The sequence below is a fragment of the Triticum aestivum genome, chromosome 1B (genome assembly GCF_018294505.1).
Source record: "Triticum aestivum cultivar Chinese Spring chromosome 1B, IWGSC CS RefSeq v2.1, whole genome shotgun sequence".
NCBI lineage: Eukaryota > Viridiplantae > Streptophyta > Magnoliopsida > Poales > Poaceae > Triticum > Triticum aestivum.
The window spans coordinates 529735594-529879772 of record NC_057795.1 but is presented as its reverse complement, the minus strand read 5'-3'; the positions used below and the strand labels follow the sequence as shown (position 1 = coordinate 529879772).

Sequence of the window (144179 nt, the reverse complement as noted above, 5' to 3'; positions counted from 1 at the left end):
TGCCATGTGTGCTCCCCTCATTTCTCGGATCAAGCCCGATTCCAGGTGATTACAGCGACCCATTTCTCTGTAATTAGAATCATGTCTATCTATGTGTATGAGTACTGTCTTTAGTTGCAATTGAATGTGCTATGGCTGTTGACAATGCAGTTATCACTTAGTCACTAATGACCATTCCATAAGCTGTAATTAAGTTATCCCACTTATGTCCCTGTTTTTTTTTTGGGGGGGGGGGGGGGGGGGGGGGTTTAAACAATGCATTGGTCGCTTAGCCGCTAGTATATCATTCCATAAGCTCCTAATCAATGACTATAATGTGTCGATCGTATCCAAAACCATTATCCCATTTCTGTTCCTGTTTTTTTTCCCTTGGGTTTAAAACAGTCCAAATACTTGGGAATGGGACCTTTCTCTGATTTGAAACTTACAAATCAAGGATTTTCCTTGAAACATATTCCCAGTGGTGTAAGTGATTTCCCTTTTGAACTGAAATCTGTACAAGGTTCTGGTTGCTTTGATGGTACACTGTATGTTCTACGTTAATATTTCCATATTATATAATTTGGTTTTAGAAGGTAACCTCAGGAGGTGTATCATTTATTCCTTGTAATAATTCCTCTGCAGTGCTCAATTGTTATTTTCAATTAATTGTTAGTGTGATATCGCTTATGGGTATATATGGTGCTGAATTCTTGAGAACCTGCTCTAACTACCATATTTTCACTAGCTTAATTCTTGTAAACGATGCATGGGAATCTATACTGATGTAAATTCCGTAGCATTACTAGTGTCATATTTACTTGTTTGACTACATTGTGTATAGATCGCATTGAGCTCGCTTCAATTTGATTGCTAGGATATAGACATCATTCTGATTCTTAGATGGTTAAAGTGTCATATTTACTTGTTTGGCAACATGGAATACAGATCGCACTGAGCGGGCTTCAATGTGATTGCTAGGATATAGCCGTTATTCTGATTCTTGGACGGTTAAAGCGTCGTATTTGCTTGTTTGGCAACACTGCATATAGATTTGATTTCCCATTTTCTGAATGGTTGCGATGTCATACTATATGAAACTAGTTTATTATGATGTTTCTCTTTCTACCTTGCATCCTCTTTTTCTGTGACTACTTGTCGAGGTATTTTGAAAATTTGGTGATATTTCTTTTGATATGGCATCAGCGCTGAAATGTCGGTGCATATAAGATTAGATAATCATTGATAAATGGCTTGATGCTGTGATGATAAGTGTCGTATCTCTTGTTTATATGCAGCTGATAGAATTGGTTTATGCCCCTTTCTGATGGTCATGTGGCTTGTTTGGTTGCAGATATGCATCCGCGGAGGCTATTCAGCTATGCCACAAGCTTCCAGCGCAAACAAATACCGGTCATTCGTCAACTTCTGTAAGTATCACACAAGATTTTCAGTACTTGGTTGGGGTGGGGTGGGGTAATGTATAGTGAAATGTTTTAACTATATACAGTTCTGTACTTACTGGTTTCAAACATTAGCGGTTGACACAATGTATGCATTTCATTGCCAGGTTCAGTCATGAGTATGAGGCGAAGAATGAAATATGGTGTCCTTTTGAGCAGATGCTGGTGAAGGGAAGTATGCTGAAGAGCCTTGTTCCAGGCGGGCTTATAAGGGTAGAAGATATAATCCGCAATGGCCATTACAGTACTGGGAAGCTGGCACTCCTATCTCTTCGTGATTTAGTAGATCTAGCAACTGTTAATCTGATGAGAGGCGTCAATGTTAGTGAGCTTATTGTCTTGGAAAACCTATTGTGGGCTCCCTCAGCTCGGGGCATTATGTTCAAGCATACGAATCTAATCAACAATGGAGAAGAAACTGGGTGCCCCTATCTCTCAATTTATGAGCTTTTCAAACTTGCAGTTCTCATAACAACAGGAAAGCCAATCGAGGAAGTAAATTTGCCCGCTGATCTCGCACACTTTCTACACTATTTACAGAGAGCAACCAACATAGATAAAAGATTGATTACAAACCACTCAGCCACCAGATTTCCGGAGGAGAGGATTCAGAGGAACAAGTCATACAATTATCTGTTTCGGACTGAATTCAAGCACTTTTATGCAACGCCAGCTGCAGCGCGAAGTTACTACGTGTTTGAGGCATTGGGGCTAATCTTCCCCCAGGAGCTGTTAACACCTGCAGGTCTTCATCCATTGATCGATTATTGGGCTTCTTACAATCAAGAGATGATCCGTCAGCAGTCTGGAAATGGAGTCATCCTGACCCATCAACGCCCAATTGTTGTTCCTCGATTTAATACTGTTTATGAACTCGGAAACCGGTTGATTGCACTCTGTAGGGATCCCTTTGAACATCCCTATGGACCATTATATGCTGATCCATCATATGCTGATCTTTATCCGTACCTTGAGATGGGCTACAGCATTTTTCAAATAGAGCAGCTAATAAATCACCTAATTCCACTGTATGGGCCTACCGCCGATGAACAAATTCTGGTGCACAAATTGTGGGATAATGTGTTCACTGGTCAGCGGCCACTGCCCCCACATGCTAATTGGACTGATATAAGTGGCGTGCGGAACCAGGTATGTCCTTCTATCATTTCATCTATGAATCTCTAAATTGTCAAACATTCTTGTTATAAGTGCCTTTTTGGTGTTATAATCTCATGAACACTGCAATTATATCATGTGTGTGCTCTTTTCAAAGTTATATGGTGGTATGATAGCATGCATGACACTCCAATGTGATGTTTGTGTTCATTATTTTGCTGTCATCAAAACAGTTTTGGAACTACATGCGATTATTGTATCAGTCGAAATCCAAAACATGGCGAATTTGCTACATGTTACAGTTTCAGCAAACAGCAGAATATACTCTTGATTTAATTTTCTATACCGAATGTGTAGCAGGGATGGATCCGTTTGTCTACAGCTTAAATTGTAGTGTATTTATTTTGTTACATGGTCTTGGTATTGAGGAAGTATATGCTATCTAAGTGTTTGAGTTCTGTCTTTAGTTGCAGTGGAGTGGGCTAAGATTGTAGACAATGCAGTGATAAGATATCATTCCACAAGCTGTAATCAATCATATCCAAAACACAAATTATTATCCCCACTTCTGTCCCTGTTTATTTTCTTGGGTTTAAACAATGCATTCTCTTAGCCACCAATATATCATTCCATAAGCTGTAATCAATAGTATCCAAATGGAATGGGACAATTCTTTTATTTGAAACTTCCAAATCAAATGTTCTCCTTGAAACATATTCGTGGTGGTGTAAGTGATTTAGCTTTTGAACAGAAACTTTTACAAGGTTCTGATTGCTTTGACAGTATAATATGTTCTACTGTACATTATATTTCCATATCTATATAATTTAGTTTGAGAAAGTAACTTGAGTAGTTGTATCCCTTTTTTATAATTCCTCTACACTACTCAATCGCTACCTGCCTCTAATTATTATAGTGACATCACTTATGGGTACGGTGCTGAATTCTTGAGAACCTCCTATGATCATCATATTTTTTGCTATCTTAATTCTTGTATGCGATGCACATGAATTTATACTGTTATATATTTTGCTACATTAGTATCGTTGCTGCTTCTGTTCAAATTATAGTATATTGATCAAATTAACCTTTTCAGGCAAGATGAACGCCGAGAAAAACAAGACTTTGGCAGATGTTCTTGTTCGCTTAGACATCCCATAGGAAGGATGAAGGTACCAATTCCAGCTGATGATCTCTCTCCACTTTGTGTTAGCTCATGCATGCTTCTTTATTGATCAATAGTTGTATAATCCATTCACAATTTTAGGATGGTGCATTCCTGATACAAGTTCTCTTACTCAATCCATGCAGTTTATAGACTGAAAAAACAATTACTGCAGTTATTTTCAACAGGTTCTGTGTAGTTTCCAACATATTGCTTATAGTGTCTGGTTTGGTGCTTTAATTCAGCTAGAAAGGCTTTCTGGGAAGACTAGTAACACATATTCACTCCATAGAATAGTTATTGAGTGCTACCTGAACTTTGTATTCCGTTCATATTCTTTTGGGAGCAACTTGCCACGCTGCCAATAGTTATCGGGTGTGTCAGTATGAACTTTCCATCCCTCCATTCAGGTGTATTAGTGTTTCTGAACTATCAGGCACAAAGGATGCCTAGCCTTCTTCATCAGGTGATCACTGTATTAGAATCTGAAGGACATTTAGCCTTGTCATTATGATGTCCGTTGTCTTCCCTTTTCCTGAATATTATAACAAGCTGATTAAAACCTGAAACTGAAGCTTGATCTTTCTTAAAATTGACCACAGTCTAATTTTATGCTACAGTCAGGCCTTGGATAGAAAATAAACGTGTTATCCAGGTGACCAGGTGATATTTCACTATATTATTTCAGTTTTAGAAATGCACATTGATGGATTATAGTAGTGTTTCTGTTTACTGAATTTCGTTTTGCTGTTTTTCCGTATCACTCATTCTGTTGACATGTTTACTCAAATGTGCCTAATGTTTCTTATTTTTGTTTTCAGGTTTCTCAAAACTACTGCTCTACAATCAATTATGAAGTTCTTTTTTGTGGGGTGATCAATTAGGAAGCTGATGGTGGTAGCTTACCGAACTCTCATTTTGGGGGAAATCTGGAGATGTCTTGGTCTGATGGAGTTTCGTGATCAACTTACTGCATCCAGTTTCGAGGGCAAGTCCTGGAGATTTTGTAGGCCATAGGTTCACAGCAGAGCATTCCAGCAAATTTGCAAAATTAACCAGCATGTAACGTCCATCACCGAACGTTGTGTATGTTGCGTTTAGTAGCTAGGTGATACATTCTTAGGGAAATATTGCTGCTTGGACATGTTTAATGTTGGGAGAAAGCTTATTTAGGGATCTCTGTGTATGTTATCCATGCGGCATTGGCGATTTGTTCCACTTCTAATGTAGTATTAGTATTCATGTGCTCAGACGCTCAGTAATATCTGCTTTTGTGTTAATTGATGGTATATTGCTCTTGTAGCTTTACTCAAATAAGAAAGATTAAATGTCATTTTGGCTTCCGTGCGTGATGATTAGGTAGATCAAGTTCATCTGTTAAAACCAGTGAATCTATTACTTCCTGTGATGGCATAAAATCAGACGTAGGTTATGATTCAAAACGGTGGGATATGCATTAATTTGTTATCAGTTTTTCGCTACTAGAGAGTCGATTGCCTGAACGATTCACAACATACTTGTATAGTATTGGTCAACAAATTATTTATGGCGCTTTGCTTCTTTGAAGCACGTAAAATGAAACATCATGTATTCCATCATAAGGGCAACGATGACCACTGCCGCTGAGCTACCTTCCTGCCTGACACGAGAATCGCGTTTAACTACTGATTGCTAACCACTGTAGCATATCTGGCATGGACATCACTGTAGAAAATCCGGGACGGTTTAGTCCAACTGTATGTGCTGATCTTCATCCGTGCCGTAAGATGGGTTACAGCATTTTTCAAGTAGAGCAGCTTATAAATCACCTAATTCCACTGTATGGGCCTACCGCCGATGAAAAAATTCTGGTGCACAAATTGTGGGATAATGTGTTCACTGGTCAGCGGCCACTGCCCCCACATGCTAATTGGACTGATATAAGTGGCGTGCGGAACCGGGTATGTCCTTCTATCATTTCATCTATGAATCTCTAAATTGTCAAACATTCTTGTTATAAGTGCCTTTTTGGTGTTATAATCTCATGAACACTGCAATTATATCATGTGTGTGCTCTTTTCAAAGTTATATGGTGGTATAATAACATGCATGACACTCCAATGTGATGTTTGTGTTCATTATTTTGCTGTGATCAAAACAGTTTTGGAACCACAGGCGATTATTGTATCAGTCGAAATCCAAAACATGGCGAATTTGCTACATGTTACAGTTTCAGCAAACTTCAGAATATACTCTTGATTTAATTTTCTATACCGAATGTGTAGCAGGGATGGATCCGTTTGTCTACAGCTTAAATTGGTACTGTATTTATTTTGTTACATGGCCTTGGTATTGAGGAAGTATATGCTACTGCTGGTGTAGGTTTATTTCGGTATTTTTCATTTCAAATTGTATTTCTGATATTGCAATTAAGTGAATAATGTTAATTTTATTTTGGCAGGGTCTTCCTGATACCAATTAAGGGCTAGGCTGATCTCAACTGGTGCTGAAGCGGGAAGAGAAATTTGGAGGTCTTGTCAGTTACTACATGAGTTAGGAATTTCTCTTAGAAACAAAATCATCGGTCTAGTCAGTTGAATGAAGAAGTCGCACTGGCTATGAACTGATTGTGAACGCTCATTTTTCAAGCATTATGAGCGGTGGCTGAAATTGAAAATTTTGCAATGACATGGAGCAGTAAACAGATGCACAGAGGGTGATAACATTGTAAATATAGAAGTCTGTCTGATAGTAACTGAAAGTGCCACATTTTAACGCGTCGTTCCTGGCCAGCCGGCGGGCCTGTTGATTGTTTTTCAACGTTCATTTCTACTGTTCCGTGTAAACTTTTGTTACACCTCTTGTTTATCCTATATAAATACTTCATCGTGCGTGCACGATTCTGGCTTTGCGAGCGGCCGCGCGTGAGCCGTCAGATGTGGCTGATGGACTGCGGCGGCATCGTGCGGGTGAGCGAGTCAACTGGGATTGGACGAGCGGTGCGACCTCCTTTCTCATTCTCTCCTCCCGCAACCGAGTCACCCCTTGCTCTTATACCTCAACGAGGGAAGCACCAGCCTTTTCCTTTTCTTCTTACTAGCAAAAGGGCCCGTGCGTTGCAATGGAAGAAAAAAAATTCATAATTTCAAATGGTCATGATCACATTTCGTTGCATCACCGAGATACAATATCTCTCTCAATTTCTCGAAATCATGAACATTTTGAAATTATGAACAATTTGTTAAACTCATGCACATATTTGAAATCGCAAACAACATACTATTACAAATTTCTGAACATTTTCTACAATCAAGAACATTTTTTCAATTTATGAATATTTTTTGCTATTTACAAACATTTTTTAAAAATTGTGAACATTTTTAAGCAATTTTCCTGAACTGGCAAACATTCTATAATCGATGAAAATTTTTAGAAATTGGGTGGAATAGTTATTGAATTTGACGAACTTTTTTTGATTTAGCGAACATTTTTGGAAATGCCCGTGCCTTGCAACGGAAAAAACTATCAAGTTATACATGTGTGGTAGATATAAAAAAGTATGAATCAAATTCACAAAGTATATACAAATCATGTCATGATGCGATAAGACACTTTTAAAATGTAATTTCAAAAACGAACAATATGATGCTCATCAAGACTTGATTTTTTAAGGCGTCACAACAAAATATTTTGTGGCTGAGCAAACTGCATTGACGGACCCTGCCTGAGCTATACTGATAAATAAAGTGTCTCGTCTGGACTTAGCGTAGCGGTGTTTACCATAACCACTATTGTGATATGAAAATAAGCATAACTGTGTATGGAAGCAAAATAGACATTTAGTCATTTTAATATAGCTTACAAAAACAAACCCTTAGAAAGTTATGTCAATTTTGTTGGGTTCAGCGTTGTACAAAACACGGAAACCCTTTTTTACCCAACGCGAAGGACTAAATAAAATCATAAAACGAGCTATATAGATCTCTTAATAAAACCTTTATGGAACCTACAATTAGTTTTGTTCATTATTTACGGATGTGTTTTAATTTTTGTGAACATTTTCTAAAAGCTGATGGACATGATTTTTAAATTCCTGAATATGCTTTGAATATTGGCTCATTTAAAAAAATCATGAACATTTTTTATTTCATGAAATCATTAGAAATCGTGATTTGTTTATAATATGTGAGCAATTTTTTAAGTCAGGAACATTTTTTGATTTTTAGAATATTTTTTAAATTCACAAACAGTTTACCATTTTCCTATTTTTTTCAGAACTCGCAATTGTTTGATATTTTGGAAATCCGAAATTAATTTTGAGATAAAAACCAAAACAGAAATAAAAAAGTAAAAAGAAATAAAAAATAGGGGGCGCCATCAATCCGAAATTTATTTTTAGGGAAAAAACAAAATAGAAATAAAAAAACATATAGAAAACAGGGGGCGCCACGACCCGCACATGGGCTGGCCCATTACTGCGCTTGGTAAAAAGAAAGAGAAAAAGCGTGAGAACCAGGGATCAAACTCTGGTCTCCTGTGTGGAGCATCGTTGCCTCAGCCATCGCGCTGCTCATGCATTGGTCCTATTATATCATATCCACCTTTAATAACAGAACCCTGGAGCGATATTAGAAATTAAAAACGAATCGTTTTTGCCACTTACGGGTGGCATTGGTGGGTAATTATTGTCAACTTCGAGGGTTGTTTTTATGACGTACGGGCAGAAACCCAATTCTCTTTATTATTAGGTAAAGATTGCCAATTCAGTACTAAGCAAGTTCTAACAAATTGACTATTTGTGTGATAAATTCTTTGAGTTAACTTGCTATTTTCATGAGAAATAAAATTGACAAGTTGAATTTGGAGATTATTTTCTTCTTGCAAGAGATCCTGTGGGAAAGGTGTTGCTAAATTACTTCCACGCGCACGAGAGAAGCTCTGCCAGCACGCACATCTAGGGTTTTCGTCGCCGCCACTCCCTTGTCGGACAGCGGCAGCAAGATCGTTTGGATTCAGAGAGAAGACTAGGTTTTTTGTGTTGCGTTCAACCTGCAACTTTTCTTGTTTCTCTTCTCTGTTATTTATACTGCGATTACAGAAAGATAAGGAGAGTGATCCGAGCTTCACGGCCATGCCATCCCACGTCCACTCGCCACCTCCCATGACGCCGCCATGCTCGCATGAGCTCGTGCCATCCCACGATGCGCGCACAGCGGCCTAACTAACTTAGCTAAAAAAACTAAGAATCGGTCAGTGCACAAACAGGCTCATGCACTAGCCGTTTTATTCCTAACTGAATTTAACTGACGACTAAACTAGGCGCAGGATTACAGAGACAACAAATCCCCCCTAATCCTGACGCCCTGGCGAAATCTCCATGACTCCAAGCTTGAGCCTCATCTCCGTGAATCTTGTACGGCCCAATGCCTTGGTAAGAACGTCGGCGAGCTGGCCGTTGGTTCCGATGTGCTCAACGCCCACCTTGCCTTCCACGACCTTCTCACGAATGTAGTGATAGCGAGTGTCAATGTGCTTGCTACGCTCGTGATGGACTGGGTTTTTGCAAAGCTCGATCGCGGACATATTGTCTATCCGCAGCTTCACCGTTGTCGGAGGTTTGCCGATCAGCTCCCCAAGGAGTCGACTCAGCCACACCCCTTGACACGCCTTTGTCGCCGCCGCAATGTACTCCGCCTCACAGGACGAAAGGGCGACAACCTTCTGCTTCTGCGACGTCCACGTGATGATGCCTGAGTTGAGGAAGAAGACGTATCCAGTCGTGCTCTTGCGATCGTCGAGGTCACCCGCAAGATCGCTATCACTGAACCCTGTCAGAACAGGATCCGGTGTCTTCCCCTTCAGATAGCAGTATCCATATCCCGTTGTTCCGCTGATGTAGCGCCGCACTTGTTTCACCGCAGCCCAGTGTGCCGTCGTAGGAGCCTCCATGTACCTGCTCACCATGCCAACGGCGTGCGTGATGTCAGGCCTGGTGTTGCAGAGGTACCGAAGGCTGCCGACGATGCTCCGAAAGCGCGTGGCGTCGACGGCGTCACCAGGGCTCCCTTTGCACAGCTTCAGTCGCGCTTCCATCGGCGTGTGGCAAGCGTTGCAGTCATGTTGGAGATATGCCCTAGAGGCAATCATGTATGATGATATTTCCTATGTGTTTATGAATAAAGATAGTCCTTGGACATTATCAATGATGTGTATCAGCAAGTACGTGACCTGTTTGTGGGACTATGCATTGTATGATGACTGTTCTAAAAGGTCCCTAGTCGAAAGGGCTGTGTGGATGCGCAACCGACTAGACTAGCATATGACACGGTCGATGGCTTGGTCTCACTAGCCATGGAGCATTGGATGCTAACCGGATAATATGGACTTGGAAAGGTCTGCTCGGATTCGACGTAGTCAGATCCGAGTCGAGATAAGGTCCGAGTCGGACAGACCCAACTATGAGACGCAGCGATATGTCATCTTTGAGTCTCTAGTACAACATACGTTCTATGTCCTAAGACCTGAGCTGACGCGTGTACTCGAGATGGTGACAGACTTTCTTTGGGCCGACCAAACGCTACTCCGTGACTGGGTACTTACAAGATAGGTTTCGGGTTTGTCCAGTCCCATGCTGCGAGACATGGTCGAGCAAGATGGGATTTGCCCCTCCGATCAGGAGAGATATACTCTAGGCCCCTCGTGTGATCCGACCAGGATAAGCATGGCCATGCGAAAGAGATTATGAGATAATCCGGTTTGTGGTCGATATCACTGGAACGAGAAAGAGGTCGGGCTAGCACAAGGATGATAGTCTCGCCTTGAGCCCGACAACATATATCGTGTGGCAAAGGGAACAGAAGTATGATGTACAGGCTCGCCTAACCAGCTTCATGGTCTGCTTGGTGTTAGGCATGCCTTGCTAGAGGCCGCTACCAACCGTGCAGTTCGGAGGTGATCCGAACTGCGACCAAGCCGACTTGAACCTAAGGGGTCGCGCGCTTAAGGGGAGGAACCTACGAGGTCGGATCCGAGGACACTGGTCGGATGTGATCCGAGCTGTATTCGGATTGTGGCCGAGTAGACTTGTGGGCTTTAGGGTCCATGCGAGGCCCAAGTGTTGAGCCCGCGACGGACGCCTATATAAAGTGGAGGTGCGGCACACTCATGTAGTTGATCGCTTTGGCGCTGTCACTAGGGTTTGCATGTGTTGTGAATAGCCACCTCCACTCGCCGCCGACTGTGTGATCGGACCTAGCAGTCCACCGCACGGTGTTCCTCCCGCACGCGCAGATACCGTTAGAGGCGGTGCACTTGCGCCGCTCCGGCAAACTTGTACGTGGGATCGGACGACCGGCTGTTCGAGGGAGATCGGACGAGTTGGAGACGATCCACGCGAACGCGCTGCCCCAACTCTTCTTCCGCTGCACGGCACTGCGCGTCTAGTGGTAACGAACTGTGATCCATCTCCCATAGCATGTTCCTGTTGTTCTGTGCGTAGGAAAATTTTAATTTGCAGTCGACGCACCCTACCGTAGAACCCAACAGTGGTATCAAAGCCTCTGCTATGGGATTTGGATTCAGATTGTATGCATATTAGATATGTGGAGGCAGCAGATGAGATCTGTTGTCCTTGATGATATCGGCTATGTGCACGGTTGATGAGATCAATTGCACATGGGGATTGAAGAGGCTATGTTTTCTGATGATCGGAGTCGATGAGGTCGTGACACAACCTACCCCTACCGGTCGGTATCCGCCATTGGGGTTAACAGTGAAACGTAAACCCGAATTGTACTCGCGATGATCGATAAGATCGGTGAGATCAGAAAATTCGGCGTGATCGGAATTCAGATGTGATCTGTGATTTCCGAAAACATCGGGCGCTGCCCGCACCCGTGAGGGGCGCTGCCCCTTCGAACCCCGCCCGCTAACCGGCTAGCGGGACCGACGTGTGCGTAGCGCCGTGTATTTCGTACCCGACACACAAACCGGTAGAATACGATTCTATGCATAACTTTGTTTTGCAGGTTTGATGTGAATAGTATGGCTCATGTGTATGTGATGCATGTGTGTAATTTATACGTGGCCTACGTGTCATGTTTGTCATCCGGCAGGAGCCAAAGTGCTGTCATTGTATTGTATAACGACCTGCGTGTCGACTTGTGACTCTATGTAAAATTCATTACTAGTTGTAGTAGTTGGATAATAGAGATCAGGTTGGTGGCTTGGCGTCCCGGTGTGACAAACAAGATGGAGTTCGTAGATGGTCATCGGAGTCGGTGTCGACCTGGAAGAACGTCCATGAAGGAGCCATACTATTTCACAATATGTGTTTATTTGTGATTGTTATGCTTCTTTGTTTCTATGCATGTTAGAATGGTAGAATGATCCCTCATGAATATCAAGCAAATTGCCATCCCCGATGTTGCACCTTCGCACGTCAAGTACGTCCAGTAGTGGGCTCATAAAATTGGGGTGCTGCTGGATGTCCTTGAACTGAAGAGTTCGTGTCGGACACGGACATGCACTGCATCAGGTTAACTTGACAAGGCTATCAAAATGGTTTTGGGCCTTGTGGCAAAGAAGATTGGGAGCCGGGGTATGAGATACCTTCCCGACCGACAGGAGTCGTATAGAGATGCGATTAGCAAGGAATTGCTTACCGGATAGGTATGTTGGCTAGCAGTGATGCTAAAGTTCACTAGGATCCTGAATCACTGAAAGTTTGCGGTGTTGGGGAACGTTGCAGAAAATAAAAGTTTTCTACGCATCACCAAGATCAATCTATGGAGTCATCTAGCAACGAGAGAGAGGAGTGCATCTACATACCCTTGTAGATCGCGAGCGGAAGCGTTCAAGAGAATGGGGTTGATGGATTCGTACTCGTCGCGATCCAAATCACCGATGATCCAAGCACCGGACGGACGGCACCTCCGCGTTCAACACACGTACGGTTGGGGAAGACGTCTCCTTCTTCTTGATCCAGCAAGGGGGAAGGAGAGGTTGATGCGGGGGAAGAGGGAGGCGCCAGGGGCTTGGGTGCGCAGCCCTCCCTCCCCCCTCTTTATATAGGGGCCCTAGGGGGCGCCGGCCCCCTAGAGATCCAATCTCAAGGGGGGGGGGGCGGCCAAGGGGGGGACTTGCCCCCCAAGTCAAGTGGGGGCGCCCCCCACCCCTAGGGTTTCCAACCCTAGGCGCAGGGGAGGCCCAAAGGGGGCACACCAGCCCACCAGGGGCTGGTTCCCTTCCCACTTCAGACCATGTGGCCCTCCCGAATAGGTGGCCCCACCCGGTGGACCCCCGGGACCCTTCCGGTGGTCCCGGTACAATACCGGTGACCCCTAAAACTTTCCCGGTGGCCGAAATTGGACTTCCTATATATAAATCTTCACCTCCGGACCATTCCGGAACTCCTCGTGACGTCCGGGATCTCATCCAGGACTCCGAACAACTTCCGGGTTACCGCATACTAATATCTCTACAACCCTAGCATCACCGAACCTTAAGTGTGTAGACCCTACGGGTTCGGGAGACACACAGACATGACCGAGACGACGCTCCGGTCAATAACCAACAGCGGGATCTGGATACCCATGTTGGCTCCCACATGTTCCATGATGATCTCATCGAATGAACCACGATGTCGAGGATTCAAGTAATCCCGTATACAATTCCCTTTGTCAATCGGTATGTTACTTGCCCGAGATTCGATCGTCGGTATCCCAATACCTCGTTCAATCTCGTTACCGGCAAGTCACTTTACTCGTACCGTAATGCATGATCCCGTGATCAACTACTTGGTCACATTGAGCTCATTATGATGATGCATTACCGAGTGGGCCCAGAGATACCTCTCCGTCATACGGAGTGACAGATCCCAGTCTCGATCCGTGTCAACCCAACAAACACTTTCAGAGATACCTGTAGTATACCTTTATAGCCACCCAGTTACGTTGTGACGTTTGGTACACCCAAAGCACTCTTACGGTATCCGGGAGTTACACGATCTCATGGTCTAAGGAAATGATACTTGACATTAGAAAAGCTCTAGCAAATGAACTACACGATCTGGTGCTATGCTCAGGATTGGGTCTTGTCCATCACATCATTCTCCCAATGATGTGATCCCGTTATCAATGACATCTGATGTCCATGGTTAGGAAACCGTAACCATCAATTGATCAACGAGCTAGTCAACTAGAGGCTTACTAGGGACACGTTGTGGTCTATGTATTCACACATGTATTACGATTTCCGGATAACACAATTATAGCATGAACAATAGACAATTATCATGAACAAGGAAATATATATATAATAATAACCATTTTATTATTGCCTCTAGGGCATATCTCCAACAGTCTCCCACTTGCACTAGAGTCAATAATCTAGTTACATTGTGATGAATCAAACACCCATAGAATTCTGCTGTTGATCATGTTTTTCCCGCGGAAGAGGTTTAGTCAACGGATCTGCGACATTCAGATCTGTATGCACTTTGCAAATATCTATGTCTCCATCTTGAATATTTTCACGAATGGAGTTAAAGCGACGCTTGATGTGCCTGGTCTTGTTGTGAAACCTGGGCTCCTTGGCAAGGGCAATGGCTCCAGTGTTGTCACAGAAAAGAGTCATCGGCCCCGACGCATTGGGAATAACTCCTAGGTCGGTAATGAACTCCTTCATCTAGATTGCTTCATGTGCTGCCTCCGAGGCTGCCATGTATTCCGCTTCACATGTAGATCCCGCCACGACGCTTTGCTTGCAACTGCACCAGCTTACTGCCCCACCATTCAAAATATACACGTATTCGGTTTGTGACTTAGAGTCATCCAGATCTGTGTTGAAGCTAGCGTCGACGTAACCCTTTACGACGAGCTCTTCATCACCTCCATAAATGAGAAACATATCCTTAGTCCTTTTCAGGTACTTTAGGATATTCTTGACCGTTGTCCAATGTTCCATGCCGGGATTACTTTGGTACCTTCCTACCAAACTCACGGAAAGGTTTACATCAGGTCTGGTACACAGCATGGCATACATGATAGACCCTATGGCTGAGGCATAGGGGACGACACTCATCTTTTCTCTATCTTCTACCATGGTCGGACATTGAGCCGAGCTCAATTTCACACCTTGCAACAGAGGCAAGAACCCCTTCTTGGACTGATCAATATTGAACTTCTTCAATATCTTATCAAGGTATGTGCTTTGTGAAAGACCTATGAGGTGTCTCGATCTATCTCTATAGATCTTGATGCCTAATATATAAGCAGCTTCTCCAAGGTCCTTCATTGAAAAACACTTATTCAAGTAGGCCTTTATGTTGTACAAAAGTTCTATATCATTTCCCATCAAAAGTATGTCATCCACATATAATATGAGAAATGCTACAGAGCTCCCACTCACTTTCTTGTAAACGTAGGCTTCTCCATAAGTCTGCATAAACCCAAACGCTTTAATCATTTCATCAAAGCGAATGTTCCAACTCCGAGATGCTTGCACCAACCCATAGATGGAGCGCTGGAGCTTGCACACCTTGTTAGCATTCTTAGGATCAACAAAACCTTTCGGCTGCATCATATACAATTCTTCCTTAAGGAATGCTGTTTTGACGTCCATTTGTCATATCTCATAATCGTAGAATAAGGCAATTGCTAACATGATTCGGACGGACTTCAGCTTCTCTACGGGTGAGAAGGTCTCATCGTAGTCAACCCCTTGAACTTGTCGATAACCCTTAGCGACAAGTCGAGCCTTATAGATGGTAACATTACCATCCGCGTCCGTCTTATTCTTAAAGATCCATTTATTTTCTATCGCTCGCCGATCATCGGGCAAGTTTGTCAAAGTCCATACTTTGTTTTCATAGATGGATCCTATCTCGGATTGCATGGCTTCAAGCCATTTGTTGGAATCTGGGCCCGCCATCGCTTCTTCATAGTTCAAAGGTTCACCATTGTCTAACAACATTATTTCCAGGACAGGGTTGCCATACCACTCCGGTGTGGAACGTGTCCTTGTGGACCTACGAAGTTCAGTAGTAACTTGATCCGAAGTACCTTGATCATCATCATTAACTTCCTCTCCAGTCAGTGCAGGCACCATAGGAACATCTTCCTAAGCTGCGCTACTTACGGGTTCAAGAGGTAGTACTTCATCAAGTTCCACTTTCCTCCCACTTACTTCTTTCGAGAGAAACTCTTTCTCCAGAAAGGACCCGTTCTTGGCAACAAAGATCTTGCCTTCGGATCTGAGGTAGAAGGTATACCCAATGGTTTCCTTAGGGTATCCTATGAAGACGCATTTTTCCGACTTGGGTTCGAGCGTTTCAGGTTGAAGTTTCTTGACATAAGCACCGCATCCCCAAACTTTTAGAAATGACAGCTTAGGTTTCTTCCCAAACCATAATTCATATGGTGTCGTCTCAACGGATTTAGACGGTGCCCTATTTAAAGTGAATGTAGCTGTCTCTAGAGCGTATCCCCAAAATGATAGCGGTAAATCGGTGAGTGACATCATAGATCGCACCATATCCAATAGAGTGCGATTACGACGTTTGGATACACCATTACGCTGAGGTGTTCCAGGCGGCGTGAGTTGTGAAACAATTCCACATTTCCTTAAGTGCGTACCAAATTCGTGACTTAAATATTCTCCCCCACGATCTGGTCGTAAGAACTTTATCTTTCGGTCACGTTGATTCTCTATCTCACTCTGAAATTCCTTGAACTTTTCAAAGGTCTCAGACTTGTGTTTCATCAAGTAGACATACCCATATCTACTTAAGTCGTCAATGAGAGTGAGAACATAATGATAGCCTCCGCGAGCCTGAACGCTCATTGGACTGCACACATCAGTATGTATGATTTCCAACAGGTTGGTTGCTCGCTCCATTGTTCCGGAGAACGGAGTCTTGGTCATTTTGCCCATGAGGCATGGTTCGCATGTGTCAAATGATTCGTAATCAAGAGACTCCAAAAGTCCATCAGCATGGAGCTTCTTCATGCGTTTGACACCAATGTGACCAAGGCGGCAGTGCCACAAGTATGTGGGACTATCGTTATCAACCTTACATCTTTTGGTATTCACACTATGAATATGTGTAACATCACGTTCGAGATTCATTAAGAATAAACTATTGACCAGCGGGGCATGTCCATAAAACATATCTCTCATATAAATAGAACAACCATTATTCTCGGATTTAAATGAGTAGCCATCTCGTATTAAACAAGATCCAGATACAATGTTCATGCTCAAAGCTGGCACTAAATAACAATTATTGAGGTTTAAAACTAATCCCATAGGTAAATGTAGAGGTAGCGTGCCGACGGCGATCACGTCGACCTTGGAACCATTCCCGACGCGCATCGTCACCTCGTCCTTCGCCAGTCTCCGCTTATTCCGCAGCTCCTGTTTTGAGTTACAAATATGAGCAACCGCACCGGTATCAAATACCCAGGAGCTACTACGAGACTGGTAAGGTACACATCAATTACATGTATATCACATATACCTTTGGTGTTGCCGGCCTTCTTGTCCGCTAAGTACTTGGGGCAGTTCCGCTTCTAGTGTCCGCTTCCCTTGCAATAAAAGCACTCAGTCTCAGGTTTGGGTCCGTGCTTTGGCTTCTTCCTGGCAACTGGCTTACCGGGCGCGGCAACTCCCTTGTCGTCCTTCTTGAAGTTCTTCTTACCCTTGCCTTTCTTGAAACTAGTGGTTTTATTGACCATCAACACTTGATGTTCCTTTTTGATTTCCACCTCCGCTGATTTCAGCATTGAAAATACCTCAGGAATAGTTTTCACCATCCCCTGCATATTGTAGTTCACCACAAAGCTCTTGTAGCTAGGTGGGAGCGACTGAAGGATTCTGTCAATGACCGCCTCATCTGGGAGGTTAATGTCCAGCTGGGACAAGCGGTTGTGCAACCCAGACATTTTGAGTATGTGCTTGCTGACAGAACTATTTTCCTCCGTCTTACAACTGGAGAACTTGTCAGAGACTTCATATCTCTCGACCCGGGCATGAGCTTGGAAAACCATTTTCAGCTCTTGGAACATCTCATATGCTTCGTGCTGCTCAAAACACTTTTGGAGCCCTGGTTCTAAGCTGTAAAGCATGCCGCACTGAACCAGGGAGTAATCATCACTACGCGACTGCCAAGCGTTCATAACGTCTTGGTTTGCTGGGGCGGGTGCGTCACCTAGCGGTGCTTCTAGGACATATGCTTTCTTGGCAGCTATGAGGATGATCCTCAAGTTCCGGACCCAGTCCGTATAGTTGCTACCATCGTCTTTCAGCTTGGTTTTCTCTAGGAACGTGTTGAAGTTGAGGTTGACATGAGCGTTGGCCATTTGATCTACAAGACATTTTGCAAAAGTTTTTAGACTAAGTTCATGATAATTAAGTTCATCTAATCAAATTATATAATGAACTCCCACTCAGATAGACATCCCTCTAGTCATCTAAGTGATCCATGATCCGAGTCAACTAGGTCGTGTCCGATCATCACGTGAGACGGACTAGTCATCATCAGTGAACATCTTCATGTTGATCGTATCTTCTATATGACTCATGTTCGACCTTTCGGTCTCTTGTGTTCCGAGGCCATGTCTGTACATGCTAGGCTCGTCAAGTCAACCTAAGTGTTTTGCATGTGTAAATCTGTCTTACACCCGTTGTATGTGAACGTTAGAATCTATCACACCCGATCATCACGTGGTGCTTTGAAACAACGAACTTTCGCAACAGCGCATAGTTAGGGGGAACACTTTCTTGAAATTATAATGAGGGATCATCTTATTTACTACCGTCGTTCTAAGCAAATAAGATGCAAAAAATATGATAAACATCACATGCAATCAAATAGTGACATGATATGGTGAATATCATTTTGCTCCTTTTGATCTCCATCTTCGGGGCGCCATGATCATCACCGTCACCGGCATGACGCCATGATCTCCATCATCATGATCTCCATCATCGTGTCTTCATGAAGTTGTCACGCCAACGATTACTTCTACTTCTATGGCTAACGGTTTAGCAATAAAGTAAAGTAATTTACATGGCGTTATTCAATGACTTGCAGGTCATACAAAAATAAAGACAACTCCTATGGCTCCTGCCGGTTGTCATACTCATCGACATGCAAGTCGTGATTCCTATTACAAGAACATGATCAATCTCATACATCACATATATTTCATTTATCACATCCTTTTTGGCCATATCACATCACAAGGCATATGCTGCAAAAACAAGTTAGACGTCCTCTAATTGTTGTTGCAAGTTTTACGTGGCTGCAATAGGGTTCTAGCAAGAACGTTTCTTACCTACGCCAAAACCACAACGTGATATGCCAATTTCTATTTACCCTTCATAAGGACCCTTTTCATCGAACCCGATCCGACTAAAGTGGGAGAGACAGACACCCGCTAGCCACCTTATGCAACTAGTGCATGTCAGTCAGTGGAACCTGTCTCACGTAAGCGTACGTGTAAGGTCGGTCCGGGCCGCTTCATCCCACGATGCCACCGAAACATGATAAGACTAGTAGTGGCAAGTAAATTGACAACATCTATGCCCACAACAAAATTGTGCTCTACTCGTGCATAGAAACTACACATAGACCTAGCTCATGATGCCACTGTTGGGGAACGTTGCAGAAAATAAAAATTTTCTACGCATCACCAAGATCAATCTATGGAGTCATCTAGCAACGAGAGAGAGGAGTGCATCTACATACCCTTGTAGATCGCGAGCGGAAGCGTTCAAGAGAACGGGGTTGATGGAGTCGTACTCGTCGTGATCCAAATCACCGATGATCCAAGCGCTGAACGGACGGCACCTCCGCATTCAACACACATACGGTTGGGGAAGACGTCTCCTCCTTCTTGATCCAGCAAGGGGAAAGGAGAGGTTGATACGGGGGAAGAGGGAGGTGCCAGGGGCTTGGGTGCGCAGCCCTCCCTCCCCCCTCTTTATATAGGGGCCCTGGGGGGCGTCGGCCCCCTAGAGATCCAATCACAAGGGGGGGGGGGGCAAGGGGGGAACTTGCCCCCCAAGTCAAGTGGGGCGCCCCCCCACCCCTAGGGTTTCCAACCCTAGGCGCAGGGGAGGCCCAAGGGGGGCGCACCAGCCCACCAGGGGCTGGTTCCCTTCCCACTTCAGCCCATGTGGCCCTCCAGGACAGGTGGCCCCACCCGGTGGACCCCCGGGACCCTTCCGGTGGTCCCGGTACAATACCGGTGACCCCCGAAACTTTCCCGGTGGCCGAAACTGGACTTCCTATATATAAATCTTCACCTCCAAACCATTCTGGAACTCCTCGTGACGTCCAGGATCTCATCCAGGACTCCGAACAACTTTCGAGTTACCGCATACTAATATCTCTACAACCCTAGCATCACCGAACCTTAAGTGTGTAGACCCTACGGGTTCGAGAGAAACGCAGACATGACCGAGACGACTCTCCGGTCAATAACCAACAACGGGATCTGGATACCCATGTTGGATCCCACATGTTCCACGATGATCTCATCGAATGAACCACGATGTCGAGGACTCAAGTAATCCCGTATACAATTCCCTTTGTTAATCGGTACGTTATTTGCCCGAGATTCGATCGTCGGTATCCCAATACCTCGTTCAATCTCGTTACCAGCAAGTCACTTTACTCGTACCGTAATGCATGATCCCGTGATCAACTACTTGGTCACATTGAGCTCATTATTATGATGCATTACCGAGTGGGCCCAGAGATACCTCTCCGTCATACGGAGTGACAAATCCCAGTCTCGATCCGTGTCAACCCAATAGACACTTTCGGAGATACCTGTAGTATACCTTTATAGCCACCCAGTTACATTGTGACGCTTGGTACACTCAAAGCACTCTTACAGTATCCGGGAGTTACACGATCTCATGGTCTAAGGAAATGATACTTGACATTAGAAAAGCTCTAGCAAACGAACTACACAATCTTGTGCTATGCTCAGGATTGGGTCTTGTCCATCACATCATTCTCCCAATGATGTGATCCCGTTATCAATGACATCTGATGTCCATGGTTAGGAAACCATAACCATCAATTGATCAACGAGCTAGTCAACTAGAGGCTTACTAGGGACACGTTGTGGTCTATGTATTCGCACATGTATTACGACTTTCGGATAACACAATTATAGCATGAACAATAGACAATTATCATGAACAAGGAAATATATATATAATAATAACCATTTTATTATTGCCTCTAGGGCATATTTCGAACATGCGGAGGGATGCTGACTTCAGTGGGAGTATTTCTGTTTAGGCTTGAATTACTCTACATAAACACATTGCTTAGTGATTGCATATTTTCTGTTGTAGATCAATGGCACCACCTGCTCAACCCAACGTTGCATTGAAATCAATTCTGGAAAAAGGATAAACTGAATGGAACAAACTTTACCACCTGGTATAGAAATCTGAGAATTGTTCTCAAGCATGATAAAAAGGAACATGTTCTAGAGGATCCACTTCCAGGGGAACCTGCCGATAATGCTAATGCCACAACTAAGAATGCCTACCAGAAACTCGTTGATGAATCAACGGAGATCAGTTGTCTGATGCTAGCTTGTATGGAGCCCGATTTGCAACGACATTTCGAAAATGTTGAGGCTTACGAGATGATCGAGAGTCTCAAGAGCATGTTTCAGACAGAGGCTAGGACCGAAAGGTTCAACGTCTGGCGATCCTTGATGGATTGCAAGCTGAAGGAAGGTGATCCACTGCGCCCACATGTGATCAAGATGATCGGACATGTGCAAGCTTTGGATCGTTTGGGCTTCCTGCTCGTGGATGAGCTGGCTACTGATGTTGTTTTGGGTTCTCTTCCGCCCAGCTATGGACGTTCATCTCGAACTATCATATGCATGGCATGGATAAGAAGCTCACTGAATTGCATGGGATGCTCAAAGTGGCAGAGCAAGATATTAAGAAAGGCACACATCAAGTGTTGATGGTGCAAAAATCGGCTAAGTTCAAGAATAGTTGGTCCAAGAAAAAGGCTAAGGCAAAAGACACGGAGACGGTAACCTCCACCGCTGCATCGAAGTCTGGACCGGACTCGAAGAACGTTTGCTATCACTGCAAGGAGATCGGTCACTAGAAGAGGAACTGTAGAAAGTGGCTTGCAGAGCATGGCAAGAAGGCCGGGAATGTTGCTTCAGGCAAAGGTACACTTGTTGCATATGTTATAGACATTTACCTTGCTGACATACCTAGTAGCTCTTGGGTATTTGATACCGGATCGGTTGTTCATATTTGCAACTTGATGCAGGGGCTGGTAAGAACTAGGCATGTGGCACAAGGGGAGATTGACATCAGGGTCGGCAACAAAGCAAGAGTTGCTGCGTTGGAGGTCGGCACGATGCAGCTCCAGCTTCCTTCCGGATTCATTGTGGAATTGAATAATTATTATTACATTCCTGCACTTAGTCAAAACATTATTTCTGCCTCATGTTTGATGAGTCAAGGTTATGAATTCAATTTAAAGGACAATTGTTGTTTGATATTTTTGAATGGTATGTTCCACGGCTATGCACCCATTATTGATGGGCTATTTATATTGAATCTAGAACAGGAACCGGTCTATAACGTGAAAGTCAAGAGGCATAAGCCTAATGAGATAAATCCGACATACTTCTGGCATTGCTGGCTTGGACACATTAGTCTGAAACGCATGAAGAAGCTCCATGATGATGGGCTCCTAACTTCGTTCGACTTCGGGTCGTTCGAGACATGTGAATCATGCTTGCTCGGCAAGATGACTAAGTCTCCTTTCGCAAAGAGTTGCGAGAGGGTGTCCGAGCTGTTGGAACTTATACGTAGTGATGTGTGTGGTCCAATGAGCACAACTGCCAGAGGTGGCTATCAGTACTTCGTGACTTTTACCAACGACTTGAGTAGATATGGATATATCTATTTGATGAGGCACAAGTCGTAAACTTTTGAAAAGTTCAAAGAGTTTCAGAATGAGGTTGAGAATCAACTCGGCAAGACTATAAAACTTCTGCGATCTGATCGTGGAGGTGAGTACATGAGCCAGGAGTTTGATGATCATCTGAAAAGTCGAGGTATAGTACCTCAGCTCACACCTCCGGGTACGCCACAGAGAAACAGCGTATCAGAACGGAGGAATAGGACCTTGTTGGACATGGTCCGGTCAATGATGAGCAAATCGGATTTACCCTTGTCATTCTGGGGATACACTCTAGAAACTGCAGCTTTCACACTTAATAGGGTACCATCAAAATTTGTAGACAAGACACCACATGAGATGTGGACCGGGAAGAGTCCCAGTTTGTCTTTTCTAAAGATTTGGGGTTGTGAAGCATTGTCAAGCGACTTATGTCAGACAAGCTTACACCCAAGTCGGATAAATGCATATTCGTGGGATATCTGAGGGAAACCTTGGGATGTAGCTTCTACAACCGGGAAGAGAACAAAGTGTTTGTTGCTCGGAACGGGGTTTTCCTTGAGAAAGAGTTTCTCAGTCGGGAGGCCAGTGGGAGGACGGTCCGACTCGAAGAAATTCGAGGACCACTCGGGGACGGCTCGGCTAGTGATGAGATCATACAGGAGCCAGTCAGGGAACCCGTAGTGGAAGCGGCACCGGAACCATAGAGGTCGGAAAGATTGCGCAGAGTGCGTGATGTATTGTTGCTAGAAAGCGACGAACCGGCCACATATGTGGAAGCGATGGTGAGCCCAGATTTTGAGGCATGGCTGGAGGCCATGAGATCCGAGTTAAAGTCCATGGATGAGAATCAAGTCTGGGACTTGGTTGATCCGCCGCCTGGCGTAATGGCCATTGGTTGCAAATGGGTCTTTAAGAAGAAAACCGATGTGGATGGAAATGTTCAGATCCACAAAGCTCGGCTTGTCGCTAAAGGTTATGGACAAGTTCAAGGAATTGACTACGACGAGACTTACTCGCCGGTAGCGATGCTGAAGTCGGTGAGGATCATACTAGCTATAGCTGCATATTTTGATTACGAGATATGGCAGATGAATGTCAAGACAGCTTTCCTTCACGGAAATTTAACCGAGGATGTGTATATGATACAGCCTGAGGGTTTTGTCGATCCGACTAGCACTAGTAAGGTATGCAAGCTCAAGAGATCCATTTATGGGTTGAGGCAAGCATCTCGGAGCTGGAATATTCGTTTTGATGAGGTCGTCACTGGTCTCGGTTTCATCAAAAGTGAAGAGGACGCTTGTTTATATAAGAAGTTAAGTGGGAGCTCGATAGTGTTTTTGATCTTGTATGTGGACGACATACTACTAATTGGAAATGATGTTTCGATGCTGAACTCGGTCAAGGAGTCATTGAATGGCAAGTTTTCGATGAAATACCTTGGTGAGGCAGTGTATATTCTAGGCATCAAGATCTACAGAGATAGATCAAGGAGGCTGCTTGGCTTAAGCCAGAGCACGTACATAGATAAATTGTTGAAGCGGTTCAACATGAGTGAGGCGAAGAAAGGGTTCTTGCCACTCTCACATGGTGTAAGGCTAAGCGAGACTCAGAGTCCTTCGACATCTGATGAGCGAAGCAGGATGAGTAGGATTCCGTATGCCTCGGCAATCGGATCCATCATGTATGCCATGATATGTACAAGGCCTGATGTTGCTTTTGCAATAAGCCTAACAAGTAGATACTAGGCCAACCCAGGTGAGAGTCACTGGGCAGCGGTAAATACTATTTTGAAGTACCTGAAAAGGACTAAAGAGATGTTCCTAGTTTATGGAGGTGAGGAAGAGCTCGTCGTAAGGGGTTACGCCGATGCTAGTTTCCAAACCGACAGAGATGATTGTCGATCACAGTCCGGATTCATGTACGTCCTGAACGGAGGGGCAGTGCACTGGATGAGTTCCAAGCAGGATACGATGGTCGATTCTACCACAGAAGCCGAATACATTGTGGCTTGTGAAGTTGCAAAGGAAGGTGTTTGGATCCGGCATTTTTTGGATGATCTTGGTATTTTCCCAGCCTCGGTGAAACGTTGGACCTTTATTGCGATAATTATGCTGCCATCGCACAAGCCAAGGAGCCGAGGAATCACCACAAGGTCAGACACATAAATCGGAAATATCACCTAATACAAAAGATCGTAAAGAATGGTGATGTGGACTTATGCGAAATTCACATAGATGCAAATGTTGCAGATCCGTTGACTAAGCCGCTTCCACAACCCAAGCATGAGGGGCACATTAGAGCTATGGGCATTCGATGTCTATTTGACTGACTCTAGTGCAAGTGGGAGACCGTTGGAGATATGCCCTAGAGGCAATCATGTATGATGATATTTCCTATGTGTTTATGAATAAAGATAGTCCTTGGACATTATCAATGATGTGTATCAGCAAGTACGTGACTTGTTTGTGGGACTATGCATTGTATGATGACTGTCCTAAAAGGTCCCTAGTCGAAAGGGTTGTGTGGACGCGCAACCGACTAGACTAGCATATGACACGGTCGATGGCTTGGTCTCACTACCCATGGAGCATTGGATGCTAACCAGATAATATGGACTTGGAAAGGTCTGGTCGGATTCGACGTAGTCAGATCCGAGTCGAGAAAAGGTCCGAGTCGAATAGACCCAACTATGAGACGCAGCGATATGTCATCTCTGAGTCTCTAGTACAACATATGTTCTATGTCCTAAGACCTGAGCTGACGCATGTACTCGAGATGGTGACAGACTTGCTTTGGGCCGACCAAACACTACTCCGTGACTGGGTAGTTACAAAGGTAGGTTTCGGGTTTGTCCAGTCCCATGCTGCGAGACATGGTCGAGCAAGATGGGATTTGCCCCTCCGATCAGGAGAGATATACTCTAGGCCCCTCGTGTGATCCGACCAGGATAAGCATGGCCATGCGACATGGATTATGAGATAATCCGGTTTGTGGTCGATATCACTGGAACAAGAAAGAGGTCGGGCTAGCACAAGGATGATAGTCTCGCCCTGAGCCCGACAACATATATCGTGTGGCAAAGGGAACAGAAGTATGATGTACAGGTTCGCCTAACCAACTTCATGGTCTGCTTGGTGTTAGGCATGCCTTGCTAGAGGCCGCTACCAACCGTGCAGTTCGGAGGTGATCCGAACTGCGACCAAGCCGACTTGAACCTAAGGGGTCGCGCACTTAAGGGGGGGAACCTACGAGGTCAGATCCGAGGACACTGGTCGGATGTGATCCGAGCTGTATTCGGATTGTGGCCGAGTAGACTTGTGGGCTTTAGGGTCCGTGCGAGGCCCAAGTGTTGAGCCTGCGATGGACGCCTATATAAAGTGGAGGTGCGGCACACTCATGTAGTTGATCTCTTTGGCGCTGTCACTAGGGTTTTCATGTGTTGCGATAGCCACCTCCACTCGCCGCCGACTGTGTGATCGGACCTAGCAGTCCGACGCACGGCATTCCTCCTGCACACGCGGATACCGTTAGAGGCGGTGCACTTGTGCCGCTCCGGCGAACTTGTATGTGGGATCGGACGACCGGCTGTTCGAGGGAGATCGGACGGGGAGGAGATGATCCACGCGAACGCGCTGCCCCAACTCTTCTTCCGTTGCACGGCACTGCGCGTCTAGTGGTAACGAACTATGATCCGTCTCCCGTACCATGTTCCTGTTGTTCTTCGCGTAGGAAAATTTTAATTTGCAGTCGACGCACCCTTCCATAGAACCCAACAAGCCAGCCATGCCAGCCGCCTCCAAGATCTTCAGGGCATAGGATCTTTGGCAAATGGTGATCTCACCTGCCTCCTGCTTCACTTCCAGCCCGAGGTAGTAGCTCAGCAGGCCGAGATCGCTCATGTCAAATAGATGATGCATTTGTTCCTTGAACGCCGTGATCTCCTCCTCGCAGGTGCCCGTGATGATCAGGTCATCGACGTAGACGCCGATGATGAGCGTCGCCTTGCCGCCGCTCCTCTTGTACACAACGGGCTCGAGCGGGCTCCGCTCGAATCCAAGCGAGACGAGAGATTCATCCAGCTTGGCATTCCATGCCCGCGGCGCCTGACAGAGCCCATAGAGCGCCTTCCATAGCCGCAGCACCTTGTTCTCGTTGCCGACGCTAATGTACCCCGGTGGCTGGTGCACGTAGACCTCCTACGTGAGATCACCGTTGAGGAACACGTACTTTACGTCCATGTGATGCACCTGCCACTCACAGTGGGTGGCCACTGCGAGTAACAATCGCACGGTCTCCATCCTCGCTACCGGTGCGAAGACCTCGTCGAAATCCACCCCTTCTCGTTGGACGTAGCCCTTGGCAACGAGACGCGCCTTGTGCTTGATCACATTGCCCTCTGGATGCTTCTTGACCTTGAAGACTCATTTGAGGCCAATTGCACGGTGACTTCGCGGGAGTGTGGTGAACTCCCACGTATCGTTGTCGCGAATCGACCCCAGCTCGTCGTCCATGGCCCTTCTCCAGCACGCCTCAGACAGCGTTGCATCCACGCTGGCTGGTTCCTCCGCAGCAGCGAGGCACTGCTCGTCCAGCTCAAATGCATCCACTTCTGCTGCCAACACAAAATCATCGTACAGCTTGTTGGGCTGCACAATGCCATCGCGTGCTCGTGTAATCATGGGGTGCAGTGGGCGTGGTGCAGTAGGAGCTGTCGCTTCAACGGTGGAGCTGGTACTTGGTGGTGGTGAGGGGCAGCTTCCTGATGCGTCGCCGCCCGTGAAGGCGTACGGTGTTGGTGTAGGCGTCGCTGGTTCGGAGACATCAGCTTCAACCGTCGTGGCGGTTTTTGCAGCCAAGGTGTTTGTGGCTAGGTAGGAGAAGAACTCGATGTGGAGTGGGGCAGCCTCCTGTGCCTTCGCTGTATTCTCCCAGTCCCAGCGAGCACCCTCGTCGAAGACGATGTCGCGTGTGACGTGCACGCGATTGCCGACAGGATTGTAGACACGGTATGCCGCCGTTCCAGGCTCGTAGCCGAAAAACACCATCGGCTTGCTCCTGTCTTCAAGCTTGGACAGGTGCGGCTTCGTGATCTTGACGTGCACCACACAACCAAACACGCGCAGGTAACTCACATCAGGTTTGTATCCATACCATACCTCAAACGGAGTCCTGCCGTCAATGCTTTTCGTGGGCGAGCGGTTCAAGAGGTACACGGCTATTGACACCGCCTCCCCCCAGAACCCGGCCGCCACCACCATAGCTTTCATCATGCTCCGTGCAGTGGCGATGATCTTCTGGTTACGGCGCTCCATGATGTCATTTTGCTGCGGTGAGTACGGCGTCGTGAGTTGCCGTCCCACGCCCTCGTCTGCGCAGAATGTAGAGAACGTGGCCATCGTGAACTCTCCGCCGCGGTACGGGCGGAGCAAACGTAGCTTGCGCCCTGTTTCCACCTCCGCTCCAGCCTTGAACTACTTGATGGCTGTTGCGGCCTGATCCTTCGTCGTCAGGAGCGTGAGCCACATATGGCGGCTCAGATCGTCGACCAGCAGGAGGAAGTAACGACGCCCTCCTGGCGTCGCCGGCGTGATCGGACCGCACAGGTCGCCGTGCACCAGATCGAGCAGGCCCATGGCGTGTTTCTTGGCCTGCTGCGGGAACAAGGTGCGGTGCTGCTTGCCCGCCAGACAACCGTTGCACTGCTGCCCTGCGTGATCAATCATGGGCAGGCCGCGTACCATGTCGTGGCGTGCGAGCTTCTAGAGTGCGTCGAAGTTAAGGTGGCCGTAGCGTTCGTGCCACCTCTAGGATTCGTCACCACACACCACTGCGAGGCACACTGGCTTGGCGATGGCGAGTGTGACGATGTACAAGCGGTTACGCTCCCTGGGCACCACGGCGAGAAGACGTTCGTGGCGATCATGGAGCTTGAGGTACCCATCATGGATCGTGATCTGTCAGCCGTTTTCCTCGAGCTGTCCGAGGTTGATGATGCTGCTACGAAGTCGAGGGATGTGGTAGATGTCGACAAGGGCAAGGTGATCGCCGTTAGCGCACACGAAGAGCACGGTGCCGCGCCCCTTGATCTCCACCAGCGATCCATCCCCTAACTTCACCGTGCCTGTGATGGAGGTGTCCAGCTCCGAGAAGACAGATAGATGCCCTGTCATGTGATTGCTCGCCCCTGTGTTGAGGAACCAGGTGTCGTCATGGTGCGGCTTGTTGGCGAGGAAGACGCGTTCCTCCACCAGATCGACGTGCGCACCATCGCCGTTCAGCAGCATCGTTGGCACGTCCACTCGTGCCATCAACAGCGACGGGCTGTCGTCGTAGCTGATCGTGCAGGTGCGGATGAGAAGGGCGGCCTTCTCCTCCTCGCCGGCCTAAGCGAGGTGCGCCTGCACCCGGGGTTGCTGCCGTTGCCCCTTCCATTCTCGTCGTGGCTCCTTGCAATCACGCGAGATGTGCCGTACAAACTTGTTGCAGTTGTAGCACTTGTAGGACCTTGAGAAGAGGTGTCTAGAGGGGGGGTGATTGGACACTAAGTATCAAAGTTGCAGTTTTTAACTTCTTTAAGTTTAAGTGGAGTTTAGGTACAGGTCTAACATTCACAATACATAACAAGCAAGCATGCAAAGAGTATATGAGCAGCGGAAAGTAAAGCATGCAACTTGCAAGAATGTAAAGGAAAGGGTTTTGGAGGATTCAAACGCAATTGGAGACACGGATGTTTTTGTCGTGGTTCCGATAGGTGGTGCTATCGTACATCCTCGTTGATGGAGACTTCAACCCACGAAGGGTAACGGTTGCGCGAGTCCACGGAGGGCTCCACCCACGAAGGGTCCACGAAGAAGCAACCTTGTCTATCCCACCATGGCCGTCGCCCACGAAGGACTTGCCTCACTAGCGGTAGATCTTCACGAAGTAGGCGATCTCCTTGCCCTTACAAACTCCTTGGTTCAACTCCACAATCTTGTCGGAGGCTCCCAAGTGACACCTAGCCAATCTAGGAGACACCACTCTCCAAGAAGTAACAAATGGTGCGTTGATGATGAACTCCTTGCTCTTGTGCTTCAAATGATAGTCTCCCCAACACTCAACTCTCTCTCATAGGATTTGGATCTGGTGGAAAGAAGATTTGAGTGGAAAGCAACTTGGGGAAGGCTAGAGATCAAGATTCATATGGTAGGAATGGAATATCTTGGCCTCAACACATGAGTAGGTGGTTCTCTCTCAGAACTGGTAAGTTGGAAGTGTAGGTTTGTTCTGATGGCTCTCTCCACGAATGAAGAGGAGGTGGAGGGGTATATATAGCCTCCACACAAAATCTAACCGTTACACACAATTTACCAAACTCGGTGGGACCGAATCAACAAACTCGGTCGGACCGATTTAGCAAATCTAGTGACCGTTAGGATTTTCGGTGGGACCGACATGCAACTCGGTAGGACCGATATGGTTAGGGTTAGGGCATAACGTAATCTCGGTGAGACCGATTACACAAACTCGGTGAGACCGATTTTGGTAATTAGCTAACCAGAGAGTTGGTCAGGCAAACTCGGTGGGACCGATTACTCAAACTCGGTGGGACCGATTTTGGTAATAAGTTAACCAGAGAGTTTGCATTGTAATCTCGGTAGTACCGATTGCTCAAACTCGGTGAGACCGATTTTGGTAATGGACATACACAGAGAGATTACAATCCCATCTCGGTGAGACCGAGATCCCTATCGGTGAGACCGATTTGCCTAGGGTTTGTGGCAGTGGCTATGACATCTGAACTCGGTGGCGCCGGATAGAAAGAATCGGTGGGGCCGAGTTTGACTTTAGGTTTAGGTCATATGTGTGGAAGTGGGAAAGTAGTTGAGGGTTTTGGAGCATATCACTAAGCACTGTGGAGCAAGAAACTCATTAAGCAACACCTCATCCCTTCTTGATAGTATTGGCTTTTCCTATAGACTCAATGTGATCTTGGATCACTAAAATATAAAATGAAGAGTCTTGAGCTTGAAGCTTGAGCCAATCCTTTGTCCTTAGCATCTTGAAGGAGTTCCCACATCCTTTAGTCCATGCCACTCCATTGTTGAACTTATCTGAAACATACTAGATAAAAGTGTTAGTCCAACAAGAGATATGTTGACATTAATTACCAAAACCACCTAGGGAGCACTTGTGCTTTCAATCTCCCCCTTTTTGGTAATTGATGACAACATACATCAAAGCTTTAGATAAAGATATAAAGAATAGCAAGTAAAGCTTTGGAAAGACATGTAACAAGCATAGGCTCCCCCTACATGTATGCAATCATGTGAATATGGAATATAGAAGCATGTGAGAGCATAACCATGATAGAGTAGGCAATGTGTTACATGTATCTTGGCCATATGCATCAGAGCAAAGAATATTAAAGAAAATACCTTCATGCCCATGAGTCCTTCTTGCAAACAGTATGTACATCAGCAAGAATTCCTCATACACATGATTGTGATGCATATACTTACCTTGTAGTCTTGAGTTGGCTTAGGATGGAATGAACCTGCGTAAACAAGGTTAGATAACACAGGTACATCTACTAGCCAGAGCAAACAGAAGAAACCACAAGAATACCAAGACTGGGATGACATGTAGAGAGTGAGTACTAAGTACCACATTGGATTAGACATGTCCCCAAGAGTAAAGATATGCAATGAATTTAAATGATTTCTTTCCCTTAGATGTCTTGCTCCCCCTGAATCTAGCATGGGATACTGGGAGAAGATAGGGAACAGAAAATCAGAGCTGAAAGATATAAATGAACAGAGCTAATGCAAATAAGCACATATGAACATGTCTTTCCCCTCAAGAAGACATGTGGCATCTCTCCTCTTGATCACCAAGCATCTGGGATCCTTGAGAAATACTTTCTACTTGAGTATTCTCTCCCCCTGGAGATCTCTTTCTCCCCCTGAGGAGGTGATACTCTCTCTCTCTCTCTGATGTGATCTCTCTAAGTGATAAGCTTTGATGTGATCTCTCTCTCCCCCTTTGACATCAATTTCCAAGAAGGGTTTGATCCTTGAGACATAGTACAAAGCATTTATATAAATGTGATGCTTGTAGAGGACAAGATTCATTGAGTGGAGCTGGATCAGAAGAAACACAGAATAAGTGGCAAACTTTTTTTCCTGTTGTGAAATCGGTGGCACCGAGTGGTATGCGTTGGTTGTACTGAAAGGATTCGGTTGGACCGAAAACAACAAATTGGTGAAACTGAGTTCATCGCAGAGAAAACACTTGTCACCTCAGCTCACTAGACTAGTAAGATCTCACAAAGATTTGCAAGGAATTTACTGAATGATATGCAATGAATTGGATGCAGAAAATGCAGAGCAAACAGAAAGAAACCTAGATGAAGTTTTTTTTGAAAGGGGAAACAAATATGCATGAGACAAATGCAAAAACACAGAAAAGAACACAAGAGAACTTCATCTAGAGATGGTCGGCGACAAAGTCACCTATGTTAGAGTATATTGACTTAGGAGTCAAGTGAGTTCACTTGATCATAGGTCATACTCATCGTTTAAGCTCAAAATGGGGTTGCCATTTTTCGTTTAAGCGTCTTGATGTATTCACATCTTGTCAAGTTGCTTTAGCTCATGACTTGGAGTAAAGCTTCTCTAAGATGGAATAACATACCTTGGTTGGTGGTGTTGAACATGTAGTTGAACTTGTGTGGGTTGCTCAAGGTTGATGTAGCTCATCAAGAATTGGGAGCACCACTTGGAATTTGAGTCCATCTACCTACATGGGTTAGTTCTTGCAAGGAAGAGCACTTGTGTATCCAAAAATGACAATCATGAAGCTCAACATAGAGTTTGTCAAAGGATATGTTTGAATGGTTCCGTGCTTCCTTGTCTTCAACTACCATAGTGTAGAAACTTGGTGATGTAGATATTGCTCAAGATGTGAGTAGATTACAATCTCATGGAATTTGATTCAACCAAGTGCCTACATGGGTTATATAACATGCAAGATGCAAATATATCCAAGACATAAGATTTTCATCATAAGAGAAATATCAAGGATTAGTCATAAGCTCATGTCTTGAATGTGTTCAATGGAGTTTCTACTCCAAGTTTGAAGCATCTATGATGTTCAATTCTCCTCTCAACCTGCAAAACACTTTCTCATCAAGAGGTTTAGTGAATGTATCCGCTAATTGCTTTTCGGTGCGAACATGCTTAAGATTAATGTCACCCTTAGCAACATGATCTCGAATGAAATGATGACGAACTTCAATATGCTTAGTTCGAGAATGTTGTACGGGATTATGACCAATTTTGATAGCACTTTCATTGTCACAAAGCAATGGAACATGTTTCACATATATCCCATAATCTTTAAGAGTTTGGGTCATCCAAAGTAATTGAGCACAACATGAACCAGCGGCAATGTATTCCGCTTCGGCGGTGGATAAGGATACCGAGTTTTGTTTCTTGGAGGACCAAGACACAAGAGATCTACCAAGAAATTGACAAGTACCCGAAGTGGACTTTCTATCAACCTTGTCTCCGGCATAGTCCGAGTCGGAGTAGCCAACAAGATCGAAAGAGGCCCTCTTAGGATACCAAATGCCAAAATTTGGTGTATGGATTAAGTATCTCACTATCCTTTTCACGGCCTTAAGATGACATTCTTTAGGAGCAGCTTGATATCGTGCACACATGCACACACTTAGCATGATATCGGGACGTGAAGCACATAGATATAACAATGAACCAATCATAGAGCGATAAACCTTTTGATCAACCGGTTCACCATCTTTGGTCAAGTCAAGATGTCCACTAGTAGGCATGGGTGTAGTCATACCTTTGCATTCTTGCGTATTGAACTTCTTGAATAAGTCCTTGGTGTACTTTGTTTGAGATACAAAGGTACCTTCCTTAGTTTGCTTGATTTGCAACCCAAGAAAGAATTTGAGTTCACTCATCATAGACATCTCAAACTTCTCCGACATTAGCTTCCCAAACTTTTCACTAAAATGAGGGTTAGTTGAACCAAATATAATATCATCAACATAGATTTGGCACACAAATAGTTCTCCATTAACCCTTTTAGTAAAAAGTGTGGAATCAATTTTTCCAATTTCAAAGCCTTTTTCAATAAGGAACTTGGTCAAGCATTTATACCACGCTCTAGGAGCTTGTTTAAGACCATAAAGGGCTTTGTGAAGTTTGTAAACATGATTTGGTTTCTTAGGATTGACAAAGCCGGGAGGTTGCTTAACATAAACTTCCTCCTCTATTTCACCATTTAGAAAAGCACTTTTAATGTCCATTTGGTACAAGGTGATATCATGGTGATTAGCATAGGCAAGTAAGATGCGAATGGACTCAAGTCTAGCAACGGGAGCGTAAGTCTCACCATAGTCCATACCTTCGACTTGTGTGTAGCCTTGGGCGACGAGACGTGCTTTGTTGCGAACTACTTGTCCATCTTCATCTTGCTTGTTGCGAAACACCCATTTGGTACCGATGATGTTGTGGTTGTTGTCGGGCTTCTCAACCAATGTCCAAACTTGATTCCTCTCAAAGTTGTGTAGCTCTTCATGCATAGCATTTATCCAATCCGGATCTTCCAATGCTTCTTCGACCTTCATAGGTTCAATGCTAGAGATGAAAGAATAGTTTTCACAAAAGTTAGCTAAACGAGTTTTAGAGCGAGTGATTCTCCCGGTTTGAATATCATTGTAGATTTGCTCGACGGGATGGTCTTTAGCAATTCTTGCTCGAACTCGTGAAAGCTTTTGCTTGGTTCTTGGTTGAACTTCTTCTTCATCTTGTTCTTCTTCTTGGCCTTCTTCATTGTTGGCGTTGTCGTTCTCTTGTCGTGGTGGAGAAGGAGGTTGTTGACGTTCATCTTGATGCACTTCCTTGTTTTCTTCATCTTGGTGTGTCCCACTTGTGGATGCTTCCGTATCAACTCTTGGTTCACCTTGTCGTGAAGTAGAAGCTTCCACTTGGACGGACGAGGTACTCTCCTTCACCTCCGTTGGACGGACCTTGCCAATAGACAAGTCTTGGATTGCTTTCGAAGGATCTTTGTCTCCTACATCAATTGGCAATTGCTCTACTTGCGAGCCGTTAGATTCATCAAACTTCACATCTACCGTCTCTTCAACCTTTCGGGTGAAATTGTTGTAGACATGGTAAGTGTGAGAGTTTGAGCCATAACCTAGTAGGAAACCTTCATGAGACTTAGGAGCGAATTTAGAACGACAATGCTTATCAAGAATGTAGCACTTTGAGCCGAATACTCGAAAGTATCCAACTTGGGGTTTGTTACCGGTGAGGAGCTCATATGCCGTCTTGCCGAGTAGCTTGTTAAGATACAAGTGATTTGTCGCATGACAAGCTGTCTCAACCGCTTCTGCCCAAAAGTGCTTCGGTGTCTTGTACTCATCAAGCATCGTTCTCGCCATTTCGATGAGCGTCCGGTTCTTCCTCTCAACAACTCCATTTTGTTGAGGTGTGTATGTAGCCGAGAACTCGTGTGAAATCCCGTCTTCGTCAAGAAAGGTGTCCACGTTTGCGTTCTTGAACTCCGTTCTGTTGTCGCTGCGAACCTTCTTGATCTTCACTTCAAACTGATTTTGGGCCTTCCTTGCGAAGTTTTTGAAGATCTTTTGGACCTGCAATTTATCATCGAGAAAGAACACCCACGTAAATCTTGAAAAATCATCAACTATAACTAGACCAAAAGAATTTCCACTGAGACTCTTGTAAGAGTTGGGACCAAAAAGATCCATGTGAAGTAGCTCGAGTGGCCTCCTTGTGGTCATAATGTTCTTCACGGGATGCCTTCCTCCAACCTGTTTACCTGCCTGACAAGCGCTGCAAAGTCTATACTTATCAAATATGACATCGTTAACTCCAAGGATATGATTTCCTTTAATAAACTTGTCAAGGTTTCTCATGCCAACGTGACCTAGTCGTCTATGCCATAACCAACCTTTTGAGGATTTAGCAATAAAGAAAGTTCTAGGTTGAGCCTTTTTAGTGAAATCAACAATGTATAGATCACCTCTACGTATACCAGTAAAGACCATTTTATGATTATCTCTACGAAACACTTGGCAATCTACTTCAGTAAATAGGACATTGAAACCGAAATCAGCAAGTCTAGATACTGAAAGTAAGTTGTATCCAAGAGATTCAACGAGCATGACATTTTGAATGGAGCTATCATGTGATATGGCCACCTTACCCTTTGAGTTGTCACCGAAAGTGACATACTTTCGAGGACCATCGTTTTCAGCAAGCTCATGAAACATGTCTTTATCTCCGGTCATGTGATCGGTACATCCACTATCAAGAACCCATTCCTTTCCTCCTGCCATATATCCCCGAAGATTTGCCATAAGACCAAAGTGTCTCATTGCATCATCAAGATCGAAGTCACTATCATCATCCTCATCATAGTATCCATGTTCAACATCGTCATGTGGTGGATCAAATCCTAGAGAGGGTAATTCATTAGAGTGAGTTTGACAATGATCTTGCTTATGAATTTTTATAGCTTCGGAAATAATATCACTAATAATTCCAACATCTTCTTTGGCACGCATAAGGTTTGTAAGTTCAAATAAACAATCACCAAACATAGGATCACTAGTGTTCATCTTACTCAAGGCAATAGACTTGTGGAGAATTTCATCAAGATTTTTCAAGGAATAATTTGGAAAGCGTTCCTCAAGAAATTTCCATATAGTGTAGGCACACTCAAGAGGAGGCAAGTTTCTAATTAAGTTTCTAGGCAAGCCTCTAGTGATAAGATTAACAGTTCTAAGATTCCTAATCATTTCAATTGACTCATCAAGAGTAGGATGCATAGGATCAACATGAGGTGCACAACGGCTAGCAATGTACTTGTTCAAATGATATTGATTGAAAATTACAAGCATCTCATTTTTCCACTCATGAAAATACTCTTCATCAAGTATAGTCACTCTATGTCTAAGACTCCCCAAAGTAGACTCATCCATCTTCCTCCAATGGTGATTAAACCAAGGCAATGGAGACCAATGCTCTGATACCACTTGCAGGACCTTGAGAAGAGGTGTCTAGAGGGGGGGGGTGATTAGACACTAAGTATCAAAGTTGTAGTTTTTAACTTCTTTAAGTTTAAGTGGAGTTTAGGTACAAGTTTAACATTCACAATACATAACAAGCAAGCATGCAAAGAGTATATGAGCAGCGGAAAGTAAAGCATGCAACTTGCAAGAATGTAAAGGGAAGGGTTTTGGAGGATTCAAACGCAATTGGAGACACGGATGTTTTTGTCGTGGTTCCGATAGGTGGTGCTATCGTACATCCACGTTGATGGAGACTTCAACCCATGAAGGGTAACGGTTGCGCGACTCCACGGAGGGCTCCACCCACGAAGGGTCCACGAAGAAGCAACCTTGTCTATCCCACCATGGCCGTCACCCACGAAGGACTTGCCTCACTAGCGATAGATCTTCACGAAGTAGGCGATCTCCTTTCCCTTACAAACTCCTTGGTTCAACTCCACAATTTTGTCGGAGGCTCCCAAGTGACACCTAGCCAATCTAGGAGACACCACTCTCCAAGAAGTAACAAATGGTGCGTTGATGATGAACTCCTTGCTCTTGTGCTTCAAATGATAGTCTCCCCAACACTCAACTATCTCTCATAGGATTTGGATCTGGTGGAAAGAAGATTTGAGTGGAAAGCAACTTGGGGGAGGCTAGAGATCAAGATTCATATGGTAGGAATGGAATATCTTGGCCTCAACACATGAGTAGGTGGTTCTCTCTCAGAACTGGTAAGTTGGAAGTGTAGGTTTGTTCTGATGGCTCTCTCCACGAATGAAGAGGAGGTGGAGGGGTATATATAGCCTCCACACAAAATCTAACCGTTACACACAATTTACCAAACTCGGTGGGACCGAATCAACAAACTCGGTCGGACCGATTTAGCAAATCTAGTGACCGTTAGGATTTTCGGTGGGACCAACATGCAACTCAGTAGGACCGATATGGTTAGGGTTAGGGCATAACGTAATCTCGGTAAGACCGATTACACAAACTCGGTGAGACCGATTTTGGTAATTAGATAACCAGAGAGTTGGTCAGGCAAACTCGGTGGGACCGATTACTCAAACTCGGTGAGACCGATTTTGGTAATAAGTTAACCAGAGAGATTGCATTGTAATCTCGGTAGTACCAATTGCTCAAACTCGGTGAGACCGATTTTGGTAATGGACATACACAGAGAGATTACAATCCCATCTCGGTGAGACCGAGATCCCTATCGGTGAGACCGATTTGTCTAGGGTTTGTGGCAGTGGCTATGACATCTGAACTCGGTGGCGCCGGATAGAAAGAATCGGTGGGGCCGAGTTTGACTTTAGGTTTAGGTCATATGTGTGGAAGTGGGAAAGTAGTTGAGGGTTTTGGAGCATATCACTAAGCACTGTGGAGCAAGAAACTCATTAAGCAACACCTCATCCCTTCTTGATAGTATTGGCTTTTCCTATAGACTCAATGTGATCTTGGATCACTAAAATATAAAATGAAGAATCTTGAGCTTGAAGCTTGAGCCAATCCTTTGTCCTTAGCATCTTGAAGGAGTTCCCACATCCTTTAGTCCATGCCACTCCATTGTTGAACTTATCTGAAACATACTAGATAAAAGTGTTAGTCCAACAAGAGATATGTTGACATTAATTACCAAAACCACCTAGGGAGCACTTGTGCTTTCACACTTGACATGCGACATGTCGCGGTGACCGTTGCCCTTGCCGTTTTGCGGTTTGCCGCGGCCTTTCTTGCCGCTGCCGCCGCCGGAGCTAGAGCCTTGCTCCTTGATCTTCTTGTCGCGCGTGATCCATTCCTCCTCCGCGAGGAGAAGTTGGGACCCTTCTCCCTCCGAGGAGCCGCCCCCGTACCGCTTTTAAGCAGATGTGAGGCGGCCGATCAGCTCCTCCACGGACAGATCTTCGAGATCGAGCAGAGTCTCGATCGAACACGCTATCTGCAAGTATTTAGAGGGAACGACATTGAAGATCTTTTCTACAACCTTTACCTCCTCCACTTTGTTGCCCAAGGATCGCAGATTGTCGGCGACGCTCGTGGCGCGGATGGCGAAGCTGTCGAGCGTCTCGCCGTCCTTGAACGCGAGCGCCTCGAACTCCTTGCGGAGGCGCTGCGCCGTCGCGTTGCGCGCGCGGTGCACCCCCATCTTCATCAGCTTGATCGCCTCCCACGCCTCAGTGAAGGTGTCCTTGGTGGCGAGGATCGGCACCAACTCCGGTGGCACCGCACGGATCAGTGCCAATAGCGCCGCCATGTCCTCGCGATCGCCCGGCTCTCCCATGCCGGACGTGGCCTCCCAGAGACCCTGCTCGGGCAGGTTGGTTTTCATCACCTGCGCCCACTCGATGTAGTTCGTCGATGTCAGCGTGGGGTAGACGATGTGGGAGCTCGCGCCGGCGTCGCGGATCACGCGCTCGTGGACGACGACCTCGTTGACGCCCTTCCGAGGCACGCTCCTCCCGTGCGGCCGCGTCGACGGCGTCCGTGTCGGCGACCTCGTTGGCGACTTGCCCCCCCCCCCCCCCCGTTTCCCCCGACTCTCCATCGTTGTCGCTGCCGGCCATGGCGATCCAGGAACCACGCGAATGCTGCTCTGATGCCAATTGTCGGACAGCGGCAGCAAGATCGTTTGGATTCAGAGAGAAGATTAGGTTTTTTGTGTTGCGTTCAACCTGCAACTTTTCTCGTTACTCTTCTCTGTTATTTATACTGCGATTACAGAAAGATAAGGAGAGTGATCCGAGCTTCACGGCCGTGCCATCCCGCGTCCACTCGCCACATCCCATGACGCCGCCATGCTTGCATGAGCTCGTGCCATCCCACGGTGCGCGCATAGCGGCCTAACTAACTTAGCTAAACAAACTAAGAATCGGTCAGTGCACAAACAGGCTCATGCACTGGTCAGTGCACAAACAGGCTCATGCACTAGCCGTTTTATTCCTAACTGAATTTAACTGACGACTAAACTAGGCGCAGGATTACAGAGACAACATCCCTCCCCGTCCCTCGCGAGCTTTCTCCGCTGCCGGGATGTCCTTCGGCGCCCCCGCCATTGCCGTTCGAGCCCGCGGCTCGCGGACACCACCGAGAAGACCGTGGCACAGTTGGCCATCAGCTCAAGCAGTAGCTCATCCCCCTGTGATCGCCAAAGTCGTTGGTCGTCACCTTCATCGGCTGGCTCTCGATGCTGGCAGCTTCCCCGACCGGCTCTCTTATGTCCGGCTCCATCGACTGCTAGGAAGTTTTTGGTGGGCGTCGCTAGCCAGCCGCGCAGCGTTCGGGCTCGTCATCGTGCACTACCGCCAGGGGGAGATTAAATTACTCAAAACCACCTTATTTGTGGCTGGGGTAATGGACTGCCACCGTTTTTGTCAAAAAAAACCACCAACTATACGGCAAGTGTGTGCGTTACCTCGTTCTAACAGCGTGGATGAGGGCCCACGGGGGCGCGAGGGGCGCGTGGAGAGGGAGCAGCGGAGCATCTCGGCAGATTTTGGGCGAGAATGGAGGAGGGTTCTGGGCATGAAATTTCGGGGAGCGAGCGTGTGCGAAGAGTGCCGCTGTGGAGGACCTGGTTCACCGAATGCCTTGTGGAGAATTATTCTTTTGTTTTACCTGGCCAGCTGTCTGTTTGAATCCCCTGTGTGGGAAATACAGTATGATAGAAATGGCGGTCTAAAGTAATACTGGGCTGTTCTACAGCCCAACAGCCCATGTCGACATCACTTAACATTTTTATGCCATGGAACAATTGATTTTCCATAGGAAAGGAACCAATAAATTCTCAAACGTAGAGTATTTTTCCAGCCATTACAGTCTGCTCTCACAAGATTTAGAGCACTCTTTCCGTTTTTATTTACTCCTCATATTAGGTGCGTCTAAAGTCAAACTTTATATACTTTCAACAAGTTTGTAAAAGAAAAATATCGGCATATACAACATCAAATATATATCATTGAATTCATCGTTGCATATATTCTCATATCATATAAATTTGTTACTGTAAATGTTCATATTCTTTTCTACAAACTTGATCAAACTTTATAAAGTTTAACTTCAGACAAAGCTAATATGCAGAGTAAATAAAAACGAAGGGAGTACGTACTGTATACCTTATCATCAGCATGCAAATAACTAGTACTCCCTCCGTCCGAAAATACTTATCATCAAAATGAATAAAAAGGGATGTATCTTGAACTAAAATATGTCTAGATACATCCCCTTTTGTTCATTTTAATGACAAGTATTTCCGGCCGGAGGGAGTATGAGCCAAAAACAGTTCGTTCAACCATATCGTACTCAGATACTCCCTCCGTCCCATAATATAAGAACGTTTTTGACAATAGTGTAGTGTTAAAAACATTCTTATATTTTGAGACAGAGGGAGTAACTGCTAACCGCATAATCTAAGAAAAACAACTAAACGTTAGTCGCATTAACATTTCACAAAGATAAGCACGACGTAGTGCAAGCAACATTGCATTTCCGAGGTTTGCTAAAATAAAAATGCCGCATCTCTGAGATGGTTCCATCTAACTTGCTGATGGAATGCACATCCAACCGGTTTGCGCTTTAGAAAGATCCAAAGATATAGGAAAACATTGGACAATCTCAAACAGAGCACTGCACCGGCCAACAGAACAAGCCCAAAATTACCCCAGAATTTTCCCAAGAGAGTCCATGTCCTTCAGGTGCTAGCATCAGCTTTGGTGGCAGCCAATTTCAAGGAACCTGCAAGGCCAAAGAGTAATCTTATGTAAACAGAAACGCTCTAACGTCTCCTCGCGGATACTTTAGGTTATTCTCCCTCGTTCCTAAATATTTGTCTTTCTAGAGATTTCAACAAGTGACTATATACGGAGCAAATTGAGTAAATCTACACTCTAAAATATATACATCCGTGTGTGGTAGTCCATTTAAAATCTCTAAAAAGACAAATATTTAGGAACGGAGGGAGTATGAACTAGTACTTGCTAATATTTCAAATTTCATGATAACAATCAATTTGCAGCATGCTCACTTGTAAGAAATGGCAACATACTTCAGTTCAGTCTTCATTAGGTGATAATCAGTCCCTGTCTGCATGAACCAGCGTGGCGGCCCAAGTGTTCCTTCCGGAATTGGTCTTCTTGCTCGAAAGGGACCCTTCAATCATGTTTGAACGCACAAGAACTTAGAAAAAATGACAAAGAACAAAGACAGTAGTATATGTTCCTTAGTTACAGTAAGAGTTCAATTGGAAAACATATTTTAGCATTTAACAGGAAAATCATATAGATATACGTTGACAATAGAGGAGCAAAACACTTTTTACATCAAACAAAATCCCATACCAATGCAATAAAAGAGAAGATTATCTAGCAATGCCAAATTCCACTAACTTCAGTGCTGCAATCAAAGGAAAAACTTACTGCTAACAACGGTCAATTTATTTCAGCGGTGTATGAGCCTATCGGCAATGAAACTCTACACAACATTTAGGTTGCCACTGATGATAAATGAAACACTGGTTTCAGTACTTTCAAATTCAAATGCAGTTGGGTTGTATCGACAAAACATGATGCAATGTAGTATGCACAAGAGGTGTCAAAGCAATGTTAAACAAAGATCTATGCAATCTGACAATTATAGATCAGCACTTAATTACAGTAAGATTTGAATTGGAAAACACAGTTTAGACATTTAACAGGACAATTGCATAGGTATATCTTGACAATAGAGGAGCCAAACATTTTTTACATCATACAAAGATCTCATACGAATGCAGTAAAGAAAATCAGATTTTCTAGCAGTTCCAAATTCCACCTTCAATGCTGCAATACTATAGAAAGGCTTACTGATAATAACGGCCAATTTAATTGAGGAATCTATTAGCCTATGGGCAATGAAACTCTCCACCACATTTAGATTGCCACTAATGATAAATGAAACACTAGTTTCAGAACTTCCAAATACAAATGCAGTTGGTTTGTATCGACAAAACATGATGCTATGCAGTATGCACAAGAGATTTCAAAGCAATGTTAAACAAAGATCTATACAATCTGACAATTATAGATCAGCACTTTGATATTCAATGATCAAACAAGCATGTTAATGGAGCATAAATGTACCTGCACAGGGGATGTAGCTGGACCCTAGCCATGTTGGGAGCGTGCAGGGCACAAGAAAACCAGAGGGGCACAGGGTTTGATCGCCGGCTCTTTCTGGAAGATACCGGCCCCCTAAGCTTTTCCCCTTAGCCATGTCCACAACAATAAGAAAGCGACCATAGATGAGGTACAGAAAGTTCGCCTGGAATGGATCGATGGCGGCAATGCACGGTATGTGGTCCTCCAGAACTTTGCACCTTTCAGGGAGAACAGGATTGAATGCTACCTTGTGCTCTTAGACACCTTCTGGTCGAGCGAGAAGGAGCTGCACACGAATGGCTTCCTGCTCTTAGACACCTCCACGTAGCGCAGCTTCCCCTCGCTCACCCCCAGACGACGGTACCTGCCCAGCACCGGCGTCCCGGCCAGGTCAATCAGGTCAGGCAGCACGCTGGCCGGGGGCAGCTTGACGAAGCGATGCTCCGGCTGGTCGCTGAAAGGGTCGACGGAGTAGACGCCCCAGGTCGGGTCGAGCCACCACAGCCGGTCGCCGAATGCCACCACCTCGAGGTTCGGGTCTATGCGCATGTCCCGGCTAGCCGGCACCGTGGACGGGCCGGCCAGCCGCCGCTCGTCCCACTTCCCTGTTTCCGACAGGAACCGGCACACGACGGGGTGGTCCGCTCCCCCGCGGCGGCTGCGGCTGAGCTGAGCGACCACGTACCTGTCGGGCGGGCCGCGGGAGCCTTCGGAGTGGGTGAGCAGGCCGAAACCCGTGGAGCAGCCTGCGGTGGACGACCTCGCGAACTCCGCGCCCGGGGCAGGGAGGCGGACCAGCTGGCCGCTGAGCGGGTTGCAGACGAAGCGCGCGACGTCCGGCTCGCCGGCGTACCCGGCGGCGGCGTCGAACTCGGCCAGCCAGCTGGGGCGGAAGGTGCCGTTGACCGGGGCGCGGCAGCGGGCGTCGGAGAAGTCGAGGAGGAGGAGGCCGTCGGGGGTCGCGGCGCGGACGGCGCCGGCGAAGAAGTCCGCGGCGTCGCCGGCGTCGGGGACGACGAGGTGGGCGGGGACGGAGAGCTGGGCCCACAGGTCCTCGTGGAGGTCGAGGGACGCGCGCGACGGCGCCCCCGACGCGTCCAGCGCCGGCTTGGTGTAGAGCATGGCCCACGGAGGGGGCGAGGAGGCCGCCGCGGCCGTGCAGAGGGAGCGGCGGAGGGGCGCCGCGGCGGCGCCGGCGAGGCGTCGGAGCATTTCGCTCGTTGGGGTGGAGCAGAGGGGAGAGGGTTTTGCGATTCTGCTTTGCCCGTGAGCGGTGGCGTGGTGGGGAAAGAAGGAAGGGGGGGTTTGGTTGGTGCACATGGACTCGATCCATGCGGCCTTGACAGCTTTAGCCAAAAGGAAGGCTCACGTCCAGCCTTCTCCGGTTGAAGCAGACAAGACGACAGAGAGAAGCTGTGTTTGAACTCCTGTTTCAGATTTACTACTACGTAGCAAAGTGCCCATATGCTTTGAACTCCTGAGGTAAATCAATAGATACTCAGGAACTTAAAAATCAACTTCATACTTCAAGAACAACTTCAAGCCGCAAAAAGGTCTTATATTTAGTTACAGAGTTTGTAGTTTATAACCACCGGGATTTCTTAGGTTTCATCTTGATTTAGGTTGTATAACATTGCAAGACTGTTAAAAGACTTGGGCTGTGATCAAAGTTGATGTTACGGCTGCAGCTGCAATCCACAAGCTGTTCTTGGCAGGCTCAGTCAGACTGATCATGTTTATCTCGAAAAACCAGGATGCATGCCTCATCAAAGATTTCTGCCCAACTTAGTATACAGTATCCCCAAGATATGCTCCAAACTTCTTGCTGTCATGCTTAGTGTGTGCATGGGAGAGCTAGTGCATATAAACCAACTGCCTTTCATTAAGGGCAGGTATACTATATATCCATAAAAAAAATTATGCTAGTTTGTCAGGTGGCAAAGAAATTACATCGCCGCAAGGCCAAGGGTGTATTGCTGAAGCTGGATATCTCACGAGCGTTTGATTCGATCTCTTGGTCCTTCTTGTTTGAAGTGTTGCGTGCAAAAGGGTTCCCAGAGAGACGAAGATGTTGGATTGCCACCTTGCTCAAGACGACCAGCACCCGCGTGCCTATGGTTTTGCATCTAAGAAATTTATGCACACACATAGATTGTGTCAGGGAGATCCCTTGTCGTCATTGTTTTTCGTGATAGCGATGGATGTACCCACACTACAAAATTTGCTCTATTCTGCGACGTTTCACTTGTGTCACGTAAAACTGTTTTTTGTCACGAAAAAAATATACTGGTGATGTTTCCCAGCCGTCACCCCCACCATCATTGAAGCGTCGTCATAAAAAACAAAATGTTGACAGTACCACTTTCTCCGTCACGCAAGATCATGTCTTAGGTGACGAACCCAAATTGATCTCCGAAGCTTGCTTAATGTCAAACCATAAGGTATTGTTAAGAATGGCCATTCCTAATTTTTTAGATGCACCTTAAGGTACATGCACAAACTGTATTAAGAATTGAGTGCTTCTTATTAGCAGGTCAAAATCTGGTAATAGACAAATAATCATCACCTAGAGAGATATCAAAGAAATCTGAAATATGGATCCATATTTGTTTAGCTATTACCACACATTCAAAGAAGAGATGTTTGATGGATTCATCCTCAGAACAGAACATGAAAAATGTGTTACATTTTGATACGTGGACGCATATTACAACATGATGATACAAAACGACCTATCGCTGACCACCCTGCACACCGGTTCTACTTTTGGACTGCTTTATTGTGTTGTTATATCAAATTCAAGACAAGAAATGCACAATATGTTGATAATATCTCTTGTGAATTTGGTGGAAGTTACTTTTTTCGAGAACTCTACAGAAAGATATACTTGGATTGCCATTTATCTTCAGTCTCCTACTTGTTCTCCTTGATTTCTTTAACTTTTATTGCATGCAGCTCCCTGATGATATCTTTGGTTGATATTCTACTCGATGGTATTTCCTCAGAGCAGAGCATCCCAAGTTTAACTAGAGAAATCAGAGCATCAACCTTCCTTTGGTTTGATGGGCCATCTGTTGTTGCTGGGCCATTTTCAAGCTCTTCAGCCAATTCAGGGTCGACAATGTCCATCATTCTGCTTTCAAAGGCTATCTTGACATACTTGCGAAGGTTTAATCCTTGGTCAAACATGTTATCTGTGGGCCTCCTCGCAGTAACCATTTCAAGAATAAGAACTCCATAGCTATAAATGTCTCCATGAGTTGAAACCATATTGCCAGCACCATATTCTGTTGAAGTAAACACACATGTGAACTAAACATCACCCACTAATAGTTTTATAACAATTATAAACATTTAATTTTTACCATACGTGCAGGCAATTTGTAGCTAAGGGCTACAACACAAATTAAAGGTTAAAACATAATGCATACCGAGGGACTAAAATGGGACCACTATATCAAGTTAAGAGGCATGTCGACATTTACTGCTCACTGTAATATGATAATTATAAACGCAAAAGAAAAAGAAAAGTGCGCTAACCTGGAGGAGCATAACCAATAGTGCCTCTAAATCCCATCGAGTTCGTTGAGGCTTGGAAATATGAGCATCCCTCTATAAGAATCCTCGATAATCCAAAGTCACCAACATGAGCTAACATATCAGAATCCAGAAGGACATTACTTGGCTTAAGATCACAATGAACAATTGGTGCACCTCCATTGCAATGGAGATATTCCAATGCATTAGCCACATCAAAGAGTATGCTCATTCTTTGGGCAAGACTTAAGTTCCTAGCCCCTGGTTGGTGGTTTGTGAAAGGATGAAGCCACTCTTCCAAATTACCATTGGGCATAAAATCAAGCACTATAGCCTTGAAATCATTCCCATTGAAGTCGATGCTTGAGCATGCTGTGATGACCTTGACAAGGTTTCGATGTCGTAAATTTCTCATCGCCTCACACTCAGATGTGAAACTCTTGAGCGCTCCAGGGGTGTGAAGTTTTAGTACTTTCAGAGCGACAATGTTTTCTTGCCCACTTATGTCATCATGCAAGTTAGCTCTGTAAACAGATCCATAGCTCCCACTGCCCAACAAATTTAATGTTGAGAAACCATTTGTTGCTTCTACCAACTGTTGGTAGGAGACAACTTTGTGGCCTTGTGTGGACATTGTTGAAGGAGTTTCCCTTGATTTTCTCTTGTAGTAATCAAGGAAGAACATGAGCAACAAAAGGATGCATATTGTTGTTGCAACAAGTGAAAGAACAATTGCGAGCACTGGAATTTTATGTTTTCTCTTCAAAATTTGAAGAGAACATGGGGGCAAATGAAGGTCTTGAAAGCCCCCACAAAGCTTGCTATTACCCACGACCCAAATCTTAGTAGCATTTGCAAAAACACCAACTTTTGGCACTTCTCCATCAAAATTGTTGAAAGAAAGGTCAAGATGTGCGAGACTTGTGAAATCTCCTAGGAAGTTTGGTATTTGGCCTGAAAAATTGTTTCTTGAGAGATTGAGAATTTCCAAACCCTTCAACCCACTCAAGAGTGATGGAATATTACCCGCCAATGAATTGTTTTGCAGGTTGATGGTTTGGAGAAGCTGACATTTTCCTAGAGTGGCAGGAATTTCCCCAGTGAGCCGATTGAACATGGCATCAAACACTACAAGATTTTGTAGGTTCCCAATCTCAGGTGGTATTGGTCCTTCGAAATGATTATTAGAGATACCTAGTTGTATGGAAAGTGTCGTGATATTGAACAAACTGCTAGGGATTGTCCCTGTAAAATGGTTAGTAGATAGGTCTAGTATCAAGAGGGACACCATGTTTCCTATGGTGCTTGGAATGATTCCACTAAAGGAATTCATCGAAAGGGAAAAGATGTTTAGCTGAGTACAGTTACCTAGAAAAGTAGGTCGGATGGGCCCGCTGAAGACATTGTTATCTAGCGTCAAACGTCTTAGATTCCGAAGCATACTAAATGAAGATGGGAGAAATCCAGTCAGTGAATTGCTGTCTATTTGGAGAGACCTTAAACCAACGAGGTTACCAATCTCTCTAGGAACATGACCTGAAATTGTGTTGCCAGCTAGGGAAAGATATGGTAGCTTTGTGGATAAATTGGAAGCTGCAGAAGGAAACGTTCCACTAAGCTTATTATCATTCAATTCCAAAGCTTGTAACTCGGAGCAATTTGTTAATGCGTGCATAAAATTCCATTCATGATGGTTTTTAGCTTCAAATGCATTAAATGCTAGAACAAAAAATTGGAGGCCCTGTAACCCGCCAAGCTTTGGAGGAATAGTGCCGCTGAAGTGGTTGATTGCGATTTCAAATTGAATTAGGCCGGTAGCATTAGGAAGCGAAGAAGGAATCTGCCCATGAAAATTATTCTCCACTAAAGAGAAAATCTCGAGAGCAGAAAGTTTACTGAGTGCATTTGGAGGTACTGTCCCGGTAAGCTCATTGGTTTCTACGGAAAATAGAACCAAAGATGACATGTTCCAAATAGTAGGAGGTATAGAACCAGTCAGGTTGTTTTGGTCCAGGATAAGTGTTACCATATTAGTTAGGCGACCAAGCGAGGAAGGTATAGCACCGGATAGCTGATTATTCAAAAGTGAAATAATTGTCAGGTTCGATAGATTTCCAAAAGAAGTAGGAATCATGCCTGATAGGAAGTTCTTGGCCATACTCAATGCGACAAGTGATGACAAGTTTCCCAAGGATGATGGGATGTTTCCCGTCAAGTAATTGGTATGAAGTGTAAAAAAGACAAGATTTCTCAAACTACCAATCTCACCAGGGATTTCACCTCGCAGCTGGTTGTGAGCCAGGCTAAGCTTCATTAGATTGGTGCAGCCTGCCAAAGAAGTTGGGATGCCGCCTTGCAGTGAGTTCATGGAAAGGTTCAGTACCCGAAGTCTACGAAGATGACCCAGGTCCGCAGGTAGGGCTGGACACGAGCCGAGCCGAGCCGAGCTTGATCCGAGCCTGGCTTTGGCTCGCTCTAGAGCGGCTCGGCTCGGCTCGGCTCGCTCAGCCAACGAGCCGACTTTAGGCGGCTCGGCTCGCTTCAGCTAAAGCTCGGATCAGACCGAGCCGGCTCGAAGCATTTGCCTCCAGAAGCTTTATAACTACAGAACCTCTGTATATAGTCCAATGTTGATTCTTTTTTGCAGCAATTAAACCCATATTTTGAAAAACAAACAGTTTATATTGCTAAAAATGGAACATTCAGCAGTCTATTGTTTTAAGAAATGGTCATAGTAATGAAAAATAAGCTTTCATCTATGAATTCTTCTACCAAAATTGTAATAATGGAACAGATATGAGAGAAAGAATTCAACAGCATTTCTAATGAATTTTGGACAGCACTTCCTTTGAACTTTACACAGCAAAGCATCAAATATTGACAGCCACACATAGAAATTTTGCATAGCACAAAACTTACCACTTTGACATAAAAACTGAGAAAATGTTGACAGACAATTACTAGTGAAAACTACATAATACCAAATTCATAGTTCATCACAAGTTCACAACAACATCGTTGAAAATGCATGGTTCATCACAACAAACACATAATCCAAAGTTCATCACAACGAACACATAATTCGAAGTTCATGACAACAAAAGAAATGGCTCGAGACGATCACTTTGACCTCTCATGGTAGTTTGCGGAGCCGGAGGCAGCGGCGATTGCGGCACGCACACCAGCGCCGGTGGGGTCAGGGAGACGCCGAGGCGGAGGTTTCTTTTTTACCCTATACAACAACTCAGCGATTGGGGCATTGCTGCAATCATTTGCTATCTTCCTCGGCAGCCGCGTAGTAGCTGCTGCATTGCCCTTCCCATTCCCCTTCTGCATCCCCGAGACCGGCACCTTGCTCTTCATAATGAAGTCCAAGGCCTCTCTTTCTCCTTCTCCTTCCCATTCGCCTTCCCCTTTTCCTTGTCCATTGTTGCGACGATAGGCGTCTGCACAAATCAGCAAACAACAAACAGTCAATCATCAACAGCAGCAAACTAATTACACATGGTATCAATGTAATTTTTCAGCAAGTAGTTTTATTTTCGAGCTGCTATGCTACAACAAGTAGATCATCAACAGCAGAAAACTAATTACACATGAAATCAATGAAAATTTCGATCTACCAATTCATTCTGTCCTATAACTCCATCCATCCATGATCCATCCATCCGGCTCTTCTAGATCTAGCCCTACAGGCTACAATACATCCATCCATGATCCATCCATCTAGCCCTACATATACATGACTACATCCATCGATCCATCCATCCATTCAGATGCATGCTAGTTTAGACACCTACGGCTAGGGATTGGGACGGAAGAACTACATGAGTACATCCATCGATCCATCCATCCATTGATCCATCACATGCGTAAGAGTAGTTCAGAGAGTTGCGGCTAGGGATTGGAAAGGAAGGAGGTACCTGCTCCTGCTCGTCACGTTCGGCGAGAAACCAAGGGAGGCGCGTCTTTCTGCGTCCGGCTTGGTGAGGGAACGTGGCGTCGCCCGTCGCCGTCGAGCCCGTTGCTGTCGGTGCGGTTAGGAGACGCGCTCGTCGCCGTCGATCCAGCTTTGCGGCGCAGAGCAGAGAAAGGGGCGAGGCAGCACAAAGCAGAGAAAGGGGGAGGCGGCGCTCTCTCTGCTTCTCTCGTGCCCTAATGCGTTGCGTGCGATGGAGATGGACGAATTGGGCTGGGCCTTGAGCGAGTCACCGAGTTGGACCGGGCGAAACTCGGCTCGGCTCGGTCGGGAATCGGGCCTCTTTTTCCAATTGGGCTCGCTCGTTTATTGTATCGGGCCGAGCTGTAACGGGCCGAGCTGGAGCGAGCTTCGGGCCGAGCCGAAAAGCTCGCTCGGACGTCCAGTCCTATCCGCAGGTATCTGACCGGCAAGATGGTTCTCCCCAAGGTTTAGCACATGGAGATATGAGAGGTTGCTTAGTAATGGAGAGATGCCTCCAATCAAGCCGAATGAGTTGAGGTTTAGCTCGAGGATCCTCTCAGTGTGCTTGCGGCTGCATCCAACACCGCGCCACCTGCATGGGTTGTTTGAGCTGTTCCATGAATGGAGAGAGCCAAACGGGTCGGACACCATGTCCTTGAGGGAGAGAAGTGCGCGCTGTTAGATGTGTATAGTTCATTCTGTATATCCCCGTTGTATAAGGGGCTTTTCTGCATTTTCACACACATGTATATGTAATGGCCTTTGGTCCTCAAGAAATCTAGTTGCTCATTCATAACATGGTATCAGATGCTTAGGTTCCTCTCTCGCTCCCGCACGCCCGCAACTCAGTGCTCCCTCTTCCTAGTCTGCCTCGATTCCATTCCGGTCGCCGCTGTTCCGGTTGCCGTTCCCGTCTGCCGCTGTGCCGGCCACTGCGACCGCTTCCCATGGCTGCAGCGCCCCTCCGGTCGCACAGCTGCTGGCCCCGCTTGAGCGCTCTCCCTCCCCATCCGCGCTGTGTGGGCGAGCTCTGAGCGGACCTTGAGCGCCTCCCCCGTCCCTCTTTGCCGCGTGGGCTCGCGAGCGGGATCCGGTGCCTGATCCCGTCGGGGCCGGAGGAACTGGTCGATCCGTTTCTGACCGAAGGCGAGCGAGCGGATCTGGCTGCTCCTGCTGCTTGACCGGCCGGTCGGCCAGGCCCAAGCCCGATTGGGCCCCTGCTTCATCCGGATCGAGCGAACCCCCCCTCCCTCGGGATCGAGCGCCCCTCCCTGTCTCGCTCGCCCCCTTGCTGGATCCAGATCGACTGCGTGGGTTCATTGACTTCCAAAAAAAGAGCGAGATAATCAGCATGTCTTCGTCTGGCTATGTGGCTGTTCCTCGGTGCTCGGTGATCTTCGATGGCACAAATTATGCTGAGTTTGTTGGATTCATGCGTATCCATATGCGCGGGCTCCTTCTGTGGGGTGTTCTCTCTGGCGAGGTACCCTGTCCGCCCTGCCCTGTTGCTCCGGTGGCTCCTGTTCCGCCGGTACCACCGGTACTTGCTCCTGATGCTTCTCAGACTGATCGGGATGCCGCCAAGGCCCTTGATGTTGGGGAACATAGTAATTTCAAAAAAATTCCTACGTACACGCAAGATCATGGTGATGTATAGCAACGAGAGGGGAGAGTGTTGTCTACATACCCTTGTAGACCGTAAGCGGAAGCGTTAGCACAACGCGGTTGATGTAGTCGTACGTTTTCACGGCCCGACCGATCAAGCACCGAAACTACGGCACCTCCGAGTTCTAGCACACGTTCAGCTCAATGACGTCCCTCGAACTCCGATCCAGCCGAGTGTCGAGGGAGAGTTCCGTCAGCACGACGGCGTGGTGACGATATTGATGTTCTACCATCGCAGGGCTTCGCCTAAGCACCTGCTATGATATTATCGAGGTGGTCTATGGTGGAGGGGGGCACCGCACACGGCTAAGAGATCCAAGGGATCAATTGTTGTGTCTTTGGTGCTAGCCCTGCCCCTCTATTTATATGTTGAGCCCCGGGGTCGAAACTTGGAGCAAAAGCCTCCTCAAAGTCGGTTTTGCCCGAAAGGCAAGAGTCCCACTCGGACTCCAGGAGCAAACGCCACAATCCTTGGCGTCTGGCCCAGACGCCATGGACCTCGGCGTCTGGCCCAGGGCCAGACGCCATGGTCTCCGGCGTTTGGCCCCCTGGCCTCCGCAAAACTCCTTTTGCACCGATCTAAAGCCTCATGGGCTTGACCCCTTGGCCTAACCATATCATCCAATATATGAATCTTTACGTCTCGACCATTTCGAGACTCCTCGTCATGTCCCCGATCTCATCCGGGACTCCGAACTCCTTCGGTACATCAAAACATGTGAACTCATAATATAACTGTCATCGAAACCTTAAGCGTGCGGACCCTACGGGTTCGAGAACAATGTAGACATGACCGAAACACGTTTCCGGTCAATAACCAATAGCGGAACCTGGATGCTCATATTGGCTCCCACATATTCTACAAAGATCTTTATCGGTCAGACCGCATAACAACATACGTTGTTCCCTTTGTCATCGGTATGTTACTTGCCCAAGATTCGATCGTCGGTATCCAATACCTAGTTCAATCTCGTTACCGGCAAGTCTCTTTACTCGTTCCGTAATACATCATCTCGCAACTAACTCATTAGTTGCAATGCTTGCAAGGCTTAAGTGATGTGCATTACCGAGAGGGCCCAGAGATACCTCTCCGACATTCGGAGTGACAAAACCTAATCTCGAAATACGCTAACCCAACATGTACCTTTGGAGACACCTGTAGTACTCCTTTATAATCACCCAGTTACGTTGTGACGTTTGGTAGCACCCAAAGTGTTCCTCCGGTAAATGGGAGTTGCATAATCTCATAGTTACAGGAACATGTATAAATCATGAAGAAAGCAATAGCAATATACTAAACGATCAAGTGCTAAGCTAATGGAATGGGTCATGTCAATCAGATCATTCAACTAATGATGTGATCCCATTAATCAAATAACAACTCTTTGTCCATGGCTAGGAAACATAACCATCTTTGATTAACGAGCTAGTCAAGTAGAGGCATACTAGTGACACTATGTTTGTCTATGTATTCACACATGTATTATGTTTTCGGTTAATACAATTCTAGCATGAATAATAAACATTTATCATGAAATAAGGAAATAAATAATAACTTTATTATTGCCTCTAGAGCATATTTCCTTCAGTCTCCCACTAGCACTAGAGTCAATAATCTAGATCACATCACAATGTGATTAACATCGATAGTTCACATCATCATGTGATCAACACCCATAGTTCACATCGCCATGTGACCAACACCCAAAGGGTTTACTAGATTCAGTAATCTAGTTCACATCGCTATGTGATTAACACCCAAAGAGTACTAAGGTGTGATCATGTTTTGCTTGTGAGAGAATCTTAGTCAACGGGTCTTTCACATTCAGATCCGTTATGTATTTTGCAATTTTCTATGTCTACAATGCTCTGCATGGAGCTACTCTAGCTAATCGCTCCCACTTTCAATATGTATCTAGATCGAGACTTAGAGTCATCCAGATCGGTGTCAAAACTTGCATCGACGTAACCCTTTACGACGAACCTTTTGTCACTTCCATAATCGAGAAACATATCCTTATTCCACTAAGGATAATTTTGACCGCTGTCTAGTGATCTACTCCTAGATCACTATTGTACTCCCTTGCCAAACTCAGTGTAGGGTATACAATAGATCTGGTACACAGCATGGCATACTTTATAGAACCTATGGCCAAGGCATAGGGAATGACTTTCATTCTCTTTCTATCTTCTGCCGTGGTTGGGTTTTGAGTCTTACTCAATTTCACACCTTGTAACACAGGCAAGAACTCTTTCTTTGACTGTTCCATTTTGAACTACTTCAAAATCTTGTCAAGGTATGTACTCATTGAAAAAACTTATCAAGCGTCTTGATCTATCTCTATAGATCTTGATGCTCAATATGTAAGCAGCTTCACCGAGGTCTTTCTTTGAAAAACTCCTTTCAAACACTCCTTTATGCTTTGCAGAATAATTCTACATTATTTCTGATCTACAATATGTCATTCACATATACTTATCAGAAATGCTATAGTGCTCCCACTCACTTTCTAGTAAATATATGCTTCACCGCAAGTCTGTATGAAACTATATGCTTTGATCAACTTATCAAAGCGTATATTCCAACTCCGAGATGCTTGCACCAGTCCATAGATGGATCGCTGGAGCTTGCGTATTTTGTCAGCACCTTTAGGATTGACAAAACCTTCTAGTTGCATCATATACAACTCTTCTTTAAATCCATTAAGGAATGTAATTTTGTTTATCCATTTGCCAGATTTCATAAAAATGCAGCAATTGCTAACATGATTTGTACAGACTTAAGCATTGCTACGAGTGAGAAAATTTCATCGTAGTCAACACCTTGAACTTTGTCAAAAAACCTTTTTCGACAAGTCTAGCTTTGTAGATAGTAACACTACTATCAACGTCTGTCTTCCTCTTGAAGATCCATTTATACAATATGGCTTGCCGATCATCGGGCAACTCCACCAAAGTCCACACTTTGTTCTCATACATGGATCCCATCTCAGATTTCATGGCCTTAAGCCATTTTGCGGAATCTGGGCTCATCATCGCTTCCTCATAGTTCGTAGGTTCATCATGGTCTAGTAACATGACTTCCAGAACAGGATTACCGTACCACTCTGGTGCGGACTGTACTCTGGAAGACCTACGGGGTTCTGTAGTAACTTGATCTGAAGTTTCATGATCATCATCATTAGCTTCCTCACTAATTGGTGTAGAAATCACTGGAACTGATTTCAGTGATGAACAATTTTCCAATTCGGGAGAAGGTACAGTTACCTCATCAAGTTCTACTTTTTCCCACTCACTTCTTTCGAGAGAAACTCCTTCTCTAGAAAGGATCCATTTTTAGCAACGGATATCTTGCCTTCGGATCTGTGATAGAAGGTGTACCCAACAATTTCCTTTGGGTATTCTATGAAGATGCACTTCTCCGATTTGGGTTCGAGCTTATCAGGATGAAACTTTTTCACATAAGCATCGCAGCCCCAAACTTTAAGAAACGACAACTTGGGTTTCTTGCTAAACCACAGTTCATATGGTGTCGTCTCAACAGATTTAGATGGTGCCCTTTTAACGTGAATGCAGTTGTCTCTAATGCATAACCCAAAAACAATATTGGTAAATCAGTAAGAGACATCATAGATCGCACCATATCCAATAAAGTGTGGTTACGACGTTCGGACACACCATAATGTTGTGGTGTTCCAGGTGGCGTGAGCTGTGAAACTATTCCACATTGTTTTACTTGAAGACCAAAGTCGTAACTCAAATATTCGTCTCCGCAATCAGATCGCAGAAACTTTATTTTCTTGTTACGATGATTTTTCCACTTCACTCTAAAATTCTTTAAACCTTTCAACTATTTCAGACTTATGTTTCATCAAGTAGATATACCCATATCTGCTCAAATCATCTTGTGAAGGTCAGAAAATAACGATACTTGCCACGAGCATCAACACTCATTGGATCGCATACATCGGTATGTATTATTTCCAATAGGTCAGTAGCTTGTTCCATTGTTCCGGAGAACGGAGTTTTAGTCATCTTGCCCAAAAGGCACGGTTTGCAAGCATCAAATGATTCATAACCAAGTGATTCCGAAAATCCATCTTTATGGAGTTTCTTCGTGCGCTTTACACCGATATGACCCAAACGGCAGTGCCACAAATAAATTGCACTATCATTATTAACTTTGCATCTTTTGGCATCAATATTATGAATATGTGTATCACTACGGTCGAGATCCAATAAACTATTTTCATTGGGTGTATGACCATTGAAGGTTTTATTCATGTAAACAGAACAACAATTATTCTCTGACTTTAAATGAACAACCGTATTGCAGTAAACATGATCAAATCATATTCATGCTCAACGCAAACGCTAAATAACATTTATTTAGGTTTAACACTTATCCCAAAAGTTTTAGGGAGTGTGCGATGATGATCATATCAATCTTGGAACTACTTCCAACACTCATCGTCACTTCCCCTTCAACTAGTTTCTGTTTATTCTGTAACTCCTATTTCGAGTTACTAATCTTAGCAACCGAACAAGTATCAAATACTCAGGGGCTACTATAAACACTAGTAAGGCATACATCAATAACCTGTATATCAAATATACCCTTGTTCAATTTGCCATCCTTCTTATCCACCAAATATTCAGGGCTTCTCCGCTTCCAGTGACCATTTCCTTTGCAGTGTAATCACTCAGTTTCAGGCTTTGGTCCAGCTTTGGGCTTCTTTGCGGGAGTGACAACTTGCTTGTCATTCTACTTTAAGTTCCCTTTCTTTCCCTTTGCCCTTTTTCTTGAAACTAGTGGTCCTGTTAATCATCAACACTTTGATGCTCTTTCTTGATTTCTACCTTTGTTGATTTCAACATCACGAAGAGCTTGGGAATCATTTTTGTCATCCCTTGCATACTATAGTTCATCACAAAGTTCTACTAACTTAGTGATGATGACTAGAGAATTTTGTCAATCACTATCTTATCTGGAAGATTAACTCTCACTTGATTCAAGCGATTGAAGTACCCAAACAATCTGAGCACATGCTCACTAGTTGAGCGATTCTCCTCCATCTTTTAGCTATAGAACTTGTTGGAGACTTCATATCTCTCAACTCGGGTATTTGCTGGAAATATTAACTTCAACTCCTGGAACATCTCATATGGTCCATGATGTTCAAAACGTCTTTGAAGTCCCGATTCTAAGTCATTAAACATGGTGCACTAAACTATCAAGTAGTCATCATATTGAGCTAGCCAAACGTTCATAACATCTGCATCTGCTCCTGCAATAGGTCTGTCACCTAGCTGTGCATTAAGGACATAATACTTCTATGCGGCAATGAGGATAAACCTCAGATCACGGATCCAATCCGCATCATTGCTACTAACATTTTTCAATACATTTTTCTCTAGGAACATATCAAAATAAACATATGAAAGCAACAACGCAAGCTATTGATCTCACAACATAATTTGCAAAATACTACCAGGACTAAGTTCATGATAAATTTAAGTTCAATTAATCATATTACTTAAGAACTCCCACTTAGACAGACATCTCTCTAGTCATCTAAGTGATCACGTGATCCAAATCAACTAAATCATAACCGATCATCACGTGAGATGGAGTAGTTTTCAATGGTGAACATCACTATGTTGATCATATCTACTATATGATTCACGCTCTTCCTTTCGGTCTCCGTGCTCCGAGGCCATATCTACATATGCTAGGCTCGTCAAGTTTAACCTGAGTATTCTGCGTGTGCAAAATTGGCTTGCACCCGTTGTAGATGGACGTAGAGCTTATCACACCCGATCATCACGTGGTGTCTAGGCACGACGAACTTTGGCAACGGTGCATACTCAGGGAGAACACTTCTTGATAATTAGTGAGAGATCATCTTAAAATGCTACCGTCAATCAAAGCAAGATAAGATGCATAAAAGATAAACATCACATGCAATCAATATAAGTGATATGATATGGCCATCATCATCTTGTGCTTGTGATCTCCATCTCCGAAGCACCGTCATGATCACCATCGTCACCGGCGCGACACCTAGATCTCCATCGTAGCATCGTTGTCGTCTCGCCAATCTTATGCTTCTACGACAATCGCTACCGCTTAGTGATAAAGTAAAGCATTACAGGGCGATTGCATTGCATACAATAAAGCGACAACCATATGGCTCCTGCCAGTTGCCAATAACTCGGTTACAAAACATGATCATCTCATACAATAAAATTTAGCATCATGTCTTGACCATATCACATCACAACATGCCCTGCAAAAACAAGTTAGACATCCTCTACTTTGTTGTTGCAAGTTTTACGTGGCTGCTACGGGCTTAAGCAAGAACCAATCTCACCTACGCATCAAAACCACAACGATAGTTTGTCAAGTTGGTGCTGTTTTAACCTTCGCAAGGACCGGGCGTAGCCATACTCGGTTCAACTAAAGTTGGAGAAACTGACACCCGCTAGCCACCTGTGTGCAAAGCACGGCGGTAGAACCAATCTCGCGTAAGCGTGCACGTAATGTCGGTCCGGGCCGCTTCATCCAACAATACCGCCGAACCAAAGTATGACATGCTGGTAAGCAGTATGACTTATATCGCCCACAACTCACTTGTGTTCTACTCGTGCATATAACATCAAACCATAAAACCTAGGCTCGGATGCCACTGTTGGGGAAACGTAGTAATTTCAAAAAATTTCCTACGCACACGCAAGATCATGGTGATGTATAGCAACGAGAGGGGAGAGTGTTGTCTACATACCCTCGTAGACCGTAAGCGGAAGCGTTAGCACAACGCGGTTGATGTAGTCGTACGTCTTCACGGCCCGACCGATCAAGCACCGAAACTACGGCACCTCCGAGTTCTAGCACACGTTCAGCTCGATGACGTCCCTCGAACTCCGATCCAGCCGAGTGTCGAGGGAGAGTTCCGTCAGCACGACGGCGTGGTGACGATATTGATGTTCTACCATCGCAGGGCTTCGCCTAAGCACCTGCTATGATATTATCGAGGTGGTCTATGGTGGAGGGGGGCACCGCACACGGCTAAGAGATCCAAGGGATCAATTGTTGTGTCTTTGGTGCTAGCCCTGCCCCTCTATTTATATGTTGAGCCCCGGGGTCGAAACTTGGAGCAAAAGCCTCCTCAAAGTTGGTTTTGCCCGAAAGGCAAGAGTCCGACTCGGACTCCAGGACCAAACGCCACAATCCTTGGCATCTGGCCCAGACGCCATGGGCCTCGGCGTCTGGCCCAGGGCCAGACGCCAGGGTCTCCGGCGTTTGGCCCCCTAGCCTCTGCAAAACTCCTTTTGCACCGATCTAAAGCCTCATGGGCTTGACCCCTTGGCCTAACTGTTGGGGAATGTAGCAGAAATTCAAAATTTTCCTACGTGTCACCAGTATCTATCTATGGAGAAACCAGCAACGAGGGGAAGTAGAGTGCATCTACATACCCTTGTAGATCGCTAAGCGGAAGCGTTCAAGAGAATGGGGTTGAAGGAGTCGTACTCATCGTGATCCAAATCACCGGAGATCCTAGTGCCGAACGGACGGCACCTCTGAGTTCAACACACGTACAACCCGGTGACATCTCCCATGCCTTGATCCAGCAAGGAGAGAGGGAGAGGTTGAGGAAGACTCCATCCAGCAGCAGCACAACGGCGTGGTGGTGGTGGAGGAGCGTGGCAATCCTGCAGGGCTTCGCCAAGCACCGCGAGAGAGGAAGAGTACTTGGGAGAGCCGGAGGGCTACGCCAGGGGAAGGGTGAAGCTCCCATGCGCCTCCCCACTATATATAGGGGTGGAGGGGGCTGGTTTCTTGCCCTCCAAGTCCATTGGGGCATTGGCAAAGGTGGGAGGAAAGAAATCCCATCATTTCCTTCCCCACCGATTGTTATCCCCCCTTTTTAGGGATCTTGATCTTATCCCTTCGGGATATGATCTTATTCCTTCTAAGGGGGGATCTTGGTGCGCCTTGACCAGGGGTGTGGGGACTTTCCCCCACTACCCACGTTCATGTGGGTCCCCCATGCAGGTGGGCCCCACTTCGGAACCTTCTAGAACCTTCCCGGTACAATACCGAAAAATCCCGAACATTTTCCGGTGGCCAAAATAGGACTTCCCATATATAAATCTTTACCTCCGGACCATTCCAGAACTCCTCGTGACGTCCGGGATCTCATCCGGGACTCCGAACAACATTCGGTAACCACATACAAACTTCCTTTATAACCCTAGCGTCATCGAACCTTAAGTGTGTAGACCCTACGGGTTCGGGAACCATGCAGACATGACCGAGACGTTCTCCGGCCAATAACCAACAGCGGGATCTGGATACCCATGTTGGCTCCCACATGTTCCACGATGATCTCATCGGATGAACCACGATGTCAAGGACTCAATCGATCCCGTATACAATTCCCTTTGTCTAGCGGTATAGTACTTGCCCGAGATTCGACCGTCGGTATACCGATACCTTGTTCAATCTCGTTACCGGCAAGTCTCTTTACTCGTTCCGTAACACATCATCCCGTGATCAACCCCTTGGTCACATTGTGCACATTATGGTGATGTCCTACCGAGTGGGCCCAGAGATACCTCTCCGTTTACCGGAGTGACAAATCCCAGTCTCGATTCGTGCCAACCCAAAAGACACTTTCAGAGATACCTGTAGTGCACCTTTATAGCCACCCAGTTACGTTGTGACGTTTGGTACACCCAAAGCATTCCTACGGTATCCTGGAGTTGCACAATCTCATGGTCTAAGGAAATGATACTTGACATTAGAAAAGCTTTAGCATACGAACTACGATCTTTGTGCTAGGCTTAGGATTGGGTCTTGTCCATCACATCATTCTCCTAATGATGTGATCCCGTTATCAACGACATCCAATGTCCATGGTCAGGAAACCGTAACCATCTATTGATCAACGAGCTAGTCAACTAGAGGCTTACTAGGGACATGGTGTTGTCTATGTATCCACACATCTATCTGAGTTTCCTATCAATACAATTATAGCATGGATATTAAACGATTATCATGAACAAGGAAATATAATAATAACTCATTTATTATTGCCTCTAGGGCATATTTCCTACAGTCTCCCACTTGCACTAGAGTCAATAATCTAGTTCACATCGCCATGTGATTAACACTCACAGGTCACATCGCCATGTGACCAACATCCAAAGAGTTTACTAGTGTCACCAAACTAGTTCACATCATCATGTGATTAAGACTCAATGAGTTCTCGGGTTTGATCATGTTTTGCTTGTGAGAGAGGTTTTAGTCAACGGGTCTGCAACATTCAGATCCGTATGTACTTCGCAAATCTCTAGGTCATATTGTAAATGCTGCTTCCACGCTCCACTTGGAGCTATTCCAAATGGTTGCTCCACTATACGTATCCGGTTTGCTACTCAGAGTCATTCGGATAGGTGTTAAAGCTTGCATCGACGTAACCCTTTACGCCGAACTCTTTATCACCTCCATAATCGAGAAACATGTCCTTATTACTCCAAGGACAATTTTGACCGCTGTCCGGTGATCCACTCCTTGATCACCTTTGTACCCTCTTGCCAGACATGTGGCAAGGCACACATCAGGTGCGGTACTCAGCATGGCATACCGTATAGGGCCTATGACAAAAGCATAGGGGACGACCTTCGTCCTTCCTCTTTCTTCTGCCATGGTCGAGCTTTAAGTCTTAACTTCATACCTTACAACTTAGGCAAGAACTCCTTCTTTGACTGATCCATCTTGAACACCTTCAAGATCATGTCAAGGTACGTGCTTGTTTGAAAGTACCATTAAGCGTTTTTGATCTATCCTCATAGATCTTGATGCTCAATGTTCAAGCAACTTAATCTAGGTTTTCTATTGAAAAACACTTTTCAAATAACCCTATATGCTTTCCAGAAATTCTACATCATTTCTGATCAACGATATGTCAACAACATATACTCATCAGAAATTCCATAGTGCTCCCACTCACTTCTTTGGAAATACAAGTTTCTCATAAACTTTGTATAAATCCAAAATCTTTGATCATCTCATCAAAGCGCACATTCCAACTCCGAGATGCTTACTCCAGTCCTTAGAAGGATTGCTGGAGCTTTGCATACTTGTTAGCATCTTTAGGATCGACAAAACCTTTCTGATTGTATCACATACAACCTTTCCTTACAAAAACTGGTAAGGAAACTCGTTTTGACATCCATCTGCTAGATTTCATAAATGCAACTAATGCTAACATGATTTCGACGAACTTAAGCATCGCTACGGATGAGAAAATCTCATCGTAGTCAACTCCTTGAACTTGTGAAAACTCTTCGCCACAAGTCGAGCTTCATAGACGGTGACATTACCGTCCACGTCTGTCATCTTCTTAAAGATCCATTTATCTCAATGGCTTGGCGATCATCGGGCAAGTCCACCAAAGTCCATGCTTTGTTCTGATACATGGATCCTATCTCGAATTTCATGGCTTCTAACCATTTGTCGGAATATGGGCCCACCATCGCTTCTCCATAGCTCGTATGTTCATTGTTGTCTAGCAACATGACCTTCAAGACAGGATTATTGTACCACTCTGAAGTAGTACGCATCCTTGTCACCCTACAAGGTACGGCAGTGACTTGATACGAAACTTCATGATCACTATCATAAGCTTCTACTTCAATTGGTGTAGATGCCACAGGAACAACTTCATGTGCCCTGCTGCACACTAGTTGAAGTGACGGTTCAATAACCTCATCAAGTCTCCACCATCCTCCCACTCAATTCTTTCGAGAGAAACTTTTCCTCGAGAAAGGACCTAATTCTAGAAACAATCCCTTTTGCTTCCGGAACTGAGACTGGAGGTATACCTAGGGTGTCCTATGAAGATGCATTTATCCGCTTTGGGTTTGAGTTTATCAGCCTGAAACGTTTTCACATAAGCGTCGCAACCCCAAACTTTCAAGAAACGACAACTTAGGTTTCTCCAAACCATAGTTCAAACGGTGTCGTCTCAACGGAATTCCGTGGTGCCCTATTAAAGTGAGTGCAGTTGTATCTAATGCCTAACCCATGAACGATTGTGGTAATTCGACAAGAAACATCATGGTACGCAACATATCCAATAGGGTGCAACTATGATGTTCGGACACACCATCATACTATGGTGTTCCAGGCGGTATTAATTGTGAAACAATTTCCACAATGTCTTAATTGCGTGCCAAAGCTCGTAACTCAGATACTCATCTCTATGATCATATCATAGACATTTTATTCTCTTGTCACGATGATTTTCAACTTCACTCTGAAATTACTTGAACCATTCAATAATTCAGACTTGTGTTTCATCAAGTAAATGTACTCAACATCTACTCGAATCATCTGTGAAGTAAGAACATAACGATATTCACTGCATGCCTCAGCACTCATTGGACTGCACACATCAAAATGTGTTGCTTCCAACAAGTTTCTATCTTGTTACATCTTACTGAAAACAAGGCTTTTCAGTCATCTTGCCCATGTGGTATGATTTGCATATCTCAAGTGATTCAAAATCAAGTGAGTCCAAACGATCCATCTGCATGGAGTTTCTTCATGTGTATACACCAATAGACATGGTTCGCATGTCTCAAACTTTTCAAAAACGAGTGAGTCCAAAGATCCATCATTATGGAGCTTCTTCATGCGTTTTATACCAATATGACTTACATGGCAGTGCCGCAAGTAAGTGGTACTATCATTACTATCTTATATCTTTTGGCATGAAAATGTGTATCACTACGATCGAGATTCAATAAACCATTCGTTTCAGGTGCAAGACCATTGAAGGTATTATTCAAATAAACAGAGTAACCATTATTCTCCTTAAATGAATAACCGTATTGCGATAGACATAATCCAATCATGTCTATGCTCAACGCAAACACCAAATGACAATTATTCAGCTTAATAGTAATCTTGATGGTAGAGGGAGCGTGCGATGTTTGATCACATCAAACTTGGAAATACTTCCAACACATATCGTCAGCTCACCTTTAGCTAGTCTCCGTTTATTTCGTAGCTCTTTTATTTCGAGTTACTAACACTTAGCAACCGAACCGGTATCTAATACCCTGGTGCTACTAGGAGTACTAGTAAAGTACACATTAACATAATGTATATCCAATATACTTCTATCGACCTTGCCAGCCTTCTCATCTACCAAGTATCTAGGGTAATTCCGCTCTAGTGACTATTCCCCTTATCACAGAAGCACTTAGTCTCGGGTTTGGGTTCAACCTTGGGTTTCTTCACTGGAGCAGCAGCTGATTTGCCGTTTCATGAAGTATCCCTTCTTGCCCTTGCCCTTCTTGAAACTAGTGGTTTCACCAACCATCAACAATTGATGCTTCTTCTTGATTTCTACTTTCGCGGTGTCAAACATCGTGAATACCTCAAGGATCATCATATCTATCCCTGATATGTTATAGTTCATCATGAAGTTCTAGCAGCTTGGTGGCAATGACTTCGGAGAAACATCACTATCTCATCTGGAAGATCAACTCCCACTCGATTCAAGTGATTGTTGCACTCAGACAATCTGAGCACAAGCTCAACGATTAAGCTTTTCTCCCTTAGTTTGCAGGCTAAGAAAATTGTCGGAGGTCTTATACCTCTTGACGTGGGCACGAGCCTGAAATCCCAATTTCATCCCTCGAAAACATCTCATATGTTCCGCGACGTTTTGAAAACGTCTTTGGTGCCTCAACTCTAAACCGTTTAACTGAACTATCACGTAGTTATCAAAACGTGTAATTCCGATGTTCGCAACATCCACAAATGATGTTTGGGGTTCAGCACACTGAGCGGTGCATTAAGGACATAAGCTTTCTACTGTCCGCATAATCGCTACTCTCAACTTTCAACTATATTTTCTCTAGGAACATATCTAAACAGTGGAACTAAAGCGCGAGCTTACGACATAATTTGCAAAGATCTTTTGACTATGTTCAAGATAATTAAGTTCATCTTATGAACTCCCACTCAGATAGACATCCCTCTAGTCATCTAAGTGATTACATGATCCGAGTCAACTAGGCCGTGTCCGATCATCACGTGAGACGGACTAGTTATCATCGGTGAACATCTTCATGTTGATCGTATCCACCATACGACTCATGCTCGACCTTTCGGTCTCTTGTGTTCTGAGGCCATGTCTGTACATGCTAGGCTCGTCAAGTCAACCTAAGTGTTTCGCGTGTGTAAATCTGGCTTACACCCGTTGTATGTGAACGTAAGAATCTATCACACCCGATCATCACGTGGTGCTTCGAAACGACGAACTTTCGCAACGGTGCACAGTTAGGGGGAACATTTTCTTGAAATTTTAATGAGGGATCATCTTATTTACTACCGTCGTTCTAAGCAAATAAGATGCATAAACATGATAAACATCACATGCAATCAAATAGTGACATGATATGGCCAATATCATTTTGCTCCTTTTGATCTCCATCTTCGGGGCTCCATGATCATCATCGTCACCGGCATGACACCATGATCTCCATCATCGTGTCTTCATGAAGTTGTCTCGCCAACTATTACTTCTACTACTATGACTACCGGTTAGCAATAAAGTAAAGTAATTACATGGCGTTGTTTAATGACACGCAGGTCATACAATAAATTAAGACAACTCCTATGGCTCCTGCCGGTTGTCATACTCATCGACATGCAAGTCGTGATTCCTATTACAAGAACATGATCAATCTCATACATCACATATCATTCATCACATTCTTCTTGGCCATATCACATCACATAGCATACCCTGCAAAAACAAGTTAGACGTCCTCTAATTGTTGTTTGCATGTTTTACATGGCTGCTATGGGTTTCTAGCAAGAACGTTTCTTACCTAAGCAAAAGCCACAACGTGATATGCCAATTGCTATTTACCCTTCATAAGGACCCTTTTCATCGAATCCGATCCGACTAAAGTGGGAGAGACTGGCACCCGCTAGCCACCTTATGCAACAAGTGCATGTCAGTCGGTGGAACCTGTCTCACATAAGTGTACGTGTAAGGTCGGTCCGGGCCGCTTCATCCCACAATGCTGCCGAATCAAGATTGGACTAGTAACGGTAAGCATATTGAACAAAATCAACGCCCACAACTACTTTGTGTTCTACTCGTGCAAAGAATCTACGCAATAGACCTAGCTCATGATGCCACTGTTGGGGAATGTAGCAGAAATTCAAAATTTTCCTACGTGTCACCAAGATCTATCTATGGAGAAACCAGCAACGAGGGGAAGCAGAGTGCATCTACATACCCTTGTAGATCGCTAAGCGGAAGCGTTCAAGAGAACGAGGTTGAAGGAGTCGTACTCGTCGTGATCCAAATCACCGGAGATCCTAGTGCCGAACGGACGACACCTCCGAGTTCAACACACGTACAGCCCGGTGACATCTCCCATGCCTTGATCCAGCAAGGAGAGAGGGAGAGGTTGAGGAAGACTCCATCCAGCAGCAGCACAACGGCGTGGTGGTGGTGGAGGAGCGTGGCAATCCTACAGGGCTTCGCCAAGCACCGCGAGAGAGGAGGAGTACTTGGGAGAGGCGGAGGGCTGCGCCAGGGGAAGGGTGAAGCTCCCATGCGCCTCCCCACTATATATAGGGGTGGAGGGGGCTGGTTTCTTGCCCTCCAAGTCCATTGGGGCATTGGCAAAGGTGGGAGGAAAGAAATCCCATCATTTCCTTCCCCACCGATTGTTATCCCCGCCTTTTTAGGGATCTTGATCTTATCCCTTCGGGATATGATCTTATTCCTTCTAAGGGGGGATCTTGGTGCGCCTTGAACAGGGGTTTGGGGACTTGCCCCCACTACCCACGTTCATGTGGGTCCCCCATGCAGGTGGGCCCCACTCCGGAACCTTCTAGAACCTTCCCGGTACAATACCGAAAAATCCCGAACATTTTCCGGTGGCCAAAATAGGACTTCCCATATATAAATCTTTACCTCCGGACCATTCCGGAACTCCTCGTGATGTCTGGGATCTCATCCGGGACTCCGAACAACATTCAGTAACCACATACAAACTTCCTTTATAACCCTAGCGTCATCGAACCTTAAGTGTGTAGACCCTACGGGTTCGGGAACCATGCAGACATGACCGAGACGTTCTCCGGCCAATAACCAACAGCGGGATCTGGATACCCATGTTGGCTCCCACATGTTCCACGATGATCTCATCGGATGAACCACGATGTCAAGGACTCAATCGATCCCGTATACAATTCCCTTTGTCTAGCGGTATAGTACTTGCCCGAGATTCGATCGTCGGTATACCGATACCTTGTTCAATCTCGTTACCGGCAAGTCTCTTTACTCGTTCCGTAACACATCATCCCGTGATCAACCCCTTGGTCACATTGTGCACATTATGATGATGTCCTACCGAGTGGGCCCAGAGATACCTCTCCGTTTACCGGAGTGACAAATCCCAGTCTCGATTCGTGCCAACCCAACAGACACTTTCAGAGATACCTGTAGTGCACCTTTATAGCCACCCAGTTACGTTGTGACGTTTGGTACACCCAAAGCATTCCTACGGTATCCGGGAGTTGCACAATCTCATGGTCTAAGGAAATGATACTTGACATTAGAAAAGCTTTAGCATACGAACTACGATCTTTGTGCTAGGCTTAGGATTGGGTCTTGTCCATCACATCATTCTCCTAATGATGTGATCCCATTATCAACGACATCCAATGTCCATGGTCAGGAAATCGTAACCATCTATTGATCAACGAGCTAGTCAACTAGAGGCTTACTAGGGACATGGTGTTGTCTATGTATCCACACATCTATCTGAGTTTCCTATCAATACAATTATAGCATGGATATTAAACGATTATCATGAACAAGGAAATATAATAATAACTCATTTATTATTGCCTCTAGGGCATATTTCCAACACTAACCATATCATCCAATATATGAATCTTTACGTCTCGACCATTTCGAGACTCCTCGTCATGTCCCCGATCTCATCCGGGACTCCGAACTCCTTCGGTACATCAAAACATGTGAACTCATAATATAACTGTCATCGAAACCTTAAGCGTGCGGACCCTACGGGTTCGAGAACAATGAAGACATGACCGAAACATGTTTCCGGTCAATAACCAATAGCGGAACCTGGATGCTCATATTGGCTCCCACATATTCTACGAAGATCTTTATCGGTCAGACCGCATAACAACATACGTTGTTCCCTTTGTCATCGGTATGTTACTTGCCCGAGATTCGATCGTCGGTATCCAATACCTAGTTCAATCTCGTTACCGGCAAGTTTCTTTACTCATTCCGTAATACATCATCTCTCAACTAACTCATTAGTTGCAATGCTTGCAAGGCTTAAGTGATGTGCATTACCGAGAGGGCCCAGAGATACCTCTCCGACATTCGGAGTGACAAAACCTAATCTCGAAATACGCTAACCCAACATGTACCTTTGGAGACACCTGTAGTACTCCTTTATAATCACGCAGTTACGTTGTGATGTTTGGTAGCACCCAAAGTGTTCCTCCGGTAAACGGGAGTTGCATAATCTCATAGTTACAGGAACATGTATAAGTCATGAAGAAAGCAATAGCAACATACTAAACGATCAAGTGCTAAGCTAACGGAATGGGTCATGTCAATCAGATCATTCAACTAATGATGTGATCCCGTTAATCAAATAACAACTCTTTGTCCATGGCTAGGAAACATAACCATCTTTGATTAATGAGCTAGTCAAGTAGAGGCATACTAGTGACACTATGTTTGTCTATGTATTCACACATGTATTATGTTTCCGGTTAATACAATTCTAGCATGAATAATAAACATTTATCATGAAATAAGGAAATAAATAATAACTTTATTATTGCCTCTAGAGAATATTTCCTTCACTTGATGATGCTGCAGTTGATGCCTATGATCAGCAGGTATCCACTTATTCTGATGCCCTTTCAGTCTACCGGGATGCTCGAGCTGCTGCTGTTCTCACTGCGAGTGTCCTCCCTCAGTTTTGCTTCGGAGTTCATGGGCCTTGGCACTATTGCAGCGATGTGGTCCTATCTTTGTCAGCGCTATCAGCCCTCTGGTGATGCTTTATATCTCTCTGTGGTGCGTCAGGAGCATGCTCTTCGTCAGGGTGACTCGTCTGTTGATGAGTTCTATTCATAGTGCTCTGCCATCTGGCGTCAGCTTGACTCACTGCGGACAGTTGTTTGTGGCACTTGCCGTTGCTGTCAGACTACGCGGTCTGACTTGGAGTTTCAGAGGGTTCATGAGTTCTTATCTCGTCTCCGCTCTGAGTTTGAGCCCCGACGTGCTCACTTGCTTGCTCGTGGTCGTGTTCCTATCTCCGAGGTGCTTGCCGAGCTTCGTGCTGAGGAGACTCGCCTTCGTTCTGCTGGATTGCTGGTGGTCCCGTCTGTGTTGGCTGCTCGTGCTCCTGTGTCGTCTGCTCGGCCCACCGCTCCCCCGCTCCTCCCCACACCTTCAGAGGGGGTAAGTCGACCTGCTTACACTAAGAGGGGCCGGTCGCACTGTGACACCTTCTGTGGCTACTGCTCTCGGCTAGGTCACCCAGAGTCTGATTGCCGTGAGAAGAAGCAAGACCAGCGGCGCTCCTCTTCCAGTGGGACTTCTGGATCTTCCTCGACTCCGTCACTCACTGACCAGGACATTGTGAGGCTCAAACGTCTCTTGGCCTCCTCAGGCTCTTCGTCGACTGGTTCTGCTGTTGCTGTGACTGCAGCCACTTCTCCACCATCGCAGGCATCTACACAGTCAGGTACATCTTCGTGGGTCTTGGATTCTGGAGCCTCCTTCCATATGTCTTCCAATTCTTTTGTATTGTCTTCTCTTCGACCTCTTGATTCGCCTATTAATATTCTTACTGCCGATGGCACATCTCTTCCTGTTGCTAGTCGTGGTATTCTTTCCACTCCGTCCTTTTCTGTTCCGAGTGTTTCACATGTTCCTCGTCTTACCATGAATCTTTTTTCCGCTGCCCAACTTACTGATTCTGGTTGTCGTGTCATTCTTGATACCGACTCTTGCTCCATTCAGGATCGTCACACCAAGGTTTTGGTTGGAGCTGGCCCTCGGCGCCGTGAGTCAGAGGGCCTTTGGGAGGTTGACTGGCTTTGTGTTCCTTCCGCTGCCACCACTTCTGCCAGCTCCCATGCTCTTGCTGCCCCTTCGTCTGCGTCTTTCCAGCAGTGGCATCATCGACTTGGTCACATCTGTGGCTCTCGCTTGTCTTCTTTAGTTCGTCAGGGCCTCTTAGGGTCTGTATCTGGAGATGTCTCCCTACATTGTAATGGTTGCAGACTTGGCAAACAGACTCAGTTACCTTATCCTACTAGTGAGTCAGTATCTCAGCATCCGTTTGACTTAGTTCATTCTGATGTCTGGGGTCCTGCTCCCTTTGATTTGAAAGGTGGTCATCGCTACTATGTTTTGTTTATTGATGATTTCTCTCGCTACACTTGGCTCTACTTCATGAAATCTCGTAGCGAGGTTCTCTCTATATACAAACGTTTTGCTGCCATGGTTCACACCCAGTTTGCCACGTCCATTCGTACTTTTCGTGCTGACTCTACTGGGGAGTATATCTCTCAGCTGTTGCGTGGTTTTCTAGCGGAACAGGGTACTCTTGCCCAGTTCTCATGTCCTGGGGCTCATGCTCAGAATGGCATTGCCGAACGCAAGCATCGCCATTTGCTTGAGACGGCTCGTGCGCTAATGATTGCTGCTTCCCTTCCACCACATTTTTGGGCTGAGGCTGTTTTCGCATCCACCTGTCTCATTAACATTCAGCCATCGACTGCTCTTCAGGGTGGTATTCCTATGGAGTGTCTCACTGGTCGCTCTCCCGACTACTCAGCTCTTCGTATGTTTGGATGTGTGTGCTATGTTCTTCTCGCCCCCCGAGAACGCACCAAACTGACTGCTCAGTCGGTTGAGTGTGTCTTCCTTGGCTACAGCGATGAGCACAAGGGCTATCGATGTTGGGATCCTGTAGGTCATCGCTTGCGCATCTCGCGTGATGTGACTTTTGATGAGTCTCGTTCTTACTACCCACGTTCTTCTTCCTCGAGTTTCTCTGTCAATGACCTTGCTTTCCTTCTCCTTCTCGATACACCCCGCTACGTGCCTCCCGTGTCACCTCTTCCTCTGGCACCTCTCCTCCCTTCTCCCTCACCATCGACCCCATCCTCTCCCTCACCACCGACCCCATCCTCTCCATCCTCCTCCTTCACCTTTTCACCGTCATCTTCAGTCTGTCGCCCTCTCTCACCGTTTCCTCTCCACTATACTCGTCGCCCTCATACTGAGGATGTCTCCCCTGATGAGCCTTCCACCTCTGGTGCTCCTTCCTCCACATCTCCCCCGGTTCATAATCTCCGTGCTCGGCCTCGCCGCCCACCTGATCGCTACTCCCCTGATCAGTATGGTCTCTCTGCCATTGCTGAGCCCACTTCCTATCGGACTGCCATGACTCAGCCTGAGTGGCAGCTTGCGATGGCCGAAGAGCTTGCTGCCCTTGAGCGCTCTGGCACTTGGGATCTGGTTCCTCTCCCTTCCGGCGTTCGTCCCATCACCTGCAAGTGGGTCTACAAGGTTAAGACTCTCTCCGATGGTTCTCTTGAGCGCTACAAAGCTCGTCTTGTAGCCTGTGGTTTCCAACAGGAGCAGGGACGTGATTATGATGAGACATTCGCTCCTGTGGCCCACATGACCACTGTTCGCACACTTCTTGCTGTGGCTTCTGTTCGTCAGTGGTCTATCTCTCAACTTGATGTTCAGAACGCTTTTCTCAATGGAGAGTTGCGTGAGGAGGTTTATATGCAGCCACCACAGGGGTACTATGCTCCTAATGGTATGGTCTGTAGACTTCGCCGCTCTCTATATGGTCTCAAACAGGCCCCTCGCGCCTGGTTTGAGCGCTTCGCATCTGTGGTGACCGCCGCTGGTTTTTTGCCCAGTGACCATGATCTTGCGCTGTTTGTTCACACGTCTCCTCGTGGTCGGACTCTTCTCCTTCTCTATGTTGATGACATGATCATCACTGGTGACGACACTGACTACATCGCCTTTGTTAAGGCTCGCCTTCGCGACCAGTTTCTTATGACTGATCTTGGTCCACTTTGCTACTTTCTTGGGATTGATATCTCCTCGACCTCTGATGGCTTCTACATCTCCCAAGAAAAATATATTCAGGATCTTCTTGCTCGCGCTGCTCTTGGTGATGAGCGCACGGTTGTGACTCCTATGGAGCTCAACGTTCAGCTTCGTGCCACCGATGGTGACCCTCTTCCTAATCCCACTCCCTATCGTCATCTTGTTGGCAGTCTGGTCTATCTTGCTGTTACGCGTCCTGACATCTCCTATCCTGTCCATATCCTGAGTCAGTTTGTTTCAGCCCCCACCTCTGTCCACTATAGTCATCTCCTCCGTGTTCTACGATATCTTCGTGGCACGATCTCTCAGCGCCTTTTCTTTCCCCGCTCCAGCTCTCTTGAGCTCCAGGCCTACTCTGATGCTACCTGGGCTAGTGATCCCTCAGATCGACGCTCGCTGTCTGCTTATTGTGTCTTTCTTGGTGGCTCTCTTATTGCCTGGAAGACAAAGAAGCAGACTGCAGTTTCTCGCTCGAGTACAGAGGCTGAGTTGCGAGCCATGGCTATGTTGACGGCTGAGGTGATCTGGTTACGGTGGTTACTTGAGGATTTTGGTGTGGATGCTACTACCTCCACTCCTCTACTGTCCGACAGTACCGGTGCTATCAGTATTGCGCGTGACCTGGTGAAGCATGAGCTCACCAAGCACATCGGTGTGGATGCCCACTTTGTGCGTGCTGCTGTGTAGGATCAGACTCTCGCTCTTCACTATGTGCCCTCTGAGTTACAGTTGGCTGACTTCTTCACGAAGGCACAGACTCGAGCGCAGCATGGGTTTTTCCTCTCCAAACTCAGTGTTGTTGATCCACCATGAGTTTGAGGGGGGGGGGGGGGTGTTAGATGTGTATAGTTCATTCTGTACATCCCCATTGTATAAGGGGCTTTTCTGCACTTTCGCACACAAGTATATGTAATGGCCTTTGGCCCTCAGGAAATCTAGTTGCTCATTCATAACACGCGCATTTGCATGGCAGTGACATTGGTGCTTGCTAGTGATACGGTATGGTAAGGGTACAAGGACAGAGTGAAGCACAGGAAGATCAAAGTGTTCATGATTTTGGTTTGAACTGAGGGAAGAGAAGATTTGAGGCTGGGGATGAGTCTATGTAGTGATTGTGTGAAATTTCACTTGAGAGTGGTCATATATATATAGATGATACTTGTGCATAGACTCCTCAGGCTTCTGTGCGTGTGTGTGTGTGTATATGTGAACGGAAAAAAGACAGTCATCAGCATACACACATAAGAGCAGTCAACAACCGGTGCTTGTGCAGGGATTAGTCTACGTTCAGTTAAAACAGCAATAACTTGCAAAATGGACTAGTACTATTTTGATCCACACATACCCATGGCAACACTTTTCCATGACAAGCATGTGGAAGAAAGAAAACCCAACTGCGCGCAGGAGCAACTAAATATCGCCCGACCCACTAGAGAGCGAAGACGATTCACAGAGAGGGACCAGCACAAATGGATGCACTCGCATTGATGTGAAGTGCAGCTATATGCGTCAATACAACAGGATCTAGAATAAATAAATAAGGTGTATGTAAGATACGTGTCGGCACAAAAATGATAGACATAGCTGAGCAGTAGGAATCTTACCTTCAATATATGGACAATTGCCATTAATGAATAAATAGTACATCTGAATAAGAAGTGCAGAGGCCCAAGAGAAAGCAAGCAAAGGCAAATGGCAATTGTATTCGGCTCTACTATATCCGTCCTGTCTCCTTTCATATGTATTTGGCTCTACTATATCTGTTTTCTTTATTAGTCTCCTTCATATTTTATGTTAAATCTTGACTATAGATTTAATTAACAAATTGTTAGTTCAAAAATTATATCGTTTGATTCGTATTTGAACATAGTTCTTCATTATATAATTTTTTATGATATGCATTGACATTTTATTAGTTAAATCTATGGTCTAGATTTGATACGAAATACGAAGGGGACTAATAAACCAGGATGGAGATACCTTCGTCCTCGTTTAATTATTGGTCCTCTTCGTATTTTTTGATAAAATTTGACCGTAGATTTAACTCATAAGATGTTAATGCATGTCATAAAAAAATTATATCATTGGATTCGTACTTGAGCATAGTTTCGAATGATAATATTTTTTATGACATGCATTAACATTTTTGTAATTAAATTCATTGTCAAAATTGAGCATAAAATACTAAGGGAACCAATAAATCAGGATGAAGGTAGTACTAGTAAATAAATCAGGACGGGGTCAGAGAAGTGCATCGATGCACGCAGTGGCATCTGCATCGACGGCGCGCGTGGTGTCGAGATTCGAAGCAGCGAGCGTGCTAGTTAGAGTATAGGCAAACTTTTGAAGACCGAGATGCAGGGTATATGCGTATTCGGTGCACACCACGAATCTGACATGGTCAGACGTAGGGGGGCCGTAGCATGCAGCGTAGCTGCTGCTGCAGGGGGGCAGGATGGGTGGGGTAACCGCGCGCACGCACTGGCCAGTACCTTCACAAACCAGCTGGCATCCACCGTCGGGTAGTGTTTTCAGTCAACGCACAGCGCCACAAGTTCAGAGGCTTAGATACTTTTAATCTTATTAAGCACCGGGAAAAGGACTCTAGATTTTATTCCAAACGAAACACTTAATACATTGTTGATTAAAAACACTCACAAACACACCAAACTGTACACGCACATAACCTGTCTTTAGATCAATTTATGCAACGCCTCTAAAAATACTAACAGGAGCGTTAATGCGAACGCTGCACGCCTCGTTCACGTCCCGATCGTGCTCAGCGGCATATCTGTCGTACACACCTGACCACGCGTCCCCTGCATGCGTGCATGGCATGCCCCCACAACCGCCAATGTTGACATACGGGTCATGGTCCACCACCTGCTCCCACAGGCCACTTTGCTGTTCCCTGCCCCGAGGATTAAAAAATAGACGTACCTCGCTGCACGCTCTATGGGCAGGTCCCGCTTGTGTCAGAATTGCACCCCACAAGACCGACTTGGCCAAGGGTATTCACATGTATCGACCGATGTATGTCCACTTTCCCCATTTTAATGAATTTCGGTGCACGGATCACCTCACCTGGAGCACCGGTTGGATACCTGCGAGCAGCTGCCGCTGCGTGCAGGAAGGCCGCACTCATATTTAATTGCTCAAATCGATGACCTAAAATTACGCGAATGACTTATTCACCTAGACGGAGGTAGTATGAGTAATAGACAGATCGTGACGACCGCGTTGGCCAATTTATTGTGATATGTATTAACATTTTATTAATTAAACTTATAATTAAAAATTTTGAATCAATAAAATTTGTATTTATAATTAAAATGTCGTGATGACTAGTATTAAATTTATAATTGTGACATGTATTTAGTGTCAAATTTTAATTATTACCTCCGTCTAGGTGAATAAGTCATTCGCGTAGTTTTAGGTCATCGATTTGAGCAATTAAATATGTGTTATATGTTATGAAAAGTATATCACTAGATTTCTACAAGGATGTAGTTTCTAAATATATATTTTTTTATCACATATAATACATTTTTAGATAGTTAAATCGTCAACCTAGAACTAAACGAATGACTTATTCACCGAGACGGAGGTAGTATAAATTTAATTAATAAAATATTAATACATGTCACAATAAATTATACTATTGAAAACTATGTTCAAATACGAATTCAATGATATAATTTTTTTGTGACATGCATTGACATTTTATTAGTTAAATATATGGTTAACATTTGACATAAAATACGAATAAGGGAGCTAGTACTAGTCATCAACGTACAACCAGTTTACATAGTACTGACCCCGTCTAACTAGCACGCTCGCTGCTTCGAATCTCGACGCCACGCGCGCCGTCGATGCCCTGCGTGCAGATGCCACTGCGTGCATCGATGCACTTCTCAATTAAATATGTGTTATATGTTATGAAAAGTACATCACTAGATTTTTAAAAGGATGTAGTTTCTAAATATATTTTTTGTCACATATAATACATATTTAAATAGTTAAATCATCAACCTAGAACTACGCGAATGACTTATTTACCGAGACAGAGGTAGTACCTAATAGTTGGCCAACGCGGTTGTATTTATTTCATTCTCTGTCCCTGCTTTGGTCGTACCGTATTTGATTCGTTTGGTCCTGTACCTCACCTATGTTCCACAACGCATTTAACCAGCCACTTCCTCCAAACTGACCATGACTTGCATCACTCCACACGTTTCGTCTACGCTGCAGTGTAGTGCCAAAATAGTGGACAAGTGTAGTTTGTCCATAATTTTTAATACATAAGTGACAGAAAGATGTGGTTGCACAAGCGTACTCCTTCCGCCACATCTAGCTTTAAAATTTGTTCATAAAAAATGTACTTCTATCTTTTCAATGCACTTTAAAATAGAAAAAAAATACTTCTCTCTCATCATACGGTAATCAAGTCCAATAGCAATCTATACATGGTCTTCTTAATTTCTACATGCATTTAGCTCATTGGAGGTTGGGTAATTAAAGAAGAGAGAGATGGCGTGTCTTGCACCTTTCCGATGCATTTTTTTACTTAACTCTATAATTTGTCCTAAAATTTCTAGATGTACACTCTTCACTGGACGGAGTGAGTAGGTACTAATATGTATACTACTAATAAAGCAAAAATTGCTTTTGGAGCTCGGTCTCCATGAAAGCCGGTTTTGAAAAAAAAATCAAAATTCAATAAAATTCATATTTTTACATTTCAAAAAAATTCTGAAACAAAACACAGACATACATGGAGGCGTAACACACTTGTGTGTAGAATTTCATGACAAAATACGTTGAAATGAAGGCTGTGCAAAAGAAAAATATGTGGCTTAATTTTCAACACATGATACTATTCATCCCAAAAGTTCAGGAATTTATTCTTTTTGCGCAGATCGCATCTTAATGTATTTGTTGGTGTACTATAGTAGGGGTCCTTTAGCACCCCAGACATGTGCACAGACGATGGCAGCCTTCCCGACGACAGGGCTTGCCGGAGGGCTACTACAAACAAGACTCAAGACTTGATATACAAAACCATGAAGAAGACCTCCATGCAGGTGATCGAGAAGTACTAAGGTGGTATAGAAGATCCAGACTGAAGTTGTCGGCAAGCAAACGAAGACCCGACAAGCTTCGTGCCGGCAAGTCCCCACTACCATGCCACCGCTCCAACTCAGCGACGAGCCCGTCACTTGTCAAATAGGTGTCGAACGGGCAGGTAGTTAGGTGAGACTTGTCTGGTCACGTGTCAGCTCGCCGTCACAAGGACAACTTTGTGACACCCATCCTGAAGGCGTGTTAAAATAATAAGTGGTAGCTGGGCGAACCGTACAGACGGAGAAACAAGCCTTGCCGGAACGCCTCACCAGTGTGACACCTCATGGCACATTTAATGCATTTGTCCTAACCCATCAGAGTTAGGTATTTGACATTGTAACTATTCACCTTATGTAAAGACTGTTTTGCTACTGTAGTGACCCCTTGCACTATGAAAGGAGGCCCATGACTACCGTTACAGAGGTCGACACTTTGTCATTTGCACGCGTAGTTGCACTTCCCGCGCACCTTGTCGGCAAGTAGCGCTCCCTGTACTTGAGCTCAAACACATCCAAATAAACTACGCAGGAGTAGGGTTTTACGCTTCATAGCGGCCCAAACATGGATAAACACCGTGTGTCCTGCTGCTTCTGCTCTTTGTACTTGTTGATCTCCCCAGTTGAACCGCAAAGGGTCCATTCAGGTCCATAGATCGTCCTACGCACGACATCTTTGGCGCGCCAGGTAGGGGGATCGCTTGCACGAACCTAAAGTAGTTGTTCGCGCGTCAGCATCATCATCTTATAGCCATGGCTTCCAAGAAGAAGGGGGCCACGGCTGGCCCTCCGTCTACGTCCAAGCTACCGACGTCGACGCCTACGGACGGCGGCGGAGGAGGCGATGGCGGAGGTGCTCAACAACTTCCACGATGTTCTGGCGATCCAAGCCAGGGGAGCAGCACTAGTGCAGAATCGGGATATTGTCCCGGTTCGTAAGGACCTTTAGTGCAGGTTCTGTAACTGGCACTAAATGGTGGGAACTAAAGGTCCACCCCCTTTAGTGTCGGTTCGTCACGAACCGGGACCAAAGGTCCACCACGTGGCACGAGCCCGCGCCGGGGGACTGGGGGCCTTTAGTCCCGGTTGGTTACACCAACCGGGACTAAAAGATTTAGGGGTTTATGGTTTATTTTTCCTTTTAATTTTGTGTTTCCATTTAATTCTTTTTCATTTCAAACATATTTTACACTACTACATATTGTACACATTATGCATATATATAAATAGGATTTCTCGTACAACCGAGTAGTATCTATCATATCGGAGAGTATATACGCGAAGTATGTAGTATATATGAATGTTTAGGTAGTATATATACTACTTTTTTGGTAGTATGTATCATATTTTGTGCATACTCCATTTCGCGTACAAATATGTACGTATTTCACAAATAAAATAAAACTATGAGCTCACTGCAATTTTTTCATATAAATCACTTTGGAGTGTCTTAGTTATAGTATATGAACATACTAAACATAATAAAGTAGAGTATATACTAGCACATGGTAGTATATGAGAGTGGGTGTAACTACACCCGGTAGTAGGTTGCATTATATATATATATATATATATATATATATATATATATATATATATATATATATACATAAACACTATTCTGATCACGGGATCAGAATAATATTCTGATCACAACCTGAACTGCCTGAGTAACGCGCCTGACCTTCTCTGTGAACTAGGTTGAACTTCCCATAACATTGCCCAAATAGGGCTTGCTATATATCGTTGGAAAGCTATGGACACCAATATCATGATCCAACTTAAATTTTTGGCAAAATATAAACGGTTTAAGAGCAGTTTTAAAAACCGTTTTTTCTTCGCACAAAAAACGTGAATCGTATTTTCGATCGCATTTCTAAACCGTTTATCGGAATGAGACATATAATATGGCGTTGGAAAGCTGCTGCAAAGCCGCTCCTTCCACATGTTGAAAGTTTTTTCTAATTCCCTACGGTTAAAGAGTAATTTGAAAAAACGTAAAATTTCGTAAACCGAACAGTTGAGTTCGTTTTTTTGATGTCATTTCTAAACGACTAATTCAATGGAGGCATATGCTATGGTGTTGGAAAGCTTATGAAAATGTGCTACTTTTCCATATTGAAAGTTTTTTTCTAATTTTGAATGGTTTAAGAGTAATTTAGAAAATGGTCCATGTCCTACCAAGTTCGTATTTTCGAGCTACTTTTTTAACCGTGCGTCCGAATGCAACAAATGATATGGCGTTGGAAAGCTTGGACAAATGCGAAACTTTTTGATTGTTTCTCCGAGTTCTTTACGGTTTTAAGTCAGTTTTGAAAATGGCGAAAAACGTATTCTCGCCGTAATTTCTACGAACTTTATCGGAATTGGGCAAATAATATACCGTTGAAAAGCTACGGAAAATGCGAAACTTTTTCATGTTGATGGTTTTCTCTGATTCGTAGCCGTTTTCAAGTAATTCCGAAAACGGCGGGATCATTCGTTTTGCCTCTACCGCGAAACAGATTCTTCGAAAATGCACCGCGTGAAGAATCTGAACTTCTCGGTGCGTGTACCTGAACTTCACTCTGTTTTTCACGTGATTTTTTTGCTCGTAGATCTTCAACCACTGCTCGTAGCTCTCCATTCCACTCACGGGAATTGAGCGGGTGATATACCGATGGAAAGCTGCTGTAAACACACAACTTTCCCGTGTTGATCATTTTTTCGTACTCGCGACGATTTTAAAAGTTTTTCATCTGAAATTCATTCACCGTAGTAGTTGAAGTTCATGTTGTTTTCACGTTGAACTTCTTGCTGTTTTCACTCTGACGTATCTTTAATAACGAGAAAAATTTGAGTTTTCTATAATCATCGAACTTCTCCATCTTTTTAATATGGTTTTCTTGGTTTTATTTCTTAATCATTTTTTATGAATAAAAATATTTTAAGACACCAAAACAATATTTTTGTGTGTGTTTTTGCATTGGTTTGCACATCAAACCGCGTCATCTTTAGAAATTGAACTTCTCCTTTTTCTCCTCTTCTAGTTTTTTAAGAAATGGGATTTTTTAAAAACTTTTTTACTTATTCCTTTTATTCTAATTTGAACTTCTAGTTTTTTATAACAAGGATCTTTTCATAAATTCTTTTTGAAATGTTCCTCATTTTAATTTGGACTTCTCCATTTTTTTACAAACGATAAAAATCCATTTTTATAATGGTTTTTGAAGTACTTTTTTATTTGAACTTCTTGCTCAATTTTTTTGAACTTATTGCGCTGACTGGTCTCCATTTTCCTCGTACTAATGCTCATGTGCACAACATGCGTGCGCACATAGAAGAATTATAGGCAGCTACACACTAATGCTGATGTGTATATAACACATCGACGTGTATGTATATTTTTAAATGCTCATGTGTTACATGCACGACCAACACATCTGCTAGCTTAGTGCAAACATACATAAGTAGCAGCACACTGACATTATATTGTTTTTGTTCTGATCATTCAGATCTGTATCTTCCAAGAGGATGGAGAATGATATATCTACAAGAAGACCATCTGTAGAAAAGCAACATCATAATCTTTAACCATGGACAACAGCAAGTTCAAACATAAAACCAAGGACTGTAGTAGCTAAACTCTCGCAGAAATCTCTCTCTAGCATTCTAGTTGAACTTCAACAGTAGCGCACCAACATTAGCTAGAGGGCGAGGCAGGCCACAGCAACAACAGCTAGCAGTGACTAGCAAATGGAGGTTGGGTTGTGACGGCGGCACTGAGATGGAGGAGGTCTCGTGCCATGGCATTTAAAAAATAGGTGCGATTGAATAGTCTCAATCAGATAGGTAGGCGTTACAAGAAAAGAAATAGCAAGTACATCAAGTTAAAGTGCCTCTTTCACACACGGATGGGCAACAAAATTGGCGTTCCTTCTTATATAGATGAACTTGAACCCCTGGAAACTTGTGAGATATGAACGCATATCTCGAAAGCCATCGACCGCCTCAGGAAAAAGACTTTGCATCCTCTGACATCGTGCATCAAACTTGGCCTTCAGTCTCAACAATATTACTTCATAATCCTTTTTAAATCACTATCAACATGGTTGTCCCTGCTGGCCAACTATATTTTGGTAAAATGTGTACGAGGTACTGAAGAAATTGAAGATAGCTGCAAATAAAATACAAGGTACAGCCTAGCAATTTGCAAGTACTTGAGTGAAGGCAGCACCTTTTGTTCTTCTTGAACTTCTAATTTTTTTGATTCTGAACTTGCTGTTTTTTTTTTGCAACTACCAGTGTTGGGAGGCCGGCTTCGCTCCATCAGGTAGGCACGTCCACCTCCGCACAGGACAGCGAGCAAGGGAGAAAGGAGCGACAGACCTGGAAGCAAGCGGGGGAGGAGCCGGACCAGCGCTACGTCAGGGATACATGGTGAACTTGAACCTGAAGTGCAGAACACACATGAAAAATGCTATAAGTAATCCAAGCCATTTCAATTAGCAGGCCAGGACTAAGCTAGAATGTAAAACGAACACTCAAAACTAGTACTGGTGCACTGAGACATTTTAGCCAACAATTTGCGTGCACACACCAAAAACTAGAGAAGTGGAGAGTGAAGAAGCAGAGAGGAGGCACGGTGGTAGGAACCTGCGGTGCTGCATCCGCATTCAGAGACGGGCCAGGGACGAAGGAGCTTGCTGGAGCTAGCAGCACCACCCCATTTGCGCAAAATTGGAGCCGGTTGAGATGAGTTGCATCCTGGAAGGTCGCCTTGCCTCTGTGGCACGACTTGGATTGCAGCGACCCACCCAATTTTTGTTGATGCATACGCGAGGGAGGAGATGAGCAGCAGGATGAGCCGGGAGCATCGACCAGGAGGCAGAGGAGTAGTCTAGGTCTGCAGGAGCGGCGACACATCGGGCGGTGGGTGGTGGTGACCGACGGCCCGGTCCACGGCAGGAGATGACAGGTGCTCTACCTACTAGCAAAGGTGGGGGAGACCAGGGTAGCGAAGTGGGCAGGAAGTGTGGCCTGGATAGGGGCGCCATCACCGGCGGGTAGTGGGACAGCGGGTTGATTGCGGCGCCATCTCCGGTTGGAGGTGGGACGGCGCGGTCGGACAGGGCGCCGTCTCCGGTGAAAGGTGGTGCGGCGCGGTCCGTTGGGCACCGTTACCGGCGAGAGTTGAGTCCGGTCGGCCGCCGGGGCGGGGGATCTAGGGAGGTCGCGCCGCTGCACGCGGGGAGGGGGGTGGTTCGGGGCTGCGGTGGAGTCGCCGAGTGGTGGTGGCTGCCACGTTAGGATAGGGGAGGCCGGCGGCAGGGTGGAGGGGAGGCCGGCCGCGCCGTGGAGGACGGGGTGGAAGGGGATGGATCCGGGGGTAGTGGGCGAGTCCGACCCTGTTTCCTTCTCTTTTTTCCTCTGTCGCGCCGGTTCGACTGGATTCAGGAGCACCGCGCCGCGTGTATATAGGGCGTGCCGTGATCCAAATAGTTATTTTAATCCTGGGATTAGAATAGTGCTACTATATATATATATATATATATATATATATATATATATATATATATACAGATGGTCTATTCTGCTAATATTAGCAGAATAACTATTCCGCACACCACTTCCGCACTGCATGCTGACGCAAGTGCACATCATTCTTTGAACCAAGTGTGCTGCAGTACTCACACGAGTGAACTTCTCGTCGGAAAAAACTGCACGCGTGTTTTTTTTTCGGTACTGTTTTTGCTCTCATTTTTCAACTGTTTATCGGAATGAGGCGTGTAATATACCGTTGAAAAGCTATGGATTAGGCGCAACTTCGACATGTTGAACACTTTTCGAGATTCTGCACGGTTTAAGAGCAGTTTTGAAAATGGTGCGGCGGATGACGAGTGTCAGCGAGAGTTTTTTCGCGATTTCTTCTAAACCGCTCGTCGGAATGAAGCAAATGATACGCCGTTGGATAGATATCGTCGAGGCTCATCTTTTTCATATATAAATGTTTCTCTAATTCCTTACGGTTTAAGAGCAGTTTAGAATTTACTAAATCACGGAATTCTGTTTTTCAAATTTTTTCAAATTTTCGGTACTGTTTTTGCTCCATTTTTTGAACTGTTTGTCGAAACGAGGCGTGTGATACGCCGTTGGAAAGCTATGAACGAGGTGCAACTTTCATATGTTGGAATAGTTTTGAGATTCCCTATGGTTTTTAGTTAATTTTCAAAATCGTGCGGCTGACGACGGGAGGCAGCAGCCGTTTTTCGTGAATTTTTTGCAAACCGCTTGTCGAAATGATTCAAATGATACGCTGTTGAAAAGATATCAACGAGACACAACTTTTTCATATAGGACACTCTCTCTAATTCATTACGGTTTAAGAGCAGTTTTAAATTTACCAAAATGCGGACACTCTGCTTTTCGCAACACCTAAAATCGACGTGTGTACTGCATCAGACAGAAAACCGCACTGCTTTCAGACTAAAAACCGCACTTCATCAGACCGACAAATGCACTGCATGATTTTTTTTGTGAGATGTAAATTTTCCCATATGAGTTTTTGTTTTTGTTGTATTTTTTCAACTTTCTTTTATGAACGAGAGTGGACCGCAAAGACAAGGGCAAGTGAGCGGCGGCATATATCAAAGTGAACCGCATTAGCATCTTGTTGTTTCGCTATTTTTTTCATTTTCATGTTGGGGCAAGTGAACAGCATCGCTCTGGAAAGTGAACCACATCCGAGGACCAAACGCATTGCAAAATGAACCACACACATATTTTGTTTTCTTTTTAATTTTAGAAATTCTTCCGCACTTTGAGGACGAGGCCAGTGGACCGCTAGGACAAGGCGAATGAACCACACTGTTTTTTGCTTGTTTTTGTTTTTTTATCCACCACCGCGTGCACCCTGAAATTTAATATTGGAGTGAGCTGCAACGAACCGCACTGCGCCGTAGGCAAGTGAAACCAAAGTGAGCTGCTAGGGGGAAACCGAAGTGAGCTGCAAATACAATAGTAAACCACATTTCACATTTGGCTTAAGTAAACCGCAACACACCGGAAACTGAACCACAACACACTCGAAAGTGCACCACATTACCGTAAGTAAACCACATTTTCTTGAAATAAATAACAACAAATTCAACACACTTTTTTGAGATAAATAACAAGAAATTCAGCACACGTGACCCAAGCGAACTGCATTGCTGCTCGAGTCAAACAGAGGCATAGAACCCATTTTTTATAACATGATTTTTGCACTGCACAACGAAGCACCACCTCGATTTCGAGCAAAACTGCATCGACACAACAACTAAAACGCAACTGGACGCGTGCACCAAACTACATTCCCGCTGCCACTAAGTTGCTCGTTGCGTTGACGAACTAGAAGACGACACCGTGAAATGAAACTATTGCTCCTTTATGGATTGGGGAGTACACCGGCGAGCTACATCATCGGAACCAGTGTACGTCACGCGCCGGGCTGGCGAACTGCATGCCCGCACAGATGTGTCGTCGTCCCACACGCTAGCGGCTAGGAGAGGATGCAGCAGGGGAGGATGGGTGAACTACAAAACACAAAACAAAATTCAGTGAGCTTAGAAAACATCAAATGAACCGCCGGGGATGGACGTGTACTGGGCCTCGCCGGAGGGAGTTTTGCAGGGAGAGGAGGCCGCGTGCTTGGACAGGGGAGGGGCGTCCTGCAGGGTGCCGGCTGGGGAGGGGAGGAAGGGGCATCTACGGCCTGAATACGGCGCCAGGGCGGCGCGGGAGAGTCGGCGCGGCCTGGATCCAGCGGCAGCGCACCGCGGGGAGGGCCAGCGTGGGCTGGATCCATAGGCTGGGCGACGCGGGAGGGCGTCTGCTAGGAGTCGTGGGGGGTGTACACGAGCTCGATCTGGTAGCTGAGGAAGGGAAGGGAGATGTGGCCGATGTTGGACGACGCAACTAGATCCATGGCGGCAGCCACGCGAGGACGGACATGCGCAAGGATCCGCGCCGGTAGCTGGGTGGCGGGGCACTCCGTCCAGATCGCCGGTCTCGGGCGGGGAAGGGCGCGCGCCAACGAAGGTGGGTGGGGGCAGGTGGCACGGAGGCGGGGCCTGTGGTGCGGCGACCCGGGGAGGAAGGTGGAGCGACGGTGCAGGGAGGGAGATGGTGCGGTGGCGGCGCAGTGAGGGAGGTGGTGCACCAGCGGCGCAGTGAGGGAGGTGGTGCACCGGCGGCGCTAGGAAGGAAGGAGGAGCACGGGGACAGGAGAGGGAGGTGGGTGGTGACGAGAGGATAAGGTGGGGAGTGGGCAGGTTGGGCTATTATTAGTTTGTAGCTTCGGGGTGGGCGACGGGTGCTAGCAGAATAAGCCCCCGGTGTGCAGAATAAGGTCTTAAGGGGTGTTATCATAATAGACCCACCCTATATATATATATATATATAGTAGCACTATTCTAATCCCAGGATTAGAATGGTTATTTGGATCACAGCAGCCTCTATAAGGGCCCGACAGGGCCCTCCCGAACTTCCCCGAACTGCCATTCCGGCCCGACAGGATCCCACCCGATCCCGAGGCCTCCCCGACAGGATCTACCTGATCCCGATCCCGAGCCGCCCCAGCCCACCTCCTTCCCTCGATCCGACGACCTCCCCTGTGGTCGCCGCCGATCTTCGCCGGATCTGCCCCCTCCCCCTGTCTACAGCTCCTGGCCTGCCGGATCCGCCGCCTCCCCTTCTTCACCAGCTCCTGGCCGGCCGGGTCCACCACCTCCCCTCCGTCTCCAGCTCCTGGTCGGCCACTGGCGCGGGCGAGCGAGCGACGACGGACGCCGGCGCGAGGGAGCCCGCGTCGCCTGGACGCGGCGAAGCCGCCATGGACTTTAGGAAGCCGCATCCTCGTCCCATCACCATCGCCCGAAGACTTGGCAGACCAGATGACGGGCCCGATGGCGAGCGGCGCGACCAACAGAGCAACTCCTCCGCGGAGGCGGCATCTGCTGCGCCCTCAAATTCAGCCACAACAGTACATGAACTTCCTCCCAATTTTTGCCTTCTTCTTCAATCTTGCATTCTCTGACCTTCTTGCTTCGTGCAGATGAACTTCGCGCCCTCTGCAAGACATGGATTGCCATGGGATTCCTCTCATACCTCCACGACGAATTGTTCTCAGGGTGGCCTATCAGCTGCTGGAAAAAGGTTGGCCGAACTTATAGCCAGGGTATGGTTGAACTTCTTCCTTCCTTCGGTTTGTTATTTGCTTACAACCATGAGAAGTTCTGGTAGTGCATGAGCCTCAGTCCAGGCTACAAAAGCTTTTTTAAAATCTCCTGCTTATAACCATGAGAAGTTCTGGTAGTGCATGAGCCTCAGTTCAGGCTACAAACACTATAAAATCTGTCTGCATTCACATTCACATTCACATTCAAAAAAATAAAAATGAAAATAGAACATGCATGTGATATGACTTGAAGGTCAGGTTGGTACGCACTAGCAGTCCAACCATTCAAAAAACTCATGAAGGTTCAGGTTTCCTAACTGTAGACAGTATTTCCCCTTTGCAAGACAAGAAGTTCAGGTTGTGGAGAGTGCTCAGTTCAGGTACATATAAGTAATCTAATATTGCAGAATTAAAAAACAGGATGTGAAGTTCGTTCTGTGAAGGGTGCTCAGTTCAAGTACAAAGGCATTGGCAGATGCTCGCTTCAGTGCTTAGTGTGATGTCTCTCACCAGTTTTATATGAGAAGTTCAGGCTGAGAATAATGCTAAGTTCAGTTATGAAGGTATATGCAGATATAACCCGTGTGCTAACAGACATTTTTTCCTTTTATGTCAGCAAGCCGAGAGACGCATGAAGAAGCTTAGAAGTTCCAAGCAGCAAGTTCACAATGCAAAGCCTGTATGCGTTGCACCACCCTCTCAATGGGTCACACCTCAAACGCACCAAAAGCATTACCAACCTGCTCCAGACCAAAATGGACGACACCAGAAACACACGGATACTCCCGAGAAGCTGGGTCACAGCCCTATCCGCACAAGTTTGTGCCTCCACCTAATTGGGTGACGCCGGAAATCCCCCGCGGGTTCTTTGTATCCACCAGCAGACTCCCAAGCACGCCATTGGAAGAGGGGGTTAGCTCAAGTCCTGCGTGTAACTCTGGAGGTTATCCTGGTGTGCATCATCAATGCCAAAGCGAAGCAACTAAACCGGATCCCAGGACAAATCCAACAACAACACACACACGGAGGAGAGTGATCTGCACACTACCACCGTTTGATCCTGCTGCTGCTGCTACAAGTCAGAATTGTACGGGGCATAAGGTAGATGGATTGCTTCACAAAACAAAAGAGCAAACCAAGACCAGGATCACAATACCTCCACAACCACCTCAAGCAAAAAGGACGCAAACAAGAGAGAGGCCATCTTCAGCCCTCCTTCCTCCTCGTGATCCACTGCTGCATCCTGCTATGATTACTCCGCCACACCCCATCCTAGAGGGACAACAGCCAACACCGGCGGAGTTGCGATCATACACGCACGTAAGTGAGACAAAAAATATTTATATACGCATCTTGTATTATCTGCAAATTTTCTGCTCCCTCCAGGATAACAAGTTCATAAACTGCATTTTAAGGTGCTGATTGGAATTTTTTTTCTTTTTCTGTAGACACCGGATCTACCGGATTATCTAATACCAAGACTAAAGATGCGATTCAAAGATGTAGAGAAAGCAAGGGAATTTCATAACAGATACGCCAGACACGCTGATTTTGGAATCAAGAAGACGGGTGGAAATGACAACCACAAGTATTTTGTTTGCGCCTTCTAAGGGATACACACATCTTCAGTTTCAGAGGCCAGCAGGAAGCGAAACAAAACATCGCAAAGGACGGGCTGCAATGCAAGAATGAGGGTGAAGGTGCAGGAGGATGGCACATGCATGGCAGTGGACATTGAGTACAATCATAATCACCAGCTCATGCAAACTGATGACATGCTGGTGTTTTTGCACTCACACAAGAATTATGACCCCACTATTTTGGAGTACGTAAAGCTCTTGCAGTACCATGATGTCAAGCACACAACAATCATGTTAATGCTATCTGAAAATGAAGATGGAAGCTACTTCCTAAGCATGACCGGACGAGACCTGCTAAACCATTAAGTACTCAAACACCAACATACTGCAATGTAAAATAGCATCCTAGCTCACAATCCTTTGCTAGCAAAAAATAAACAAATGCATGTTTGCATGTGATTTGCAGGGAAGCCATGAATGCAAGGAAAGATGATTTGGATGATGTATTGAAACTTGTTTCATTCTTCAAAGACATGAAGGCGATAAATGATGAGTTTTTCTATGACATCCAAGTGGACAAGGACAAGTCAATTAAAAACATTTTCTGGTCCAATGCAAGCTGCCGAGGAGCCTATCAAGGCTTCGGCGATTGCGTAACATTTGACACGACTTACAAGACCAACAAATTTCACATGCCCCTGGGAGTGTTTGTTGGAACAAACCATCACTTGAAGTCAACAATATTTGCTGTTGCCCTGATAAGAGACGAAGATGCGAAGTCATTCAAGTGGCTGTTCGATACATTTCTACGGTGCATGAACAACAAGCACCCAACTTGCATTATAACAGGTGAGTTCAAATAAAAAACTCCTCAAGTTTCATCATCTTTTTAGTCCATGGGTCTGTATTGGGTATATTTGGTTTTATCTGAAAATAATATACAACAAGCAGTTCAACCACTGTTAGCACATAAGTCCAACTAACAGTGGAAGAAAGCAAAATTATCTGTCACATGTTTAGAAAAAACTGGTCATGAATGTGAAGTTCAAGTACAGGAATCATAGAAGTTCAAGGACAGAAAGATGTAAAGAAAAAAACATGTAACATGTTCAGAAAAAAAATAGTTATTTATGTGAAGTTCAAGCACTGGTACCACAGAAGTTCAAGAACACTGCTGTAAGAAAAATTTGAGTGTGACACTACTAGGTAGTCCCACTGCTACCTGTTAAGTTCAAGCACTGGTACCACAGAAGTTCAAGAACACTGCCGTAAGAAAAAAATACATGTACCATTTTCAGATAGTCATATTGTTGCATGTGAAGTTCAAGTACTTGTACAACATAAGTTCACCATCAGTACAAAAAAAAGAATGAAGTTTCATTTTTTTAATTCATGCAGACCAATGCCCATCGATGGCGAAAGCTATACCACAATCATTTCCAAACACCGTCCACAAGCTATGCCATTGGCACATCTTGAAGAAGTACAGGGAATACCTCGCGTTGCTGTACAAAAAGTATAAAACATTCAAAGAGGAGTTCACAGCTATATTAAACTGGCCGCTCATGCCAACAGAGTTTGAAGATGCCTGGGCTAAACTCGTGCACACGTACAACCTGGAGAACGACCAGATGATGATGCAGCTCTGGAGTGATAGGAAGATGTGGATTTCAGCATATTACAAGAACATTTTCTGTGCTAGAATGACTTCCACACAACGAAGCGAGAGCATGAACCACGTGCTAAAGAAAGGGTTTGTCAAGGGGACCCAGAACCTACACAAGTTTGCTAGGCGGGTCAATGCTTGCATACAAACTCGGATGCAGAAGGAGAACGAGTAAACAATGACCAACATGATATGATGACAAGTACAAAACACCCCCATCATGTTCTGTTTTACCTTCAACATGTGCACTTTGAATTTTTTTAAAATGAAACCCATAACTCTGCTTCGACTAATATCTCACTTTTTGACATGTGCAGACCAATCCTGTGACAAAAACAACTTACGGCTACGAGGAAGACATGTCCATCAAGTACACGAGAGCCGTGTACACCGAGATGAGGAATAGGATGAGAAAGGCAACATTATTCCACACAAAGCGTACAGCAGAGCCAACTAAGTACCTTGTGTACTACCACAACAAGCCTGGCCATGATGATGAAGAAAGATTTTCCTGGTCAAAGCATGAATTCCAGGTTGTAGCTGACCCAAAGAATGAAATATACGAGTGTGAATGCAAGCTCTGGACACACACAGGTGAGCGAAAAAACAACCTCATTAAATAGCTAGACTGGTAGTATCATATCAAAATTTATGAAACTCATTGCTGGCTCTCAAACTATGTATTCTGCATTCATCACAAAAATGCAGGCTTGTTCTGCCTTCACATCATGAACATACTTGACTACCTCAAGCCTAACAATTTTCCAAACAAGTATATCCTCAAACACAAAGACTGCAAGATCACAACCAACTTTTGATACAAGGGACTACAACACAACCGCATCGGATGGCAGCTCAAGGCTATCGAAGCAAGACATATTGCTGCAGCTGAATTTGATGGTTAACAAGAAAGCAATGAGATGTGACCAGCAATATGACAGAGCATACTATGTTCTCAAGAGGCTTGTGGAAGAGCTTGATGCAATACATTCAGCAAATCAAGCGGATGCTGATGAAAGGAAGGCTGAAGAGGACGCTGCAATTGAAGATGACCTTCATTATTATGCAGCTAGAATGCTCAACGTTGCCGCTGAAGCCAGCCAATGTAAGGAGGGTGATGGCCAGTCAATGGAGCAGCAACAGCAAGAGACGATGAAATTGTTGTTGTATTCTGAAACAAAGGGTAGGAAGAAAATTACTGCAGCAAAGAAAAGTGACAAGAGAGCTCAAATAAAGGCACCACCTGCAGGAAGAGCCGTCGTGCACGATGAGAACGGAGTGCCACTATGACACAGGAAATGCAGTGTGTGCAACCAGGTTGCGGGACACAACAAGCTGACCTATCCAACACTCTTGGAAAGAAACAATGCTGAGGAGGTCAAGCAACCTAAATCTCAAAAACAGTAGCCCAAAGTTATGGAACAAAAGAAGGGACCACACCCACAGAAAGCAAGCATCAGGCTTTGTAGCGTATGCAAGGAGTATGAACCACATAATGCAAGAACATGCCCAAAGCGCGCAGATGCTGAAAAGACAAGCAAAATACCAGAGAAAAAACAGAAAACAAGACCTAGAGCCAACAACAAGAAGGTGGTGGAAGATGAAGAGGAAGACGAAGATGAAGACAACGACGAAGAAGAGGAAGACGAAGATGAAGAGGAAGTGGAATGCGACGACGAAGAGGAAGAGGAAGACGACGATGAAGAGGAAGAGGATGATGAAGAGGAAGAGGTACATGTCAAGCAAAAACCTCTACCACCAAATCCTAGGAGGAGAGCAAGGCTCATGAACAATTAGAATAGGTCAATTGACACAATGCAAACTTATGTCATATCAATGTGCAAAACATTATGTCATCATCCCCTGATAATATACATTGTGAAGTTCAAGTAATATTACTGCAGAAGTCCTAGTATGTTATGGCAGGAAGTGATGTGCTGGTGTTGTACTGCATGAAAGTGCAAGCATTGTTAAATTGAAAAACATACACTGTGAAGTTCAAGTAATATTACTGCAGAAGTCCTGATATGTTATGGCAGGAAGTGATGTGCTGGTGTTGTACTGCATGAAAGTGCAAGCAATGTTAAATTGAAAAACATACACTGTGAAGTTCAAGTAATATTACTGCAGAAGTCCTGGTATGCTATGGCAGGAATAGATGTGCTGGTGATGTATTGCATGAAAGTGCAAGCAAAAACAAACATGAAAAACATACAGAATGAAGTTCAAGTAATATTACTGCAGAAGTCCTGGTATGTTATGACAGGAATAGATTGGCTGGTGATGTATTGCATGAAAGTGCAAGCAAAAACAAACATGAAAAACATACAAAATGAAGTTCAAGTAATATTACTGCAGAAGTCCTGGTTTGTTATGAGAGGAAGTGCTCATGTTGTATTCCATAAAAGAGCAACCAGCAAATAATCATACAGTTTTGAAGTTCATGTCAGCTTACAGAAAAAGTTCTGGAATGTAAAATCGATGTAGGAAAAGAATATGCTTAAAAAATAAAGTTTCGCCGCATAAATTAAGGTTAGCAAGCCTAGGACAACGCGTTCAAATGTCAAGTTCTGCTTGGATACGTGCAGAAGTTCATTACAATGCCGACAAAGATAAAAGAAATGTCAACAATATCTCTGCACAAATTTACATATGTAATACATTCCCACTTGAAAAAACACAAAAAAACAAATGTAGATTCTACACAAAAGCATACATATTGGTTTGGTTGAAAATTACCAATGCACTACACAACACAGAATATCCTCTCCATCTGAAACCAGCAGCCCAGCCACATTCTCAAAGCAGAAGTTCAAGTCTACAATCATATGTTGGGGGCCCAAAAAAAATCAAGCAGTTCAACCAAAACCGAGGCAGAAGTTCAGGTACATCTATTGGGGCAAAAAACATTCAACACATGGATACTGAAAAATGACACAGCACATTGAAATTCACAAAAGCCATTCTTCACACCAAATGCATTTGTCCACAACATCATAAGTAATAGTGCTCCACCTATAGTAGATACACAAATCACTAAAAACATTCTTACACCCAAATCTTTACGGAATTGTTCCAATCATTGTCAAACCTAAAACTCTGTACGAAATCAAATCTACGAATGAAACTAATGCTTCAAATTCACGGGCCAAAGGACTGGATCTCTTTAGGGAGCTCTGAACGCATGACTTCATTCTTCTCGCTAAAAATCAGAGTGTGCATGAACTCAGCCTTCCAGTCATCTGCAGCAGCCTGCAAACAAAAGAAAGGTGAAAACGATGGTTTAGTAACGCATATCTAAAACCACAGCAGGAGCGTCACAGCAAAAACACACAAGAAAAATCAAAGGATGATGAGACAAGAACAAAGACAGAACATACTTCCACATCACCAAAATCTTCAACAATCTCATCGCTGTCATAAGAAGAGCTGAACTTCATGGCAAACAAACCACAATCATTATTCTTCTACTTCGGAACATCGATGAAAGTCGGCCTCTTTGCAATAGTAACCCAGTTAGGCTGATTGCTCGCCTTGTATGCAGCTTTGCCGTACACCTCCTCGAGCAACCCAACAAATCTCTTCATCTGCCAGAAATATCAAAATTAGATGAAGTCAAAAACATGTTAACCAAAATAGTTAAGTTCAGGTACATAAAAAAGCGACACCTGCATAAGATCCACCTAAACAAAAATAGCAGAAGTTCAACTTCTAAATGATAGTCAGTTCAAGCAGTATTACCAAAACAGAGACAGCAACATATTTTGTAAACACAAGGCATAATAAACTTCGTGTCAAACAAGAGAATGTGAAAGGATGTACAGGCTAAGAAACACTCACGATATTTTGCCAGTCCCCGTGGAAACTCGATCGCGACGTTTGCATATTATCGTAAGAATGTGAAAGGATGTCAATGCTCCCACGATATCTATTCACCACGTACACACTGTAGTGCGCCATTGTGCCAATTGGATTGAATAGAATCAATAAAACCTACCAAGAATGAAAGGACCGGTGAACACAAACTATAAAGCATATGTACTGAAGAAACGGCATGAACAAAAACTTATTGACAAACTCAGCAAAAGGATGCACATGAAATTAAGAAAAAAGCAAGATTTATGAAAAACTAACCAGCTTTGCGTTAAGAAGGTCTTCTTCCTTGCGAACAAACATTGGGAGGTGTTTAGCCGATTTTTTTGCATCAAACTTTAGAACTATTGCGGCGTAGAAATCATACTCCAGGCAGTACTGTGCATTCACCAAAACACAATTAAAACACCTCACAGATGCCACTACAACAAAACTAAGGCAAAAAAAGGAGATAGGGGTGCAAAGAACTAAAAGATGTATGAAGTAGGGACTAAGTACAACCCTGTCAGGATTATAGGATATCTCAGAGGTCTCCGGGTTATCCTTCCACAAATTTATGAGATAATCCATTATGTCTCCTTCCATCTACTGCCCATCACCGTAAAGCCTATAAAGGAAATCTCCTGTGAGGTCAATCACATTCCCAGGGATGGTAAACATGCAGTAGTTTGTCCTGCATAATACAAAAGGATGGTAAAAAATATATTAGAAGTTCAGATACAACAACAAAACAGAAGTCTAGTCACTATAACTCAAAAAAGGCAAGAGGAGACATAAAACAGGAGTTCATATACTACAACAACGGCAGTTCAGACAATACAACAACAGAAGTTCAGACACTACAACTCCAGGGCAAGGGAACGACAGAAAGAGGGTAACTCACCCAGAATACTTCTCCAGACCGTCTTTACTCAGCACATACTGTTTCACCTTCCGGGCCTCGGATAGATGAGGGTAACTGTATTTTTTCAGGGGAGCGATAGGAGAACGCCACTTCAAAGGCAATCTTGATGCTCGCTTGGAGGTAGTTATGTTCCCAGACTCAACTGCCGGTTTCCTCCTGGTCATCACAACATTCTTCCCACCTCTACTAGCAACAGTTCCAGCAGCACGTTTAGCATTCTTCGGGTAAGCAATCTTCTCAAAATCATCATCGGACGAAATCACTTCTGCTTTGGCTCCTTCGACTGCATCAGCCTTCCTATAGCATGGGGTTTTTGGAGTACCACGAATACCGCCAGCCTGCTCCCCCAACTTGGAAGGAATGAGGGTCCGAGGTCTATCATCTTCTATCGGAGCTGTACTCATCAGTTCCTCCCTAGGCTGGCATTCCTGTGACCCGAGGAATGAGTAGTGGTAATCGTTCAACTCCAACAGATCCACTGTCAAAGAAAAAAGAAGAGAAAACATCACCATTAAAAAAACAACTGAAATTCAGGAACATCACAATGTGCAGTCCAACTAATAAAAGATGACATGATTACTACTCAAGCTGACCAAAAAAAGTTAGTTATAGTAAAAAACTAAATGAAGTTCAGGCACAACCAGAGGCACAGTTCAAGATAAACCGATGAACTCGAAATCATTCAACTACAGCCAACAAAAACCGTAGAAAGGCATCATCTCTGAAAGTTCAATTAGAAAAAAAAATGCTCATGTCCATTTAAGCAATGGAAGGACAGAAATTACTGAAACCAAACACACAAGCAAAATTAAAAAAGATAGAAATGAAGTTCATGTACAAAGAAAATGATCCTCTCCTTCCGAAACCAGTAGCCCAGCCAGATCTCAAGCAGAAGTCCAAGTTTAAGAGGAAAAAATATGAAGTTCAGGTAGAATAAAAGATGCAGTGCAGGTAAGAAGTCCAACTTCCAAAATACTTACTGAAGGAAATATGCCCTAGAGGCAATAATAAAGTTATTATTTATTTCCTTATTTCATGATAAATGTTTATTATTCATGCTAGAATTGTATTAACCGGAAACATAATACATGTGTGAATAGATAGACCAACATAACGTCACTAGTATGCCTCTACTTGACTAGCTCATTAATCAAAGATGGTTATGTTTCCTAACCATAGACATGTGTTGTCATTTGATTAACGAGGTCACATCATTAGGAGAATGATGTGATTGACTTGACCCATTCCGTTAGCTTAGCACTTGATTGTTTAGTATGTTGCTATTGCTTTCTTCATGACTTATACATGTTCCTATGACTATGAGATTACGCAACTCCCGTTTACCGGAGGAACACTTTGTGTGCTACCAAATGTCCCAACGTAACTGGGTGATTATAAAGGAGCTCTACAGGTGTCTCCGAAGGTAAATGTTGGGTTGGCGTATTTCTAGATTAGGATTTGTACTCTGATTGTCGGAGAGGTATCTCTGGGCCCTCTCGGTAATGCACATCACTATAAGCCTTGCAAGCAATGTAACTAATGAGTTAGTTACGGAATGATGCATTACGTAACGAGTAAAGAGACTTGCCGGTAACGAGATTGAACTAGGTATTGGATACCGACGATCGAATCTCGGGCAAGTAACATACCGATGACAAAGGGAACAACGTATGTTGTTATGCGGTTTGACCGATAAAGATCTTCGCAGAATATGTGGGAGCCAATATGGGCATCCAGGTCCCCCTATTGGTTATTGACCGAGAATAGTTCTAGGTCATGTCTACATAGTTCTCGAACCCGTAGGGTCCGCACGCTTGACGTTACGATGACAGTTATATTATGAGTTTATGAGTTTTGATGTACCGAAGGAGTTCGGAGTCCCGGATGAGATCGGTGACATGACGAGGAGTCTCAAAATGGTCGAGACGTAAAGATCGAAATATTGGACGACTATATTCGGACTTCGGAAAGGTTCCGAGTGATTCGGGTATTTTCGGGGGTACCGGGGAGTTACGGGAATACGAGGAAGAAGCAATGGGCCTCATGGGCCAAGTGGTGGAAGAGAGGAGGCAGGGCGCGCGGCCCACCTAGCCCAAACCGAATTGTACTAGGGGGCCGGGCCCCCTTTCCTCCTTTTCCTCCCTCTCCTTCCTTCTCCTTCTCCTTCCCTTCCTTCCCCTCTCCTAGTTGGACTAGGAAAGGAGGGAGTCCTACTCCCGGTGGGAGTAGGACTCCTCCCTGGCGCGCCCTCCCTTGGCCGGCCGCCCCTCCCCCTTGCTCCTTTATATACGGGGGCAGGGGGCACCCCATAGACACACAAGTTGATCCGTGTGCAGTGCCCCCCTCCACCATATTCCACCTCGGTCATATCGTCGCGGAGTTTAGGCGAAGCCCTGCGCCGGTAGAACATCATCATCGTCACCACGCCGTCGTGCTGACGGAACTCATCCCCGACACTTTGCTGGATCGGAGTCCGGGGATCGTCATCGAGCTAAACGTGTGCTGAACTCGGAGGTGCCATACGTTTGGTACTTGGATCGGTCGGATCATGAAGACGTACGACTACATCAACCGCGTTGTCATAACGCTTCCGCTTACGGTCTACGAGGGTACGTGGATACACTCTCCCCTCTCGTTGCTATGCATCACCATGATCTTGCGTGTGCGTAGGAAATTTTTTGAAATTACTACATTTCCCAACACTTACATGTGTAGTAGCCAAACAGAGATTGGAAGTCTGTCTCAAACAGGTTAGAAGAAGCGATTGAGTACAACCACGTCTTCCTGATATCCCCGATATTCTCATGGGAATAATTTGCAAGGACCCCGTCATGATACGAATTAACATTCGTAAGCATGAAGAATCCGCAGTCGATACTGCCATCAAACGAAGTAAAAAGAATAGTGTTAGAACAGAAAAAGAAAGCCAACGAATTAAAAACGTCGTAGCTTAAGTACAACTACAGTTAAACAGATGTGATAAAAGAGAAAAAGTGGAACTCATACTTGTTTTGCTGCTGGGGGACATCAATCCAATCCAGAGGGAAATTGTCGATGCTAACTGGACTGAAGGGTGTCTCACTGTCGTTGCTGGCATCCTTCCAAAGCCTCTTGATGTTGTCGGTCATCCGCCGAAACAGGAGTACCGCACATTCATCTTTTGGTCCATAGTAGGAATTGAGAAGCTGGAACCTTGAATTCTTCAGGTCAAGGAATACCGACACCCAATAACCGACACCACCCATGGAAGCAGGAACCTCAGGAGGGTCAAAAGTAGGGAAAACAACCTGAAGAATCATAAACACACGAATCATTAAAAAATGAGAATTAATATCAGAACTGTACAAAAGAAAAAAACAAATATTAACACAGTGGATCGCACTGCAAAATTAATACAGAGGCAAAGAACAAGATATTGCATACCGAATCATGTGCATCCATGCTATCTGGACCACTCGCCATGAAGTACTTCCTCACACGGGAATCAAATTGACCTCTGAAAATCTTGTCCTATAATAATGCAGGCAACACCAACATATGAAAAAATACAAAAACGAGACAAACAAGTTTGAACTAAAAAGATGGTAAGGAAAAAACGGAAAAGAAATCACTGTATGGTTGACTTACACAAACCCAATACGGCAGCATGAGTTTGTCTGATCCCTAGTACTTCGCACATAGACAGTAGAGTGCACACTCAGCCACATTTGACCAAAGCATTCCGCGAGGACCAAAAGATATTGCGAAATCTTCAACAGAAGCTTCACACTCCTTGTTTTGGAACATAATCATTGATCTAAAACAAGCAAACATAAAGTAAAAGAAGTTCAGCATCAGGAAACTCAGGAAGTTCATAACACATGTTAGCACAGAAGTTCAGCTATATCACAAACAGGCAGTACAAGTACATAAAGAGGCCAGAAGTTCAGCAACAGATAAGTAAAAAACAAGAAGTTGAGGTACATATAGTTGGGAAGTTCAGGTAAGAAACCACATGCAATTCACAGGGGGGCACATGGATAATGTAAAATATTGAGCAGCTGCACTCACCTATTGGAGCGATCATTCCTAAGCCTAGTTACGCTGTAATAAAAGTCATCAACCTTCTTTCGGACGATAGAAAGGTCGCTATCTGCTCACCAAAAAGAAAATAGCACTTAACAGCAACACTCAAAGCACATAGATTCACGACAGTATCAATTAGGACCAACATTCAAGCACAAACATTCAAAAACATAAACACATCTCAGCTGCTACATCAGAAAGGATAAAACCACAACATCATAGACATCACAAACACATGCATTACAAACCTCCACCCACATAGAAAAACAGGTTCACTTAACATTCTTTACAACCCACACGACAAACAACAAAACAAGAAGTTCAACTTAGACCACACAGGCAGTTCACAGGGGATATCATGGACTAAAACCAAACAACAAAGATGGGAGGGGATGGGGAAAGAAGAGAGAAGCATGCTCCTCTCTTCATGGATCCTTGCCTAGACCAGTGGCAGCACTGGAATGATCAACCTCCTCTCCATAGCTATCGCTTTCGGTATCTTCATCGTCGTCTTCAGTAGACGTTGCAGCGTCGTCGGGAAGGACACCAGCAGCAGATGTAGCAACCAGAGAATCTAAAACAAGAAAAACATTTGGTTGTGCCTGTGCAGCATCAACATCAACTGATGGCTCTACTTCAGGAGACTTCTCCGGGCATGCAGCAGTACTACCACCAGTTTGTACAGCATCAACATCAATAGATGGCTCTGCTGCAGGATACTTCTCCGGGCTTGCAGCAGTACTACCACCAGTTTGTACAGCAGACTCAACATGATCTTTCTCCAAAATAATGTCTCCAGTTGTCTTGCCCTGCTCAGCATCAGAAACCTCAGCGCCAACGGACGACTGAGGTTCAGTCAAGACCACCCCATCGGAGCAGCCGATGCCTAAGACGGACATGTCTGCAGCCTTCTCTGGAGCAACACTAACATCATCACTCTGCTGCTCCAAAAAGAAACAAAAAGTCATTACAAAGGGCTGACTAAACCTCATGCACAGGGGCAGCAAAGTCCGTCTCAGGGGCAACAAGACAAATGGACAAGAAAAAATGGTACCTTATTTTCACTGCCATGAACCTCATCAACTAATACATCACTAGAGGGGCAAAGATCATGCACAGGGGCAGCTTCATGCACATGATCATCTTCATGCATATGTAAAACATCCTCCCTAACCCCAGCACCATCATCAACAGCCTAGAAAAAATAATCATGTAGAAAACAAATACCTAATCAGCAAAAAGTTCACATTACATAATTAGAGAAGGTCAGGTATCACAACTGGCACATAATGGAAGTCCAAATATAGTAAACATAGCAGACCAGATATCAAACTACCATTAAGATGTAAAAGAAGACAAAAAGGGAAAGTCATCAAAAGTCATAGAAGTTCAAGTGCAAAAGCACTTGAAGTTCATGTCCTATAAACAAAGAAGGTCACGTAGGAAACACTAGTACCAAAAAGAAAAAAAGACTAGAAAATAATCATGTAGAAAACAAATACCTAATCAGCAGAAGTTCACGTTACATAATTAGAGAAGGTCGGCTATAACAACTGACACATCATGGAAGTCCAAATACAGTAAACATAGCAGATAACATACCAAACTACCATAAGATACAAAAAGGAACAAAAAGGGCCAGTCATCAAAAGTCATAGAAGTTTAGGTGCTGAAGCACTTGAAGTTTAGGTCCTATAAACAGAGAAGGTCACCCTATAACTGCATAACAGTAATAACTCAAAGCTAACAATGAACACTAGTGCAAAAGAAATATCAAAAGCCAACATAAACAAACCTCTTCAGTACGCTCCACATGGCCTCCTTCACGACCCAAATGAACGGGATCCTGCCTATGAATCTCTCTCACAACAACACTCGCCTCATCTTCAAAAGGCTTGCATCGGGCGTCCTGCATTTCCTTGAACAACACAAAACTAGCCCGGAGGTGGGAAGTGCTCTCACGAATCTCGGCAAGATATTTAGCTTCAATCGACAAAAGCTCCTTCGAAGACTTAGCATCAAAACCGTGGCCGGGAGGAAGAATACCGTCCACGCGACTAAGGCGCTCAACCGTTGTCGGAACACGGGCCATCTCTCCACAAACAGTTTCCAGAAGTCCATCAATCCTAGAAACGGAAATATTCGCAGCATCGAACAAACTCTCGGAAGAAACACCACCTGCAGCACTCACACGGGCAGAAGAACCTCCTAGATCTACAGGGGGGCACCAGTGTTAGCATCCCACGAGAATTCAAATCTCGGAGAACTTCCACTACCTAGGCCGGCGGCACGAGGCATAGTAAGAACAGGGCGTTCGATGACCCTAAGGAACACAAACTCAGCTTGTGTCTTCCACTGCATATATGAAAACAAAAATCAACATGTTGCAGAACAAATGAAAAGAACATGGAAGCAGAAATACAGAAGACAGTAGCAGAAGTTCAAGTTAGTACCACAAGCTGATACTGAAAAAAAGACAATGACAAGGAAAAAAAGGCAGAACAATCAGATACACAAACTACACCAAAAATTCCAATAATGCCTACACACGCAGTACATTTCAGAAGTCCAACTATGTCTACATAGGCAGTACAACCATGTATGACCAGAAATTAACATGCTTTCAAAAATGTTGGAAATTTACATAGCATAAGTTCAACCATGTATACCAAGGCAGTAATCAAACATGTATCTCAGAAGTCCAACTATGTCTACATAGGCAGTACAACCATGTACGAACACTAGTTAACATGCTTTCAAAAATGTTGGAAATTTAAAAAGCAGAAGTTCAACCATGCATGTGCAACAACATGTCACGACCGGTTTTCCGGGTATTAATTTCCAGAAAATGGCCGTTGTGCTCACCAACCGCAGGATTACTCTTAGCTGATGAGGCACCAAATTGATACAGAAATTCCAAGCAAAATACAAAATATGTAGTACAAGACCATTATGGCCTATGAGTACAACAAGTGATTTCTAGAGGTTTATGGCGGAAGCGGTTTGTGGATCACCGGTGTCTATGGGACTCCATTTCCCAACAGGAACACCTGACCAGGTTAACTCCTATCTTCACGAGGCTGCTATCACCGTTGCTTAGGTTCTGGGGCTGTCGTCGCAACGCTCCTCTCCGTGTAGGAAATCTGGCCAAGACAATAGCCAGGGACAAGCCAGTGAGTACTTTGAATGTACTCGCAAACATTATGAACACGGGTATAATATAAATGATAATCGTGCGCTGAAATATTCTATGATCACATCGTCAGTCATAAAATAAAATCTCTGATGCATGTAAGCAGGTTATTTATATGCAACACGAATAAGTAATAATGGAGTGGAAAATAAAATGCCGCAGTCGGGCGTCTGTGCGACACCACATAAAGGACTTATAAAGTAAATAAATAACAAGCAATGCCACAGTCGGGCGTCTCAGTGACACCACATAAAGGGCTTATAAAGTAAATAAATAACAAGCAATGCCACAGTCGGGCGTCTCAGCGACACCACATAAAGGGCTTATAAAGTAAATAAGTAACAAGCAATGCCACTGTCGGGCGTCTCAGTGACACCACATAAAGGGCTTATAAAGTAAATAAATAACAAGCAATGACACAGTCGGGCGTCTCAGCGACACCACATAAAGGGCTTATAAAGTAAATAAGTAACAAGCAACGCCACAGTCGGGCGTCTCAGGAACACCACATAAAGGGCTTATAAAAGAAATAATCACAATGAATATCCAGGAGGTAGAACCGTCCCAGGGATACCCAATAATTCAAATAATATAATGGGTTAGTCCATAATAAACATAACATAATTATCACAAGTCATCAGTCATGATCCACGTTCTAGTTTAGTAGTTTCTCCTCCAAAGACCGACACTAAGACCGACACTTGACCCGACCTAGACTGTAGTCCTTAACCATGGACGCGGCTATTCGAATAGGTTTAATCTCTGTAGAGGGTGTACTCTTTACCCACGAGTAACGGATTTCTTTAGTCCATCGGGACTAATTCCGTCTACGGTCTTTTAATTGAAAACACACCTGACTTGCACACACCAGCTTAACTCACCGGTGTCTGGAATCACCCACGACACCTATCAAGCAAAACTCTAAGTGGGGAGGCTACAACCTCGCATAGCATGGGATCAAATTTATACCGCGCTCTCTAAGGGGTGCCCCTCTCTCGGTCCCAACCGGAAACACCCATGCCCCCGGACCAGGTGGCCTGCCTACCGGCTACAACCGTATCTTCCACCATGGCCTCTCTGTATGGTGTGTGCTTGAAAGGGGTTGACGACTTACTGAACCGTACCCTACCTGTTATAGGGACAAGTGGTAGTATGAAACAAGTATGGGGGTTACTGGAACAAGACTCGATCTACGATCGACTCAGGATGTTTATGAATTCCCTGCATGATATGTATCACAAAATATATTTCAACCAACAAAATCAACACTCATTATACCTCACTATGCCATACCGGACATAACCGTCCCGACGGAGATCGGCGACAAGCTCACGCCTACCCAAGGCAGAGGCTTTCCCGGATTCCTTCCGGCATGCATGCAAGGCACATGAGGATGATTACCATCACAAGTGTGTTCATTTCCAACAGCATGGAAATCACTAATATGCATCCATGCAAATGATCATATCACATGAAATAACAAGTCCTTCAAAATGAGGTGGTGTTACAAACGTGTCAACGAACACACCAAAAATATTATGCCGGGGTTCAGAATGCTTGCCTTCAAGGTGTGGAGAGGTGGGGGTGCTCTCCAAAACTTTTGAAAGCTTTCTGCCTCTCTCCAAAATCCTATTTTGAAAATATTGGAATTAACACACAATTTGAAAATAATACAAAAAAGTTGCTTGGAAAATTTTGAAATAAATATGAAAATAAACTAGACAATATTTGAGAAACAGCAGAAAAAGAATCAAGTCATTTAGAGTTATATTTTAAAAGTTATAGCCAGTCAAAGTTTAGTCAAATCTGTTTTTAAAATAAAACAGAAAAAAGAAAAACGTTTCGGGCAAAATACATCTTCGAAGAAGGGGAGACTTACTCGGGAGTTTGCGCTTCCACTTAAAACACGTGGAGGCGGGGCTGGGTCTCTCACAGTGGCTCCAAGGGGCCCACTGGTCAGGTTTGACCAGTCCCCTTCCCTCTTCTTCCTCTGGCCGAATAGAGGCGGGGGCTCCGGCGATCAACGCCGGCGAACGGCGGCTCCCCGCGGGATCCAGAGGGTCGGGATGGATCCGCAAGACCGGGGCGGTCCTCCCGGTGGTCGTTGGGTCGGCGGGGGTGGAGGGAGTCGCCGATGGTGAGCTTCGCGGCGGAGGAGGCTTCGGGAGCAAAGTGGGTTTGGGGCTACGGTGGTTCTCGATCAAAATCGAGTAGGGGGATGTGTTCACGAGAGGAAGAGAGAGCTTCTGGTGGAGAGAGTGGAGAGGGGGAGGCCCTGGTGGTGCCGGGGTGGTCGAGACAGTGGCGGCGGCTGTGTTTGCCGGAGAAGAAGAAGACGACCCCTCTGGTCTTTCTACTACCACGGGAGGGTCAGTGAGGGAGTGAGGGAAGTTTCTTGAGGGCTTGACGAGCTCAGGGCTTCCTTTCGTGGCCATGGCGGTTCCGCGGCCGAGGATAAGGTCGCCGGTGAACCGACGTTCTGTAGCTTGCAGGGCGACGTGGAGGCGACGAGAGCTAGCCGACGAGGGAGGGGATAAGCTTGCGCGGCTCCCAGGGGCAGGTGGCAAGCCAGGGTGGCTCGGGCGGCGCCGACACGGCCGGGGCCTGCATGCGGCCGTCAGCTAGCTGCCAAGGCCGTCCTGACGGTGGCGCTGTGGGGTGCCAGGGGTGGTCGGGGTGGTGTGGCGGTGCAGGGAGATACGTGGCGTGCTAGCTGATGTTGGCCAAGGGCCGAAACGGGTGCGGGGCGAGACGCGGCGGCTCGGGCGCACGTGCGTGCCAAACGCACGCTCTGGGCGCGCCCAGAGCACGCCCGGGACGTGTTCGACGAAATGCCAGTGCAGGCTAGAAGTTGCGGGTGAGGCTGGCAAGAAACAGGGCTAGGTTAGGGTTAGTCAGAAGGTAAATGGACATGTTGGTTAGGTCAGGTGGCCAAGTCCATAATGCAAACAAACACTCATGCCAATTCTGTCCATGCACTCCAGGTGTTTGACAAAATGTCACAGGCTCCTAGGCTTTTCTTGGAGTGGCCAATTATTCCAGATTGAAGTCTCTTTGGATGCACAAGAGGGTGGTGAGGTTAGTTTGTCAAAAGAAGAAACGTGTTAGTGCAAGTTTTGCAAAACCTTAGTTTTTGACCGAAATAAGAGGGCATGGTTGCAAGCACTTAGAATCATCCAATGAGTCCACTCTCCTGGACTTAAGGGTTTGGCAAGGTACACTACAAGCAGGAAAAACAATCAAGGGCCAAAGAGCAAGCAAGAATATGGTTGATGTACAAACCATCATGTTGGACCAGAATGAAGATGAGGTTGATACACTCAAATTTTTCAAAGAACATCACTGGGTTTTTGCATAAAGTTGAATCATAAGCTATTACCAGCATCCCATAATTTTGGTAAAGGCTAGAAAGAAGTATTTAAATGAGTTGTAGTGCAAAATTGCCCACTGGACCAGAGAAGAAAATTGGGTGTAGAGCTCAAAATATTTCATGAATAAAAGATATTTTTGCATAAAAGTGATTTAAAAACATCACCTGACATCTCCAAATTTTGGTTGCAATTTTAAGTGAATTTATCAAATGCGTGTAGTTCAAATATGGCCATATAACCTTGGAAAACCATTTTTCAAGAAAATAAAGATCAAGCAATTTAATTATGTAATTAGTTATACTAATAAAAGAAAAGTTTTTCTTGAGAGGTTAAACAAGTCCAATAATATATTTGAAAAGTTTTCACTTTGGGGAAAACTCCATAATAGCAAGGGAGAAAAAGGTTCAAAAATCAAAAGGAAGCCCAGAAAATAAAAGTTTTAATTTCCTCGCAAAATTTTAATTAATAAAACAAGGTCAAAATGTTGGGGTGTCACAACACTACCCCCCTTAAAATAAAATCTCGTCCTCGAGATTTGTTAAGAGTTGTTTTGAAAATATCTTTCCTGTGAGCTGGAACCAAAATATTTATTCATAGCACAAACTTGCGTCGTCGAGGTTGGCAGCTACGCCCGGGATAAAAAAAATGCAATCGCACATCAACATACTCATGCATGGCTACTTTTAAAAATAGGAGCGCACAAGCAAACAACATTTAATTACGGCAACATAGGATCACAAGATTACAAGGCGAGGTCATTCTAAGACTCGGTATCATTTGAGCGATTTTAGTCTACCTCTTTCATATCTAAGCGGGCTTGCCTCGCGGACGTCGAGGTTCCTCCATGGTTTTTACTGTCGTGATCTGCTGGAGGGGGTTGAGGGGCTACGGAGTCGGGGTAGCGATGATGACCATCTCGGGGATTGTTGGCCACAATCCCGTTGGAGCGTGTTCCCAAAAGGCGACGAAGCACTTCTGGGGTCATCAAGGTATTTGGGTTGATGGTCGGGGCTGACCTCAAGGTCTCGATTGGTTGTCCGAACAACACGACTGGGTTGTCGGCGTCGGGCTCATCTTCTCCTCTTGCTGGGTTGAGACTAGCATGCCCTTTTTATAGAAAAAGGGGACGGAGTCTTCCTTCGCACGCTTGCGAATAAGACAGATTATGTGTCGGTCATTGGCGCATGATTGACAGGCTAGGCTGATAGGTTGGGCACCGACTGCCAAAAGGTGTCGGGTCACTGTGTGGCTATCTTACACGAGAAGCTTGGCTGGGTTAGGTTAAGGTCTAGTGGGTTGGTTTGCCTAAGTTTTTCGACCTGGCTAAGATAGGATTAGCCAATGGTCATCCTGGCTCTGATACCAAGTTTGTCACGACTGGTTTTCCGGGTATTAATTTCCAGAAAATGGCCGTTGTGCTCACCAGCCCCAGGATTACTGTTAGCTGATGAGGCACCAAATTGATTCAGAAATTCCAAGCAAAATACAAAATATGTAGTACAAGACCATTCTGGCCTATGAGTACAACAAGTGATTTCTAGAGGTTGATGGCGGAAGCGGTTTGTGGATCACCGGTGTCTATGGGACTCCATTTCCCAACAGGAATAGCTGACCAGGTTAACTCCTATCTTCACGAGGCTGCTATCACCGTTGCTTAGGTTCTAGGGCTGTCGTCGCAACGCTCCTCTCCGTGCAGGAAATCTGGCCAAGACAATAGCCAGGGACAAGCCAGTGAGTACTTTGAATGTACTCGCAAACATTATGAACACGGGTATAATATAAATGATAATCGTGCGCTGAAATATTCTATGATCACATCGTCAGTCATAAAATAAAATCTCTGATGCATGCAAGCAGGTTATTTATATGCAACACGAATAAGTAATAATGGAGTGGAAAATAAAATGCCGCAGTCGGGCGTCTGTGCGACATCACATAAAGGGCTTATTAAGTAAATAAATAACAAGCAATGCCACAGTCGGGCGTCTCAGCGACACCACATAAAGGGCTTATAAAGTAAATAAATAACAAGCAATGCCAGAGTCGGGCGTCTCAGCGACACCACATAAAGGGCTTATAAAGTAAATAAGTAACAAGCAATGCCATAGTCGGGCGTCTCAGTGACACCACATAAAGGGCTTATAAAGTAAATAAATAACAAGCAATGCCACAGTCGGGCATCTCAGCGACACCACATAAAGGGCTTATAAAGTAAATAAGTAACAAGCAATGCCACAGTCAGGCGTCTCAGCGACACCACATAAATGGCTTATAAAAGAAATAATCACAATGAATATCCAGGAGGTAGAACCGTCCCAGGGATACTCAATAATTCAAATAATATAATGGGTTAGTCCATAATAAACATAACATAATTATCACAAGTCAACAGTCATGATCCACGTTCTGGTTTAGTAGTTTCTCCTCCGAAGACCGACACTAACACCAACACTGGACCCGACCCAGACTGTAGTCCTTAACCATGGACGCGGCTATTCAAATAGGTTTAATCTCTGCAGAGGGTGTACTCTTTACCCACGAGTAACGGATTTCTTTAGTCCATCGGGACTAATTCCGTCTATGTTCTTTTAATTGAAAACACACCTGACTTGCACACACCAGCTTAACTCACCGGTGTCTGGAATCACCCACGACACCTGTCAAGCAAAACTTTAAGTGGGGAGGCTACAACCTCGCGTAGCATGGGATCAAATTTATACCGCGCGCTCTAAGGGGTGCCCCCCTCTCGGTCCCAACTGGAAACACCCATGCCCGCGGACCAGGTGGCCTGCCTATCGGCTACAACCGGTATCTTCCACCATGGCCTCTCTGTACGGTGTGTTCTTGAAAGGGGTTGACGACTTACTGAACCGTACCCTACCTGTTGTAGGGACAAGTGGTAGTACGAAAAAAGTATGGGGGTTACTGGAACAAGACTCGATCTACGGTCGACTCCGGAGGTTTATGAATTCCCTGCTTGATATGTATCATAAAATATATTTCAACCAACAAAATCAACACTCATTATACCTCACTATGCCATAGCGGACATAACCGTCCCGACAGAGACCGGTGACAAGCTCACGCCTACCCAAGGCAGAGGCTTTCCTGGATTCCTTCCGGCATGCATGCAAGGCACATGAGGATGATTACCATCACAAGTGTGTTCATTTCCAACAGCATGGAAATCACTAATATGCATCCATGCAAATGATCATATCACATGAAATAACAAGTCCTTCGAAATGAGGTGGTGTTATAAACGTGTCAACGAACACACCAAAAATATTATGATGGGGTTCAGAATGCTTGCCTTCAAGGTGTGGAGAGGTGGGGGTGCTCTCCAAAACTTTTGAAAGCTTTTTGCCTCTCTCCAAAATCCTATTTTGAAAATATTGGAATTAACACACAATTTGAAAATAGTACAAAAAAGTTGCTTGGAAAATTTTGAAATAAATATGAAAATAAACTAGACAATATTTGAGAAACAGCAGAAAAAGAATCAAGTCATTTAGAGTTATATTTTAAAAGTTATAGCCAGTCAAAGTTTAGTCAAATCTGTTTTTAAAATAAAACAGAAAAAAGAAAAACGTTTCGGGCAGAATACGTCTTCGAAGAAGGGGAGACGTACTCGGGAGATTGCGCTTCCACTTAAAACACGTGGAGGCGGGGCTGGCTCTCTGACAGTGGGTCCAGGGGGCCCACTGGTCAGGTTTGACCAGTCCCCTTCCCTCTTCTTCCTCTGGCCGAACAGAGGCGGGGGGCTCCGGCGATCAACGCCGGCGAACGGCGGCTCCCCGCGGGCTCCAGAGGGTCGGGATGGATCCGCAAGACCGGGGCGGTCCTCCCAGTGGTCGTTGGGTCGGCGGGGACGGAGTGAGCTACCGGCGGCGAGCTTCACGGCGGAGGAGGCATTCGGGAGCAAAGTGGGTTTGGGGCTATGGTGGCTCCCGATCAAAATCGAGCAGGGGGACGGGCTCACGGGAGGAATAGAGAGCTTCTGGTGGAGAGAGTGGAGAGGGGGAGGCCCTGGTGGTGCCGGAGTGGCTGGGGCAGTGGCGGCGGCAGGAGTTGCTGGAGAGGAAGAAGACGATCCCTCTGGTCTTTCAACTACCACGGGAGGGTCAGTGAGGGAGTGAGGGAAGTTGCTTGAGGGCTTGAGGAGCTCGGGCTTCCTTTTATAGCGCACGCAGTCGGTTCTGCGGCGGTGGGGATAAGATCGCCGACGACCGACGTTCTGTAGCAGCAGGGGACGGGGCTGAGGATGGCGGCAAGAGCTAGCGGACGAGCGGAGCACTGCTCTAGGGCGAGCTGGCGAGCGGGAGTGGCTCGGGCGGCGCCGACACGGCCGGGGCCTGCATGCGGCCGTCAGCTAGCCGCCACGGCCGTCCTGACGGTGGCGCTGTGGGGTGCCAGGGGTGGTCGGGGTGGCGTGGCGGTGCAGGGAGATACGTGGCGTGCTAGCTGCTGTTGGCCAAGGGCCAGAACGGGTGCGGGGCGAGACGCGACGGCTCGGGTGCACGTGCGTGCCAAACGCACGCTCTGGGCGCGCCCAGAGCACGCCCGGGACGTGTTCGATGAAATGCCAGTGCAGGCTAGAAGTCGCGGGTGAGGCTGGCAAGAAACAGGGCTAGGTTAGGGTTAGTCAGAAGGTAAATGGACATGTTGGTTTGGTCAGGTGGCCAAGTCCGCAATGCAAACAAACACTCATGCCAATTCTGTCCATGCACTCCAGGTGTATGACAAAATGCCACAGGCACCTAGGCTTTTCTTGGAGTGGCCAATTATTCCAGATTGAAGTCTCTTTGGATGCACAAGAGGGTGGTGAGGTTAGTTTGTCAAAAGAAGAAACTTGTTAGTGCAAGTTTTGCAAAACCTCAGTTTTTGACCGAAAGAAGAGGGCATGGTTCCAAGCACTTAGAATCATCCAATGGGTCCACTCTCCTGGACTTAAGGGTTTGGCAAGGTACACTACAAGCAGGAGAAAGAATCAAGGGCCAAAGAGCAAGCAAGAATATGGTTGCTGTACAAACCATCATGTTGGACCAGAATGAAGATGAGGTTGATACACTCAAATTTTTCAAACAACATCACTGGGTTTTTGCATAAAGTTGAATCATAAGCTATTACCAGCATCCCATAATTTTGGTGGAGGCTAGAAAGAAGTATCTAAATGAGTTGCAGTGCAAAATTGCCCACTGGACCAGAGAAGAAAATTGGGTGTAGAGCTCAAAATATTTCATGAATAAAAGATATTTTTGCATAAAAGTGATTTAAAAACATCACCAGACATCTCCAAATTTTGGTTGGAATTTTAAGTGAATTTATCATATGGTTGTAGTTCAAATATGGCCATATAACCTTGGAGAACCATTTTTCAAGAAAATAAAGATCAAGCAATTTAATTATGTAATTAGTTCTACTAACAAAAGAAAAGTTTTTCTTGAGAGGTTAAACAAGTCCAATAACATATTTGAAAAGTTTTCACTTAGGGGAAAACTCCATAATAGCAAGGGAGAAAAAGGTTCAAAAATCAAAAGGGAGGCCAGAAAATAGAAGTTTTAATTTCCTGGCAAAATTTTAATTAATAAAACAAGGTCAAAATTTTGGGGTGTCACACAACAAAGTTTAGCTTATTTCATATGAATATATCCAGAAGTTCACATATGTACACAAAGGCAGTAATACCATATAAGCCAAGCAGTTCAGCTAATCTACCCTCGTCTATATGAACCACAAGGTCATCTATGTACATAGCAGAAGTTCAACCATGCACACAAATGGCAGTACTAACTACACAGAAAAGAAGAAACACTCACAGGTAGTCCCCCAAACACCCAGTTGGCTGGGTTGTCATCACCTTTCCTGACCAAGTCAGCCGCAGCGAGCTCAAGAAGCTTGGCCTGATCCATGTAATTGATGCGAGGCGTCCTCAAGTCAACATTAGGCGTCTTGCCAATGATAAGGCAGTCCAGGTACATAAGAAGCGGCGCGATGGCACAACCTGTGGCAGTTTTTCCTCTGCTAGTACCTTGCTGATACCTAATAACAGCACTTCGAAGGTCATCAACAACCAACTGGCAGTAGTCCATATCTGCCATATCCTCAAACACAAGATTCTCAGCCATTGCTGCCTCCCTGGACACTCGTGTAGACGTTCCAGGGATAACCACCTTCATGAAAACAATCAGGTAAAACACCTGCAGAGCAAGATCATCCTTCGTCTCATCCTTCACAAGATCCGCGAGGATATTCCGCAGATCCTTTGTCTTGATGTCGTCACTCCTAGCGTACCCAAGCTTGCCCTTCAACCTCATAACAGCGACATCAAACCCATCACTCGAAGGCCTAGGAGGGGTACGATTACCTTGAGGGAATCCAAACAGATGGTGAATAGCATCACTTGTAATACGCAGAACCTTGTTCGCCTCACCCATGTCCAGAACCATGGTTGCAGGGTCAATCCTCATGTAGATGTTGCCCATCAAAGGGCAAGAAATGTTGGAATCAACCTTCAGGTCAACCACACAACCAAAACCAACCTTGATAACCCTCGTCTTGTGCCTAAGCTGTAGCATTTTCGCACACGTCTTCACCTCTCCAAGTGAGCAGCGAACCGTCTTGTTAAAATGTTTCGCCTCACCTCCTCCTTGGCCACCTTCTTCGGGCGCTTTGCATCCTCTCTTCCTCCTCTCAGGCCGCTCCACAAGCTGATACTGGAAAAAATGAGATACACAATGAGATACACAAGCTACACCAAAATTCCACTAGTGCCTACAAAATTACACACTCAGTACATTTCAGAAGTCCACATATGTCTAAATAGGCAGTACAACCATGTATGACCAGAAGTTAACATGCTAACAAAATGTTGGAAATTTACACAGCAGAAGTTCAACCATGTACAACAAGGCAGTAATAAAAAATAAATACCAGAAGTCCAACTATGTCACATAGGCAGTACAGCCATGTATGACCAAAAGTTAACATGCTTTCAAATTGTTCAAAATATACAAAGCAGAAGTTCAACCATGTATACAAAGGCAGTAATCAAACATATATCTCAGAAGTCCAACTATGTCAACATAGGCAGTACAACCATGTATGAACACTAGTTAACATGCTTTCAAAAATGTTGGAAATTTAAAAAGCAGAAGTTCAACCATATACACTAAGGCAGTAATCAAACATGTATACCAACACAATTAAGCTAATTTGTTCATGTATATACCCAAAAGTCCAACTATGTACACAAAGACAGTAATACCGTAAAAGCAAAGCACGTCAGCTAATTTATTCGTCTATATGGAGATAGAGCAGAAGGTCAGCTATGTACGCCAAGCCAGTGCTAAAAACAAATAAAACTACAGTAATAGCGACAAATTCTCTAAAAAAACAGTAAACATGGGACATTAATACCTGATTAGCAACAGCAGCATCATCGACGTCGTCCTCATCACCAATATTGAAATCAGCATCATCCTTGTCTTCTGGATTAACACGAGAACGCTTCTTCGCACCCTTGTTGACCTTTGCATGTGGAACCTTGCGCTTCACGCCGCATTTCTTCCCCTTACCAGATGCACCAGCACCAAGCGGAGAAGGTGTAGGCGCGGCAGTGGCAAGCACACGAGGACTACGGCGTAGCGTACCACCAAGGCCTAACCCTTCATCTTCAACAACTTCTGTAGGCCTTGAAACACGTGGGCTCTTCCGAGGAGTAACTGCACCAACTACTAGCTTCCTCGCATCAGTCTTCTTGATTTTCTTCTTAACAGGGACAACAGTGCCATCACTACCACACGGCACGTCTTCCTCAATAGTGAGCTCAGCCACACAAACAGATCCAGGAACATCAGGACCTTTCTCAAGGCGGACCGCCCTCTTCTTGTCAAAATCTTCTTGCTTCTTCCTCTTATGTTGGTCCTCCAGGAGAAGCTGAAGAGGCACATCCTCGGCTTGCGTGACAGGTTCAGTGCCATCAACAGACTGCGACTGCGTCTCTGACATCTGAAGAGATCACAAAGGATCCTGAACGGAATCACAACCTTTGACTGACGGAGCCTCCTCCTCCTCAGCAGCAGGGGTTTCTGATAAACCCAAATGAGATAAAACATCGTTGATGGTGTTCAAAGCTTCCTCCTCTGTGGACACATCTGCAAAAGAACACAAAAAATCGAAGCAAAAAATAAAAAAAAGTCAGGAACAAAAACAAAAACAAACAACATGAACAAACTAAAAAAACATGGCTCAAAACTTTAAAATGAAAAGAAAAGGCGTTTCACATACTAGGTGAAGCAAGAGCTGCAGAAGCAAGATCCTCAAGGCTTGAAAAATTCTCAAGGCTCGAAGCAACCTCTGTAATCACAGTCAAAGGAATAATGGGTGATTTAGCCGCATCCAGATATTGGAGCATCAATATTAACCTCTGAAGCTCCATCTTGATCGCAGGCATTTTTTCAGAACTATTCAACTCATCACCAACTACAAAAAATGCAAGTAAAAAGGTAGCTGAGTTCTAATCCGCAATCCTACACCAAAAGGACTTCTACTTTTACAACAATGTCCAATACCCAGAAGTTCAACAATACATAACCAAGCAGTAAACACAAAAAACAAATTAAAAAATCTAAAAACTAAACATAAAAACAATCTACACCAGAGGTGCTACTACATACATCATGAATGTCCAAAAGTTCAACGATACATAACAAAGCAGTGAAACAAAATGTGCATAACAGAAGATCAACCAAATTTCAACACAATCAAAACAACAATAAAAACCAGAAGTTCAACTACGTGACCCAAGCAAATAGCACATAAAAAAGACGTAGCATGACCACAAATAGTATTTCACAGGCAAACTAAATATCAATACTATGAACATGATAACAACAAAACAAAAAACAAAGATATACACTTTAAATATGAAATGGCACACAGATAAACTATGTGTAAAAATGCATACACACAAAACTTGTTAGAAGTTCACACTACTAAGACTGGCAGTCCAACATAAATACCAAATGAAGATATGGGCAGACACATATAACAATACTACTATTTAAAAAAAGATACAACTACATTAAGATACCCGGAGATGATTTTGAAGCCATGACAACACAACTGCCTCGATGAATGCCCAAACACTAGAACAACCTGTAAACATAGAAGATTAATTCCATATAGTTAGCAAGTACAAAAACATACAACAAAATGCAAAAAAGGAAACTGAATCAAACACTAGAACCAACTACAAACAACTAGAACCAACTACAAACAACTAGAACCAACAAGTATGAAATAGATGACAGTAGCACATATAGGCAAGCACAACAAAAAACGTATCCAGAAACTAACTACAATGTCCCAAACATAATCTAGACCTCCAAATCCACAGCACTAATGCCATTAGATACAACAGATCTAGCATCAACAATCACACCACAACCTCTCTGACATGCACCTGACTGCTAAAATCAACAAAGGGGAAATGAAAATCCACACACAAGCATATCACAAACAAATCTGGCCGCGGGGGAATGCATTCCAACCACCACACGCCCAAGAACCCTACCTAATTCCCACCAAACCATCAGAAAAAAGGGGTAGGAGGCGGACGTGAGAGCAAACAGAGGAAACAGGGCAGGCCTCCACAGATCTGGCGAAAGTGAATACAAGCATTAGGGGGGAGGGGGCGGGGCGCAGCGTTTGTACCTCTCCAAGCACGAATCCGTGGCGGTTCTTCACTCCCCACAACGCCACGCGCAAGCAGTTGCCGCCCTCGCTTCAGAGCAGAGGAGCGTGGGCTGGGCGAGGGAGAGCGCGGGGCGGGGGAGTAATAGGAGCGGGGGAGTGTGCCGGTTACTCCACTCGCGAGCGCACGGGACATGGGCGGAGAAATCGTGGGGAGTAGCAGTTGAAGGAGGCAGCGGAGCGACGGAGAGGGAAGAGAGAGCGAGCGACAGAGGGAGAGGAAATTTATGACAGGTGGTGGTGAGGGAGATGGTCAGTTAATGCCTATCTGTCGTGGGACTTGCAGCTACACCAAATTTACAGTTTTACCCCCCAACAGCTAAAATAGTAAATACATGTGTAGATAAAATAAATGCACCATTTGAATGCATCTATTATGATGAGATAAGATCACAAAAACAGCAAAGCTGATATCCTCAAAACCAAAAAATAGATGGCAAAATACACTACTAAAGGAAGAAACATACATACATAAATATGCCCCTAAAAAACAAGAGAAAAGAAGTTCAAAAAATAAAGAACAGAAGTTCAAGTACTCTAATAAAATAAGTAAAGCAAGAAGACTAAATATACCATAAAGAAACAAAAAGAAGAAGTTCAAGTACAAAAACAGATGAAGTTCATATCTAACCCTAAAAACCCTAAGATAGATAGTGGGGTCACGGATGTGACGGACTCGCCTCCGTATGCGACGACGCGGCACGCTGTGTCATCGCCTGCTCCGGCTCGTTCCTGTCTCGGCCTCGCGGGGGGAGGGGAGGGGCGGTCCCGACCCCCCTCCCCCCCTGCTCGGCCTTGCGCTACCGCATTAGTGCATGATAGGATTTGACAGGACGCAATGCGGTTTTTTTGTTTCCACCCCCTCCGCACGCACCCTAAACCCTAAAAACCCTAAGATAGATAGTGGGGTCACGGATGTGACGGACTCGCCTCCGCATGCGACGACGCGGCACGCCGCGTCGTCGCCTGCTCCGGCTCGTTCCTGTCTCGGCCTCGCAGGAGGAGGGGAGGGGGGGTCTCGACCCCCCTCCCCCCTGCTCGGCCTCGCGCTACCGCATTGTTGCGCGCTAGGATTTGACAGGACGCAATGTGGTTATTCTGTTTCCACCCCCACCGCACGCACCCTAAACCCTAAAAACCCTAAGATAGATAGTGGGGTCACGGATGTGACGGACTCGCCTCCGCATGCAACGACGCGGCACGCCGCATCGTCGCCTGCTCCGGCTTGTTCCTATCTCGGCCTCGCAGGGGGAGGGGGGGTCCCGACCCCCCCTCCCCCCTGCTCGGCCTCGCGCTACCGCACTGCTGCGCGCTAGGATTTGACAGGACGCAATGCGGTTATTCTGTTTCCACCCCCACCGCACGCACCCTAAACCCTAAAAACCCTAAGATAGATAGTGGGGTCAAGGATGTGACGGACTCGCCTCCGCATGCGACGACGCAGCACGCCGCGTCGTCGCCTACTCTGGCTCGTTCCTGTCTCGGCCTCGCAGGGGGAGGGGAGGGGGGCTCCCGACCCCCCTCCCCCCTGCTCGGCCTCGCGCTACCGCATTGCTGCGTGATAGGATTTGACAGGACACAATGCGGTTATTCTGTTTCCACCCCCAACGCACGCACCCTAAACCCTAAAAACCCTAAGATAGATAGTGGGGTCACGGATGTGACGGACTCGCCTCCGCATGCGACGACGCGACACGCCGCGTCGTCGCCTGCTCCCGCCCGTTCATGCCTGGCCTCGCAGGGGGAGGGGAGGGGGGTCCCGACCCCCCTCCCCCCTGCTCGCCTCGCGCTACCGCATTGCTGCCCGCTAGGATTTGACAGGACGCAATGCGGTTATTCTGTTTCCACTCCCCACCGCACGCACCCTAAACCCTAAAAACCCTAAGATAGATAGTGGGGTCAAGGATGTGACGGACTCGCCTCCTCATGCGACGACGCAGCACGCCGCGTCGTCGCCTGCTCCGGCTCGTTCCTGTCTCGGCCTCGCAGGGGGGGGGAAGGGGGGTTCGGACCCCCCTCCCTCCTGCTCGGCCTCGCGCTACCGCATTGCTGCGCGCTAGGATTTGACAGGACGCAATGTGGTTATTCTGTTTCCACCCCCCACCGCACACACCCTAAACCCTAAAAACACTAAGATAGATAGTGGGGTCACGGATGTGACGGACTCGCCTCCGCATGCGACGACGCGGCACGCCGCATCGTCGCCTGCTCCGGCTCGTTCCTGTCTCGGCCTCGCAAGGGAGGGGAGGGGGGTCCCGACCCCCTCCCCCCTGCTCGGCCTCGCGCTACCGCATTGCTGCGCTCTAGGATTTGACAGGACGCAATGCGGTTATTCTGTTTCCACCCCCCACCGCACGCACCCTAAACCCTAAAAACCCTAAGATAGATAGTAGGGTCAAGGATGTGACGGACTCGCCTTCGCATGCGACGACGCAGCACACCGCGTTGTCGCCTGCTCCGACTCGTTCCTGTCTCGGCCTCGCTGAGGGAGGGGAGAGGGGTCCCGACCCTCCTCCCCCCTGCTCGGCCTCGCGCTACCGCATTAGTGCACGATAGGATTTGATAGGACACAATGCGGTTATTTTGTTTCCACCCCCTCCGCACGCACCCTAAACCCTAAAAACCCTAAGATAGATAGTGGGGTCACGGATGTGACGGACTCGCCTCCGCATGCGACGACGTGACACGCCGCGTCGTCGCCTGCTCCGGCTCGTTCCTGTCTCGGCCTCGCAGGGGGAGGGGAGGGGGGTCCCGACCCCCCTCCCCCCTGCTTGGCCTCGCGCTACCGCATTGCTGCGCGCTAGGATTTGATAGGACGCAATGTGGTTATTCTGTTTCCACCCCCACCGCACGCACCCTAACCCCTAAAAACCCTAAGATAGATAGTGGGGTCACGGATGTGACGGACTCACTTCCGCATGCGACGACGCGACACGCCGCGTCGTCGCCTGCTCCGGCTCGTTCCTGTCTCGGCCTCGCAGGGGGAGGGGGGGTCCCGACCCCCCTCCCCCTGCTCGGCCTCGCGCTACCGCATTGCTGCGCGCTAGGATTTGACAGGATGCAATGCGGTTATTCTGTTTCCACCCCCCACCGCACGCACCCTAAACCCTAAAAACCCTAAGATAGATAGTGGGGTCAAGGATGTGACGGACTCGCCTCCGCATGCAACGATGCAGCATACCGCGTCGTCGCCTGCTCCGGCTCGTTCCTGTCTCGGCCTCGCAGGGGGTGGGGAGGGGGGGTCCCGACCCCCCCCCCCCCCCCTGCTCGGCCTCGCGCTACCGCATTGCTGCGCGCTAGGATTTGACAGGACGCAATGCGGTTATTCTCTTTCCACCCCCACCGCACGCACCCTAAACCCTAAAAACCCTAAGGTAGATAGTGGGGTCACAGATGTGACGGACTCGCCTCCGCATGCGATGACGCGACACGCCGCATCGTCGCCTGCTTCGGCTCGTTCCTGTCTCGGCCTCGCAGGGGGAGGGGGGTCCCGATCCCCCCCCCTTCCCCCTGCTCGGCCTCGCGCTACCGCATTGCTGCGCGCTAGGATTTGACAAGACGCAATGCGTTATTCTGTTTCCAGCCCCCACCGCACGCACCCTAAACCCTAAAAACCCTAAGATAGATAGTTGGGTCAAGGTTGTGACAGACTCGCCTCCGCATGCGACGATGCAGCACGCCGCGTCGTTGCCTGCTCTGGCTTGTTCCTGTCTCGGCCTCGCAGGGGGAGGGGAGGGGGGGTCTCGACCCCCCTCCCCCCTACTCGGCCTCGCGCTACCGCATTGCTGCGCGCTAGGATTTGACAGGATGCAATGTGGTTATTATGTTTCCACCCCCCACCGCACACACCCTAAACCCTAAAAACCCTAAGATAGATAGTGGGGTCACCGATGTGACGGACTCGCCTCCGCATGCGATGACGCGGCACGCTGCGTCGTCGCCTGCTCCGGCTCGTTCCTGTCTCGGCCTCAGAAAGGGAGGGGAGGGGGGGTCCCGACCCTCCTCCCCCCTGCTCGGCCTCGCGCTACCGCATTGCTGCGCTCTAGGATTTGACAGGACGCAATGCAGTTATTCTGTTTCCACCCCCCACCGCACGCACCCTAAACCCTAAAAACCCTAAGATAGATAGTGGGGTCAAGGATGTGACGGACTCGCCTCCGCATGCGATGACGCAGCACACTGCGTCGTCGCCTGCTCCGGCTCGTTCCTGTCTCGGCCTCGCAGGGGGAGGGGAGGGGGGGTCCCGACCCCCCTCCTGCTCGGCCTCGCGCTACCGCATTGCTGCGCGATAGGATTTGACAGTACGCAATGCGGTTATTCTGTTTCCACCCCCACCGCACGCACCCTAAACCCTAAAAACCCTAAGATAGATAGTGGGGTCATGGATGTGACGGACTCGCCTCCGCATGCGACGACACGACACGCCGCATCGTCGCCTGCTCCCGCTCGTTCATGCCTGGCCTCGCAGGGGAAGGGGAGGGGGGGTCCCGACCCCCCTCCCCCCCTGCTCGGCCTCATGCTACCGCATTGCTGCACGCTAGGATTTGACAGGACGCAATGCGGTTATTCTATTTCCACCCCCGACCGCACGCACCCTAAACCCTAAAAACCCTAAGATAGATAGTTGGGTCAAGGATGTGACGGACTCGCCTCCGCATGCGACGACGTAGCACGCCGTGTCGTTGCCTGCTCTGGCTCGTTCCGGTCTCGGCCTCGCAGGGGGAGGGGAGGGGGGGTCCCGACCCCTCTTCCCCCTACTCGGCCTCGCGCTACCGCATTGCTGCGCGCTAGGATTTGACAGGACGCAATGCGGTTATTCTGTTTCCACCCCCCACCGCACGCACCCTAAACCCTAAAAACCCTAAGATAGATAGTGGGGTCACGGATGTGACGGACTCGCCTCCGCATGCGACGACGCGGCACGCCGCGTCGTCGCCTGCTCCGGCTCGTTCCTGTCTCGGCCTCGCAAGGGGAGGGGAGGGGGGTCCGACCCCCTCCCCCTGCTCGGCCTCGCGCTACCGCATTGCTGCGCGCTAGGATTTGACAGGACGCAATGCGGTTATTCTGTTTCCACCCCCCACGCACGCACCCTAAACCCTAAAAACCCTAAGATAGATAGTGGGGTCACGGATGTGACGGACTCGCCTCCGCATGCGACGACCAGCACGCCGCGTCGTCGCCTGCTCCGGCTCGTTCCTGTCTCGGCCTCGCAGGGGGAGGGGAGGGGGGTCCCGACCCCCCCCCCCTGCTCGGCCTCGCGCTATCGCATTGCTGCGCATTAGGATTTGACTGGACGCAATGCGGTTATTCTGTTTCCACCCCCACCGCACGCACCCTAAACCCTAAAAACCTAAGATAGATAGTGGGGTCACGGATGTGACGGACTCGCCTCCGCATGCGACGATGCAGCTCGCCGCGTCGTCGCCTGCTCCGACTCGTTCCTGTCTCGGCCTCACTGAGGGAGGGGAGAGGGGGTCCCGACCCCCTCCCCCCTGCTTGGCCTCGCGCTACCGCATTAGTGCGCGATAGGATTTGACAGGACGCAATGCGGTTATTTTCTTTCCACCCCCACCGCACACACCCTAAACCCTAAAAACCCTAAGATAGATAGTGGGGTCACGGATGTGACGGACTCGCCTCCGCATGCGACGACGCAACACGCCGCGTCGTCGCCTGCTCCGGCTCGTTCCTGTCTCGGCCTCGCAGGGGGAGGGGAGGGGGGGTCCCGACCCCCTCCCTCCTGCTCGGCCTCGCGCTACCGCATTGCTGCGCGCTAGGATTTGACAGGACGCAATGCGGTTATTCTGTTTCCACCCCCACCGCACGCACCCTAAACCCTAAAAACCCTAAGATAGATAGTGGGGTCACGGATGTGACGGACTCGCCTCCACATGCGACGACGCGGCACGCCGCATCGTCGCCTGCTCCGGCTCGTTCCTGTCTCGGCCTCGCAGGGGGAGGGGAGGGGGGTCCCGACCCCCTGCTCGGCCTCGCGCTACCGCATTGCTGCGCGCTAGGATTTGACAGGACGCAATGCGGTTATTCTGTTTCCACCCCCACCGCACGCACCCTAAACCCTAAAAACCCTAAGATAGATAGTGGGGTCACGGATGTGATGGACTCGCCTCCGCATGCGACGACGTGGCACGCCGCGTCGTCGCCTGCTCCGGCTCGTTCCTGTCTCGGCCTCGCAGGGGGAGGGGAGGGGGTCCTGACCCCCCTCCCCCTGCTCGGCCTCGCGCTACCGCATTGCTGCTGCTAGGATTTGACAGGACGCAATGCGGTTATTCTGTTTCCACCCCCACCGCACGCACCCTAAACCCTAAAAACCCTAAGATAGATAGTGGGGTCACGGATGTGACGGACTCGCCTCCGCATGCGACGACGCGGCACGCCGCGTCGTCGCCTGCTCCGGCTCGTTCCTGTCTCGGCCTCGCAGGGGAGGGGAGGGGGTCCCCCCCCTCCCCCTGCTCGGCCTCGCGCTACCGCATTGCTGCGCGCTAGGATTTGACAGGACGCAATGCGGTTATTCTGTTTCCACCCCCACCGCACGCACCCTAAACCCTAAAAACCCTAAGATAGATAGTGGGGTCACGGATGTGACGGACTCGCCTCCGCATGCGACGACGCGGCACGCCGCGTCGTCGCCTGCTCCGGCTCGTTCCTGTCTCGGCCTCGCAGGGGGAGGGGAGGGGGTCCCGACCCCCTCCCCCCTGCTCGGCCTCGCGCTACCGCATTGCTGCGCGCTAGGATTTGACAGGACGCAATGCGGTTATTCTGTTTCCACCCCCACCGCACGCACCCTAAACCTAAAAACCCTAAGATAGATAGTGGGGTCACGGATGTGACGGACTCGCCTCCGCATGCGACGACGCGGCACGCCGCGTCGTCGCCTGCTCCGGCTCGTTCCTGTCTCGGCCTCGCAGGGGGAGGGGAGGGGGGTCCCGACCCTCCTCCCCCTGCTCGGCCTCACGCTACCGCATTGCTGCGCGCTAGGATTTGACAGGACGCAATGCGGTTATTCTGTTTCCACCCCCACCGCACGCACCCTAAACCCTAAAAACCCTAAGATAGATAGTGGGGTCACGGATGTGATGGACTCGCCTCCGCATGCTCCGGCTCGTTCCTATTGGGGAACGTAGCAGAAATTCAAAATTTTCCTACGTGTCACCAAGATCTATCTATGAAGAAACCAGCAACGAGGGGAAGGAGAGTGCATCTACATACCCTTGTAGATCGCTAAGCGGAAGCGTTCAAGAGAGCGGGGTTGAAGGAGTTGTACTCGTCGTGATTCAAATCACCGGAGATCCTAGTGCCGAACGGACGGCACCTCCGCGTTCAACACACGTACAGCCCGGTGACGTCTCCCACGCCTTGATCCAGCAAGGAGAGAGGGAGAGATTGAGGAAGACTTCATCCAACAGCAGCACAATGGCGTGGTGGTGATGGAGGAGCGTGGCAATCCAGCAGGGCTTCGCCAAGCACCACGGGAGAGGAGGAGGAGGAGAGGCAGGGCTGCACCAAGAGGGAGAAGTTCTCATGTGTTGGCAGCCCCAAAACCTCAAGTATATATAGGGGGGAAGGGGGCTGCGCCCCCTTTAGGGTTTCCCACCCCAAGGGGTGCGGCCAGCCCTAGATCCCATCTAAGGGGGGCGGCCAAGGGGGGAGGAGTGCCTCCCAAGTCAGGTGGAGGCCTCCCCCTTTAGGGTTTCTCCCTTCCCATGCGCATGGGCCTTGGGGGGGCTGGTGCCCTTGGCCCATAAAGGCTATGGCGCCCCCTTACAGCCCATGCTACTGTATTGGACGTGGTGGAACAATTTCCGGACCTCCGGACCCCTCCGGAATCCTCCGGAACCTTCTGGAAGCTTCCCGGTACAATACCGAAAAAACCCGAACTTTTTCTGGAACCCGAACAACAACTTTCCATATATAAATCTTTACCTCCGGACTATTCCGGAACTCCTTGTGACGTCCGGGATCTCATCCGGGACTCCGAACAACATTCAGTAACCACATACAAACTTCCTTTATAACCCTAGCGTCACCGAACCTTAAGTGTGTAGACCCTACGGGTTCGGGAGACATGCAGACATGACCGAGACGTTCTCCGGTCAATAACCAACAGCGGGATCTGGATACCCATGTTGGCTCCCACATGTTCCACGATGATCTCATCGGATGAACCACGATGTCAAGTTCTCAATCGATCCCGTATACAATTCCCTTTGTCTAGCGGTATTATACTTGCCCGAGATTCGATCGTCGGTATATCGATACCTTGTTCAATCTCGTTACCGGCAAGTCTCTTTACTCGTTCCGTAACACATCATCCCGTGATCAACTCCTTGATCACATTGTGCACATTATGATGATGTCCTACCGAGTGGGCCCAGAGATACCTCTCCGTTTACACGGAGTGACAAATCCCAGTCTCGATTCGTGCCAACCCAACAGACACTTTCGGTGATACCTGTAATGCACCTTTATAGCCACCCAGTTACGTTGTGACGTTTGGTACACCCAAAGCATTCCTACGGTATCCGGGAGTTGCACAATCTCATGGTCTAAGGAAAAGATACTTGACATTAGAAAAGCTTTAGCATATGAACTACACGATCTTTGTGCTAGGCTTAGGATTGGGTCTTGTCCATCACATCATTCTCCTAATGATGTGATCCCGTTATCAACGACATCCAATGTCCATAGCCAGGAAACCATGACTATCTGTTGATCACAACGAGCTAGTCAACTAGAGGCTCACTAGGGACATATTGTGGTCTATGTATTCACACGTGTATTACGATTTCCGGATAATACAGTTATAGCATTAATAAAAGACTATTATCATGAACAAAGAAATATAATAATAACACTTTTATTATTGCCTCTAGGGCATATTTCCAACAGTCTCCCACTTGCACTAGAGTCAATAATCTAGTTCACATCACTATGTGATTAACACTGACAGGTCACATCACCATGTGACCAACATCCAAAGAGTTTACTAGTGTCACTAAACTTGTTCACATCATCATGTGATTAAGACTCAATGAGATCTGGGGTTTGATCATGTTCTGCTTGTGAGAGAGGTTTTAGTCAACTGGTCTGCAACATTCAGATCCGTATGTACTTTGCAAATCTCTAGGTCATATTGTAAATGTTGCTTCCACGCTCCACTTGGAGCTATTCCAAATGGATGCTCCACTATACGTATCCGGTTTGCTACTCAGAGTCATTCGGATCGGTGTTAAAGCTTGCATCAACCTAACCCTTTACGCCGAACTCTTTATCACCTCCATAATCGAGAAACATATCCTTATTCCTCTAAGGATAACTTTAACCGCTATCTGATGATCCACTCCTTGATCACCTTTGTACTCTCTTGCCAGACATGTGGCAAGGCACACATCAGGTGCGGTACTTAGCATAGCATACTGTAGAGCCTACGTCTAAAGCATAGGGGACGACCTTCGTCCTTTCTCTCTTTTCTGCCGTGGTCGAGCTTTAAGTCTTAACTTCATACCTTACAACTCAGGCAAGAACTTCTTCTTTGACTGATCCATCTTGAACACCTTCAAGATCATGTCAAGGTATGTGCTCATTTGAAAGTATTATTAAGCATTTTGATCTATCCTTATAGATCTTGATGCTCAATGTTCAAGTAGCTTAATCCAGGTTTTCTATTGAAAAACACCTTTCAAATAACCCTATATGCTTTCTAGAAAATCATTTCTGATCATCAACATGTCAACAACATATACTCATCAGAAAATCTATAGTGCTCCCACTCACTTCTTTGGAAATACAAGTTTCTCATAAACTTTGTATAGACCCAAAATCTTTGATCATCTTATCAAATCGTACATTCCAACTCCGAGATGCTTACTCCAGTCCTTAGAAGGATTGCTGGAGCTAGCATACCTTTTAGCATCCTTAGGATCGAAAAAACCTTTCTGATTGTATCGCATACAACCTTTCCTTACGACTGGTAAGGAAACTCGTTTTGACATCCATCTGCCAGATTTCATAAATGCAGCTTGTGCTAACGTGATTCCGATGGACTTTAAGCATTGCTACGTACAAGAAAAACTCATCGTAGTCAACTCCTTGAACTTGTGAAAAACTCTTCACCACAAGTCGAGCTTCATAGATGGTGACATTACCATCCACGTCCGTCTTCTTCTTAAAAGATCCATTTATCTCAATGCTTTGCCGGTCATCGGGAAATCCATCAAAGTCCATGCTTTGTTCTTATATATATATGGATACTATCTCGGATTTCATGGCTTCTAACCATTTGTCGGAATTTGGGCCCACCATTGCTTCCTCATAGCTCGTAGGTTCATTGTTGTTTAGCAACATGACCTTCAAGACAGAATCACCGTACCACTCTGAAGTAGTACGCATCCTTGTCACCCTACGAGGTACGGCAGTGACTTGATCCGAAACTTCATGATCACTATCATAAGCTTCTACTTCAATTGGTGTAGGTGCCACATGAACAACTTCATGTGCCCTGATACACACTGGTTGAAGTGACGGTTCAATAACCACATCAAGTCTCCACCATCCTCCCACTCAACTTTTCGAGAGAAACCTTTCCTCGAGAAAGGACCCGATTCAAGAAACAATCCATATTGCTTTCGGATCTGAATTAGGAGGTATACCCAACTGTTTTGGGTGTCCTATGAAGATGCATTTTATCCGCTTTGGGTTTGAGCTTATCAATCCTGAAACTTTTTCACATAAGCGTCGCAGCCCCAAACCTTTAAGAAACGACAATTTAGGTTTCTCTAAACCATAATTCATACGGTGTCATCTCAACGGAATTACGTGGTGCCCTATTTAAAGTGAATGTGGTTGTCTCTAATGCCTAACCCATGAACAATAGTGGTAATTCGATAAGAGACATCATGGTACGCACCATATCCAATAGGGTGCAACTATGATGTTCGGACACACCATCACACTATGGTGTTCCGGGCGGTATTAATTGCGAAACAATTTCCACAATGTCTTAATTGTGTGCCAAAACTCGTAACTCAGATATTCATCTCTATGATCATATCATAGACATTTTATCCTCTTGTCACAATGATCTTCTACTTCACTCTGAAATTACTTGAACCATTCAATAATTCAGACTTGTGTTTCATCAAGTAAATATTCTCAACATCTACTTGAATCATCTGTGAAGTAAGAACATAACGATATTCATTGCATGCCTTAGCACTCATTGGACTGCACACATCAAAATGTATTGCTTCCAACAAGTTGCTATCTTGTTCCATTTTACTGAAAACGAGGCTTTCAGTCATCTTGCCCATGTGGTATAATTTGCATATCTCAAGTGATTCAAAATCAAGTGAGTCCAAACGATCCATCTGCATGGAGTTTCTTCATGCGTATACACCAATAGACATGGTTCGCATGTCTCAAACTTTTCAAAAACGAGTGAGTCCAAAGATCCATCAACATGGAGCTTCTTCATGCGTTTTATACCAATATGACTTACATGGCAGTGCCACAAGTAAGTGGTACTATCATTACTATCTTATATCTTTTGGCATGAAAATGTGTATCCCTACGATCGAGATTCAATAAACCATTCCTTTAGGTGCAAGAGCACTTATTCAGGTTTAATACTAATCTTGATGGTAAAGGGAGCGTGCGATGTTTGATCACATCAAACTTGGAAACACTTCCAACACATATCGTCAGCTCACTTTTAGCTAGTCTCCGTTTGTGCCGTAGCCCTTTAATTCGAGTTACTAACACTTAGCAACCGAACCGGTATCTAATACCCTGGTGCTACTAGGAGTACTAGTAAAGTACACATTAACATAATGTATATCCAATATACTTCTATCGACCTTGCCAGCCTTCTCATCTACCAAGTATCTAGGGTAATTCCGCTCTAGTGACTATTCCCCTTATCACAGAAGCACTTAGTCTCGGGTTTGGGTTCAACCTTGGGTTTCTTCACTGGAGCAGCAGCTGATTTGATGTTTCATGTAGTATCCCTTCTTGACCTTGCCCTTCTTGAAACTAGTGGTTTCACTAACCATCAACAATTGATGCTCCTTCTTGATTTCTACTTTCGCGATGTCAAACAACGCGAATACCTCAAGGATCATCATCTCTATCCTTGATATGTTATAGTTCATCACGAAGCTCTAGCAGCTTGGTGGCAATGACTTTGGGGAAACATCACTATCTCATCTGGAAGATCAACTCCCACACGATTCAAGTGATTGTTGCACTCAAACAATCTGAGCACAAGCTCAACGATTTGAGCTTTTCTCCCTGAGTTTGCAGGCTAAGTAAATCGTCGGAGGTCTTATACCTCTTGACGTGGGCACGAGCCTGAAATCCTAATTTCAGCCCTCGAAACATCTCATATGTTCCGCGATGTTTCGAAAAACGTCTTTGGTGCCTATACTCTAAACCATTTAACTGAACTATCACGTAGTTATCAAAACGTGTATGTCCGATGTTCGCAACATCTACAAACAACGTTTGGGGTTCAGCTCACTGAGCGGTGCGTTAAGGACATGAGCTTTCTACTGTCCGCATAATCACTACTCTCAAGTTTCAACTATATTTTCTCAACATATCTAAATAGTGGAACTACAGCGCGAGCTTACGACATAATTTGCAAAAGGTCTTTTGACTATGTTCAGGATAATTAAGTTCATCTTATGAACTCCCACTCAGATAGACATCCCTCTGGTCATCTAAGTGATTACATGATCCGAGTCAACTAGGCCGTGTCCGATCATCACGTGAGACGGACTAGTCATCATCGGTGAACATCTTCATGTTGATCGTATCTACTATACGACTCATGCTCGACCTTTCGGTCTTCGTGTTCCGAGGCCATGTCTGTACATGCTAGGCTCGTCAAGTTAACCCTAAGTGTTTTCGCTGTGTAAAACTGTCTTACACCCGTTGTATGTGAACGTAAGAATCCATCACACCCGATCATCACGTGGTGCTTAGAAGCGACAAACTGTAGCAACGGTGCACAGTTAGGGGAGAACACTTCTTGAAATTTTGTAAGGGATCATCTTATTTACTACCGTCGTCCTAAGTAAACAAGATGCATAATCATAATAAACATCACATGCAATTATATAGTTGTGACATGATATGGCCAATATCATATAGCTCCATTGATCTCCATCTTCGGGGCTCCATGATCATCTTGTCACCGGCTTGACACCATGATCTCCATCATCATGATCTCCATCATCGTGTCTTCATGAAGTTGTCACGCCAACGACTACTTCTACTTCTATGGCTAACGCGTTTAGCAATAAAGTAAAGTAAGTTACATGGCGTTGTTCAATGACACGCAGGTCATACAATAAATTAAGACAACTCCTATGGCTCCTGCCGGTTGTCATACTCATCGACATGCAAGTCGTGAATCCTATTACAAGAACATGATCAATCTCATACATCACATATCATTCATCACATTCTTCTTGGCCATATCACATCACATAGCATACCCTGCAAAAACAAGTTAGACGTCCTCTAATTGTTGTTGCATGTTTTACGTGGCTGCTATGGGTTTCTAGCAAGAACGTTTCTTACCTACGCAAAACCACAACGTGATATGCCAATTGCTATTTACCCTTCATAAGGACCCTTTTCATCGAATCCGTTCCGACTAAAGTGGGAGAGACTGGCACCCGCTAGCCACCTTATGCACCAAGTGCATGTCAGTCGGTGGAACCTGTCTCACGTAAGAGTATGTGTAAGGTCGGTCCGGGCCGCTTCATCCCACAATACCGTCGAAACAAGATTGGACTAGTAACGGTAAGCATATTGAACAACATCAACGCCCACAACTACTTTGTGTTCTACTCGTGCAAAGAATCTACGCAATAGACCTAGCTCATGATGCCACTGTTGGGGAACGTAGCAGAAATTCAAAATTTTCCTACGTGTCACCAAGATCTATTTATGGAGAAACCAGCAACTAGGGGAAGGAGAGTGCATCTACATACCCTTGTAGATAGCTAAGCGGAAGCGTTCAAGAGAGAGGGGTTGAAGGAGTCGTACTCGTCGTGATTCAAATCACCGGAGATCCTAGTGCCGAACGGACGGCACCTTCGCGTTCAACACACGTACAGCCCGGTGACGTCTCCCACGCCTTGATCCAGCAAGGAGAGAGGGAGAGGTTGAGGAAGACTCCATCCAACAGCAGCACAACAGCGTGGTGGTGATGGAGGAGCGTGGCAATCCAGCAGGGCTTCGCCAAGCACCACGGGAGAGGAGGAGGAGAGGCAGGGCTGCACCAAGAGGGAGAAGTTCTCATGTGTTGGCAGCCCCAAAACCTCAAGTATATATAGGGGGGAAGGGGGCTGCGCCCCCTTTAGGGTTTCCCACCCCAAGGGTTGCGGCCAGCCCTAGATCCCATCTAAGGGGGGCGGCCAAGGGGGGAGGAGTGCCTCCCAAGTCAAGTGGGGGCCTCCCCCTTTAGGGTTTCCCCCTTCCCATGCGCATGGGCCTTGGGGGGGCTGGTGCCCTTGGCCCATAAAGGCTAGGGCACCCCCTTACAGCCCATGCTACTGTATTGGACGTGGTGGAACAATTTTCGGACCTCCGGACCCCTCCGGAATCCTCCGGAACCTTCTGGAAGCTTCCCGGTACAATACCGAAAAAACCCGAACTTTTTTCGGAACCCGAACAACAACTTTCCATATATAAATCTTTACGTCCGGACTATTACGGAACTCCTCGTGACGTCCGGGATCTCATCCGGGACTCCGAACAACATTCGGTAACCACATACAAACTTCCTTTATAACCCTAGTGTCACCAAACCTTAAGTGTGTAGACCCTACGGGTTCGGGAGACATGCAGACATGACCGAGACGTTCTCCGGTCAATAACCAATAGCGGGATCTGGATACCCATGTTGGCTCCCACATGTTCCACGATGATCTCATCGGATGAACCACGATGTCAAGGACTCAATCGATCCCATATACAATTCCCTTTGTCTAGCGGTATTGTACTTGCCCGAGATTCGATCGTCGGTATATCGATACCTTGTTCAATCTCGTTACCGGCAAGTCTCTTTACTCGTTCCGTAACACATCATCCCGTGATCAACTCCTTGATCACATTGTGCACATTATGATGATGTCCTACCGAGTGGGCCCAGAGATACCTTTTCGTTTACACGGAGTGACAAATCCCAGTCTCGATTCGTGCCAACCCAACAGACACTTTCGGAGATACCTGTAATGCACCTTTATAGCCACCCAGTTACGTTGTGACGTTTGGTACACCCAAAGCATTCCTACGGTATCCGGGAGTTGCACAATCTCATGGTCTAAGGAAAAGATACTTGACATTAGAAAAGCTTTAGCATATGAACTACACGATCTTTGTGCTAGGCTTAGGATTGGGTCTTGTCCATCACATCATTCTCCTAATGATGTGATCCCGTTATCAACGACATCCAATGTCCATAGCCAGGAAACCATGACTATCTGTTGATCACAACGAGCTAGTCAACTAGAGGCTCACTAGGGACATATTGTGGTCTATGTATTCACACGTGTATTACGATTTCCGGATAATACAGTTATAGCATGAATAAAAGACTATTATCATGAACAAAGAAATATAATAATAACACTTTTATTATTGCCTCTAGGGCATATTTCCAACAGTTCCTGTCTCGGCCTCGCAGGGGGAGGGGAGGGGGGGTCCCGACCCCCCCTCCCCCCTGCTCGGCCTCGCGCTACCGCGTTGCTGTGCGCTAGGATTTGACAGGACGCAATGCGGTTATTCTGTTTCCACCCCCCACCGCATGCACCCTAAACCCTAAAAACCCTAAGATAGATAGTGGGGTCACGGATGTGACGGACTCGCCTCCGCATGCGACGCGTCGTCGCCTGCTCCGGCTCATTCCTGTCTCAGCCTCGCAGGGGGAGGGGAGGGGGGTCCCGACCCCCCCTCCCCCCTGCTCGGCCTCGCGCTACCACGTTGCTGCGCGCTAGGATTTGACAGGACGCAATGCGGTTATTCTGTTTCCACCCCCCACCGCATGCACCCTAAACCCTAAAAACCCTAAGATAGATAGTGGGGTCACGGATGTGACGGACTCGCCTCCGCATGCGACGCGTCGTCGCCTGCTCCGGCTCGTTCCTATCTCGGCCTCGCAGGGGAGGGGAAGGTGCATGGTGCTATATATTTTTGCAAGGCGAAGGTGCATGGTGCTATATATTTTCTTTTTATATTGCCCACGAGACAAACTTTAAAAATAACATCTCAGGAACTAAAATTATAAAAAAAATGAAAAAAAGAAAATATATAGCACCATGCACCTTCGCCTTGCAAAAATATGGAATGCAATGTGGAAAACCAGAAGTTTAACCATTAATTAGAAAGAAGTCCAGCATATACTGAAGATGGTGATTATCGAAAACAACAAACATCGACTAAAGTCCAGCATATACTTAGAGCATAGAACTTCAAGTGCGGGAGTTCTAGCAGTCCAGCTTGTACAAACAGAACGAAAATTGATTGAAACCACAACCCCGATTAAATTTGGTTCCCAGATTTAATCGCTTGGGTCAATTACGACACGTCAACGGCCATTTCGAACGTCTTCCTACTCCAGAAAAAAAACATCCAAAAAAAGATCAGCCATCAAATCAGTGCGCTCGACACAACGAACCACGACGGGAGGCGGAAAGTGCAATCCGCAAATTAGGAATGAATGAGCCAGCCAAATCGAATTAACAAAATGGGAAGGATTCAACCGCCATTTCGAACGTCATCATGCTCCAGATAAATAAGAAAATGATCCCCGTCATATTGTCGCTCGAACAAAAAACCACGGCGGGAGGCAGAAGATCCAATCGCCGGATTTCGATTTGTATGAGCCCGAATAATCAAATTAACAACATGGATAGCATTCTGTCTCACTGATGCACGCAAAATCCACACCCAATTTGAACAGAAAACCTACAAATCTAAAAAACCGGCCGAAACCAAACCCGCAGACAAAGAACATATGTGGCGGAACACCAAATCGAATTTGTTCGAAAATAACAACAAATCATGAAGTAAACTCGTACCTAAACCCAATTTTCATCCTGTTACAGATCCTAGAACATCCAGTACATGCAAAACAACTATGACAGACCGATTTTCATCACCGCCCGAGAGCACATCCGCCAAACAGCTAGATTCCTAATCAAAACAAGCATTTAGATTCTAAAAACCGTGTAAACATTACACTTACATCGCCAACAACACGAATGATCAGAAAAACTCGCGGTAGAAGGCATGGTTGCGAAGATAGCCCGAAGGTCGGGTTCATATAGAGGGAAGTTCAGGCGCGTTACACGGGTAGTTCAGGTTGTGATCAGAATATTATTCTGATCCCGTGATCAGAATAGTGTTCATGTGTGTGTGTGTATATATATATCATGAAATTTCTCGCACGACCATTCACATACACATATATGTATAATTTTGTATATACAATTTCTCCTACAATTTGCAGACCATTACATGGAGGCATTATAGCTTGTAATGGAATTCTTCTTTGGGATTTATGACGAGGTTGAGCAAAAATCCCGCTATTTCCTCTTGAATCGCTCATACGCGAACCTCTTGTAGGAGCTGATCCCTCATCTCGCTCATATTTAAAGAAGAAGATCATTATGCATGTATTAGTTGTGTGTGTATATATTAGATAATGATGTAAAAATTGTGAATAGTGTTCTGGCAAACGTACCCATTGGTTTCTAACATTTTTGCTCCTTTTGGACGCCCTCATGCTAATGTTCTTGCAAACATAGTATGCACATAAATTAGTTTCCGACACCTGCTTCAGGGCCTTTACGAGACCTGAGCTCCCGAAGACCTTGACGAAGCGCAGGCCGCTCACCATTAACTTGAAATAGAGAATGTGCCACTTCGACAAGCTGTGGGCACGTCAGCAAAAGTCTTCCACCCCTGGCGAAGGTACATGACGTGAGGGCGACGAAAGTCAACCTCAGCCCACATGCTGCCGTTCCCGCAACCCCTCATGTGAAGCATCAAAGCATGCGGTGGGTCTTGCTCCATCACCCGGGCGAACGGGGTCGGGAGCCGGAGACGACTGCACACCGACTTATATAGCAAGGTGAAGAACTTGTAGGGGTTGTCCCCGATGTGGCCGCCCATTGGAGGAGGGGCCGCCGGCGGGAGCACAGCTGGCCCACCGCCCGTCCACCTCCTCCCCAATCGCCGCGACGGCCTTGGCCCCGTCCCCTTCCTCTCCCCCTCACAGCAGGCTCCACTGCCGGAGGCTTTGGAGGAGGAGGAACACGTTGATGAGCAGAAGCCCTCGTCGCCGCCATCGAGGCGCCAGCGCGCCCTTTCACCATGGGGAATGAGAGGAAGATGGTAAGCGAGAGGGGGAGAAGAGGGCGAGTGCGGAGAAGCACCGTCCCTCTTCCTTTTTGTAGAAGAGCAAGGACGGGGCCAGGCCACCCAGCCCAAAGGGCGGCCGCCCCACGCGGCCAATGCGGCCTCCTGAAGCACGGGGTGTTGGTTGCTACTTCTTGAGCTTGCGTTGCTTTTCCTTGAAGAGGAAAGGGTGATGCAGCAATAATAGCGTAAGTATTTCCCTCAGTTCTTTAGAACTAAGGTATCAATCCACTAGGAGGCTCCTCAAAAGTCCCACACACCTACACAAACAAACAAGAATTTGCAACCAACGCAATAAGGGGTTGTCAATCCTTTCACGGCCACTTGCGAAAGTGAGATCTGATAGAGATAATATGATAAGATAAATATATTTTTGGTATTATATGATATAGATAGGAAAAGTAAAGATGCAAATAAAAGTAGATTGAAAGCTTATATGATAAGAGATAGACCCGAGGGCCATAGGTTTCACTAGTGGCTTCTCTCAAGATAGCATAAGTATTACGGTGGGTGAATAAATTACTGTTGAGCAATTGATAGAAAAGCGAATAATTATGAGATTATCTAGGCATGATCATGTATATAGGCATCACGTCCGTGACAAGTAGACCGACTCCTGCTTGCATCTACTACTATTACTCCACACATCGACCGCTATCCAGCATGCATCTAGAGTATTAAGTTCATAAAGAACAGAGTAACGCATTAAGAAAGATGACATGATGTAGAGGGATAAACTCATGCAATATGATATAAACCTCATCTTTTTATCCTCGATGGCAACAATACAATACGTGTCTTGCTGCCCCTGCTGTCACTGGGAAAGGACACCGCGAGATTGAAATGAGTTAGAAGTTTGTGTGTGATCTTGTTATATTATATTTCAGCTGCACGGCGAATCCCGTCCGATTCAGAGTCCGTTTGCTACACGAACATTTGAATATTATATTACAGATAAATATTTGGCATACTTAATTATTCTCAAGATAGAACTCTTAATACTATCAGCAAGAAGAGCAATTAACTCATTTTGGATCTTGTGTCCAAGATAATGATGATGAATTTCACTATTCTGAATGCGCCTAATATGGTCTTGCATTATGGGATCGAATTTTGCAATCATTTCAACTACCCCCAAGAAATTACCATTATCATCTTAATAAAATTTCTCGTTTGTTACTCGAAAAGCTAGGTGACCTGATTTGACCTTTGCTACTTACGATGAGGTCGACACCTACCTCAACACCCCCATGCCAAAGATGAGCGATATTGCCTCCGCATCCGCAGCACATTACTGGATCCAAGCGGTGCTCACACATGAAGGTTGGCGACGGAGGCGAGCACCACCATAACTGTGATGTGGCCTAGCTTGAACCATGACGGCGATGTGCTCCATCCCGGCGACGAGCAGATTGAGCCACGTTGATCCCACATCTCCTGGCGCCTCCCTCACGCTGTCGAGAACATCAACACCGCCAGCTTGCTCTTCCATGTGTTCATTGCCCCAAATGTCGCTTGAGAAAGAGGGGGAGTATGAGAGAGGGGGAGAGGGGTCAATTTGGGGGCCCTTTTTGCCATGTCAGCATGAAGCATTCAAAACCAGGGCGAGTCAACACCAATCGGTCAAAACTGAGAGGAGGCATGAAACTTGTCCGGTTTCAATAGTTGGGGGTGCAAGTTGTCCGGTATAGTAGTTGAGGGACGAAATCTAGACTCCACGAAGAGTTGATAGACGAAAAGCATACTTTATCTTAAAATAATTTTCATGCGTTTCAAAAGAATGTGCATGATATCCTTTAAAATGTTTATACAATGTAAAAAATGTTCGTATAAATTTTGAAAAAAAAATTAGTACCACTAAAAATGTATGCTACACTAATAATCGTGTTTCAAAAAATTGTTCATGACTTGTCTGAAAATGTTTATATGATGTAAAAAATATATTTGCCTAGTTTAAAAAAATTTCATATAATTCAAAAAATGTTATAATGTGCATTTGATTTTCTTAACACTTATTCAAAACATATATTTGAAAAAAATATTAACCATGTACTGTTTGAAAAATGTTCAGTGTGCATAAAAAATTGAACATGGGAAATATACAATGGTCTGTTGAAAGAATTAGACATGTATTAAGAAGAAAGAAAGAAAAGAAAGGGAAAAGAAAATACAAACGGAAAAGAAAAATAGGACATCGCCGATTTGGCCCACTTAGTCCTATCTGGCCCAGCAACCCACGGTAGGGTAGGAATCGCACGGGATCTCCCTCTGAAGTCCTCCTTGCGCCGCCACTAGTATAAGATAGCGCTCCTCCCCAAACATCCCCAATTTTTTGCCAACACCATATCGATCGATCCTGGCTGCGTGGTCGAGTTGAGGCCGCCCGTGCTGCAGGATTTGTGGACAGACGTGAACAGGCCAGAAGATTGGACCCTGACGGATGCCAGCATTGTGCCGCTTGGCTCCGGTCATGTCTGCGTTGCCAGGTTCTTTCTTACCTGCCCAGAGGAGAGCATTGAGGATGTGTATGGCTATGCCCTTGAGAAAAGAGAGAATTTTGCTGTTCTCGAGGGCGTGAAGATGTTGAAGGCTGGGTGGGCTCACCTCCGGATGGTTAAGCACAAGTCGGAGCGTTACGTCTTCGGCCGTGACCTTGTCATACCGCTCTGATAATTTCTACTACTTCATCTATGGCAAGTGAGTCCTCCGTGGAAGATGGCTCCCTGCAGCAGACCAGCGCCAGGTCGGCCGTCTCCAGCACGCACGCACGCGCCGAAGCAGGAACGCAGGAAACACACGTTTGTGCAGTATCATATGGTGCTGTAGTGTCGATGACATGTGGGACCAGGTCCCACATGGCAGTAACTGTACAGCACGGTACAGTATTGCAGAGGATCCTAACCCATATATCCAGACCCAAATTCATACAAAACATGCAACAATGTAGATCAACATTACAACATAGATTGAACTAGAAATATATATAGCACAGTCAGACCCAAAAGATATAGTTCGTCGCAGGATAGATTACACTACATACAAAATATACTAGCTAGACGGTGCAGGAAGTCAGAGATCACCATTTTTGGCCGATCCAGCGGTAGTACTCCGTATAGGCGACTGCTGGGGACGGGCGTCGTCGAGCCGCTGTCCAGCACCGAGGAGATGTAGCCAGAGAGGTGGCGGATGGCACGGGCCTGCTACTTCGCGTGTCATGCCACCATGGCCTAGGCGGTCTTCTACTGCTCGCGAGGCGCTCCGGCGATGTGATGCCGAGTCGGAGCGCATTCGCATTCTTGCACTGAAGGCGCCTAGCGTGCGTCTCTGCCGACGTCAGCGACCGGTGCATAACCTTGCGGAGGAGCTATACTCCTCCGAGTCTGCGGGCATGAATCTAGAATGTGGGCAACAAGGCAAGAAGGACCGGCCTACGTAACCCTCAGCACGGCCCGCTACCTCTCACAGCGGGCGACTTTTGCCTCCAACTCCGGCATCAGTATCCTCTGGGTGGACGCGGGCACGAGGACCTAACGCTATCTGGAAGGAGCTGGGACCGGAGGGGGAGCGAGGGAAGAGGGGCACCCGATGCCGAGTCTGGAGCGGAGCACGATGGGCCACTGGTGGCCACCGGGGACGATGTGGAGCTCGAGCTCCTGCCAGTGTCCACCCTCGACTGCTCGATGGCGATTCCCGTCATCGAGAGAGAGCGGAGCATCGTGTTTGTTAGAATAAATCCGTGGCATATCGTTGATCATTCGAGGATCAAGCAATCACACGAGCACGACACCGAGATTTGTTAACGAGGTTCACCGATACGGCTACATCCCCGGGGCCTGACTACGGGCGCTCCTCCCCGTGACACCGTCACAATACCGCACACCGGCCACCCGGGCGCCGGCACACGCCACCGGCTCCCCCTTGCGCGCATGTGCTATTATGTTGGCATAGGTTACATCGTGTGTCTACCCCCGCTATATATGAGAGGCCTAGGATACAAGTGTCCTACTAGGACACGACTCCATATCCTATGTAAACACAATACAACTACAAGTCCAACTGTAACCTACCTTGTACATAATATTCGACACAACTCCAACAAACTCCACCTTGGCGAATATTCTCCACCACCTTGGATTCGTCCATGCGTCAAACTTCCATGTACATTGAACTTGAGTTTATCTCATGAGCACTGCTGCTACTCCAAAGACTCCATGTGACTCCACCGGCAACTTGTAGTTCCTTCTTTTCTTGACCACAGTCAACACTCGAGCAAAATTAAGTACCTTTGTTACTCTAGTTCGCGCTCTCAACTTCCAGAGTATCAGTCCAACGCCATCACACACTGATCACTGACCCGCGTGAAAGTGAACAACTCACATATTGGGTATCACACATAAGAGTTACCTGAACTCAACATCACTGTTTCTTTCTTGACCGCCTGTCTGAAACATGAAGGAATTTCACCATTGCTTGTAGTCACCCCGAGTCAAATTCGCAGTTGTCTCACCACATGAATGACCACCAGAGCCCTGGCCCGTCTCCATGTCCCATGTGTACCGCATGCCTCGCCGCTATTACCGCGTCGAGCCTCCGCTGTCCCGATCGAGTCTCAAGGGTCGCGAACCCACACCACTCAACCCCCACTGCAGAGTACCACCGATCATCACCGACCGATGACGAGTTTCACGCTTCCATCAGACCACTGGGCTCCAGTCCGAATTGTGTGTCACTCGCTTTTCCTGCTGAATAGGCTTCGATTCCCTGGATCCTTACACCGTAGCCCCTCAATCCAGCTCCACCTTCAACAAGACTCCATGGTAGATGATCAGTCCACCCTCGCATCCCGTCGACTTCAAGCTCCGTGTGTACCGTCTTGAATCAACCCCGCGCCATAGTCTTGTCGAAGCCACACAAGCCCTCGGGCCTGCGCCACGTGTTTCCACGCCCAGAAGTCGGTCACCATCAGCATCACGCTCATATGTCGTCGTCGCCGATCCCGCACCGTTTTCTGTACCAACCGACCTGCGTCGATCCGTCAGACTAGCAAGTCTGATCCAGCCGCCCTTGTCCAGCTGCAACGACACGTTCTAGACTCCCCAAGCTTTCACCGTAACCAATGCCATCCATACACATAAGTGTACCAGCAAAGAAACCAAAGCAAAATCCCTCACAGCCATCCCGTGCGGGTAAATAGCTACTGGATGTATCTTCTTTTTCTTGATTGATTGATAGCATCCCGGTGTTGACTAGTCTTTGTGCCGATTTTTTCTTTTCCAAACAAATCCCACGAACTGACCTTCTACAGCAACGCCTAGCACAGCAACCAACAATAATAGCTCATCTGCCTCGCGCCTTAGGCCTTGCCAGGCCGCCAGCCATCCCGCAACGCATCAGCCAGCCCTGCCCACATGTGCTTTCGCCTGCCCGGCCGCTCCGCCTGGGCTTGCAGCCCTGCACCTGCATCTGCCTTACGCCGCCGCACTGCTTCGGATCGACCCGATTTGCCCCTACCGCTGCCGCGCGTTGTGCCTCTGCATGCTGTTCGATTTCGGTGCCATCGCTATCGACGGATTCGATCCCTCTCGTCTGGATTGCTTCCATGAAGATTACGACGCACCTCTGCTTCCGAATCGCAACTCGCTGAACGACTTCGTCCCGTATTACGATCACTATCCGCAGAACTCTTTCGATGTTCTTCAACCTCTAGATCAACTCACCAACGCCCTTCGAACAACCTAGCTCATGATACCACATGTTAGAATAAATCCGAGGCATACCGTTGATCATCCGAGGACCAAGCAATCACACGAGGCACGACACCGAGATTTGTTAACGAGGTTCACCGATATGGCTACATCCTCAGGGCCTGACTACGGGGGCTCCTCCCCGTGACACCGTCACAATACCGCACACCGGTCACCCGGGCGCCGGCATACGCCGCCGGCTCCCCCTTGCGCGCCTGTGCTATTATGTTGGCATAGGTTACATCGTGTGTCTACCCCCGCTATATATGAGAGGCCTAGGATACAAGTGTCCTACTAGGACACGACTCCATATCCTATGTAAACACAATACAACTACAAGTTCAACTGTAACCTACCTTATACATAATATTCGACACAACTCCAACAGTGTTCTCCTTTTGCTCGGCTACGGCAAACATCGGGCGGCCCGTGGCCATGATCGATTGGGTGAGTACGCGGGCCGCACATGAGCTTCTTGGGGCCTCCATGTCTCGTGCATACTCCCATCTCTCACACCATGTATTTGATTTTATTTGATTTAGTACAACAATCTGCCCTGTTGTGGACTTCTTTGTCGCATGGTGGAGTGCCAACAGTAGCTTATCCATAATAAAATTGAGGCCGTGAGAACGACACGGTTTGATATTATTTGATTCCGTTCGCTCTTCTTTCTTGATGCGGTTTCCTCACCTAGGTGTACAAAAGAACGGGTAGTGTGCGTGGGGGAGAAGACGCCGGACATTACCAGTGAGTCCATCGGCCTGCGCCGGTGCTCACTCGACGCCTTCGGTGGCCTCATCTTGTTTGATTGGTAAGCCAATTGGTTCCTCTCTCCTGCTTTGTCTTTTGTTTCACCAATATTGGTTTAGTTCTCCGACCATACAAGTTTCACTGATTAGTGCACCACTTGGAACTGATCTTTGTGTTAATGTTGAGTATTTTACACTTACCCTACAAAAAGGAAGAGTATTTGACACTTGCACTACGAACTGGGCAGCATGATTTATGAGAAAGAAAAACTATTGGTATGCTAACTAAATGAATACTTGCAGAACTCAACCCATGCCGCTATTTAATCAAGGATATCTGTAAGTGTAACTAATTGGTTAAGTAAAAAAGCAATGTGGTATACTTTGTACTGGCAGCACTTTGTTAAACGCATAGATGTGTGCTCAACCTTGTTGCTTTATATACATTTTGATGAACTAGGCCATGTTCCACATCGTGGAATCAGTGTTCTAAAAGTGATGCCTGTGCATTAGCCTAACTGTTAGGTGCCTTGTGCTGTTGTGATTTGACATATGTTGGCTGGCAAAAGTGTTTAGGTAGTTAAGTAATACAGACTTATATTGTCAGCACCATTGTTTTGTTTTGTGCTCACTAGAGATACCTGTCTAGGTTCTTTGAATATAATAAGAGTAGAGCATGGATGGAGAAAATAATAAGCTGGAAGTAATAGGCTTAGGCAATTTTAGCTAAACCCTTTGTGGTTTTCAGCCTGTTTATAATAACAATTACAGTAGCATCCATACTTTGGCACCATTTCATTTATTTATTGTTGCATTTCAGACAATCCAGAGTACAAGTTTCTTTGCCATCCATACTTTGGCACCATTTCCTTAACTGGATGTTTACTTTGCTGTACTATAGATTATCATGGTTCCCTCGTTCACTAGTGTTCATCGTGAGCTCCATTTTAGTTCAGTGGTAATGTATTTTGTTGATGTGCATAGATGTTGTCTAGAACAAGTGTTTGGCTAACCAGCGCCTCCAAATCTTCGGACCAAACAAGCTTGAGGGGAAGGAGGACACCAAGTTCCTGGGGTCATGGCCATCACGCTCGCCAACGGATGTTTGGGTTAGGCCCTTCTGCCTCATGTATATGCTACTTATTGCGGTCTTTTCTACTGTGTAAGGTGTAGACTTTGATATGTAAGGAACAAATCCTTTTAGTATAAGGATGAAATCATCTAGGATAAAATGGAGGGTTTTATTAATACTAGCAAAGTGGTCGAGTTGAGGCCGCCCGTGCTGCAGGATTTGTGGACAGACGTGAACAGGCCAGAAGATTGGACCCTGACGGATGCCAGCATTGTGCCGCTTGGCTCCGGTCATGTCTGCGTTGCCAGGTTCTTTCTTACCTGCCCAGAGGAGAGCATTGAGGATGTGTATGGCTATGCCCTTGAGAAAAGAGAGAATTTTGCTGTTCTCGAGGGCGTGAAGATGTTGAAGGCTGGGTGGGCTCACCTCCGGATGGTTAAGCACAAGTCGGAGCGTTACGTCTTCGGCCGTGACCTTGTCATACCGCTCTGATAATTTCTACTTCATCTATGGCAAGTGAGTTCTCTTAGATCAAATACCAGTGGCTCGCCTGCATATTGTCCTACTCCCTCTGTCCCAGTGACCAGCAGCTAACGGCAAGAAAAGCGATACTTACAAAGGCCCATCGCACATGTTTATAAGGGACCTCCAGAAGCTCACCTTTGGTCACAGTTAGTTGCAAACAACAATCATATCTACATCACATGAACTTCTTAGCGATCAGTCTATGTCCACCTCAAACAGGATTTAGATTGTAGAACAAAAACCTGTAAATCGTTCCAAGCTTTGAAACTGTAGGGAGTATCAAGAACCTTGAAATTTATGTTGGCGGCAGGACATACCTAAATATGAAATTTACTGTTCAATACTAGATCTAATACTTCCTAATCTCTGCAAAACGTTTAGTTGATTATTTTGGACCATACCTTGTTAAGTTGAGCTATGTGAATGATTCTGCGGACGATCTCTGTGCACTCAAGATCCGGATCGCCAATCCCATCCTGTGAACTGTATGTCTGCAGATAATTCACTGCTCAAAACCAGAGCTAGCACTTTTAATGTATGTAAAGAATTCTCAGGTAATTCTGCAGTAGCTATTACCTTTACATTTCTGTTCTGAATTCTATGAGCGATTCTTAGACATGTATCTCCCCATTCAGCATCAGGCTTGCTCTTTCCTTGGACTCCATTAGGAAGCACATGTGTCTCATACATCCCACAGAGAGTGGACAACAGGCTCCTCTACACAAGTGATCTTCGGGTTTGATCCATTTCAACATCCGGTGATCCCAAAGAATTTGATAAATTTGGCAAAGTAATCTCCAGAACTTGAGATGCATTAGCCTCTGATGATCTTCCTTGTATATATGAGACCCATCTTCTTAAGCTTCCTTAGGTATGACAAAACATGACATTCTGAATTTCTGCAGTAAACCAGCTGCTTTTCAGGGTCATCTGGATTGAACTCGCTATCACCGTAATAATAATATTGTGTCAGCACCAGGCTGCGCATCATTACCCCATCCGCCTGACCAAACTTCAGATCTTCTGTCATGCCATGCATCAACAGCTCAAATGCATTCAACAGAGCGTGTCCTCGTTCATCTTGAGGCATAGCACTTGTATGGATTAGAATAGCATAACCATGAGCCCATGGTTTCCTCATTTGTTCCAGCAAGTCATACACTTCTGGTAACCGAACAGAGTTCCTACATCCATGAGATAGGATTTGATCCAACACATTAGCTGCTAAAATTGTGTCGACTGCAGAGCTTGTTTTGCTGGCAAGCCTCAGCAATGTGACATCAGCAATTTGTACCCTACCAAATTGGTCGATGGAGAATGAATCAATCAGAGGCTAATTTTCCTTCATGTCCGCGAAGTGGGGGCCCTCGGTGTGGGTGAGCAGGCCGAAGGGCGTGGTGGCGGACCGGGAGGAGAAACAGTTGGCCGCTAAGGGTGTTGCAGACGAAGCGCCTGACGCCCGGTACGACGGCGGTGGCACATGCGGCCAAGCCGGGACTGTCGCAGTAGTTGCCGATGGTCGCATGCCGGGTCTCGGCATAGAGGGGCAGCCTGTTGTGGCTCATGGTGCCAGACGCGGCTGATCCGGGACCGCAGCAGAAGTTGCAGATAGCCGCAAGGCAGCGGCGGGTGTCGGAGAAGTCTAGGAAGAGGAGCCCGTCGCGGATGCTTGTGGTGGTGAAGCGAATGCCGTCGGCGAAAGGGGGGAACTGTGGGATTGGGTGAGCAGGCCGAAGGGCGCGGTCGCAAAGCGGCATCCATGCTGTGGACGGGGAGGCAGAACAGCTGCCCACTGAGAGGGTTGTAGACGAAGAGCGTCGCGTCCAAGGGTCGGTGGCGAGCGTCGCATCCCATCGTTTTGATTTTTAGTTTGAGATTATTTTTTTCGCCCAGGCCGAGATTGCCGAATTTTGGCGGAGTCCGCTCAGGGCGCGTGGCGGTGGCCCTCGGCAAGCGGTGGCGGGCGCTGGTCTCTCGACGGCGCTCCAGCATGTGCAGGCGGCGGTGGTCCCTGTGCGCGATCGGCGGTTCCATCTCTGACCCGGACGGCGCGGAGGATGGCCCCTGCCCGCGACCGGCTTGGGTGAGGACGCCCATGTGAGGGCCGCACAAGAGCTTCTTCGGGACGACGTCGATGACCGGGAGGCGGGTCAGTTGGCCGGTGACAGGGTTGCAGAGGAAGCGCGTGGTGGCTGGGTCGTGCTCGGGGTCGAGGCCGGTGGCCCGGCGCACATGATTGGCACCCTGCGTGGCGAGGATGGGAGCCGTGGCGCGGACATCGTAGACGGTGATGAGGAGGAGGCCGTCGGCGCTGGTGGAGCACACGCGGCCGACGAGGAGTTGCGTGACGTCGCTGTCGGGGTCGGGGCCGGCGCTGGTGTCGACCAGGAGCGCCGGCACGGTGAGGGCGGAAAAGCGCGGGGGCTCGACGATGCGCACGGACGCGCCGAGTACTGCCGACCCGATGGCCGTTGTCGCCTGGTCGACCAAGATCCAGGGAGGACGGGAGGAGGCAGCCGTGGAGGTGGATAGGGAGCGGCTTAGGCGGCCGGAGACGGCGGCGGGGAGGCCCAGGAGGCGCCGGAGCGACATGGTGGGGATGCGGTGAAGTGACGAGAGAGAGAGA

The 144179-nt window shown here is 46.2% G+C and overlaps 2 protein-coding genes and 1 pseudogene across 2 annotated transcripts in view; 1 reads left to right on the top strand and 2 right to left on the bottom strand.

The window, feature by feature from the left end:
- Positions 1 to 5003, top strand: part of LOC123136645 (uncharacterized) — a 6369-nt gene extending 1366 nt beyond the window's left edge. Inside the window, exons 1-5 of the mRNA XM_044556079.1 lie at positions 1 to 45; positions 1334 to 1409; positions 1550 to 2591; positions 3655 to 3730; positions 4545 to 5003. The exon at positions 1 to 45 is cut by the window's left edge and continues 1366 nt beyond it. Coding sequence (XP_044412014.1) covers positions 1 to 45; positions 1334 to 1409; positions 1550 to 2591; positions 3655 to 3663 — 1172 coding nt within the window. The 3' untranslated portion in view covers positions 3664 to 3730; positions 4545 to 5003. The remainder of the gene's footprint in view (positions 46 to 1333; positions 1410 to 1549; positions 2592 to 3654; positions 3731 to 4544) is intronic.
- A 36096-nt stretch (positions 5004 to 41099) lies between these two features.
- LOC123093894 (uncharacterized) lies at positions 41100 to 44205 on the bottom strand (annotated as a pseudogene).
- Positions 44206 to 45814: 1609 nt separating this feature from the next.
- On the bottom strand, positions 45815 to 73341 carry LOC123093888 (receptor kinase-like protein Xa21). The gene is made up of 5 exons (XM_044515956.1): positions 73246 to 73341; positions 50798 to 51056; positions 47935 to 48859; positions 46442 to 47757; positions 45815 to 46188 (listed from the first exon to the last, which is right to left on the bottom strand). The coding sequence occupies exons 1-5, from the start codon at positions 73339 to 73341 to the stop codon at positions 45815 to 45817; spliced, it is 2970 nt and encodes a 989-aa protein (XP_044371891.1).
- Positions 73342 to 144179: the final 70838 nt, after the last annotated feature.

Excerpts from the sequence above, each read along its gene's own strand:
- LOC123093888 (XM_044515956.1), bottom strand. The coding sequence starts at position 73,341 with ATGAACACTTTGATCTTCCTGTGCTTCACTCTGTCCTTGTACCCTTAC. Across the intron at positions 51,057-73,245 it reads TCACTGCCATGCAAATGCGC|CGCGCACTTCTCTCCCTCAA; the intron begins GTGTTATGAATG and ends CACATCTAACAG. Across the intron at positions 47,758-47,934 it reads GGTAACCTCGTTGGTTTAAG|TGGAATCATTCCAAGCACCA; the intron begins GTCTCTCCAAAT and ends GAATTCCTTTAG.